At 40.2% G+C, this 144,179-nt stretch overlaps 1 protein-coding gene and 1 pseudogene across 5 annotated transcripts; both read left to right on the top strand.

The window, feature by feature from the left end:
• The first annotated feature begins 28,342 nt into the window (after positions 1-28,342).
• On the top strand, positions 28,343-135,214 carry LOC148022915 (carboxyvinyl-carboxyphosphonate phosphorylmutase, chloroplastic-like). 5 transcript variants are annotated; one of them, XM_087695851.1, is made up of 8 exons: positions 28,343-28,505; positions 29,016-29,352; positions 44,791-44,864; positions 133,785-133,867; positions 133,975-133,999; positions 134,150-134,169; positions 134,364-134,519; positions 134,642-135,214. In XM_087695851.1, exons 2-8 carry the CDS (start codon positions 29,018-29,020, stop codon positions 135,005-135,007), a joined length of 1,059 nt encoding a protein of 352 aa, XP_087551977.1. In that variant the 5' UTR covers positions 28,343-28,505; positions 29,016-29,017; the 3' UTR covers positions 135,008-135,214. The 5 variants fall into 5 exon arrangements, with proteins under 5 accessions (XP_087551977.1, XP_087551975.1, XP_087551973.1 ...); XM_087695849.1 differs by having other exon boundaries at positions 28,343-28,583; positions 28,957-29,352; XM_087695847.1 differs by having other exon boundaries at positions 28,344-28,505; positions 28,957-29,352.
• On the top strand, positions 75,104-76,633 carry LOC148022916 (uncharacterized; annotated as a pseudogene).
• Positions 135,215-144,179: the final 8,965 nt, after the last annotated feature.

Genomic DNA, 144,179 nt, shown 5'->3' with positions numbered 1-144,179 from the left:
AGGAGAAGGCATGTATCCAATCCCAAAAATTTTACCTAACAAAAAAAATAACTATGGGATTGAAATCCATGATCCATCAACTTCCAAAGGTCCAATTGTTGAAGAGAAAGAGAAGAGTGCATTGAATTACATATTACTTTCAAAAAAAAGGGCTGATAGAAGTAGAAATAGATAAGCTCAAAACTAATAAGACTAGGGATAGACATAGAGCCTTGCAAAGGAAGATGTTGTGGTGCAAAAAGGGGAGACAAAGGAGAATGCAAAGCAAGGTTAGACTAGGAGTAAGATTCAAAGAAGGCATTATCATGCAATTGATATACCTTTAGGGAAAGAAGAAGAGAATTCTAACATGCAAATGGACCTGTTGGGAAGGAAATTCAATATCTTCTTTGGTTAGCTCATGAAGTTATGTCCAAAGATGAGGAGAGAGTGAAAGAAACTACTGAATCCTAGGGCAAAGGAAAAGAAAAGAGAAATAGTGGGGATTCAAAGTGTGGAGCAATTACTCAACAATTATGAAGGCATGTTACAAGGATGAGGATATTGAATAGGTATGCCTACATTGTTGGAGAAGCCCACGTATTTGTGATTATGCAACCTTGTGTAGAGAAGTTTTGTGAGGGGCCTCCTCTAATAAACCTAAAGGATTCCTCTACTAGTTGATCCATATTCGTATCCATTCACATCACCAACTAGCCTCCCCTCAAGTAACATTGGTCTTAGTTGAGCATGGGAATTTTGGTTCTAGGTCATAGCAAAAGCATGTAGAAGTCACCCCTATCAACAATGTGTAACTATTATATGTTCATGTTATATAGGTTTGGGTCTTCTTTATGATGCACCTTAGCTTTTGAGTTAAGCCTAAACTTCATCAACCACTTCATTGATGGGAGCCATTATGGGTGCTCTACATCTCTTTAGGGTTACAAAATTGTCCTTCAGACACAATCTTTAGGACACATGCAAATTTCCTTTAAAGCTAGGGTATGTAGTAATGCTCAAGGGCATAGAAAATTTGTAGTAGCTCCAACAAATTTTTATATACCATTCCAAAGTCATTTTGACCTTTTAGTGGCCTTAAAGCTTGTTGATAGAAAAATCGCTTATAGTAAGTGAGCTAAGGGTATGAGATAGTGTAAATAGACTTAAAGTAATGTTAAAAGTGTTGTTTGTAAAGAAAATGAGAGTAATAAATAGGTGCCAACATGCTCATATATCAATGGAGATTGTGTGCAACATTAATCATGAAGCTTTGAATGGAGGACATGGTTGGAATTCTCACAAAGAGTAGGTTAAAGAGATCTTGAAGGAGCTCTAGGAGTTAAAATTAACTTATAGAGATAAGAATCCTTGGTGTCTTACTAATATAAAAGGTTTATATAGATTTTAGGGGAGAAGAGTGTGGAAATTTTATGGCACAATGGGCAAAATCTAAGCAAGGAGTAGAGAACACACAACAAATATGAGAAAAAAGATTGCTATAATTTCAAATGAACTAATATAAAGATGGCTCTGTCCAACCGTGCACTTCCACTGTGAAGCTTAGATGGTGATCCAGACAAATGATAAACAAAGAGCTTAAGGGTAGTCAGAAGAACTCTAACTGGGTGAAAGATAGATTGGCCATGGCTTTGGTGGGATCTTACTTTTATAGCCTTGGAAGGCCATCTAGTCAGGATGTCCAACCATATTATATAAACCTTCCCTAGTCGGCCACATAATATTTCAAGGAATATTCCCTTTACCATCATGATGGGGGCATTGACCTGGACCCTTGTGAGGGGGGCCGATCTAAGATCTCCCAACCAAGGGCTACTTTTCGGCCCTTGAATCCCAAAATAGGAATCCCAGATAACTCCCACAGCCCAAAACTTGATACATTGTTTCTCATGTGGCTATCAATATAACTACTCTATCTAATCTAAATGCTAGATCCACAAAGGTCACCTTTTTACCATCTAATCACATAGACCTCATCTGACATACAAGTCGGGACCCACCCAATGTCTATGCTCACACATGGCTTCTCCTCAAAATGGAGGCCTACAACTTATAGCACCATGGATCAGTGGTGGTACCTTACGAGGGTCAAGCATTGAGCATATCTAGCACCCCTCCCCCCCTCAATGTCCACCCGTGAACTCGAAGGAGATCCTTTGTAAGAGCTTTGGTGAAGATATCTGCTCCATTCTCCTCCTTTGGGATAGTAGACTAGCTTTACTATCCCATCCTTGATCAAGTCACAAACATAGAGATACTGGATCTCAATGTGTTTGGTGCGTGCATGAAAAGATAAATTTTTGGCAATGGTGATCTAACTCTTATTATCACATTTAGCAATGTTGGATCTTCATCATGTACTTCCATATGCCATAGAATCCTCCTTAACCATGCTCCTTCACCTATAGCAAAACAAGCTACCTTGTAATGTGCTTTAGTGGAAGGCAATGCCACAATTCGTTACTTCTTTATTGATCCAAGAATTCCTAAACCAAAAGAGAAACAATATCCAAAAATTGATTTCTTGGAATCACTATCACCTACCCAATCTGAGTCACACTTCCCTACAAGAGCACTTCCGAAATTGTATGTGATACTATAGTCAAAAGTTTCTCATGGATTTTTTGAGAACCTGCTCAAAATACCAACAACAAAATAGATATCTCGTCTGGTATTAAACAAGTAGATAAGGCTTCCAACCAACCTCCTATACTCTCCAATTTCTACAAGTGTTGATGTATCCTCAATGGATGACTTCACATTGACCTCCATAGGTGTAGCTATCTCCTTACACTCGGTCATGCCAAATGCTTTTAAGTTCTCCCATCAATACTTCTTAATGAAGAGCACCCTGCGATGGCACAAAATGAACCACAAACCGGCTAGGTAGAGGCTACAAGTACATTGCTAGCCACAAAAACCTGCAAGAAAACCCTCTTCTTCACCAAGAATCCATACTTCAAGACACACAATGATATAGAAGGCACTCAAGAAATATGTCACTAATGCCATCCTCACCCTCTTCCTCTTCCTCACTCTCCATGAGATCTTGCAAAGGAGCACAAGAGAGAAAGAAACAAGAATGAGAAAGATGAGAGTTGTGCCAAAATGAGGGAGAGGGAAATGAATCGTGAAAGGAGAAGATAAAGGAAGAGAGAGGGTGTAACAACCTCAACCTCCCACCTCCTTAAATCCCATGGATGCAACCACCTCCTTTTTCTTGATATTAAAATTGAGTTTTCATGTTGAGCACATTTTGGTGCCTTTATTTGCACAAATTTCATGGTCATCATTCCTCCCATACTTAGTGTGAAGCGTCCCCATTAACAAATTTGAAGAAGAACCACGATCACCACTTGAAAAACCTTAATCTTCATGCTCGGTCTTAGGTCTTTGTTTTCTTGATTGCCTTTTGTTTTCCTTGAAGGGGAAAGCAATGGGACACACATCACACAAAAAGAAATTGCACAACTAGATTGTATAACCTAGGTCATGAGCACACAAAATAGAACCATAAGCAAAACCCAAAAGATAAGGAACAAATTCACACTTAGCATAGATAGGAAAACAACCAAGCAATGAAGCACACTAAAAGAAACCCGAGAAGGCTATAAAAATAAAGCAGGCCCTCACAAAAAATAAAACATTGGAGTTCTCCCACCCAAAAAAATGTATTTTGGAAAAGAGAAGGTGAAAATTAAAAAGAAAACACAAGAAATTATTGTGCATATTGGAGGGTAATCTTGGTGGAAAAGAAGGGATTTGAGGATAGAATAAGATCTACATGAGAATGACCATTAAGAGGATTAAACATGAAAACCATAGAAACTATCTTTGAAAACAAAACTGATGCCCCTCCATGTGGATGGATAAGATGAAGGTGATATAACTATTTTATGGAGCGCAAGGAGTCAGAAATGGTCACTCGTCGATCTTGCTAAAGGGGAATGGGCTCTGCTAGAGGTTGTAGGCTCACTCACGAGCTCCTGGATGCATTGTCTATTATCGATGAGGCAGAATTAGAGCTCAATGATCTGCTTGTCTGTCTTCTTCTCTTTGAATGTCGAGTGTGCAAGTATAATGGTGCCAAAAAAAGAAGGATTTGATGCCTTTGTTTTGTTGTCGTTAACACTCCATGATTTGACCTCATCATCATTGAAACCCATCAATATAATCATAATTTCGTTGGCCTAATTCTCTGTTTTTCTTCTGTCCCTTCCTCCATTCAACACCACCTTTCAGAGTCATTACGAGAGGTGACTCTTTGATCTCTGTATGGGACTTGAATTTGCAAAGACAAGAGAGCTAATCATGGTGGTGCTAAGATTTCCTAGAGAATGTGATTTTGTTTAAGGCAAAGGCAAGAGTTGCAGCAATAGTAGTTGAGGCCAGGGAGGATGGTCTAGTCCTCCATTTTTTTTTTGTATTGGAATGCCAAGGTCAGAATGTAGCTGCAAATCCTTTTCTCTTGCAAGCTACATGACCATCTCTTTTCCGGCCAGTGCACCAAATGAAGAGCACCCTACCACGGCACAAAATCACAAACTGGCTAGGTAGAGGATGCAAATACATTGTTTGCCACAAAAACCTGCAAGAAAACCCTCTTCTTCACCAAGAATTCATGCTTCAAAACACACAAGGATATAGAAGGTACACATGAAATTTATCACTAATGCCATCCTCACCCTCTTCCTCTTCCTCACTCTCCATGAGATCTTGCAAAGGAGCACAAGAGAGAGAAACAAGAATGAGAAAGATGAGAGTTGTGCCAAAATAAGGGAGAGGGAAATGAACCGTGAAAGGAGAAGATAAAGGAAGAGAGAGGGTGTAACCACCACAACCTCCCACCTCCTCAAATCCCACGATTGCAACCACCTCCTTTTTCTTGATATTAAAATTGAGTTTGCATCATAGACTAAGGTCTTAGAGACCCCTCATTTTTGAAATAGGACAAAGGTGTTTGACCTTTCCTTTTCCTAGCACAATATTTTAATGAGCCTTGGACTCATATGTTTACATTACTTCATAAATCATTTTTGGCAAAAGGGTACAAAAGAAAAATGCATTTTTACAAAAGATGTTTTCATGTTGAGCACATTTTGGTACCTTTATTTGCACAAATTTCCTTGTCATCATTGAGAGATGAAGGTTTTTCCACGCTCTTATGAAACTTCAATCCCCAAACAATAGTGCAACAAGTCCAAGTCTACCAATTCAAATTCAGAGCTCAAAGCCTTTTGAGTCTGATGGATCGTATCTTCATCGTCACTAGTAATAAAAAGGTCATCCACATATATGGCAATCACTATAAACTTTTCACCATCCATGTAAACATACAAGTTAGCATCTAAGGTATATCTTTTGAACTTCAAACTTAGAAAAAATTTATCTATCCACTAGTACCATCTCTAGGGGCTTATTTCAGCCCATACAATGCCTTCTTTAGCTTAAAAACTTTATTCTCAGAATGGGGATGGAGGCTCAAAAAGTGGTCACTGAGCCATTCAAGAACGTTGATTTGGCATCCATTTGGTAATTGGCCACTTCTTATGAGCAGCCATTGCAAGTATTGTGTGAATAGTGGTCATTCTGGTAATTTGAGCAAATGATTCTTAAAAATCAAATTCTTCAACTTGTGAAAATCCCTATGCAACTAATCTGGCTTTGTACTTTTCTAAGCTACCATCAGCCTTGTACTTTACCTTCTAGACCCACTTGGTGCCAATAATCTTCCTCTTCTCTAGTCGATCCACTAGCTCCCAAGTATTATTCTTCATTATGATGCCATATTCAACTTTCATAGCTACTCTCCATGCTAGATCTGCAAGTGCTTCTTCCAAGTCTACTGGCTCCTTTACTTCTCTCATAATCTTTGCCATCAAGGCTATATTGACTATGTGAGAAGTAGCCTTTCTTTGCTCCTCTATTCTCAAAGACCTCCATTGTCCATCTACCTTTTCCTTAATTGTGGTAGGCATAGGATTATAATGATCATAGAGCCACTGCACCCATCATGGCAATGGCTTTTCTGGTGGCATAATTGCAGGTTGGTTGATTTTTTCCTCATCATCCAAAGATGATGCTTCCTCCTCCTTGAGAGTAGAGAAATATTTTGGGATAGGATCATAGTGGACTACTTCACTGGATGATCAAGTGAAAGAACTTATATTCTCCTCCTCTGCTATACGTGGCTGCTCCTTAAACACCACATCACAACTCACTATCACTATGATCCAAGAATATATATTTTGTGTTGTTTGGAATTTAACTTGTTTCTCTTATGCATAACATTCACATCCAAAAGTTCTAAAGTGTGAGATAAATGGTTTCTTACCAAAATAGACCTCATGAGGAGTTTTTCCATTAAGATCCTTTGTATAACTCCAATTGAGAATGTAGATTACAATATTAACTTCTACCCAAAATCAATTAGTTTCCCTTTAGCATGCACCTTTCCATTTTCACAATGGTGCAATTTTGGTACTCAACAATGCCTGCTAAGACATATGGCCATCATCAATTGACATTTAATTCCTTTGCTCATGCAAAAGTCCTCAAACTTCTTTGAGTTGAACTCACTACCACTATCTATTCTAAACTTCTTCACATTTTTCCCTATTTCATTCTCAACAAGTTTGAGCCATTCTTTAAACTTACCAAAATCTTGAGCCTTTTCACAAAGGAAGTACACCCACATCTTCCTGAAGGGGATGCAATGGCAGTGGAGAAGGACAAGAGGAAGATGTGGGAGAGAAGAGCACACACAATGTAGGTGTTGTCCAAAATAATATGACAGGCTTATTGCACTATCTCATATATATGAATGAAGAATATGGGAGGTCACTATACATGGGCAGGCCCAAGGTCCTTTTATCCCAACAACCTCCCTGGGAACATGTTAAACATCCCTAAGTATAAGAGAAGTCCCATTAGGCAAAGCTAGATGTATATCCTCTGTACCAACAATAGCATAAGACTGATCAAGGCCCAAATCAATACATCTGTCAACCTCCATGTAAGAAGGGAACCATGCTCTATGAGGGGTAACATGACAAGATGCCATATAGTCCAAAATCTAATCAAAATCATAGGCCTGATCACTGAGTAAGTAAGTTGTAGGGAAACAAGATGACAAGAGTACATGCTCAACTACATCATCATGGGTAAGTGCATGTACCTCACCACTAGTAAGAGTGGTAACACCTGCTGCATCTGTTGTATCTCTGACTCTTTGCTCATGTCAAGTCCGTCGTCTCTATCTCTGCTGCTCTCTAATCTGTCTAAAGCATTTTCTTTGAACATGCCCAAGCTTCCCACAATGGAAGCAAACAACATCTAAAGTAGAAGAACCTGTAGAAGATGACAAGGAATCCAAGTCATCATGAATAGGGCTATCCATAGCATCCACGGAGCTCAAGCAGTCAAGGGCTATCCCAACGGAGGGAACCTGCTCATAAAGACAATCACTACCAGTACATGAGTGGTAGAAGCATGCTGCAAAGGCTCATGAAACCTCAGCAGACGGGAGAACATAAAGGCATCAACCAAGGATGCAAAAGCTCCCACATGAAGAAGAGTCGTAGCCAACTGCATGACATAACCGACCACAATACGATAAAGAATAAGACATTTGTCATAAGAGCATATGGTATTCAGCCATGAAATCAGCCCATAACCATAATGGCAAACATGACTCTCTGTAGTACATCAGACCACATAGTAGCATCCAAGTCAATGCAAGACCAATAAGTGGCATAAGATCCTGTCAAGCTCCAGGAGAAGACCAAGTATCTGTACAACAACATCCAAATAAGTGGCTCTGTAAAGTACATGACAATAGACAAAGTACATAGCCGGGTAAGCATCAAGAGCAACTGTTCTCTGGCCTGTATGGGTAAAAGCAACCCAACTAGCATAGAAGCTAGGCAACACAAAAGCAACAAAGCCATAACTGCTAAACCCAAGCACTGTCAAGAATTCTAATGATCAAGGAGTAACCCACAAAGAACCAAGCATCAATGAGCAATGAAATCTCAATAACCAACTACCAAGACAATGGAGCAAGCATTACTCAAAACATGTATCTACATCCAAGTAAAACCAAGATCCATAATCGAGGCATTAAGGACCAAATAGCATCCAAGCTGCATAAGTGATAAGCCAACCAATTGTAAACTACTCCACAAAATTCTCAAATGCAAGTCGATTCAAGCCCAAACATCTCCCATACTGCAGCAGCCGAACCCAAAAGCATCCATATCAAACATCAATCCCATAATGGGTAGCACGGGGCATAAACCTTGTCAAGTGAAATGCTAGCTGCAAAGAAAATGACAGTGAACCAAGAATTGAGATCCACTCTTCGCTCAAGAAGAACCGAGAGCATAAACATCAAAGTGACATCATCCAAATACATCAGCATATCATCCCGAGTAGTCAAGAGCACCCGTTGTCGTAGAGTTCACGCAAGGGCTGCAGAACACGGAGTTCAAGGTGCAACAAGTGAAGAGACTAACAAGAAGAAATCGAATTTGTGATGCCAAAGTTCACTATATTCCTTATCAAATGAGTTACATGAAGTTCATATTCAGAATAATCTGAAGTATCTCATAAACTGTTTACATTCAGGTGTATGATGACAGTTGCAGTAGGAAGGAAAACATTTTTCACATCAGCATGTTCACTCCGTAACTTGGCAGTTGCTAGGTCAGCAGAGAATTTCAGAAACTCCAGAGGAACATCTCTATAATGAGGTCAAGTCCATCATTATTTGCTGAAAAGATATCAGCAAGTCTTTACAACTTCCATCTTTTGTTGATTGGATTCATGGCTAAAGGAGAGGGCAGTGTCACAATTAAAAGTTCAAGACATATGTATTCCATGTTTCCTACTGTAGAAAATAGTTGCTCTTGTTGCAATTTAAGCTCTTCATTCTTTTCCTCTGACTCATTAGCAGAAGATTAATGACCTGGGACAGAACAGCATCTGTTTCTGTTCAATGTTGTAAGGCTCTTTTCTTGATGAAGACCCAAAGCATCTATGCCAATCATACCTTCAGTTGGTCATGCTTACAGTAGAAGCAACATGGCCAATAGTGTGTGCCAAAGCATCCGACAGTGGATCACATGCTCTCACAACTCTTATGGGTGATCCTTGGGTTTCCACAAGCATCCATGAACTTTGCACTGCCTTCAAGAAAGTGCCTTCTCTCACACAAAGAAGAGCATCATAAAACCTTGCCTGTCACACATAGCTACAAGGGCCAGAGAGTGTCTAAGTCAGCTATAAAGTGAGCAAAGCAACTCCAATAGCATGAATCGGCTACTCAGAAAGGGATTGGCTTTGGCATTTAGCTGGATTGTACGTTAACCAAGTTAAGACCTGTATACACATGCTGGCACCTGCTTGAAGCATGATCACAATTCAACCATATTACAAGTAAATGATTTCTGGAAGAAGGATCTTGTGATCTTTATGATGCAAGCTGAGATGTTGTACAAAGGGACTTGTGGCAAGCTGGATCTGCTTCACAAGAAGCCCCATTCCAGATCAAGCTGCCTTTGTCTATAGATAACGAGTATGAGGCTCTCCACGCTTGCTCTGCAACCTGTTGTAATGAGAAACCTGTATTGATCAAGTATGGAGAACCAATGGGATACAATTTCTTCCAAACAGAATCAAATTCTGCGATTGCAAAGGACCGATGGATTACAAAGCTTCCCAAACCGCCTCCCAAAAATTCCACGACTGTGCAGAACCAATGAAAGGCAAAGCTTCCAAGCCAACTCCGCAAATCCCCAATAGCAGGATCGCAGGTCAGAAGAAAAACCAGCAGCAAAGTAGCGATGTGAGGAGTAGAAGCGTCTCCCGCTTTTCATCAGGAGTAATGCTTGGTTGATACAATTGTGATAAACAGGTCCCGATCCGTCAATGCTTTTGAAGTAATGACCTTCGAACAGATTGTGAAGGATGAGCTGTTAAAACCAAGTCCACTGTTTGATTTGTCAAAGCCTCATAAATCTGCTTTGACGTCCTGTTCTAAATGTTGCATGAATTTCTCTTTGCAATGCTTCATCAAGCTCCCGTTTTTCAGGAATCGGGCAGCATTAGACTTGCCGGCTCGGGTCTGCTTCAGGGCGGCCATGATTTTCATTATCTCGTCTTTAAGCGCAGAACTTCTCAAGACTTCGTTTTGTGTGTTAAATTGGAGATAGCGCCATCGATTTCTCTGCTAGCCTGCATCTTTCTCTGTCAGAGCATCAAATGTAGCTTCCTTGTCATCCCATCATCTGCAAATTACATCAACTCTGCTGCTCTACGACGACTCGTGCCATCTAATAGGATGATCCTAGATTTTCAGCACTATCTCTTTCATCGGTTGAACTCCACTTCATCCTCGTGACCATGGGCTCCCACAAGCGATCTGTTCTTCCCTCCTTCCCATTCGAATTCTCTCCCATCCGTTTTTGCCGCCACCACTCGATATTCTTAGACAAATCTAAGAATAGCTTTTTCTATTCTTTCCCCTTTTCTTTCTCTGTAACGGTGCAGAAAAAAAGCCAAGGGATCCCCCCAAGCATTTGGTATTACCAAAGCATCCTTTAAACTCACTCCATAAAGTGATGTTCCTATGCCACATCCAAGGATCCCACCAGCAAACTGCCCCAGAATATACCAACAAACATCAAGCCAAGGGAACTTCCCTATACTTGCAAATCCTGTTGTCAATGCTGGGTTCACTTAAGCTCCAGATATGTGCCCAAATGAAAAGATAACAAAGATGATGCTAAACGCATCACTTTCAGCATACATATCCACCGCAGTCCCAAGTGTTGTACATACCCAGCAATAAGTGCATTCCAAGAGTCTTCATCTCGACAAGGGAACCCGTTCAGCACTCCTTAAGCTCTGCCCATTACACATGATATTCCTGAATTTACACCTTTGTCTTCATAGCTTAAATGTCAGCTTCTATAAAGCTTCCTTTGATTCCACGGTATCCTGCACTTTTCTTCGAGTTCATCATTAAAATTATCAGCTGGATAATGTCCTTTGGCATCAGTTTTTCATATTTTTCTAATACACGCACATCATGCATCCAAACAAAGCCATGCGCATGCACTAAGGGAATATATACATTGGATGCGGATTATTAAAATGCATCACACAAACAATGAATCACATGCAGAAATTAACACAAATGCACAACAAAAGAAATGGAGGTGTATACGACTCGGATGCGCAGCAACACGACACCGTAGACAATATGCATAACCAAACTAGAGGTAAAATAACATGTCAACCAAGATAGCATAAATCCCAACCAACAACGAAGTGTGCGCATCCAAATCAAGGCTCAATAGCTCTCAAATAGCATATTCGGGCATAAACCATGATGATCAAGCATCAATACATCCAATAGGACACCTGAATGTCAACAAAGAGTATTATGCATAAGCCGTGCTTGATAAAACCTTGCTGCCCAAACAATGTACAGCAGTAAATCCCTGCATAAATTGAGCTATGAAAGCGCAAACCAAGTCCCAAATCATGTCAAAACATTGGGCAAACATCCCCAAAGCATTTGGGCATCAAATATCAAGCCTCGGGAGCATCACATAAGCTAAGAGCATGACATTTTCTTACTGTAAATCAACTCAGATCTACTACAGAAAATTTTGTGATCAAAATTTGGTGGATTTGACATCATCATTGCATCCAGAGTGTGCCAAAACCCCAAGTTAGACTCTTACCTTACCTAAATCAGGTTTCAGATGCCCAAGATATGAGAAAAACTGGGATTTTTGAGCCAGATTTTGAAACAGGCGCAAAAAAACGTGAGCTGCTACTGTGGGGCCTACTGGTTATGTTGAGGATAAGGGGGGAAATGGGGGCATAAAAGGTGCCCAAGGAACACTTGCAAAGAGCCTATGAGGGCCGGGGAGAGGTGGGAGATGAAATCTTACATCGGGGGGAAGAAGCCATAGCTGGCATTGAAGCTCCAAGCTCCAGGTCTTCAATCCGAGCTAAAGTAATGCTGGGCCAAGCTCCACGATCAAGCTCTGATCCAAAGCTCTGATACTAGTTGAAGGGGATGCAATGGCAGTGGAGAAGGAGAAGAGGAAGATGTGGGAGAGAAGAGCACACATAATGTAGGTGTTGTCCAAAATGATATGACAGCCTTATTGCACTATCTCACATATATGAATGAAGAATATGGGCGGTCACTATACATGGGCAAGCCCAAGGGCCTTTTACCCCAACACTTCCTACTATAGTCAGATTCAAAAATTAACATAAAATAAAAAGATCCTCCCAAGGCTTTTGTAGGCATTTTACCACGTAAGTCAACATACACTAACTCTAGAGGAGCGCTAACTCTGTTCTTGCTTTCTTATAGAAATTTGTTGTTTTGTTACTTGCCCATCATATAAGCTTTACATGGTTCCTTCATTGTAGTTACTACAGATAGGTGAGCAACCATACCTTACTTATGCATCTCTTTCAACACTACAAATCCAATGTGACCAAATCTTTCATGCCAAAGTTTACTTGTGTGCACACCAGTGGTGGCTAGAAGAGCACTTAGCCTATATTGGTTGTTCCTCATTTCTCCTTTACTGACAACTTTGCCAATACTATCAATAATTTTTACACCTATCATATTGAACCTCATCTCATGGCCAAGATCAATCATAGAAGCAACTGATAGCATATTTTTCTTAATCTCTAGAATATATAATACATTTGAAAGATTCTTGAGTTCACCATTTGTAATAACAAAGAAAATAGTACATGTAACACTATACTAGGGAATTTAAAAATTTACATGCACTTTGGGAAGTGCCAATACCTTTATTATTTGACCACATGGTCAAATTTTATTATCTTACTTAAAGATGGAGTCTACCCTAAATACTGCATAAGCTACCTTCCCAAATCCCACTTTCAAATATGGATCAAGATTTAGTCATGTGGTCAAATTTTATCACTTATTTGAAATTGGGACTTGGGAAATCTCCAAATTCTCTAATATGGTGTTATGTGCCATCAATAGAACATTTTGTATCATTTCCAACCATCATAGTGATGGATTCTTGCAAAGACTTCATAGCACTATATAGACCTTTATTGTTGGCTATGTGATAATGTCAAGCACTTTTGCATAAACAAAAAACCCCTAGAAAAAACATTACATTGGTGGGATTTTTGTAGCGTAGCTATTTGTGTAACTATTTGTGTTGTTGTTTCATAGTTGGATTTTTTGTGTTTGTTTAGATCAGGAATTGTTTTTACCATTTTATTTGGATTTTTTGAGCTTGAAAACTTGATAGCCTTGGTCCAAATTGTTATTTTCCTAAATAGATTGGAAGAAGATTTTGATGGTAGCTACTGAACATCCTAAAATAGATATATTCTCTTGCCACTATCTTTGCATATTATAGGGTTTTCTAAGTTCATGAGCACAACACGTTGCACTTATCGAATACATTGCACTCAGAGGTCATCTACTAATTTTATCAATTATTTCCATGCCATGGGTTGGGTTGATACACTTTTGCACCATCATTGAGCACTAGCATAGCATGATGCCCGCTGCAACTATATACAGTAAATCTTAAATGCACGGGTACTACTAAAGAGAGTACCTTCATTGTGCATGTACAATTTTTTACATGCACAAGAGTTAGGATGTTTCTCATCAAATTAGGAACCCTTGGATGGGTAGGAAAGGAGGTTGGGTGAGTTTGAGGGTTGTGAAGGACACCTACACTCATAAGATGGGTTGTTTTACCTTGTCAAAATCATGAGAACCACTTTTTTTATTGAACGATTGTGAGGAATTGGGTGGGTGGAGGGGAGTGTCATTTCTTTCTTCTTATTGAGAGTTGAGAGACGAGGTTATGGATTGTACTTTAACCTAGGAACTGTGTTTGCAAAATGCATGATGCATGGGTAATTTAGATAGGCCAGGCACTAATCTTTTAGTGCATTCATCTTTTCATGTATTTCATTAATTGTATGATTGCATGACATGGATTTTGGCTTTGCATTTCTTTACAAATCATGAGTGATTGAACAAGGAGTTCAATTACAACATGTCTTCAATTAGGACACATTTCATGGTATTAAAGTAGGTACACCAGAGTAGTGTTTTCTCTTTCAAAGGTATAAGACTTTACTTGAAGTTGGTCTATGAGCTTGTGAATATGAGCATCCTATTGTCAGCATGCAATCATACTTGCAATAGATGCTCTATGGCTTCGTAAGATGAGAAGTTTGTAAAGCAAGTTGATCGATGTTTATAACTACTAACTTCATATCATGAAAGATGTGTTGACTAAATGATGGCTACAAGTGTAAAGGAGGGGAGAAGTATATTGAGTATTTTTTAGGAGGGCTTATCATCATGATTGTTTTTTAGGTGTCTATTAAAGTGAGTTCTCATACAAGAAGCATGAATAGTTTGATGGAAAAAGGTTGATGCCATTCTAGAGAGATGAAAAAGATTGGCAATGTGAAGATGAAAATCTGAAGGTTATATTGGTTCACACTACTAGATCATATCAAATAAGAGATTCAATGTTGTGAAAAAAAGAAGTCAAATGAGAAGGTTTCAAGGGTGAGGTACAAGAGGTTGTTGTGTGTTCATGGAATGGCTCCCTTTAGTATGGAGGCTAAAGCTATTGATAAGAAAAAAAATCCCAAACTCTATGTTAAGAGAGTGTTCATCTTTGATGAGTTCAATGGGGAGTTATTTCTGCATTATATCTACTTCATGAAGGGTGTCATTGACTCTAATGATGACCCTCTAAACATATCTCTAGAAATGTTGCAAGAGTCACAAGTGCTCTTTTGGCTTGCAAACTTATGATAGTCCTTTAGGTGAAGGGGAAAGTGATTATGACCTAAGAAAGGATTTGATGGGTAAAAAAGTAGACGTAACATTGCTCAACTGATGGAGTTATATCTTAGGATGAGAGGAAAATGGAAGAAATTAGTAAATCCAAAAAAGAAATAAAGAAGAAAAGGAACAGTAAGAATTTTGAGTGTAGATGAGTTACCTAATATTTCTCATGTGGATGATGCTTAGTATAAAAATCAAAATATAGGAGAGGCATATATATAGATGGAGGAGCACAAGTTAGTGTGATTACACAAACATGTGCAGAACAATTTGGACTCCGAATAATTGCAGGATTTGGATATTGAATCACGCTTGCAAATCATGCTAAAGTGAAATGTACAAAAATAATTTAGAATTTGGAAGTCAAGGTATATGGAGTAGCTATGAAAATAACTTGCCATGTTATGCCAACTGGTTTGGGTGCTTTTCCACTTATCCTAGGTAGACCTTGGCTTAGGAAGGTGGGTGCAATACAAGATTGGGGAAGAGGAATCATAATGATTTATGACCATAGAGGAATAGCAAAGAATTTTGATATGGCTTCAAGAAATGAACTAATAAACAAGGATGATAGTGAAGAAGAAGAAAAAGAGGAGGAAGTGATAGATTTGAGGAAGATGAAAGGGAGGATGAGAGTTTAGAAAGTGGCTCAAACCTAGAGGTTTCATCAATAATAATAGAGAAAGTGAATGAAAAAAAGAAAAAATACTTAAATACTAGAGAGAAGTCAAGAACACATGTCTCTCAATCAATAATATTGAGAGTATTTGGAAATTTAGAAAAAGATAGAAAACTTTCTTCAATAGCAAAAGAAAAAGGACTTTTGTTTTTTCTAAAGGATGAAGAATTATCATCTAAAGAAGAAATTTCAAGGAATACTAAGGAAGAAAAAAGAAGAGTTCAAGTTATAAATATAAAAAAGGAAGGAGTTTAGGAGAGCATAATGATTGGAGAAGATGAAGAAGGAAAACTAGAGGAATTAGAAAAATTGATGGGGCGACCTCAAGTTTCATCCGAAAAAAGAGAGTGTTTAGGGAAAATCTTGAGTCTTGACCTAATTGAAGGAGAGAAAAAATGCCAAATAGTTATCAATTACAATTTAAATCTTTTCGTAACTTCTTACATAGAAATCAAAGGTGTACTAGGGGAATGCCTAAAGATTGAACTTAAGGAAGATGCAAAGCCAATTTGTCAAAAACTAAAGCCTTTGACTTTAGAACAAATGTATGTTTTGAAAGAAGTGGTTGAAATGTTGTTCCAAGTAGGATTTATTTATCATGTTGAACATTCTGAATGGATAAGCATAATAGTCATAGCACCAAACAAAACTAGAGGTTGGCGAATTTGTGTAAACTATAGACCTCTAAATGTAGTCACAAAGAGAGACCATTATCCACTTCTTTTCATTGATGAGATTTTGGATTCGGTTGTGAGATATGAAAGGTATATTGTATGTGATGGCTATTCAAGATACTTTCAATTACCCATTGCTCTTGAAGTTCAAAGGAAAACAACTTTTATAACACCTTGAGGATGTTTCTGTTCTAGAGTTCTACCTTTTGGACTTAGTAATGGACCAGCATGGTATCAAGCGAGGGTAAACAAAGTGCTAGTTCCTTTCCTAGGGAGGTTTATGAGAGATTTCATTGATGATGTTTGTGTACATAGTACAAGACTTGAACATTGTGAAAAGCTTGATAAAGTGTTTGAAAGAATGGACAATTGTGGTTGTCAATTAAATCCCAAAAAATGTAAGATAGCTCAACCAAAAGTGAAACTTCTTGGTCATTTAGTATCTAGAAATGTAATTGAGACTGATTAAAGATTTGGTTACCTTAGTATCATCTACAAATACAAAGGAGCTTATGACTTTCATTCATAAGGTAAAATATCTATCAAGATTCATACCTTTGGCAGCTTAGTTGCTCTATCCCCCCTTGCAAATGGTAGCTAAGAAGAATCCTTTAGGGTGGATAGTAGAAGCTAAGGAAGTATTTCAACAAGTTAAGGAAACTATAGGCCATGCATCATTAGTCTAAGCACCTGATTGGAAACGGAATTTTTTTGTAAATCCATCAATAGGAGAAGATTTTATTGGAGCAATCATTATGCAACAAGGAAAGAATTCTAGATACATAAGACCAATCTATTTTGCAAGTCAGGTGAAGTGGCAAGTAGGAAGAAAATATATTGAAATTGAATTGGTGATTGTTAGTACTTTAGGAGGTATTTATGGCCAAAATCCTTTACAATTTTGACAAGCTATAAACTATTACCACATTTAGTAAATAACTCAAATCTTTCCAAAAGAGTTATAAAATGGATTGTTGAGCTTAAGGAATTTTAGTATAAATTTCAAGTTGAGGATTCAACTCAAGCTACAATAGTAGATCTTTTGACTTACAAGGGAGGTTCATTCTTGTTGAAAGGAAATTTTGGAGATAAAGAAGAAGTTAAACCAAAAATTGAAAACTCATTTTTGATGTACTTCAATTGATTATATCAGAAAGCACATCAAGTATCATAAAGAGGGATTGTAGTTTATGACCCACACAGAAAGTTGATAAGGAAATAAACTATTAAACTTGAGGCAACTAGCAACAATGAGGCTGACTATGCAACCTTGCAAGCAACTATCTTACTTTGTCAAAGGATGAAAATTCAAAGATTGAGCATTAGAGGTGATGCTCTGCTTTTAGTAAAGCAAATTCTTGGAATCTAGAAAATCAAGAATCCCAAACTTAAGAGAATGTGTACTAGAATTTGAAGAGATTTAAAACAATTTGAGGCGTAGAGTTCGAAACACATCGCTAAGGAAGAGAATTAAGAAGCTCATAATGCTGCCCAAGAAGTAATTTGTCAAGCATTTGCTATTAAAGCTTATTTTCCTTTATATAGAGGAAGAGAAACCCTTGAATTGAAAAAAATAATTTCTCTTAGCTAGAAATTTACTATTAAATTTTCTAAAGACAAGAAATACAAGTTTTTTAGAAGAATTGGAAGGTATAAATTAGTGAATGATATTATTTATGTTAAGGGAGGGACTTGATTTTGAGAAGAGTACCTTGGAAGGAGAAAATATATCGTATTCTTGAAAATGATCATGAGGGTGCATGTGGAGGACATTATTCCTACAAAATAACTCTTCAAAAAAATTTAATTGAAGGATATATGTGGCCAAGTGTGCATAGAGATATCAATCATTGGTGTAAATCATGTCATTAATGTCATATAGAATGAGTAAAAATATATAAAACTAGAAACAAGAAAAAAAATTCTTGCATATGACATTTTTGAAAAATGGAGAATAAATTCAATTGGTTTATTATCTCATACGTCAAGAGAAATTATATACATTTTGATTGCAATTGATTACCTTGCTCGTTGGGTAGAAGCTAAAGCAATTAAAAACATCAAAGCCATTGGTGTGGGCAAAGTCCTATATGAGGATATATGCTACAAGTTTGGAACACCTTTAGAGATTCTATCTGATAGCGGACCAAGCTTCAAAGCAAAATTAATTGACTATCTTTGTGAGAAAATGAAGATAACAAAGTGGTTTTCTTTACCTTATTATCCTTAGTGTAATGATCTAAATGAGCAATTCAATGATGAGTCAATAAGAATGTTGTTAAAAATGACAAAAGATCATCCTCAAACATGGGATATTGAGCTTTCAAGTGCTTTATGGGCTTATCGTTTAGCTAGGAAAGAGAGTACTAGATTTTCTCCATATAAAATACTTTATGGATGAGATGCCTTGTTATCTATAGAAGTGGAAATACCAACTTTGAGGATGTTTGAAAATTTGAGTGATGGTGTGGACAAAAATTATTTCATAGAGAGTGTTGCAATTAAAAGAAGCACAATTGAACAGACAAGAGGCATGTGCTCATTATGGAAGAAGCCAAGAAAAAATACTTCAATAAATTGTTCAAAAAATCAAAAACAAAAATATCAAAATAAGGATTTGGCTTTAAGATATAACAACAAGTTGGATCATCCTTTCCAAAAGAAATTCCAAACGAGATGGGAAGGTCCATTCAAGGTCACCAAAACATATAAAAATGGGACTTATGCATTAGAAGATTTAGATGAAAAGGCACATAAACAAAGAATCAAAGGATATAGATTAAAGAAATATATCTCAAGATTAATGGCAATTAAATTGGAAGAGTAGTCAAAATAAAAACAAGTAGAGCAAAAGAATGAAGAAACTAAATGGATGATAGATGTAACATCACTTTATGAAAGCAACTATTGTGCATAAATGCTTGCGGACTAGGGAAAGGACAGTACTTTTGTGTAAATAGAAAAACCCTTTAAAAAACATTAGATAGGTAGGATTTTTGTAGCTTAGCTATTTGTTAACTATTTGCGTTGTTGTTTCATAGTTAGATTTTTTGTATTTGTTTAGATTAGGAATTGTTTTTGTAATTTTATTTGGACCCCATGATGAGTGGGAAAGGAGGTTGGGTAAGTTTGAGGGTCGTGAAGGATGGCTACACTACTCGGAAGATGGATTGTTTTACCTGGTTAACATCATGAGGACCATTTTTTTGATTGAGTGACTGTGAGAAATTGGGTGGGTGGAGTGGAGTGTCATTTATTTCTTCTTACTAAGAGTTGAGAAGTGAGGTTAAGGATTGTATTTTAACCAAGGAATTGTGTTTGCAAAATGCATGATACATGGGCACTTATAGATAGGCTAGGCACTAATTTTTCAATGCATTTATCTTTTCATGTATTGCATTGCTTGTATGATTGCATGACATGGATTTCAGTTTTTTATTTCTTTACAAATTATGAGTGATTGAGCACAGAGTTCAATTGCAACATGTCACCAATTAGGACACATTACATGGTATCAAAGCAAGTATACCAAAGTAATGTTTTCTCATTCAAAGATATGAGACATTACTTAGAGTTGGTCTATGAGCTTGTGAATCTAAGTGTCCTATTGTCATGCAATCATACTTGCAATAGTTTCTCTATGGCATTATAAGAAGAGAAGTTTATAAAGCAGGCTGATCAGTGTTTATAACTACCAACTTCATATCATGAATTTAGATGTGTTGACTAAATGATGGCCACAAGTGTGGAGGGGAGATGTATATTGAGTATTAATGTGAGTCCTCATACAAGAAGCACAAGTAGTTTGATGGAAAAAGGTTGATGCCGTTCTGGAGGGATGAGAAAGATTGGCAATGTGAAGCTACAAATTTGAAGGTTGCATTGGTTTAGAGTGCTAGAACATATAAATAAGAGGTTCAATGCTGTAAAAATTTTTGAAGCTACAAATCTAAAGGTTGCTTTTGTTCACAGTGCTGGAAGATATCAAATAAGAGGTTGAATACTGTATTAAAAAAACGAAGTCAAATGCAAAGATTTCTAGGTTGAGGTACACAAGGTTGTTGTATATTCATGGGATGGCTCCTTTTAGTAGAGAGAGTGAAGTTGTTGATAAGCAAAAAAGTCTCAAACTCTATGTTAGGAGAGGGTTCATCTTTGATAAGTTCAATGGGGACTTATTTCTACACTATCGCTACTTCATGAAGGGTGTTGTTGACTCTGATGATGACGACCCTCTAAACGTATCTTGATAAATATTGCAAGAGCCATGAGCACTCTTTTGGCTTGCAAATTGTATGGTAGAACAATGAAATATTTGTGGCAACCTAGCATTTGTGACCGTCATGAATACAATGGTGGAGGGCATAGGTATTTTGTTGAATATACACGGGAGAAAGGTAGGCATCCAAGATAAGGGGAGGCTCGAGAGGAACGTTAATAGAGGAGAAAGGTAGTCATCCAAGATACGGGGAGGCTCGAGAGGAACGTTAATAGAGGAGAAATCTTGATAAAGGACAGTGCAAGTTTATGGATGCACATAGGTGCTCATGGATATTGCCAACATATGCTATGGAAGAGACAACCATAATCACAAATCAAAGATAGATGTCGAGCCAACCCTATATTTCATGTGATAGCCATAAGAAGTCATTGTGGAGAAAAGCAATAAGGTGGTGGCTAGCATATGGAAAAACAAAAATCCTTTAAGTTTTTAACAAGTTTAAAAAATGGTAAAAGCTAAAATATTTTAAAATTGATTTTCTTCATTCATGATAGGGGAAATTTAGATAAAGGGAAATGATGAAGAGTTAAGGGGTCCTTCTCTTGAGATCCTCAAGTCTTGAACGTGAGGAGAGGAGGGTCATGCCCAAGCTTAGGAGTAAATTTTGTATACTTCAAACTTCTACAAGCATGAAGTGAAAAGCTTGATGTATCACAACAATCAAAGTTAGAGGTATGAAGATTGTGTGAGGTCATTCTTTTGTATGTATTCTCAGTGTGTTAGAGCCTACAAGAGGCATAGTAGTTGTTTATTTTGGATCAAGTTTTTCTAATGTTTAGTTATGAATTGTAGTAGTTTCTATTCAAGTTGAGTATCCAGACAAAGTCAATCACTTTTTCGGCACTCCTTGTCATCTCATTTTTGGGTTGTGTGAGAGGATTATTTTCAAACACCGCTTGTGCAACAATGGGAGGCACCACTATCCACTATCCATGAGTTAGTATTATATATTTCTGCACCAAGAAACACAATTCCTCAATGGTTGCCATGAATAGCTCCAACTTTGCTTCAACCATGTTGGCTGTCTCCTTTCCTTTAGTCTTGACAATTACATGTCCTTTGTTCTTGTAGTAGAAGAACTCTCCTTGAAACTTTTTCAATAGTGCACAAAATTCCTCAAATGTCAAAGCTTGGGGTCTCACTTGAGTGTTTAGGGCAATTACCAATCGAGCAAACTTTGGTGGACAAATCTAAAGACACCTTTGAGATAGCTCCTCACTAGTCTTTTTTGTATCCCAATGCTAGCCATTTGATCATGGAGAATCTTGATCCGAGTGATGCATGCTTTAGCTATCTCTCCTTCAGCAAACTTCTCTATTGCTAATTGATTCTCTAAGTTCTAAATCCTTATTTGATTTTTCATTTCATACTAACTCCTCAAACGTTCCAAGCCTCTGATGCCTTGGTTGTATGTTGAATCAAGGTCAAAATACAATCAAAACAACTTATAACTAAGGCACACAATACATATGTGTTCCTTCGTTTCCAAGCTCATAGAATATTTGCATTGGAGGAAGCATAACACTCAAATTTGATAGGTCAAGGGTGGGTTGTTGTTTTGGATCAATCCCTAGCACCATCTCCAAAAGCTCATAAGAATCAAGGATAGTTGTGATTTTAAACTTCCACAAAGTGTACTTTGTACACCTAACTTGCCTTCATTGAAGTTTGGTGGAAAAATCCTCAGTGTTTGAATTACCAACACAACACTACCACCACTTGATTACATAAGCACTGCTACTTGATGCAGTAGACAACATTTCTCCTCTTCATTTTGTTGAAGCCCTTGCCTCTCATGTACTCTTCACCCCTCAAAGTCCCCTGGGATTTGATACCATGTGAAAATTACATAGTATAATGGACAGAATCTAAGCAAGGGGGGTTAGAGAACACACATCAAATATGAGAATAATAGAGATTGCTTTAATTTCAAACAAACTGATACAAAGATAGCTCTATCCACCCATGCGCTTCCACTGCAAAGCTTAGATGGCGATCCAGATAGATGATAGGGAAATATATTAAGGATAGCTGGAAGAACTCTAACTAGGTGAAATATATATTGGCGATGGTTTTGGAGGGATCTTCCTTTTATAGCTTGGGAAGGTAGTATGGTCAAGCTATTTGACCATATTATGAACCTTCCCTAGTCGGCCAGGGAATATTCCCTTGATTGTCAGGCCAAGGGTGCGTGTCTTTTTTCAAAGCATACCTTTCTTTTTGGCTCCCCTATTTTTACATAAAATGTGGTTTAATTTTATCCACTATAGATATTTTTCTCTCTCCTTATTTTTTCTTATCCCAAAGGCACTTTTGCCATGTTTTTTGTATGTAAGGTCTATTATGCTCTTAATGTCGTATTAACATACTGTAGAATTGTATGTAGACTAATTTTTTCAAATAAACATGTCTATGCTATAAATTTTTCTCATCTTCAACACCAAATAACCTAATTTAAAATGTATGAATTCTTTCATATTATAGTGTTACACGTTAATTTTTACTAACTATACTTGTATTTAAGAGTATGTGAATGTGACAAGCATACACATTTTATTTGAAAAATCACTTATCCAAAAAATTTCACATATCAATTAACTTGTTTTTGAGAAACGCATTGCTATATTAAAGTGAACTATATACACACATTATTCATTGAGTTGGTCTTCATAATGGGGGCATTGTATCCTCCTCCCTAAAAATTTTGAGATGTCTTCATCTTTAGAGAAACTAGGGATGCTCTTTCATAAAGGTTGCCTCAAGGACCCAAGTGGCATCCTCTTAAGGGTAATCATTCCATTGCACAAGGTGAGGACATCAAGAGAAACTAGAGGTGCTCTTTCATAAATGTTGTCTCAAGGACCCTTAGAGATTTTTTTCTTTATCTATAAGATTTTCACAAATTGCATTTTTAGAATTCCTTGGGCAAGCAAGACTATTTGGTCATCGTCAAGTACATGTTTAGGGTAAGATACATACAATCTAAGTAGGTTTACATGAAATATATTATCGTAAATTTATTCTGGTAGTCAAGTTAAATTTGACTTATAGGCATCATAAGATTGAAATACCTTTAAAAAATATTAATAATTATAATATTATACATCAAGTAAAACTTTAGATTTTGCAATTATGTTAAAAATTTTATCCAACTAATTATGACATAAAACCAAGGAATGATTGGCCAAATCAATACTATAAAATGATAAAAGAGTATATTCTTTGACAAAACTACAAAACTGGACTGAGAGATTGACTTTCACTAAGATTAACTTTAAAACTATGTGTATTTAGTCAAAATTATCTCTTATACAAGTTATAATTCTTTCTATAAGCTATAATCTCACTTTTTGTAGTACATATAAATTCTAAGTAAATTTAAAGTTATTTTATAGAGAAACTAGGTTACTATACACATTTGAGCTGGAAATTTTGACTAAATTTGAGTCACTTTGAAGGTCTACTTTAGATCTAGATAAATAAATTTCTGAGTAGTCAGGTCCAATTTGACATGATAGCTAGAGAGTTCTGGATAACAACATTTTCTATAAATCATCTTCTTTTGATGGCCTACTAACTCAAAAGGTAAGGGTAAGAAAATTGAGCCCAAAGTTTAGTAAAAACAAAAAACTTTTACTTCTAAATTTAGGATTAAAATATCTCATGAAATATTTTGAGTTTGTAAAACTTTTCTTTAATAAGAACTTTAGATCTTTTTTATCTCTTAAGCTCTTTTTTAAACATCATTCTCAAATTTTGAACAGATAAAAAGTTACAATACTTTGAAAATAGTTGCACATGAGGATTTGGTTCTAAAATATAGTCATCATGATGACCTTGAGATTTTGGAATTTAGGAAACCCATGTAATCATTAAAAATTAAATAACTATATCAAAAATTAAATTTTAAATTGTTGAAAATGTAAATATTTTTTAAGTAAAGCTCAAAGCTTATCTATGATGTCTTCTTCCTATATAAACATGATAGCCCCTTTTCAAAAACTAGAGATGAGAAACATGAACCAATTAACATAGTAAAATAATGAAATTACAGGTTTTGAAGCATGAGATACATGGTCATAGCTTTTGTGCTACAATACTCACCTTCATATGAATTCACCTAAAGATTACTTAGATAACAATCTACTCCACCACATCATAAAGCATATTAGTATCTTTCCATCTATCTCTCAAGCATAATGCAACCATTGTCACAAATGTGCACTCATGCAATAAGCCATGATGTCATACGAACTATTGCCTACTATATGAAAACCCCAATTGTTTCAAGTTTTGGGAATGTGGAGGAGCCTAACATTGGTAAATCAATGAACACATTTTTGTCTAGTGTAGAAAACCACCAGCCATGACATGTTTATGAGCATTATATGCTTATAAATGAAGAGGCAAGACTATTATGTATGTGAGCTTATTCCTTTTAGTGTGAATACACTATTAAGTGATTAGATTAATAATGCACTATTAAGTGCTTAGACAAATAATGCACTATTGTAAAAGAGTGGGGATAGATGGGTAGGACACAGGTTAGCATGGGAATACCTAGTTACATTGATGGGGGTATTTAAGATGTTGAGAGACTAAATTAGGTCATAAGTTATCAATAATCAAGTCTCTTTTACCATTCCTTCAAACTTTCATGGCTTCCCTTCTCTTTCTCTCCCTTTTCATGTCTTTCTCTCTCTTTTTCTAGTATTTCTCTCTCATCTTCTCCCTCATTCTCTCTCCTCTCTAAAGTCTCTCCCTTCTCTCCTTCTCTCTCCTAGGTCTCCTTTATTAATTTGGTATTAGAGCATAGGTATTTGGTCCTTTCTTCTTTCTCTTTCCTCATATCCAGTTATATTTTACAAAAAAAACTAGTCAAATGACAAGTACAACAAGGAGAGGAGGTACACCTTAAACTGCTTGTGCTTCATGTTCTAACTCTTCCTCTTCACAAGCACTTGTAGTAGTCAATGGAGCATCTTTCATAAGCTTCATCGAGTTTCTTATTGCCATTTGGAGTAATGGCCCACACACCATATTGTATACTCTTAAATTCTTCTCATCACTACCCATTCAAAGGAGCAAGGTTTAAATTCCTAGACTTGTTAAGTAGAGGAAAACTAATAGCTGAATTGAGCTATAGAACCGACTGAGGTGCAACAGGAACACTATCTTTCTATGTTGCTTTGGGTTTGGATGGTTCAATCTAGGTAGGAGTAGATGCCCTAAGAGTGTGAGTAGGGAAAGTCACTGCCACTAGAATAGGTTCTGTCTTAGCCACATTTGGTGGTTGTACAATAGCAAGTGGATAATGAGGCTAGGATCTTGTGTTTCTAATAGCACCATTCCTCCTGTGGGCAGCCCAAAAGGTGGCATCAATGTACTACCCACCAATAGGACCTTGCTAATAATATGCCTGTGGAGGGAGCTAAGAGACATGAGGCCCATAAACATAGCCATTATTCCCTAGTCCTGTGTACTGCACATTATCTCATTGAGAAGCTTCTTGAAAGTAGTTGAGAAGCTGTGTTGATCACCTGCACATAGAATTTGATAGTGCTACCTTTGAGCTTGGAGATGGTGTTTGGATGACAACCCATGTATGAGGGGATTCTTAGCATGATATACAAGACAAATACATCATACAATGTAGATTATTCATATAACAACATGGAGATTGATCAAAGAGAGGAGATGCATAGGGTGAAGTTAGTCATCATTGAAATTATGGCTACTTGAGATTTTCAAAGTTAAATGCTAATATAGACATTTCAAACGTGAAACTAAGGATTGCTAGTGTGCTTATTGAAGAGCTAGACTGACTCAGTCCACCAAACCGAGGACAAATATTGAGAAGATGCATGAGTGGCTACAAGAGTATGCACCACTTGTGGTAGGACTGTGGCTACTGTCAAGAGCTTGAGTATTCCTAGCATTTTGGAGGGATTGTAATTGAGTATAGTACTCATCCACTCTACTAATGAAGATCCTGCTCAATGGGATTGATGGCATAGTAAATGCCTTGATCAATAGCAAAGGAACCTTCCTTCCCTCCCTAACCAGTATATGAGAAGGCCACACTCTTTATATGCTATTTCAATCTTCATTGACTTTGGTCTTTTGAATTGTTGCAATACTTAAATTTTCCCCCTTGATGATTCCATAACATACTTGCTTCCTCATCTATGTGTCAAACCCCCCAATGTTCTAGGTCATTAAGAAGTTTGAGCAAGTTTTTAAAGAGGTATTCTAGATTGTTTCTCTTGTGTCTTTCCCATTTGCATTTTGCTCTCCACATTAAGGTGAGATCAAGGCTCTCTTTGTGCATGCCACTCTTCTAAGAGAGTGTCTTCTTATCCTTGTTGGTGACTGCTTGGCCTTTTGTAGGTTTTGCAAATGTTGTCTGTCACTTACCTAGCCTTTATTTCCACTATTTTATTGCTGCTTTCCTTTCTCAAAGAGGTCCTCCTTTATGTCCTCGGTCTTCTCCTATATATCCTTCATGTCCACCTTCTTTTACTCCTTGCTAGTTTTAGGCATTTTTGGGGTTTTAGATTATAGACTTTTCTTTGGACATGAGGGAGGGACAATCTAGCAAAGTGGCTACTTTCATGCCAATGGCACCACACATGAGGAAAATGGTGAGAAGTGGACCTCCATGATGAGCTCTAATCCATTGTGGTCACAAATATCTAGAAACTCATGACTCGTTTCACCTATCAGGGAGGATGCAAGCTTTGCATTTTGACTGGAGTCACTAGTGAGTCGAGATAGTAGGCACAAAAAGAACCTTCCCAAGGGCCTCAACCAATTTGTCCATGTCTCCACATCCAACCATATAAGAAGATATGTAAATGAAATTTAGACAAGGCATTTGTGGTGCAAGACCCCATAAGGGGAGATAGAGGAGCACCTAGGTATTGTATAGACAAGATTACCTCTATATTTGCTAGGATCTAGTCATGCTTTACTCTTGACTGAGCCAAGACCACATAGAAGCCTCACCCCATAAAATATAATAACATTCATGTGGCAACCAAATTAACATATTGCTACTTGACCAAGCCAAGCAAGTGGCATGGGAGGTCTTGTGTACTCTCTTGCTTATCTAGGCAATGAGCACATGCTGTAGAACATTGTGATATATCTGATCAACATGGTGCTGCTTCTTAATCCATGTCATGTCCACCTTACAAGATTCTGTGGCCTACAAGTAGTCCATGCATACTTGCAAAGGGGCTCTTGAGTCTTCACTCTTCTCACTCACATCAATATGATCGTCAACCCTCTTGATCCTGTCTCTTTGGGAGTTGTTGGCATGTATGCATGCAACAATGATGCGTATCGATGTGAGTGGAGTAATTGCTTACACATATTGAATTAAAAGCTATTTTGTGCATGACCGCCTCCTTGCTCACACACCTCTCGTCCACAACTTTGTTTGTTCTTTGATGACTCTTGCATCATGCAGGTAAATTTATTTATTACATGTTATTATTCTTTTGCGTCTAAGGTTTGAACTTACAATCTTGAGACATTAAATCGAGACCTCGTGTGAATAGTCTAGAGCGGTGTTCACGAAAAACATTTTTCGTAGCAGATACAAAACCTCTAACTCAAATTTTTACAAGGATTTTTGAATCAAATTACATGTATTTGCCATTTTTATAACTAAAAATTTTCCAAAGTTCAAGGTTTTAAACCTTTTTTCTTCAAATTTGAAGGTTATTTTAAAAAATTTGCAATTCACTTTACATTAAACCTTGGTTTTTTGTGAACACTGGTCTAGAGATTCTACTCCAGACGAGAAGATAAGGATGTGGACTTTCCAATCAGACTTGCAGTGAAGGCGCTTTTTAATAATTTATCCTCCTGGTCAATTCTCAGCTTGAGCATTGGCGGGCTCTCTTCTCCTCCCACGAGCTCGCTGTTAGAAGGCTGCCTTCTCGTGGATCTCAGGTAAATCCTTCATCTGGATCATCGTTTTCGCCATCAATTTGCAGGACAATGGCCTCTTTTTCTTCATCTTAGGCTGAGGTAAGCCAGGAGTATGCCTTTTCCTTTCATCTGCACGGGAGTTTGCTTTGCTCTCTTCAAATTTGCTTCGTTCTAAGGTTATATTCACCATTGGCGTTCTCCCTGCTCTGAAACATTTCTCCAGGGAGAGCTCATGCAAGAGTAGTTTTGAGACCTATTAATGCTTTGATATACGTGTGGTAGTCACATCCATGGGAGTTTTACTTTCCTTAAATCTGCTCCTTCACCATTGGCCTTCCCCTTATTCGGAAATATAATGTGGAGACTAATCATGCAAGAGAAGTAATTGCTCTTTTATAAGTCCTTTAATGATTTAACAATCCATGCAGTGTATGATAGTCAAATGCTTATCGTTTTTCAATTTGCGGAGCAGACATTAATCGATCTTCCATTGGAGGCAATTAAGCATGGCTGCATCAACGTTCTGTGCAGCAATGAAAGTGCATTGTGGAGACTCATACGGCAGCAACAGGAAAAGTATGAGGGATCATTTTAAGTGCCCTAGGAGTGAGGTGTCTCCTAAGGAAGCTGGAAGGCGGAAGGCAGGAAGGGGCTTATTTTGCATTAGAGCTGGGCCGAGCTCAAATGGACCCGTGTACCAAACCAGGTTTCACAAGCTGATAGAAGAGAACGGGGTAGTGCTCATGCCAGGCTGCTACGATGCCCTCTCAGCAGCCATAGTCCAAAATGCAGGTTTCAGTGCCAGTTTCATTTCTGGATATGCCTTATCTGCATCTCTTCTCGGCAAGCCTGACTTTGGTTTCTTAACGTAAGAGTGCTCCTTATTTTGCTTTTCATCATTTAAAGCTGTCGAAGTTGGCTGTACAATTTAGGAAAACTGATTAATACGTTCAAAGTGAAGACATATTTCAGTTGTGGCATCTGTTTTGTTTAGTTGGGCATGGCACAGCTCTTCAGTTATCAAATGTGATGTATCCTCTGTACGTTAACATTTGAACGGTACTACAAAATTAGTATTAACGCTAAATCTGATAGATGAAAAGATAAAGAGAAAACTGCTCAACTGTAGTCTCCTTCTGTTTCTCTAAACATATGAAACACCCAGACAAAAAGGGAGGTGGAGCAAGGAGAACAGCTTTCAATCAATGAACTAAATGATTGCAGACCCAACTTGAGCACTTATGCAGGTTACGATTCATGGCCCTATTGGATTCTAACTTTTAGCAGTTACAGTTGGTTTTTGTTCGAGAAAAGATAATGTCCTCACCAGTTCAACACGATAGTTTTTGGTAGATCTACATTTGTCTCTGGAATGAAACATGACCTCCAGTCAAGCAATTTGTGAAAGTGTCATCCTCTGAGAATGGATTCCAAGTACAACAATCTGCCAAGAAGAATGTTGTCCCAGTAAATTGGGGTTGAAAGTGATGTAATGCAGCAGCCAAGGGTTAGTTCATTGAGTAAATCTAATGTAGAGACCTGAAGATGATGCTAGCAGCTGAAACACAGGAGGCTGGAGGCCTTTGGAGGTTGGTGACAATAAGAGCAAGTCACCTGACAGACTGTCGGCTGCAGGGGCGGATAGCTGGCAGCTGGGGTGGCTCCTTTGGATAAACCTTTGATAACTGGGTGGCACCTGGAGCAACTGATTCGATACTAATGATGAAGAAGAGGGGGAATGGTTGGGTGCACAAATGATAGATAAAGCAAAACTGCCTTTTTCAGCCCAAAAAACAAGAAAAATGAAAAGGGAGGTCAAGGAGAGTGAAGAAGATAGATCCAAAAGGTCCCATGAGACCGGCCTTTGGAAATAATCTAAAGGGTAGCAAAACATAAACTCACTTGCATGCATGACATAAATCAGCAAATAAACCAAAAGATACATTGAATAGAAGAGCTAAAATGCTTCTGTACCATAGACAATAGGTGATAGGTCCCAGAAGTTGGCTCTTCTGATAATATTTTTTTATCATTATTCAAAGCTTGTGCAAATCACAAGCGACTTGATGTCACAAGCCAACACTCTCTCAATGCCAATGATTCCATGTGCCTTGCTCTTGAATTATCCTAGACTTAGTTTTAAGCATAGTGTCCTTAAATGCTTTAATTAACTTTGACCAAATGCGAAACAAATTTGTCTTTTCATAGTCTTTAACACATATAAAGTGTATGAATACATGTCCTTTGTGAAAGTGACATTGGAGGTGCAAAACTTGGTACAACATTGTTGTACACTACAAACAATGTCTAATATATGCAAATCTCAATCTCAAATTGATTTGATCTGCTAAATGAAGCCACAAATGTGTTCATATCAATCCTAGTGCTTTTCCATAACCTTTGTACACTCAATTAATCATCAAGCTAGTAAATTCAAACTAGATTTCAGACTTGCATTGTTGCCACAACAAACTAGCAATTAGTTCATACTCGAAAATAAATGGCAATTGTTGATACAAGAGCTGCAATCTGACTTCTGTATGGTCCAAATTAGTTAGAACTGGCTGAATTTCTGATGCTCCATGACCTTGTCATCTTTGTTATTGGTCTCCAACCAAATTTAAAGTATTAAAAAAACTGCACATAAACACTTCAGTCTATTATACCCAAATAATGATATTCAACATTTGAGTCCAATTCCATAGGGCATTTGTTTTTGACAACTATCTTGCATAAGGTGCATTACACATTGAATCCAAGCCGCTTTGTTCATTCTTGCATCTGCCTCGAGATGTGTGTCAAACATAAAATGCAACAACTTAATGTTGAAAATCCAAAATTTCATTGTAATTTCCTAACTTTGTACAAATTTCTTTGCCCAATGTTACATAAATAGCAAGATAATGTTGTTGCAGCCTTTTCCACTGCTTTGGGATGCATGTGGTGTAAGATCTCTAAATCGTGGTGAAGAAATTCTAAGAAATTGCAATGCTTTAGTACTTATAGATTGAAAATCTGATGGAGTGCTGTCTTAGGATGTGTCTCGATAGCAATAAGTAACTAGAATTCACCTTAGGATGTGTGTTGGATGCGAGAATCACAAAAGTCCCAAATTTCTTACACAAATTTCAAGGAAATTGTCCATTGTTCACTTGCCCAAGTGCCCTAGTGCAAAGATGATGAAAACATGCAATGCGTAGGAGGAATGTCGGACTTTGTGTGGTGCTGAGAACCATAAGGATATGCGTGTACTCAATCTCGGGAGGTGGTTCCATGCTGACTAAGGGACGAAGAAGATCCACCTTGTAATTTGAGAATACCACCTGAAAGGAGACCTTTAAAGATAATCAAGAGACAAGATGAGCTATAGAACCTGAAACTCAACCTCGGGAGAAAAGCCACTAGCTCCGTGACTCCATGTTAGAAGGAATACGAAGGCCTAGTCACCAAGTTGGTGTTGAAGATCCAAGGGCCCCGAACTAGGTAGATCCTCTAGATCCTGGGTATAAGTAGAGGAAATGATTTCTCAAAGGAGAGCCACTCCTCGAAAGTGAAAGGTGGTGGTGTGTGAAGAACTTCATGGCACATAGGGTCCCTCTCTGAATCGAAAGGAGTAAAAGTAGGAGCCCCCTTTGAAGTCGAAGAAGAACTGGAAGTCCCCTCTGAGGACGAAGTAAGAAAATCCCCCTCCGAATCCCAGTTTGAGAGAGAATGAGAATCTAGCCACTGCATGGCTCATCAAATGCGAAGCATCTGATGACGAAGAAAGTGCCACTGGTCGTGCCGCAAGGTATCTAGGGCTCGGAAGAAGAAGTCAGAAAGCACCCAGAAGTGGCCTCTTGAACGTGAGTGGAAGAGGGTGGGGAAGGAGGCTTAGGATGAGCCAAGGGTGGGGAATAGTTGTGAGCTCTCAGGAGAGTGGACTGTGGAGGAGATGTGGGCCGTGGAAGCCACTATACCTGCAAGTGGGTGGGGGAAAGCTCCACACAGTGGGGTGGTCTCTAGGAGGGCTTATTGCCTTATAAGGTCTTAGAGCCTCTGTGTGCTCGAAAGGACTTAGTGCACGTTGGTTGCGGCTTATTGCCTTGAGCATAATACTCCGATAGCTGATGCAAAAAGATCTCTGTGGCTCAGAAAGGAGAGATGGCACAACGAGTGCTTGGTGGAAGACGCATTTACTCTGGAGGGGTGGGGAGTAAAGGTTGATGTCGACAATCTTCGGTGGGATGACCGTTCGTGCCGCAGTAGAAACACCTAGTAGAAGGGCAATTTGTCGGGGGAGATGCTGTGGTACTGGTGGGGTAAACTAGATAAGGGAGGGTGGGAGGGAGAAAAAGGATATCTCCCAATGCGCAGTGGAAATGATAGAGAAATCAAATGTTGATACCGAACCTGCCACCGGTCTCTGTCTTCTCTAATGAGGAGGAGGAGAGAGAAACTAAAAACGCAGGTTGCAAAAGAGAGAGAGACTGAAAACGTAGAAAAAACCAGCAGTAGCAATTAGTATGCTGAAATCAGCTCCGAACAGTGTGTGGTAGGCTGAAACAGGCACCAGAATGTTATAGACAGCAATGGCCAGCTTGGACTACGATGTCCTCCGCGTCCGGGGTATGGACATGGTGCACAGATCGGATGCCGTATGCGTGCGTAGTGAGCGTCAGAAGGTCCCCAAGAACAAAATAACTCTACTTTTTGCACACAAATCAATGTAGAAAGCTTGCACGACATGAACAAGAGACCAATTGGGTGCAATCTTCCCCCATGCCTTGTGTGAGCGCTCCACAAAGCATGTATTTTATATATTATTCATCTTCAAGCTCAAATAATAGTCTAAATTACAAAATAGCACGCTTTAGCTTTTGAGTTTGCTTTTGTGCCAATAAAGAATTAAAGCTAATGGGCGCTCAAGAAGTCAGGCGTACCCAAATACAATGTCCAATACAAATATCTAAATCGTGCACCCATGCACATACTAAATTAATAAATAAATATCAAGCGCTTTGATAAATAAGCGCGACAAAATATAGGCGCCATACCTAAGATACGCGCCCATCAAAATATTGACGATAACTTGAATATACGCTATCCTCCAATGCTTTCCACTGCCACCACTGCTTGCTCTACACATCAACTGAAGCATTCACAATTGTTAGAAAAATAATACAATTAAACCGACAAAAGTGAATACCTAGCAGTCTTTAGCTACATAAATAAATTGGTTAGAAATCAATCCTAACCTTAATTTATCACGAGTGCGCACTCTAAACTCATAAACATTTATTAATTTAAATATGTATTTTGCGAAATCACTCGCTATGGAATCACCCATGTACACATAAAATTAACAAAATGCTCGAAACATATCCACGGTGGATATGTCTCCTGGCATCAGGACAGCAAGCTGAAATACTTGAAATCTGCAAAAACGAGATTATTTTCTGAATGGGGAGTGATTAGCAACAGTCGCTTTGTTGTAAACAGATGCAAACCTGCAAAGATGGATGTTGATGCAGTGAAAGAAGAAGAGAAGTGGATGCCGAACTTGCCACCGGTCTTTGCCTTCACTGGCGTGGAGGATCTTCATTGCTAGGTGAGTAGATCCAGCTCTGATACCATGTTAAAAGATGACGTACCAACGAGACAGTAGGGTTTGCGGGGAGGAACACGGAGTGAACTCGGCAAACATGGAGAAGAGAAGGGAAGAGAGAAGAAATTCAGATGAATGGAATGATGAAGATCTAAATCATGGAGTGAATGTGATACAAGGGAACAAGGGTGCCGTGGCACAAGGAAGATGATGAAGATAGCCATGAACCACGAACCGCAATGTCCTCTTGAAGGGGTGTGAGGGTAGTGGAGACTCTGGAGAGAAGAGGTGACGGATTGAATGAATCAGTAGTAAGGAATGAATGAGAAAGTGGCCTATAAATAGGCACAGTTAGTCTAGGATGGCGCCCCTTTTTGGGGTTGCAAACCCTAAACGCAAAACGTAGAAACGCAAATTGCGGGTGAAGGGTTTCTCAACAAGTGGAAGGGCGGAAAGTGAACTGGTAGTGGGAGGAGGATACTACCAACAGTAAGAGGTTGCAACCAATAGGAAAATGTAGGTGAGGGGAGTGAGAGACTAAAAACGTAGGTGAGGAGAGAGAGATACTAAAAACGTGGGTTGCAGGAGAGAGAAAATAGCAAATGCAAGGTTGCAGGAGAGCAAGACTATAAGTGCAGGAAAAACCAGCCGTAGCAGTTAGCATGCTAAAATCAGCTCCGAATAGTGTGTGGTAGTCTATGGAAGGTGGTGTAGTTGGTGATGCAGATTGCGACGATGTTGTGGTGGTAGTGTTGTGTGCAAGTTGGGGCGGTGATGTTGAAAAAGCAATAAGGACAGAGGCAAGACAACAGCTAGAGTAGACGCCAAGTGGTAGCAGATAGTTGGGGGAAGTTGTGACCGTGATGTTCTCCGCAAACGGGGTATGGGTAGCAGAGATATGGCTTCCAAAACTTGCAAAAACAAGATTGAGAGAGAGTGGTGGATTGCATGCCTATTTATAGAAAGTTTTGGGGCATCCAAATTATGGTTTTGTATGTGGGACATAGTAACTCTCTAGGTTTGCGTTTCTTTTTAAAATAAGATGGTTTTTTCATTAATTAAGCATGTTTTGGGATTATTTAAGTCAGGCTAATGCATTTTTAGCTCAACGAGTGCAGGGTGGTGTGGAGAGATACGGCTCAAGGAGATACGTCTACAGCCCTTGTATATCTGCCCTCTTCATTTCAGCATTCATTGATTGCAGATTTTTGCGTTTTGCTGTCTCTTTTCTCTTTCCCTTTCTCTCATATTAATTTTCTTTCAGTCTTACCCATACGCTTCCTTATTTGCTGCACTCTAACAGAAAGATTGCCTTGCATTCTATACAGCCAAGTTAGGGTCATTGGCAATCTTTTTGATCAAAAGTATTGCATACATTGGTATTGTAATGCACGGAACTCTAGTTCAGCAGTATGTTTGTCCATTAGGGAGTAATGTGTAGCATACTCCTTACGGACAACAAACAAGTACTCAACCATCCATGCACCCGGGCTATTTTTGGGGGTGGATCAATGTTTCAAGCTATGGATACCACTACACTTGCCAATGTTGGCGTGCAAAATCAAGTTGGTTTTTAGTCACCTATGCTAGGTGCTCAAGGGAATTATCATGGGGCATTGCAGCTCGAAACACACACTGGTATGTATGGTAACATTGGTATGTAGTGTGCAGGGCAGTAAGTACACGTTTGTTTACCTTGTATGGAATGCTTCTGTGCTCAAGGTGCGTCATTAGTGTGGATCTCTTGGGATGGCTATGGCATAAGCCTTGTGAAGCAGCATGGATCTTTAGGGATTGCTATTGGTATAAGTCTTGTAAAGTAGTCCTTATGGGTGATTGAGACATCTAGTGGAGCATAGTATTTGTGAAAGCATTAGAGTGTGGCATGTGGCTTCATGCATGGTGGATGAGGAAAGATGTGACGAAAGGGTCACAACTGCATTCTCAATGGGTGGATTGCACCATGATTGGAGTACTATTGAGTCCACTAAATGGACACTAATAGTGATAGGCTACACAAGGATTCTGCTATGGGTTGAGAGAGAGAGAGAGAGAGAGAGAGAGAGAGAGAGAGAGAGAGAGAGAAGATAAGATAAGACAAGATCTATTAACATCTCTAAAAGGCCAGAATGGCCTATGAGACCATAACCAATACAATTGGTATCATCATCTCTCATCAGAGAAGAAAAGATAGAGATAAATTTGTGTGTAGGTCTACATGGTAGATTGGAATGAGAAGTATGGAAAACTAAAAAAGCTGAAAAAAACTAGGTTTAAAAGGATTAAAAGAGTCCGACCAAGTCAGCGCGCCAATCTGCATTTGTAACGAGCAATTGTGATGTGAATGTGACGTATATGGGCATGCCTATGAGGTGTTAAAGGCCATAATTTGAGTCTTTCCAAGATTAACCTTGAGACCTTTATCTTCACACAACACATGCAATGCATCCAGATGTCGTTGTAGTCCCTCAGGTGAATTTGAGATAAGCACCATATCGTTTGCATATAACAAAATTGGTATTAGCACCCTAGCCAAGCTAGCTCCCATACCCACCCCATCTTTGTATGTAATTGGAAATCTTGTCAATGTATAGTCTAAACAGCAAAGGAGAGAGGGGATAGCCTTGCTTTACCCCAACCGTGCTAGACACTTAGTCTGTTATGCCTCCAGGCACTCATACTCTCCCTGTCACAATTTCATACAATTCATAAATACACCGTTGCATATCCTCTGGGGCCCCAATGGCTCACAAATTTTGCATGAGTCTTGTACGTTGTACAATATCATCTCGAATTTCCCTTTCTTTTTGGTGTGATCCTTTATGGTTAGCATTATTGTTTTGATCTCTATACTATCCCAATATCAATAGGGTAGAGGGAGGTAGAGATAGAGAGCTATCCCAACTACATCTCTAGGTTTATCCAATGAGGGAAGGTTTGATAGGACCAAATCTCAAAGGCATTACAATTGTGCCGTATATGCATAGAACGCCATCGTTACAGTTTAGGTGGAAGAAAGAACAATCATGAGCATTGAGTAGCCCCTAGACAGCCACTTAATTTGTAGAAGTAATTGTGGTTGGATCCATAGTGGGCTGTGGAATGGGCATGGTAACAAATTCCAAATGTTGAATGTATAGAGAATGGCCTCAACTTTGTGTTTCTTGAGGAAGTAATTTGTTCCATTAAGCTTTGGGGCATTGTAAGGTTGGGAAGGAGAGGCACCTTTATAGAGGTACAAGAAGAGAGAGATGATATGATCGTCTATGAGGGACGGGGAAGTGAAGGAAGACAAGAGGGAGGGGGTGCATGCTACTTGTCTTGATGATCAAACTTGCAACAATTGAGGATGGTTTGCCAAATCATCCTTTTTCATCCACTTTGCATCTATTGGTGAAACAATGTAGAAGCTTCACCAAGAAGTATATGGAAATTTTACCTCTAACTTTACTTGCCTCGAAACCTCCACTAGGTTATAGGCCTTTCTTTCCCTTAAGCATTGCAACATGCTAGGAGCATCGGATGCATTAGGAAACATTATTTTTTGCATACTTTGGACCATTGCAATGTGATTGTGCATGGGAATTTGCATATTACTAGCCATACCAAGATACATTTTCCCATACATTGCATGCATTACTAGCAACATTTTTCCTCATGACCAACACTATACAGAGCATTTGTATGACCAGCATTAATACTAGGAGTCCCAAGTGTTAGCAGCCATGTTTGTCATGCCTTGTAATCTCCTGCCTGTGAGCCTCAGTCTGAGTCAGATGAGGACTTTAGGAGCTCTGACTTGTCTATCACTTGTTTTGACGGAGGAGGTAGCTCATTCTAGAGCACTCAGTTTATTGCATTTCAGTGCATTTTCTCCTCCAGTCGGGATTTTATGTGCATTTCTTGGGGTAGTTTCTGCATTCTTCAGCCTGCCTCACCTGCCGGACATTGTCCACCCTTTCCGGGATTTTTCTGAGCATTCCTGGCATTTTTACCAGCATTAAATGCTGGTCGGACATATTTATGGCCTCAAATTTCAGGTCGGCCAGTTTTTGGGTTTTTTGGCTATTTATAGCCATTTTCCACTTGGCAGTCAGTTGTATTATCATCTTCCCTCCTTCTTTGGCAGGTGCACACTCCGACTCCGTCATCTTTCTCCGTCTTCGGTGCTGCTATCATCATCAGCCTGCTCTGGTGCCCTTACAGACGCTTCAGGCTGCGTGCAAGGGCTGATCAGTCCACAGTTTTGTATTCAGCATTCATTACAGTCAGTGCAGATTTTCTTCCTTCATTTTCTGCTGTCTCTCTCTCCTCCTCTGTGTTCGTGTTCTTCTTCCATTGCGCACTCTCACATGGTATCAGAGCCGAAGGAGAGTACACGGAGCTGAGATTTACGCGGGAGAACACCCACAACTTTGCGTTTGCTGGTCAAGACGTCTCCAATAGCTGAGACGTCACCTTCTCCACCATCTTCTTGATCAAGGTGGCCTGTTTTGGTGTCACATCTTTGCATTTGCTGCTGGCGTCATCCCCAACAGCCAAGGCGGCCCTTCCAGGAGGTCCCAAATATTTGCGTTTGCTGCTGGCGCCTTCTCCAGTGGCTGCCACGTCATCAACGACCTCTTCCTGCTTGCGTTTTCAGCCAGGTGGCCTCCCCAACAGCTGGGCGACATCTTCTTTACTGGCGTTTTGAGGCAGGAGGCTGTTTTTCTGTGGTGATTGCATCGTTAGCATTTGCGTTTGACATCATCCTTGCGTTCTGTGCAAGGCGGCCAGCTCAGGAGCTTCTGGTGTTTGTGTTTCGGCACCGGCAACCTTCCCTTGTTGTGTTTTGGTGTTTGCAGATATCGAAGATGTCTTCTCATCAGTTTACGGGCTTTGATGACTCAGATGACGAGCTTTTGTCTCGACACTCATCTGAACAGAGGCGTGATTTCTATCACGAGGACCGTCGTCCGGAGTCTATTCCTCTTTCTTGTCCCCCTTCTATTCATGTATCTCGGCGAGCCTCTTCCAGTGGGCCGAAGATGCAGCCTTTGGTACCCCCTGTACAGGTACCCGTACTTCCTCAGCTGCCCAAAGAGGACTGGTTGGATGGCTCCAACTTTTCTCTATGGTCCTGCAAGGTGGAGTGTATCTTGGACTCCTTCGATCTTTGCGAGCTTGTTTCTGTTCCTATTTCCCGGCCTCAGGTGGATCCCATAGATGGGACATCTATGGATCGTGCAGCCTTATGGGATCGGCTCAATTCTAGAGCCAGATCTTTCCTCTTTCTGAGTTTGCAGAATTCTGTCCTTGTTCATGTTCACAGGTTGAAGACTGCAGCAGACGTATGGAGAAAGCTCGCATCTCTCTATCAACAGAAGACGTTTGCCCACCGGATATCTCTCGAAAAGAAGTTGCGGATGCTCGCTATTGATGATAGTCCTTCCCTGAAGGACCACATCAACAGCTTACAGGATATGAGGGATGAGCTTGCATCCCTCGGTCGGACGATATCTTCTGAAGACATGGCTATGATTCTTTTGACTCAGCTGCCATCGCCTCGGTTTGATGTCTTCTACACTAGCCTTCTTACATCGAGGACCCGTGAGAAGCTTCTATGGGAGGAGCTATCCCCGCTTGTCTTGGAGCATGACGAGCGACTCAGAGAGGTCAGTGCTAGTGGATCCGACTCCACTAGAGCCTTTGTTGCAGGTTCGGGAGGACAAAAGAAAAAGTAGAAGTCAAAGGCTAAGAAGAAGGATAGTTTTTCAGGCTCTGACTTAGATCGTTACCTCTACACCCGCTGTTACCCATGAGTCAGTGTTACTTCATATCCATGCTTTGGAGGAGGATCCTTCTTCCGTGGCTGCAGTGTCTTCTGCGCAGCCTTGGTTAGTGGACAGTGGTGCTTCGAGTCATATGACTCCCCGAGGTGATTTGTTACAGGATCTCCGTCCATCAGAGGGTTCAGTCACTGTTGGTGACATTTTATCGGTGCCTATTAGTGGTGTTGGCACATTGCCTTTGTTTACCGACTGACCTTCGAGCTCCTTTTCCCAGGCCCTACATGTTCCGGATTTGGGCCTTCCCCTCCTCTCAGTTTATGGCCTTACGAGGCTTGGCACACGAGTGATCTTTACCGAGCATGCCGTTATTATTGAGGATTCTTTTACAGGAGCTGTCTTATCTACAGGTTGGCAGGAGAGCGGGCTTTACAGGCTCCATTCCCCTTCTTTGATGCAGGGTCTTCCAAGGCAGTCTATTGCTACACCCGTTGCCGCTTGTGCACCTTCTATTCCACAGGTTTCTTCCTATCCCCCACCTTCTCCTCCGGTGGTTCCCTCGTACCCCCTATCCCTTTTAGAGGGGGACGATCTCGGTGATGCGGCTGTGGATTCCTTGGCCCCTAGTGTTTTAGAGGGGGATTCCCAGGATCATGAGGAGCTCCTTCAGCAGAGCAATGTACATCGACGGACTTCATTGACCTTGGCATTCCTCTTGCCACCCCAGGATCCGTTTCTCCCTTGGCCTTCTGCCATATCCAGGATCTGAGAGGGGGTGTTAGCAGTCATGTTTGTCATGCCTTGTCATCTCCTGCCTGTGAGCCTCAGTCTGAGTCAGATGAGGACTTTAGAAGCTCTGACTTGTCTATCACTTGTTTTGACGGAGGAGGTAGCTCATTCTAGAGCACTCAGTTTATTGCATTTCAGTGCATTTTCTCCTCCAGTCGGGATTTTATGTGCATTTCCCAGGGCAGTTTCTGCATTCTTCAGCCTGCCATACCTGCCGGACATTGTCCACCCTTTCCGGGATTTTTCTGAGCATTCCTGGCATTTTTACCAGCATTAAATGCTGGTCGGACATATTTATGGCCTCAAATTTCAGGTCGGCCAGTTTTTGGGTTTTTTGGCTATTTATAGCCATTTCCCACTTGGCAGTCAGTTGTATTATCATCTTCCCTCCTTCTTTGGCAGGTGCACACTCCGACTCCGTCATCTTTCTCCGTCTTCGGTGCTGCCATCATCATCAGTGTGCTCTGGTGCCCTCACTGACGCTTTGGGCTGTGTGCAGGGGCTGATCAGTCCACAGTTTTGTATTCAGCATTCATTACAGTCAGTGCAGATTTTATTCCTTCATTTTCTGCTGTCTCTCTCTCCTCCTCTGTGTTCGTGTTCTTCTTCCGTTGCGCAGTCTCACACCAAACACAGTGGGCTGTATATATGTGTTGTCAAACTTGCCACTTTGTGCCCCACCATCATACCAACATTGCTATACATGGGGTTATGCATATTACCAGTCATTTCCGGATACATTGGGCCTTGCACATTACGCATTGTTTGCTGTATATCATAAGGAGTTGTGTTGCACATCCCCATATGCGGTCCTTGACCCACCATAGTATAGAAACTAGTGCCACCACCAAAGGTATCATGGCTGCTCCACCAGGATCCCTTGTTATCCAAAAAGCATTGGATTGGCACTTCCAAGTTGGCCTTGCATATGTATCAATTGTCCCATTCGCACCACCAGGATCCCTTGTTGTCCAAAAAGCATTGGATTGGCACTTCCAAGTTGGCCTTGCATATGTATCAATTGTCCCATTGGCACCATTTGCTTATGCTCACTACTCATATTTGGAACATCGTGTTGTTGTATTGGCTCTTGCTTCAGTGTATCTTGATGTCCCGAAGCTCTTGAAGACAATTTCCTCTTCTTGCCTTTGCTACCCTTCTTTAAAGTTTAAAAAGCACATAAACTAAGGATCATTTGCTAATCGCATTAACATTTTAGCTGCTATCCTCAGTTGATCTTTAAACTGGTCATCAAATTTCTTTTTCCTCTTATTGATCATCAGCTTCTGAAGGCCTAGAAGGACCCACATTTCGGTCTAAACCAACATTATCAGCTTGTTGTCCATGTTGTGTGCCTTGTCCGAGATCACACATTGTTGCATTGCATTTTTTCCAACACTTTGTGAGTTGTCAGATGAGAGGCATCATCCTTGCTCGATTCCATCTCACTATTTGAAGACATTCTTGTTGTAATGCTCAGTTGAATATAGTTTGAGCACTAGAGCAAAGCTTCTAACCTTCAATCAGGTGCCTCACGTCTATCAATTTGAGGAAATTGATGGTATCTTGGCAATGGAACCATGTAACGAGGCTTCCTCCTTGGATAGGGTGGTAAATAACTTGATTAAGTATTAATTATAGGAAGCATAAAATTCACATAAATTGAAAATGCACTTTACCACTTTAATCTTGGACATTGGACACTCGGTGGACACTCGGTTGGCCCCAAAACTGGTGCCCCTTGCAGTATTTCTTTATCTTATAGTGCAAATGAAAGGGGTACAACTAAGATCCTCTGATCTCCTCCGCTAATCCAAGTGCCTCTTGCTATCAAAGTTGACCAAGCAGCCTCCAAACCAATTTGCCCCTTGGTTTGCTTGGGGGTTTCTCTTTATCCTGCTTCTTGAAAGGCAAATTCAGCTCCAAATCTGATATTGGCTAGCTGGCCTCTTGAATCTTCCTTAAATTCATCAATTTCAGCTATTAGAATTCAAGTTCTAGGTGCGCCTTGAGGTGACTGTGAAAACCCTAATTTTTACTGTAGATTTATAATAGAGATTGACTGAAATCTCTTTCGCTGGTGGCTCAAATTGCTGGAAAATGCTGGGATAACTTGAGAGATGGTTGGGAGATGGGAGAGAATGCTATAGAGAGAAAATTCATAGTTTCATCGTGAGAAATGTTGAAAAACTGCCTTGCTCAAAAGCCATGGAAGCTGTCACCTACAGCTTAGGACCGTTAGAAAGACTGCTGCCCCCTTCTATATATTGTCATTTGCACTAGAAGGACCTTGGGCTGCTGTCACCTACTCTTGGAGAGCTCCAAATTGTTCTCACATGCTGTAGGACTGATCCCTGGTGGCTACATATCACATCAACAAGCTCTCCTTATTCTCTAACAGTTCTCTCACAATGGTTGGAATGGACTCCACTAGCCCTTAAAAACGTTTTTTCCCACTTGCATGGGCAAGTTTTGCCAAGTGGCAGCCTTCTAATCCCATTTTTCAGCACTATTTAACCTATTAAATTAATTTTAAGAATACTAATTCAAAAATTAATTTAATAATTATTCTAATGCTCAAAAAATTAATTTCTCTAGTCAATAATTAAATTGGCCAGACCAGTTTGTCTTCCAAGTATCTTGTTATTGACCCTTAGACTGGCATTAATTAATTAAATGCCTAGTCTCTAATGTCACCATTGACATTAGTGGCCAATAAATTGGTCTAGGCCAAAATCTGACATTGGGTACCACCTAGTACTTGTCAGGCATAACTTATTACAACTTTTAATTGGAGCATGAGAGAGAATGCAAAGGAGAGAAGAACACAAGTTGAATAGAATGCTGAAAAGTAGGATGTACAATAATGGATGGAGCCCTTGCATGAGTGTGAAGGTGAGACGACATTGAAGGCACACGACTGGCAACAGCGAGCGAGGAAGGCTGCTGACAACAAGGAAGAAGCTGAAGATGAAGAGAATGAATGAATGTATGGTTACCCAGCAACTGATGAACAAGCAAGGCATACAGAATTGGCTGAGTCCTGACCAGGAGAAAAGAGTCTTTGGGGTGGATAAAAATGGTTTGTGCATCATGATAATGAAGGAGGCATGGTGCTGGCTGGATGGATAGAGAGGGGCCAGGGCTGAAATCACCAATGCAAATAGTGGCAGAGCTCCAAATGTTGCCCTTTGACTCAGGCTGAGGTTCACAGATAGGAGATGACATACAAAAAGGAATGAGCATTGATAAGCAGTTTTTTCTGAAATCACATGAGCAATGCGATTGTACTCTGGCATAAGATTGACATGTCTGTTCAGTGTTTACACATTTTCCTAATTTCATCAGAGTTAAGCCACTCTTCAATAAGTACATGTATACATGTCTGTAAGTGCATCACTAAAGGTAGCAAGAATACTAATTTGAGGTGGCATCAGGTTGACAAGATCATGGCCAACATCATGTCTGCCAGCTTCACCCACATACTGTAGATGCCATTGACTGGTTATTAATAAACAGAAGCAGCAGAAGCAAGTCGTATCCACTCTAGAGTTGCCAGACAGTTGGAGACCCCTCACTATTACTGGCTTCTCAACTCCATCTTTGATTGGTCAATATCATGAGGCAGGTGTTAATTTGAAAGGAATCATGCTTAACATCTGTCACACAGATGCTAACATAATTGACTGCAGGACATTAGTGGCACGATCTACTGCATCTCTTCTTGTGAGGTGCTTTGCAATGGAATAGAATTGGTCATCATTGGTATGCCTTTAGTAGAAGGTGCATGTCAGGAATAACAGCATAAATGGATTGCAAAACAGTGGCTCTTTCTCAGTCCTTTCTACTTTACTAGCATTGATCCATAATTTCATATTTGAGTTTTAGAACTCCTGTTCTAATTGAATCTATTGAAGCTGTATCAAGCTTTATGGCAGCCTGTATCCCAAACTTACAAAGAATGTTATCATCTAGCACTAGAGCAAAAAGGTCATTAACATGTGGCTGTTTGAAAGTAATACTAGTTACTATAGCAGCGTTTTTCCTGGTTGAAATTACTTTTTCTGGTCTCTTTTCATGTGCTGTATTACCTGGATTATGCTATTTGCTTGTTGTGACATGGCAAACATTAAATGGTCTGGAAATTTTTGAAAATCTGCAGGCCACCTGAGATGGCCATGAATGCTCGCTTTATATGTGCAGCAGCTTCTCAAATTCCCATAATTGCAGATGCAGGTAATCTCAATCCTTGGTAAAGTTTTGAAACACCCTCATGATTTTGCCTTAATCTGCATCACAAACATATTCTTAGCAATACAATCTTACAAGAGTTCTCTCTCTCTCTCTCTCTCTCTCTCTCTCTCTCTCTCTCTCACCTGCTAAAAAAAAATTGATGGAGAGGTGCAAGTTGATGTGTTGGAGGGAAGAGGCAAGTAAAGGACTGCAGCTTCATGTGCTTTTGTTTTAATAAATTCAAGCCATCTCAGCAAGTAAAGGCACATCAAAAGAAAGAAAAGGTAAAATAACTAAAACAGAATAAACTCTAAGCTGTTATGACTCATAAGAGCTTTAATTATGACATTGAGTTCCTTTACAAAACTAGAGGGTAGCTAAATCCCATTAGAAGATGCATTTATTTCTAGGAAAGTGGGGTGTGGAACTTTCTGATGACTACTTTTCCATTGTCCACTTACCATTTCTTTGTGCCTTTCTGACATTGACTAATTCTATTGGTTGATTTTTAAGCTGGACTGGGGTCAACTTGTTTGCTATCCATACTTTTGTCCATTGTAAGGACTTAGTTTGCTTCATCACAGCTACCTTCTCTATCATATCCATATAATTGACTTTTGCTTTTGTGCCTTTTGGGATAATGCTAATGGGCTCTCCCAAATCTACGAAAGGGTCAACCTTGCTTAATTGTGCTAAGAAAACATATGTTTCTAGAATGAAATCTTATTCAAGCTCTGGACAAGATTCTCCCTATCCCATCCAGGGGGAAGAGCACCGATCCTTATTTCTCTCTTGTTACTTTCAATCCTCTCATTTTCCTTAATTATTGACATAATCGCTTCACAAAAATGCGTTGAATTAGATGAATTCACTTTATTTGGTTGGCCAATTCCAATCAAATTAAATTAAAATTTTAAATATTAATTAAAAATAATTTAAATATTAATTTGTGCCTAAAAAATTAATTAGATCAATCGACAATTAAATGGGCCAAGCCAATTTATCACCAAGTATGTCTCAACATTTATTAGCCCTTGAACTGGCATCAATTAATTAGTTAATGCCCAGTTCTTAATATCACCACTAATATTAATGGTTGATAAAGTGATCTAGGCCAACATTTGACACTACGTATTGAGTATCACCTAGTAACTGTCAAGTACAACTTAATGCAACTTTTGCCTTTGGCACATACTAACTTCCTAGGGTCCTTGGCTTGTCATTGTAAAATAACTAACTTACATGTCACATGTGCACCTCACATTTGCACATTGGATTAAATACTTAATCAAATGCTAAGCAAAGCATAAAAATTTCATATCCACGTGAGACACACACACACACACACACACACAGATGGAGCACTCTTGCAAGTACTCAAACTGAATCAATAAGTTGATAATGTTAAGTGAGATGAAAGTATAAGGACTAGGATCTCATTATACATGTCTAGGATTTCCCCCAAACATTTGATCCTTATTTAATACTAAGTTGTGTAAAAAGTAGTCACACCTAGACACACTTTCATAGAGAATAGTGTGCGTTTATAGATGGGTGAAAATAACCAATAAACCCCCCTTTGGGTCATGGGTGATTGGACCTATGATAAGAAATATAGAAGAAAGAAAATGGGAAGATCTTGGTACGCGAGGTTCATATTTGGGTATGGCAAGTGGAATGCAAAACCCAATGTATAGCAATGTTTGACATGATGCCTATGGCAAAATGTGTTATGCTTGGTAGTGCATCTATATAGTCGGCTATGTTTGAGACTCGTGAAATAGCTGTTGGTTATGTAAATGTACCATTAAATGCTAGTCAGAATGTTGCTACGGCAAGTGCACTCTTTCTGAGCCACTTGCCTATGATAACTTGACAGTAAAAGGCAAAGCAAAGTACTATGATGAGGGTGATAAAGTGAAGTTTGAAGTTTTTAGTGTGACACACGATAGTATCACCGCCCATTACTTCTTATCATGCCATCTCTCCTTTTGAGTAGATTAATTATTGTTGTGGGTTGTCCAAAGAGATTCGTGATTTTTGCATTAAGACCACTATGACCAACATGTCATAACTTATAGAAACAACTCATAATATTGATGCTTTATTGCATGGGAAGTCTTAAGGCTTTAGGGGCTACGATAATAAATCATTGAAGTAGACTTTCGAGACTGGAAAAAAGGGTGGATTCGTAAATACACATGAAAAGAGGCAAAAACAAAGGAGCACATGGAAAAGTGTTGACCAGTGCAAAGAATTAATGGTTGCAAGTAAATGTCTCGTTTGTGAGTAGGAGGGGCATATGGCAAGGAGCTGTCCTAATAATTGGCAAGTTGAAAAGTTAGAAAGCAAAGAGGATGCAAAGGGTAAAAGACCCAAAACGTTAGCTAGTTTAGTTCTTAATGTGCTCAGTGATGATTCCCACCGTGGATGCTATTGAGCTTTGTAGAGTATGGAAAAGAGTTAGAGATCAATATGCTTTGATATTCTTTGATCTTGGTGTACAAGCGAATCTTATCTCTATAGACTCGGCTGCCTGTTTAGACATTGGAGATGATGAGATGGGGTCTATGGGAGAGATCGATATTATCATGGGGACCTGATATTTTAAGATGCTTTAATCTTGCTGATAACATTTAATTAAGTTATTAATCAAATGTGCAAGGTTGTTTAGTATATGTGATGCACATGGCGGTTATTTCATGGTAATATGCCAAGGGTCCCCGAGGGTGCAATAAGTGTCAATAGGCAAAAGTTATGATGAGCTATATGAGCTGGGCTTTGGGGGTCAATTGGTGTCAGTTTTGACCCTAGGACAATTGTTTGGCCAATAAGTGTTAGTGGTGACATTAGGGACTAGCATTAATTAATTAATTAATGTTAGTACTCTAGGTTATAAATGGCGTGGCCAATTTAATTATATATGGGCACATTTAATTTTGGGCAGGGTAAGAAGGATTGAAATTAATTTTCAAGATTATTTAATTTTAAAAATTAATTAAATGGCTAGATAATGCTAAAAAATGGGTTTAGAAGGTTGCCGCTTGGCAAAAACGCCCATGCAAATTGAGAAAAATTTTTGGGTGCTGGGTCTCAGCCATTCAATTAGTTTACAGCCTAGAGAGAGAGAGAGAGAGAGAGAGAGAGAGAGAGAGAGAGAGAGAGGAGAGAGAGAGTTACTGATCCATTTTCTAATAAGAGAATAATAATTCTTTGTAGAAGACAGCCATCTAGGGCCCTTAATAGGTAGGGGATGACAAGGAGACACCTTCCAGGGGTTGGCAACAGCATTACTGATTAGGTGACAACATTTTGGAGCTGCATGGCAGTAGATGATTGCATTAAATGCAAGTTGGAGCAAGCAATAGGTAGATTTTAGGGTTTTCTCACGAAGAAAATCAGATTTTTCTCTTATCTTGGCTTTCTTTCATCTTCTCTAGTCAATTCTCAAAAGATTTCAACATTTCTTAGCCATTCTCAGCAGATCTCAGCTAGATTTGGTGGACAACAATGGATATTTGTTGTAAATTCTAAATTTTTGCAAAAATTAGGGTTTACTAGCCACCTCGAGACCTGTGCCAACAAGATAAGGCATCGTACACTGAAATCAACACTTACAATTTGTCATATTGATAGGGATTTTAGATGTGAAACCATCCATTGTGAATTGGAGCAGCATTTTGCCAGTTGGTAGCTGCATTTGTGCAAGTCTTGGGCAAAAATCAAGGGGCAATTGGCCCAAATTGCTTGTTGATTGTTTGTACAACAAGGGGCTTTTGGATTAGCCAAGGAGATCAGAGAATCTCGGCTTGTAATTGATCCGTTGACGATTGGAGTTAAAGAAATATGGAAAGAGGCACTAGTTTTGGGACCAATAGGATATCTATTGTCCAAGATTATTAAGGTAATGTGTGTATTTCGGTTTATGCTCAATTATTAATTGCTATAATTAAGTTTTTGATCAAGTTTTACCACCCTATCCGAGAAGGAAGGTTGATTTCATAGTTTCATTGTCTGGATACCATTCAATCCCTTGATTTGGTAGGCCCAAGGCACCTGATTCCAAGCCAAAGCTTTGTGGTAGTGTTGATTTTTGCTCTTAGTTGAGAAATTACAACAATATGTCTTCATACAGTGAAATGAAATCAAGTAGTGATGATGCCTCTTAAGTATGGATACTCACATGGGGAAGAAGGAAATGCAATGCTTAATCTTGGATAAGGCTCAAACTATGGACAACAAGTTGAAAATGTTGTTGTCGGGCAAGACATATTGCCTTTAAGGCATAATGGGGGTGATGACCAGCAAAGTGAAGAGGAATTTGATGACTAGTTCAAGAATTGGATGAGGACAGCTATAAATCTCTTTGTTGAATTGGCAAAGGATCCTTTGTTCACCCGATTTTCGAATGCTCCAAAGAAAAACAAGGGTAAGAATACGAAGTCATCTTCTACAGCTTCGAGACAACAAGGTGCATTGAAGGTGATGTCAAAGCCATCACTTGAAGGTCCCAAAAATGCTCATGAAGCAAAATAGTTGGTACTTATGGGGCAAGGAAAGCAAATGCAAGGCCATCATGGAAGTGTCAATCCAATGGATTTTGGATAGTTAGGCACCCATGCTATGATGGGGCAGCTAGGATACTTTGGTGGTAGTGCGAGTTTTCATGCTATGGTTGGATAGGGACCGCATATAGGAATGTATGGCACAAATCCCTATAGTATGCAGCAGCCAATGCATGGTGTGTAAGGCCCAATGTATTCGGGTACGGCTAGAAATATGCAAAACCTTATGTATGGCAGCATTGGCTTGATGCTTGGGGCACAAAATAGCGTGTCTGGTAATGAATTTGCATCCCCGAATGTTTATGGGGCTCAAGGAATGAGTGCTGGTTATGCAAGTGCTCCGTTTGGTGTTGGTTTTGATGTAAATTTAGCAAAGTGTCATGGGGATGTGGAATTTCAAGATGTTTTAATCTTGTCGATAACATTCTATTAAGTTATTAATCAAATGTGTAAGGCTGTTTAGCATATGTGATGCACATGGCAGTTATTTCATGGTAACAGGTCAAGGACCTTGAGGATGCAATGGGTGTCAAAGGTAAAAGTTGTGATAAGTTATGCGAGTTGGACTTTTGGGGGTCAATTGGTGTTAATTTTGACCCTAGGACAGTTGCTTTGCCAATAATTGTCAGTGGTGACACTAGGGACTAGTATTAATTAATTAATTAATGCCAGTCTAAGGGTCAACAAAGGTTGGGGACCACTCTAGGTTGCACATGTCTTGAACAATTTAATTACGTATGGGTACATTTAATTTTGGCAGGGTTAAAAGGGTTGACATTAATTTTAGGATTATTTAATTCTGAAAATTAATTAAATGGCTGGATAATGTTGAAAAAAGGGTTTAGAAGGTTGCCATTTGGCCAAAATGCCCATACAAACTGAGAAAATGTAATTGGATATTGGGTCTTAGCCATTCGGTTAGCTGACAGCTTGTGGGGAGAGAGAGAGAGAGAGAGAGAGAGAGAGAGAGAGTTAGTCCATGTTACGAAAAAAAAATGAGAGAGTTGGTCCATTTTCTGATGAGAGAACAACAAATTGCTGTAGTAGACAGCTATTTGGAGTCCATAATAGGTAGGGGACAATAGGGAGACACCTTTCAAGGTTTGGCAACAGCATTGTTGATCAAGTGACAACATTTTGAGGTGCTTACTGCGTTAAATGCAGGCTAAAGAAGGCATTAGACAGATTTTAGGGGTTTTCTCGTGAAGAAAATCAAGTTGTTAGAATTTGCCAATTGGGCAATGCCCAATGTTTGTCTTTAGTTCTTTTTCAGTTCTTAGTTTGAACACAACTAAAGTTATAAGTTGTGTCACCACTCTTAGAGTTAGAGTTAGAGTCAGCTAACTCTAGTTGACTTAGAGCTAGGTCTATCTTAGACCTATCTTGTATCTTTCATTCTCATTCTTTTGTTCAACAAGTATAATTTACTCTTTTGCTTCAACACACCCGCATGCAGCCCTAAGAGCTATTGTTTTGGAGGAGCTGTTGCTTTTTTCAGCTCTGCCCCTTATTTTCTCACCTTTGCCCGCCATATTCATAGCCCTGCCTGTGATTTTCTGCAAATCCTAAAAAGTGCAGAAACCCTAAATTTCAGATTTGGGTTTTTTTCAAAGTTTCTACAGTTTCCCATCCATTTTGGCCATCTCTTTCTGAATCTCAGCTCTTGCTGCCCAAAATTCAGGGCTTTTGTTAAATTTTGCTCCCCAAGTTCAAATTGACAGCCAATTTGAAGAAATTTCATAATTTCTTTGACATTTTTACCAAAAACTTTGGGGCTTTTGCTTGATTTGCAGTCCCATGTGCAAATCTTTATGGAAACATCGACATTTGTGCAAGAAATTTAGGCATTTTTGTCCTAAAGGCTTTAATACGCATTACGAGGCAAGTTTTGCTGTTTATTGTTGGTATACACCTTGATGTGATATTATTGTAGAAATTCAAGCTATATGGTATAAATGAAAAAATTTGAGGCTTTTGTCTGATATGCATTTTAAGTCAGCAAACGAGTGGTACTATAGCATTTAAATGTTACTATAGTCAGATTGAGCATAAAATTTTGGAAAAATTCAGTAAGTGTTGGTAAGAATCGGCATTAAGTTGCTGTAATTTATACTTTTGAGGACATGCATTACGAGGCAGGTGTGGTACAACAGTGCATTGGTGTTATTTCTTGGTTGAGTGTTGATTTGGATCAAATTGGGCACACTTTGGCATTTGTGTGATAATTTGGTATTTGTTGCATAATCCCAAGGGGATTTTTGGTACTTTAAGGAGTACAATCTATGCATCAGTAGAGAAATATTTGCTTGCAGATTTTCGTCCGTTTGTAACAAAGTTCAAAGCTTTGTATATCAATTAGTATCAAGACATTGGCTTAACGATTTCAAATTAATTTGATGCTCATGTACTTTGAAAGGGGATTTGTATTATTTAAGTGTTTCAAAATATGATTAAATATTTATCTTTCTATTTAAGGGTGGCCAATGGCTAGAATGCCCTATAATTATACTTGGTTTGTCATTGATGAGATGTCCAAGAGAAATTAAAAGTTTTAGTCGGGCAGTCAGATTGACCAAAAAGCTCAGATGACTAAGACTTTTACACTCTGATAGTCACATTGACTAGAAGCCTACATAATGAGTGGTTTCTGAAAGTGAAACTAGATGCTCATGATTGAAGAAACAAACCATGAACCGGTGAACCTAAATAATGAAGCTCTCAAAAGCTAAATTTGGTAACTCCTAAATTTTAGGAGAGTACTATTTTTTGGAAGTTGCTCAAATGGAAATTTTGTTTGCGTCAAAGGCTCCGAAGTTTCTCTAGGAACGATTTTGTTTAATATAAGGTTTAACTTTGGAAGCTTCTTTCTCTAGAAAAGTGACAGGTGGCATTTAGAAGAGAACACGTGCCATTTTGAAGAGACAAGTGTCCTTACACTTGCCATTTTCAGCAAACACTTGTCATTTGCAGTCTCTACTATTCACTTCTATGCATCCAAGCTCCACACCTATATATTGGAGGTCTCTCTCTTTATTTGGAATAAGCTCTGATGCTGAAATTTCTACTGCATGCCTTGTACTCTCCTATCTATCTCTCATCCAAGAAACACTTTCTACTTAGCTTGCTCTAATCCAAGCACTAAAGAAAAAAATCAACTTCCTGCCCGGAGTTTGGGTTTTAAAATCCTAATTTTCAGAATTGTAGGAAATCATTCCTTTTGTATATGGTTTAGGCACTTGGTGCCCGTGGTTTTGTTTCAATAAATTCTTAAAAAGGAGGGGCCGGTTCCCCTCTCAATGTGATGTCGACTCCCCTCTCTCTCTCTCTCTCTCTCTCTCTCTTATCTATCTATCTATCTATCTATCTATCTACCTTCTAATTTTCATGGTGATAATTGATTAAGTTGGTTAAGTTGAAAGTATTATCATTCTCACGTTCTTCCCACAGTTACATTGGTATCAGAGCAATGACTTTTTTTTGGAAGAACTTTTTTGGATGACAAGATCTTTGGATCGAGTTTTCTCACCATGTCAATATGCGAAGAGGAGAATTTTGGTAAACAAGCAGAAGACTCTCGACACTCTGTATCTGTATGCTTCTCTGATTATCAGAAGATACAAAGATACGACGAGCTGGAAGTTGATTCAGAAATTCAATCTTTGATGGAGAGAAGGGCTAAAGCACGGGCCGAAGCAAAGGTCTTTGAAGATTTCCTTACTGAGAAGGCTCTTGAGACAAATGGTATTACGGCTGCAATGGTGTCACCAGGTGGTGATACTTTTTACAATTGTTTTTTTAATTTACTTATATAAATATTTTATTTTTCTTTTGTTTTGTTGCTGTTGCTTTTTACCCCCAGAGTTCTCTTGGAATAAGCGAGATCTTTGCATGGCCAGAAGAGGCAGCCATTAGGACAAATTGGACTAATGGTTTGTCCGAGCCTTAGGACCAGTTCCATATTGAATGGGCACTGAAGAATAGAATGCCAGTGGTTTGGGACTGTGTGCTTAGCCATAGGAGATGGTGCAAGACAATGAGCCTGGCCAAGATAGAAGATGCACATGTGAGAATGCTCACGGAATAAAAGTCACTGTAACTGAGCCACATTACACTTTTGATGTGGTCGCAATGATAAAAGTTGCACAGAACAACTTGAGGAATGTAGGGGTCACCATCCCTAAAATCTAGAGAGTTACTATTTTTGGACCCCAAAATCTGTTTGCGTCATTGTCTTCGTTTTTACACGAGGATTAATTCTCTGGTCTGTGCCGAGGTCAAATTTTGCATCGATCATGGAGAATTTTAGACCGGAAGGTTTAAACGGGAAAATTGTTATATGTATGCCATGTGGCACAAATTCCCGAGAGAGAGAGAGAGAGAGAGAGAGAGAGAGAGAGAGAGAGAGAGAGAGAGAGAGAGAGAGAGAGAGAGAGAGAGAGAGAGATCTTATGGTTGCTGGGCCTCTATGCTCCGAATGACCCTTTATCCCGTCGGGATCTTTGGAATACTTTGTAGACTTCCTTGTCACTTGGCAAAAGAGGTTTTTTGATGGGGGATTTTAATATGTGTGTTGATTCTTCAGAGTCGACTTCAGGGCATTCGGTGATGGATGCTCCGGAAAGTCAGGTGTTGAATGCCTTTGTTCTTGCGGTACTTAAGCAAGATCTATGGTCTTGGCTACACCCTTCTTCTACAGGGTACTTTCCATTCGGCGTAGTATGCAACTACATGGTCGCGGTTGGACCGAATGTACATCATGCAGGATGATGATTTTCTTCCTGAGATGCTGGAAATGAAAGTCTTGCAGCAATATGCCTTGTCGGACCATTTTCCTCTCTAGCTTGAGATACTTGCACAACCCATTGCATCTTTTATGCAGTTGCTGGATAGACTCCCTTTACGTTTCAACTCGCCTTATTTGAAGCATTCAATCTTTCAGGGCTATATGTAGCAATTGATTGATAGATTTTTATTGGACTTTGCCTTTGAGGGCACGGTTTCCTTTGAACGATTGCTCTCTAATGTGCAGAGGGTTGCTCGGCAGTATGGGATCCATCATGCCTCTCTTTGTCGAAGGCGTCGACACACACCAGAGGATTTACTAGCTTTGGTTCGTTCTCTGCTGGTGGACACCCCAGACGATGAATCTCTGCAGTCACTGGCGATGCATTTGGCTGATCTTATTAAAGAGTTTCAGTTGAAATCTTATCAACAGACCAAACTGCAAAATTTGACTGAGAATTTGCAAGATAGTGCTTGTCAGACTCATAAGTTCTTTCGCGCTGTATGTTTCTCCTACTTGAGCAAATATGACTAGACTCTAGGATTCAGAAGGTCGAATGATCTGATTCTCAGACCATTGTCAATATGTGCATGAATTATTTTCTAGATCTTCTTGGTTCTTCTCGATCACCTTCTAACCAGGTTACGTATGCACGCTCAGTCTTCTATGATCTGGTCCACCATCAGGTTCCACTTGATATGGATGTTTTGTTACGCCTGCCTAAGGATAAAAATCCCGGTTGGGATGGTCTCACCAGTGAATTCTTTGAGAGTTCTGCTACCCAGCTAGTGAAGCCATTGACGGCTATGTTTCAACAGGTTTGGGAAACATGGTTCATGCCTTCCTCATGGAAAGAAGGTCTTATCAAACTGCTTCCAAAGGTTTCTTCGCCATCAATGTTGCAACATTGAAGACCAATTTCTTTGATGGGTTCGATGTATAAAATCTTTTTTAAAGTACTGGCGAATCAGCTCTACAAGTATCTTCCAGCTATTGTGCATCCTCTTCAATATGGTTTCATTAAGGGCCGCAACATTCTGCATAATATCTTAAATGTGCAAATGGCTATTGACGATGCAAGGCACTCCAGTCAGGAAGTGGTATTGATTCAATTGGATTTGGAAAAGGCTTTTGACTATTTAGACTGGTCTTTCATTGTAGAACTTATGTCTACTATGGGTTTTGGTACTCGGATGTCCCGATTGATCTACACCATTAGTGCTACGACTTCTTCGCGAGTTATGCTAAATGGTGGTGTTACAGAGCCATTTGTCCTTGCACACTCTGTGAGACAGGGTTGCCCTTTGAGTCCTCTCTTCTTTGCGCTGGTGACTCATCTGGTTCTTTCGATGTTATCTTCAATGGCAGCTTCTACTCAGTTGGCCGGATTGTCTCTTCCTTTGGGACAGCACTTCATTAGCCAATCTTTGGCTGATGATAGCTTTATGATTTTGCGTGCGGACAAGGATAACATTCGCAAGGCATTAGATATTTGGACGCTCTTTGGTCAGGCTTCTGGTCTTTGTATCAATGCTTTCAAATCAGCCATTCTCAGTTGCACGGAGTCTGATTTACAGTCATTGGGCTGGCAGGGACAGGTGGTTCCCCGTGGTTCCATTGTCAGGCATCTTTGGTACCCTTTGGGTGTTGATGTTCGGCCAAAGCAACTACTAGAGTGGATTTCACAGAAACTGGCAGCTCAGTTTATGTATTGGAAGTCGCAAGCGTGGCCCTTCTATATTCGCCTCAAAGTGGCTCAGACAATTATGCTGCCAATGCTCATATATATCTTGCCATTGCTGCCTTGGACTCTTACTACTTTGAATGCTCTCACTCACCCCATTCGTTTCATGTTATGAAAGAAGGATTCATTGCATGCAGGTATTTCGTGGATTTCGTGGTCACATACATGTACCCCCAAACGCTTGGGTGGTGGAGCTATTTTGGATGCCGAAACTCATATGCTGGCATTTCGTTGGTCTCTTTTTCGTGCCATGTGTGTGGATCATCACCCGCGGGCCGTTATAGCTCGTTATTTTCTTGAGGACCGCGGGCTTCTGCATGGTAATATGCAGATTCGGAGCTCTTGGTGGCATGTTCTTAATGCAGACTCTCGGTTTTCCAGTCCTTCCTCATCCTTGTTAGTTCATTTGGTCGGCTCCTGGAAAGTGGTGCTTCAAAAGGCGTGTTGGCATCCAGCAGAGGACCGCTTGCATACGAACTCTTTTCAACTGGAATTGTTGGCAGTCTCGAGATTACTATCATGGGAAGATAAACATGAGCTCAAACCAAAATTTAACCGCATGGCCCGTTTGGGCGTGACTTCAGCAGATACCACCCTTGCCAGTCGTAATGTCTTCATATTGTTTCGTACTGCCAAGAGACTTTTCAGAATCCCTCGTGGATACCGTGATTTATGGAAACAGCTTTTGTTAGTGCTCTAGAGCAAGCAACCCTTTCCTGCCCTTGCTGTGGATCGTCCTTGGCAAGACTGGGACCTTGCAAGTCGGTTGAGTTTGGAAAAGGCTTTAGCTAACTAGGTGTACCATCTTCTGATTAAAGATCATCAATGGCTGGTTGCTAAAGCTAATATTGTATGGGGATTGCGGAAATCTCAGTCATGGTGGAAGGCAACTGTGATGGAGGGCTGGTTGAATAAGACACATTTCAAATGCAAGGTCTTTCTTTGGAGGGTGATGATTGGTGGTATTCCTCTTGCTTCGGCCATTTCCAAGCGTCGAATCTCTAACGGCAGTTGTTTCTTCTGCACCACTACTGTGGAATCGGCCCGTCATCGATTTATTTCTTGCCTTCTCGCTAAGAATATCTGGTTGCTCTTGTCACAGGTTTGGCGAGTTGTGGTGGGTTTCGCACTAAGCCGTTTCGATTGGGTTTTTGTGCGCCCAAAATACCCCATATCGGCACAGTTGCATATGAAGATCTTATTCCACTTTTTTAGATATTGGGGATGCTGGTACAATTGGACCACTCGGAATGCCTTTCTTTTTGATTCGGCCTCTAATGTGCTGGGACACATTGCCAGGCTTAAAGGTCTCTTGCATTGGCAGATAGATCCCATTCGGCACTCGGACTTGCTCCCTCGGGAGGACTTACTTCCCTGGCATATGGCAATTTCCTTTGCGTCTTTGCCATGACTTGTGTAACTCTTTCGTGGTTTCGTACTGGGATTTTACACACGTTGGCGTAGAGCCATCGTGTATCTTGTAATCATGTAAACTTGTACATTTTTTTCGTAATTAATACAATTACCTTTTACGAGAGAGAGAGAGAGAGAGAGAGAGAGAGAGAGAGAGAGAGAGAGCATTAAAAAAAAACGTAATAGGCATAAGAGGCAGATGGGAGAATGAAGTTTGGAGGAGCTGAGGGCAAATTGCTGCTGTAAGAAAACCAGCCATGGAGAGTACTTCTACGTCTCTGACTCAAGCACGGAGGTAGAGCTTGCTTTCTCTGATCACCTCTCTCTCTATTCTCAGAAGAAATGCTTTGCATGATGGATTGATTCTATCGAAGGTACAATTTTGTGTTTTTTTTTCTGCACACGCTGAATTGTAAGAACAATGAACTCTGTTCATGCTGAATAAGAACAGTGAACTCTGCACATGCTAAATCGCAAGGACAGTGAACTCTGCTCATGCTGAATAAGAACAGTGAACTCTGCACATGCTGAATCATAAGGACAATGAACTCTGTTCATGCTGAATAAGAATAGTGAACTTTGCACATGCTGAACAGTAAGAACAGTGAATTCTGCACATGCTGGACAGTAAGGGATATTGATCTGGACATGTTGTACTGTTGCAAGAACAGTGAACTCTGCTCATGCTGAATCGTAAGAACAATGAACTCTGCACATACTGAACAGTAAGAACAGTGTGTTGGATAATAAGAACAATGAATTCTGCACATGCTGGACAGCAAGGGATGTTGATCTAGACATGTTGTACTGTTCCTATGCAGCTGGGATTTACTTAGAAGAGATGAAAACCAACTGTTCACAGGTTATGTATTTTGGAACATTACCATTTTTTTTGTAATTTTCTATCTTTTAATTGATAAAGAAATACCGAGAGGGGTGCCAGTCTTTGGGGCCAATTTGGTGTTGAGCGAGGGAGAGAGGTCTCTGTTTATGTGTGTGTATGTAAAGTCCAGGTGTTAATTGAAGGAACTACCGCTTTATGTGAGTCATAGACCGGTTGCAAAAGGCCTGCCTCAACATGAAAGGTATCAATGTTATTGATGCAACTAAGTCTACGAAAGGTACCATATCACCTATCGTTCAAGGAACAACCCAAGCGGTGACTTCAAAGTCTCGTCATACATAAGTTGCCTCCTCTTGTCCCAAGAATCCCTCCATGGAGAAGGGAACAGAAAAAGTCAAAGAACATGCTATTTCCATGGTAGTTGAATCTCCAAAGGTGGTTTTAGCAAAGGAAAACGATACTAAAAGAGACTTTAAGCTTGGAGAGAAGAGTTCAAGTTTGACTATGGTAAGAGAGATTCTCAGAAAGTTGTGCCTTTTACTAAATAGTTTGATACTGCTTTTGATGGTGAAGGTTATACAGAAAAATAAAAATTTAGAATGGTTAAAATACATCTAAAGGATGTCGCTTTGAATTGGTGGCTCAAAGTTGTTCAAGAGGAAAATGAATCTAAGTCTTGAAAAGAGTTTTAAGGAGATGTTCAATAGGAAGTTTTTGCCTTCATCCTTTGAAGCTGATGTGTAACAAGAATGGGATGAGTTGAAGCAAATCCATAGAGACAATGTTGAAACATATATCAATAGGTTTGTAGCCGTTTCTCTTAAGTTTACATCTCTTAATGAAGTTCCTTCCAATATGGAGATGAGAAAGTTTATCCATGGATTACATCCGATGGTACGATGAGCTGTCAAGATCACAAAGCCTGATACTTTGGAGGCAGCCCAAGATGCAGCCTTAGAAGCTGAAGGATTGCATATGCCATGGATGCTTGGTAAAACCTCAAAAGAAGAACCACAAAGAAAGAAGTTCAAGATGTTTGACCAAAAGAAGGTAGATAAACAAGAACCGAAGCATAAGGTTGAAGGTAGATCATCTTTGCAATCCAAAAGAAGCTAACTATCAGCAGTTAGCAGAATATACCAAAGAAGGACGATGTTTCTCTTGTGGAGAAAAAGGACACATGGTTGGTCAATGCTCTAATAAGGCAAAGAAGGAAAACTAGCCCCAAAAGACATCTCAAGCAAATGTTGTACCTAAGGAATCCTTGCAACAGGATGAAACTCCATCAGAGAAAAGGAAGCTTTTTATGGCTTGGGGTAAGATTGCTAATCAACCTGTTCTCATTCATTTTGATATAGGGGCTACATATCATTATATCCATCCTCAGATTATTGAAGCTCTATATTTACCAAAGGAGAGGCTTGGAACACCATAAATGTCAGGTGTTGCTTTTCAAGGAATGGAGTTTGAAGTCATTCTCATTCTTAGGAAACTACGAATTGAGATAGGAGATTATAATGGGAGATCTTGGTCATTGTGATGATGTATTAGGAATACCTTGGCATAGAAGAATAGATCTAGCAATTGATTGGAATCAAAATAAGTTTAGATTCCCTTTCAAGGGTAAAAATGTTATCTTTTGATGTGGGGGTGGAAGGGAACTCTATTCCCATCTTATCCCATGTACAAATTGTTAGAATTTGCCGATTCTATGGGCAGCACCCAATGTAATTTATGTGGTGTGGACACTTATTAAAGTGTCAATGTAAGGTGTGTACACCTAGTGTCTTAGAAACTTAAAGTAGTGACATTAGGCTCTTGAGTAAAATAAACCTAACTCTAGTTAGTTGGTGGAAGGCTGGTTAGGTCAACCCTTGACCTAAACGTAATATTTTTCATTCTAGTAAGTACGCTCTTCTCTTTTTGCTTAAGCTCACTCTCTTGCTGTCATTCTCTCCCTCTCTCTCTCTCTCCATAGCTGGCTGCCATTTTCCAACATTTGGTATCATTGTAGCTCATACGTGCAGATTCCGTTCAGCCACTATCAACAGGTGCCATCCTACCCAAGGTCCTACTGTTGCCAGCTTGGTTCTTAGCTCGAGGAAGAGTTTTCAGTTGCTGTGAGGTGCTGCTGAAGTGGAGGAGAAGTTGTAGCTGAGCCGTCTCTTGTCTACTCCAGATCTGTCCAGTTCAGCCATCAGCTCCAAATCTGTCCATTTGCTCCAGATCTGCTGTTTTCAGCCTGCGCGCAGCCTTGCATGCAGTCCAATGCGCAGTGCCACACGCACCCCGAGGAGCTGCTGTTTTGGAAAAGCTGCTGCTGTTTTCAGATCTGCCCGCCATTTTCTCAGCTCTACCCGCCATTTTCTCAGTCCTGCCCGCCAATTTCTGCAAACTTTAAAAAGTGCAGAAACCCTAATTTTCAGATTTGGGGTTTTCTCGAAATTTCTGGAATTTCCAGTCTATTTCAGTCATCTCTTCTTGAATCTCAGCTTGTGTTGCCCAAAAATTTGGGGCTTTTGCTAATTTTTGCTCTCGAAGTTTGAATTGACAATCAATTCGAATAAATTTCTCAAATTCTTGGGCATTCCCACTAAAAATTTGGGGTTTTTGTCTGATTGGAGGCCCTTTGCACAAATTGTTACCAAACTCATAGACATTGTGTAATTTCTTCCACATTGGCTCAATAAAATTGGGTGTTTTTCAGTTTTTTGGATCCGGCACGCAATAGAAGCAAATTTCAGCTGCTGTTCATTGTTGACATGCATCCGGAGGCGACATTTTTGCAAAAATTCCAACCGTAAGGTACAAATTTTTTCAATATCTTTGAAATTTTAGAATGAAATTTGGGGCTTTTGCTTGACACGCACTCCAAGGCATGCAACAAGCAATACAACAACATTTAATTGCTGTTACAATCAGATTGGGTAGAGAATTTTGAAAAAATTCAATAAATTTTGGTAAGAACCAGCATTAAGTTGTATTTTGTACTTTTGTGGGTACACTTTTCAAGGCGGATGTGGTATAGCAATATAGTGCTGCAATTTATTGTTTGAGTGCTGATTTAGGTGGCATTGTACACACTTTGACATTTGAGTGACAGTTTGGTACTTGTTTCTTAATCCTGTGGGCGATTTTGGTACTTTGAGGAGTATACTCTATACTTTAGCATTGAAGTATTTGGCTGCAAATTTTTGTCTATCATTGATAGCATGGCATGTTAGGGGAATAATGATCAGAGCAACATCCTTGGTGTCCTCACTCAGGAGCACAAACTTGATGGCTCAAACTACCCACTGTGGAGTTTTATGGTCCATAACCTTCTTGTGGCAAAGGACTTATGGGACTATGTTACAGGTGATTTGCAGCGATCAGGAGGTCTTGCACCTCAGATATCTCAGCGTAACACTCGAGGACTTGGAAGAATGTGGCATTGCGTTCAGGTGATGTGGCTATGCTTTCCAAGTTCAAAGGCAAAGGAAAAGTTAAGCAAAATGTAAAAAGTTAGCAAAAGGGTGATGTTGGACAACCATCAAATAAGGTTGTCCAAGACACAGAAAAGACTAAAAAGAAGGGGAAATGCCATTATTGCAATAAGCTCGGTCACTATATCGATGAATGCAGAAAGAAATTGGCCAAAGAGAAGAAAAAGAACTTCGGTTTGATTGTCCAAGAAAAATCAGCTAGCAAATCTACTGATGATGATACTTCAGCCAACTTTGTAGAGGAGGACTATGCATTTCTCACATGCAGTTATGATTCTTCAATGTCTGATTTAGCATTTAATACTGCTGAAATGCAACATACATGGTATTTTGAAGTGGGGTGTCAAAGCACATCACTTCCAGGAAGTGTTTATTTACCTCTTTGCATTCAGCCCCTGTTGGGAAGCGTGTTACATGTGTGAACAGTAGCAGTTATGATGTATGTGGCATTGGGACAGTCACTATTATTGTTGCAGATGGTTGTGATTTCATGCTTCTAGATGTCTTGTTTGTACCTGGCATTACAAAGAACTTGTTGTCTATCTCTTCTTTTAATAAGTATGGCTTTCAGGTCATCTTTGAGGATGACAAATGCATTGTTAGAGACAGAGAGATGGATTATGCACTTAGGTTGTCCGACACCTTGCATAAGGGTCTATTTTTGTTGGATACATATGATAGACAATCACATGATGCTTTAGCAGTCACTACTCTTTCGCCCACTATGCAAAATGTAGAGCTATGTCATGCGCGCTATGGACACATGAGCTTTGGGAGTTTGATGACCCTTCAGAAGTGTCATATGGTAGATGCATTGCCTCCAATGGAGACTCCACCTCCTCATGTATGTGAGGGATGCATTTTGGGCAAGATGCATAGGTTTGTCTTTAAAAAGTATAGTGCAGTGTGTGCTGTCCGAAAAATGTAACTTATTTACTCTGATGTTTGTGGTCCCATGAGGACACATGCACTTGGAGGTCATCAGTACTTTGTTACATTTATTGATGACTACTCTCGGTATATATGGGTGTATAGGCTGAAGGCAAAATCCGATGTGTTCATGCATTTCAAACATCTTGTTGCAAAGCTTGAAGTTGAAACTGACTTAAAAGTGCAGACACTTCGCACAGATAGAGGGGGGGAGTACATGTCTCGTGCTTTTGGGACATATTTGCTTGATCATGGCATTATGCATCAAGCCACTGTTAGAATGAATCCTTAGAAAAATGGTGTTACTAAAAGGAAGAATCGGACTCTTATGGAGATGATTCGTTGTATGCTAAAAAGCAAGGGGCTACCTCATAAATTTTGGTTAGAAGGCCTTCAATGTGCAAATCTTATGTTGAATCGTGCACCCACTAAGGCATTGAAGATGATCATACCATTCGAAGCTTGACATGGCAAGAAACCCAAAGTAGACTACTTTTGGATGTTTGGTTGCATAGCCTATGCACATGTTCAGAAAGCTTCGTGGGAAGCTTGATGACAAGGCTATAAAATGCATATTTATTGGCTATAGTTCGGAGAGCAAGAGCTATCACTTGTATGGCCCACACACGAAGAAAGTCTTTGTCAGTAGGGATGTCCTATTTGCTGAAAATGCTACATTTTCACATGATCAATTTCAAATGCCAGCCACCCATGACATTGGTGATGTCTTTTGAGGGTCTTTTGCCACTTACTTTGGAGTTTGTGCCTGCTGTAAATGGCAGGACAGACTTAATACAACAAGTTGTTGCTGCACCATATGCTTCTAAATAAGAGGGTATCGATGATGGTTTGTCACATGCAATAGAAGAAGCAATACAACATGAAAGGGCTGTTGTAAATGTAGCCAAAATAGTCCCAAGATGGCTGTTACAGACTCTCCAGGAGAGTAAAATGGATGCTCCTATACCTCAACGCACTAGAAGGGTTGCTAGAAATGCAGCAAATGATGCAAGGGGGCACATTTGATTGATTTTACGGAAGTAGATGATTGTGATGAGCATGTGTTTATGAGTTCACTATTGGATGATGATGAGTCTACTTCCTTGGACAAAGCTCAGCAAGATGTACATTGGATGCAGGCCATGCAGGATGAGTTAGACTCTATTGCCACTATCTCTACATGGGATCTTGTGGATTAACCACCTGGCAAGTAGGCCATTGGCACAAAATAGGTTTTTAAACTCAAACGCAAGGGTGATGCTACAATTGATAGGTACAAAGCACGGTTGGTAGCAAAAGGCTATGCACAGAAGAAGGACATAGATTATGAAGAAACTTTTGCTCTTACATTGCGTATGAGTACGGTGAGATGTGTGATTGCAATGGCTGCAAATTATGGTTGGAAAGTACATCAGTTGGACATTAAGACAGCATTCTTGAATGGGGATTTGCATGAGGTTGTTTATGTGTCACAATCTCCAGGGTTTGTGGTTAAAGGGAAAGAGCATATGGTATGCTAGCTACGTAAAGCTCTCTATGGTCTCAAACAGGCTCCTCGTGCATGGTATTCCAAAATTGATGCTTATTTGTCTAGCAAAGGGTTCAAAAATAGTCCAACTGCTCCCACTCTATACATTAAGAATGGGGGGTGGGGGGGGGGACTTGCTAATTATCATTCTTTATGTAGATGACATGCTACTCACTGGACCTATAGAAGAAAAAATTGCAGATTTTAAGGCTGAATTAAAACGTACATTTGCTATGTCAGATATGGGTTGTCTACACTATTATTTGGGGATTCAATTCACCCAAAATCAGCATGGTATCATCATGTCACAGTCACAATATGTGGATAAGCGGTTACATACGTTTAGTATGCAAGATTGCAAACCTATGTGCACTCCTATGGAGCCACGCTTAAAGCTGTCTATGCATGATGGTGAAGAGATGTCTGATATTGCAATTGACAGCCAGGTTTTGGGCTGTCTAATTTATCTTTGCAACACATGCCTTGACATTTAGTATGCATTATCTTAAGTGAGCAGGTATATGCATAGCCCATGGACCATACATTGGCAAGCTGTTACGCGGATCTTTAGATATTTGCAAGGTACTCAGTCACATGCATTATTATTTCCTAGGGGGGGAGACTTGCACTTACAAGCTTATAGTGATTTGGATTGGGCTGGTGATGTAGACACTAGGCAGTCTACTAGTGGACATTGTTTCTTTCTAGGCTGTTCATGCATTTCATGGCTAAGCAAGAAACAGCCTACAGTGGCTACCTCGTCTTGTGAGGCTGAGTACAGGGCAGCCTTCATGGCAACAATGCAATGTGTATGGTTGCGCAGATTGTTAGCTGATCTACATTTACCATTGGGGGGTTCTACACCCATTCTTTCTGATAGTCGGAGTGCTATTGCAGTAGTACGAAATCCTATGTTTCATGCTCGCACGAAACACATAGAGGTGCATTACCATTATGTCAGAGAGAGATGCTATGCAGGAGAGATCAACTTGATGTATGTATCCACACAGAAAAATATTGCAGACATTTTCACCAAGGCACTACTACGCGAGAAGTTTGAGGCTTTTCAAAAGTCCTTAAACTTGTTACCCTTTGGTGATTGATCATCCTTGTACTTCATCACATTGGCACTGTAGGGGGGTGTTAGAATTTGCCGATTCTACGGGCAGCACCCAATGTAATTTGTGTAGTGTGGACACTTATTAGAGTGTCAATGTAAGGTGTGTACACCTAGTGTCTTAGAAACTTAAAGTAGTGAGACTAGGCTCTAGAGTAAAATAAACCTAACTCTAGTCAGTTGGTGAAAGGTTGGTTAGGTCAACCCTTGACCTAAACATAAGTTGTACTTTCACTCTATTTTTCATTCTAGCAAGTATACTATTTTCTTTTTGCTTCAGCTCACTCTCTTGCTGTCATTGTCTCTCTCTCTCTCTCTCTCCATAGCTGGCTGCAATTTTCCAACATAAATTTGTAAAGCAATAAAAACTCTATTTCCTTGTACTTGATTTTTATCAAAGATTCTAACAAAGAGTCTAGAATTGAAGAGTCCATCTTAAATATGAATGAGGATCGAATGAGTTTCTTAAAGGAGTGTGAAGATTGTTTTGCGGACACTTTACCTGGCGAGGTACTACCAAAGTGGCCAGAAGATCATCACATTGATCTCATTCTTGAGAGCTCACCTTCAAACAGGCCACCCTATCGTGTGAGTCCAACACAACAAGGTGGGATCATGAAGCACGTAAATGAGCTCTTGGAGAAGGGTCTAATAAGACCCTTCTCCAGGAGCTCACCCTTCTCTAATAAGACCTAGTTCCTCACCTTTTTGCTCTCTAGTTTCCGTTGTGCAAAAGAAGGACGGAACTTGGCATATGTCATAGTTGCCTCTGTACGTCGTACGGTACTGATTGTATTGTACAATACCGTTCGTATCCGTACGATAAAAGAGGCCGTTTTTTGGCCATTGCGTCTGTCGCGTACTCTCGTGTTTTGCTTGCACTTTTGACCGGTGCGTTCTGCCTCCATGGCACTTTTGGGGGGGTGGGAAGCCCTTGATACCTCATCTCACGCCCTTTTCTAGCTATGCACTCCCCCCCAACCCTTCTTGCATTCCATTCAGTTGGCAGCCCACTTTGAAGTTTGACTGTTGACACCTCTTTGATTGTTTGGCCCTTCTTTCATCTATAAAAGGTGCTTCTCTCCATGCTTCAACACCAATTCAGCAAGCATTTGCCATTCTCATCTCTCTCTGTCTTAGATCTTGAATTGATTTGTGATTTGTCAATCTTGTTGCAGTCGGTTCGATTGAGACTAAAAGAGCCGAGGGTGAGTTTTAGATATTGCACAGAGAGTAGAGAGCAATAGAGAGGAGTGTGAGCATGACACAATGGATGTTTGGTACAAGGACGAGAGATTACCACTTTTTAGATTTAGATAATATATAAAGTACAAGAGTGTAAGGGTGTGGTCACACCTGAACACTGTAAAAGGCACGGTGAGCCTTTATTCCCAACAACCTCCCACCTAAAGGCAATGTGCCTGAAGGTATGAGAAAAGAATCAGCTAAGTCTATGTATGTACAAAGCTGAAATACACCTATACTATCCAACCCCCATCATCTGGCGACAATGAGCAGACTTCTTGGTTGGAAGACCCTTCGTGAGAAGGTTTGCAAGGTTATCATCTGTATGTACCTTGACAAGCTCAATGCCCTTGCTGTCAAGTACATCCCTGATAAAGTGATACTTCACCTGTATGTGCTTTGTCTTTGCATGAAAGACAGGATTCCGTGCTGTTGGGAATAAAGGGCCCTCATGCCTCTTACATGTGCTTGGGTGTGAACACACCCTTAGCACACTTGTACTTTCATATATATATATATATCTATCTAAAAACCTAAAGAGGTACACTCGTCATTGTACCTACAAGTCGTGCTCACTCTTACTCTCTACTCTGCACTCTCTCTCTCTGTCTCTTTGTTGTGTAAGCACTGCGTGTCTTGATTCTCGTGCCTCGAAGGAACAAAGGGCCCTCATGTCTTTTACATGTGCTCAGGTGTGAACACACCCTTAGCACACTTGTACTTTCATATATATATGTATATATATCTCTCTAAAAACCTAAAGAGGTACACTCGTCATTGTACCCACAAGTCATGCTTACTCTCACTCTCTACTCTGCACTCTCTCTCTCTACCTCTCTACTGTGTAAGCACTATGTGTCTTGATTCTTGCACCTCGGAGCTCAACAAACTCTTATTAGAGCCATCAGGTTCTGCACGCTTTACGAGATCTGACGAGACCAGCACACAGTTGGAGTTCTTGGTGACGTGTGTGTCGGGTTGAGGCAGAAGATCACATGTATAGAGGGCGAGTTGAGGAGGAGACGCTAGGTTGCAGACCGGGCATGTTGGCAGACAACAAATAGTCGAAGGCTAGTAGTTAGGTTGTGGGTTGTAGATGGCGATGGCGTGAATCAGACACAGGCATGTGACGGAGTAGGCGATGGCAACAGTTGTAGGTTGACGAGACGGCAGGTGACAAGATGGTAAGACCAGCGGGCGACTTCATGGGCGTTGACGGCGGGACTAGTGTGGCGACGACCAATGTGGCAGTTGATGCGTTGCTACTGATGGGCAGCGAGCTGACGACACATGCGGACATGCGCCAGACGTGACAGATTTTTTTTTCTCTCATCATTTTTGTTAAATTTTTGGAATTTTTTCCTTCTCCCCTTGTTGGGCGTTCGCACGTATAACACACACAGTGCAGATTTGTGCAATCTTGGCCCAGAAATTAGGGGCTTTTCTCGGATTTGAGGATTGTGATACAAGGCAAGACAATTTGTCTCAGAAATTGCAGGAATTTGTGACATTTTGCCTCCGACATTTGGGGCTTTTCATGTGCATGCAAAATTGGGCTGAAATTTACCCAATTTCTCGACATTGATGCACATTGGACCCCGTGCAATTTGGGGCTTTTGCTGTTTGGGCAAAATTTGTGCGCCATTTGGTTATTTTATGTACATGCGGGTTTAATTCCATGCAATTTGGACACCTAGCACTTGAAAAAATTTGGGGGTTTTGCTGAAATTGCTCTATTTTGGCAAAATTGGCTTGTTCTATGCATGTTAGAGACAGTGCAGATGTATGGTTGATGCTTTGAGCACAAAAATTTTGGGGCTTTTGACGGTGCATGTCAAATTTTGTGCCTGTGGGTACATGTACAACAAAAATTGCAGCTAAAAGTTGGGACTTCTCATGCAATGTGATGTATTTGCCCTTGGAACAACTGTAATCAGTTGTGGAGTGCTGTAGCACATGGTTTGGTGCTTCTGAAAACTTACTTACAGATCTGAAATTTCTGCTTCTATGTGGTTATTTATTGCTGGTTGGTACTTGTTTGTACCTTGGCCACTTGTGTGATAGTTTGGGCCTGCATTTGCTGAATTTTTCGGTCACATTTGGGCTGAAAATCATGGCTGGCAGCAGTGACAACAGTAATCTCATGCACATTAAGAAGCTTGAAGGAGCACATAATTTTGCAGTCTGGCCAAAACAGTGCTACAATATCCTGTTGTAGAAGAAGCAGGCAAAGCCGATTAAGACCAAAGGGGGAAAGCTTGCAGATATGGAACAGGAAGATTGGGATGAGTTAAATGAGCTTGCACGCTTAGCCATCGAGCTATCGATTTCTGATGCCTTGCTGTTTAACATTGAAGGTTTGGATTCTGCCTATGCTATTTGGACTTGATTGGAAGAACTATATGCACAGAAGAGTGCTGCAAGCAAAGTGTATTGGCTGAAAAGCTTATGGATTTGCGTATGAAAGAGGGTACAACAATGTCTACTCACTTGAGTGAGTTTAACTCCATTTTCAACCAGTTGGTTGCCTTGAAGTTCTTGATTGGTGAAGAATTTAAGGCTATGTTCTTGCTTTGCACTCTGCCAGAGAGTTGGGATACATTCAGGACTGCTATGAGTAATTCTAATGCGATTCTTTTGTATGCTGATGTAGAGAGTGCTCTACTCATGGAAGAAATGAATCGGCAGAACAATGCATCCAGTAAGTCTTTCAGTGCTTTGCATACTAGGGGCAAATCACAACAGAAAGGCAAATCTGATAGCAAGGGACGTAGTAAATCACATGGCAAAGATGTTGAATGCCATCATTGTGGCAAGAAGGGTCACTTTAAATGTGACTGCTACAAATGGAAGAAAGAGAAAGGAAAGGGCAAGAAGAAAAATGATAGCAAGGAAGACAAGAAAGAGAGTCAGTCTAAGAAGAGCAGTGTCAAAATTGAAGAGGTGAATGTAGTCACTCATGACAGTGACAGTGGGAATGACGTACTCTTGGTCTCTTCACACTTCAGTGGACATGCTTTACTTGCAGACATAGATGATGACATGCATATTTGGATTCTCGATTCTGGTGCTTCCTTTCATGTCACTTCTCATCGTAAGTGGTTCTCTGACTATACAGGGGGTCGACATGGTGTTGTCCATCTTGGCGACAACTATGCATGTGACATTGCAGGTATTGGCATGTGTGCAGTTGCAGTTTCAGCATGATTCTGTCTTCATACTTCGGCATGTACGACATGTATCTCAGCTCAAGAAGAGCTTGATTAGCATAGGGCAGCTAGATGACAATGGATTTCATACCACCTTTGGTGATGGGAAATGGAAGATCCGTAAGGGATCTAGAGTGATTGCCAGAGGTTATGAAAGTGATACCTTGTATCCTCTCCATGTATCTAGTGTGAGTGATCATGTTGTTGCCGTGACTGAGCAGCCAAGTGTTTCTTTGTGGCATGGCCGGTTGGGACACATGAGTCAAAGTGGAATGAAAGTGCTTTGTTGTTTGGGTTACTTGCCTTGTTTTCATTATGCTAATTTTGAGCATTGTGATCATTGTGTTTATGGTAAACATGCATAGACGTCTCATAAGAAGTCTCTTTGGTCGAAATTTTCTCCTCTAGACTTAGTACATTTCGATGTATGATAGATGCTAGGGTTATCTTTAGGGGGAAATAAATATTTTGTCACCTTTGTTGATGATGCTACACGGGAAGTATGGGTTTATCCTATTTGTAGCAAGGATGAAATGCTTGACAAGTTTAAAAAATTCTTGGTATTGGTTGAAAATCAGATTGATAAGACACTTAAGTGTCTTCGCTTTGACAATGGTGGGGAATATGTGTCCAAGGCCTTTTAGGCATTTTGTGACACCTAAGTGTCTTCGCTCTGACAATGGTGGGGAATATGTGACCAAGGCCTTTCAGGCATTTTGTGACAGCAAAGGGATAAGGTCCGTACGATGGTGTCTCATGCTGCATTATGTCAGAAGTGGAGCAGCGGTGGAAGCATAAACATGTGCTGAAATAAACTGCTGAAACACAAGACAAAAAGAGAAAAGAAAAGAACACGATACAGATGAGAACTCAGATGTATGCACGGGAAATGGAATCCATATATCTGAACACGAGACAGTCGCATACAACAGTGAGTCACTGGTTGCGTGGGCATTGGCACTGGCTCCTCTCTCCACAGAGTCTGCAGATGGTGAAATGAAGTGACTGACTGAGGAGGAGCCACTGAGTATAAATAGGCTGAAAAAGTGGGGAGCAATAATGCTGGTCGGACAGCATTTAATGCTGGCCGACTGGTGCATAAAATGCTCCACTGGCATAAAATGCCACACCAGAAAAATACCTAAAATACCTAATAAAAATGCCCAGCCCAGATCAAGCTCAGACTCACACATGAGCTGACAAATACTCTGCTAACACCCTCTCTCAGATCATGAGTGATCTGATACAATACAATAGTACAATGAATAGGGATCAGAAACTATACAACATAGAACCACCAAGTAGAACCATGGATACCCAAGCAGTGGGTGATCAAGCCACCACCAAGGTGCCTCGGAGAGAACCTAATGTCGATGTCGATCGTACCAAACACCTGAAAATAGAGAAGATTATAGCATGTCTCTGTGTCCATCACCAATGTCTCGCAGGAGCATACAAGACCATTCTGTCAAAAATGCCTCTGAACATAGGTGACCATGAATTCCCGCCTTTGGCCAGACCGCCAAAGTGTCCCCTCATGTGAGCTCCAGACGAAAGCCTCCCGCTCTCTGTCAGATAACCAGCTCATCATGAACCTGGATATCAATCCCAGCTCCAGGATTTGATTCCGTCAGACTGAAGTCGATGCGTCAGGGATGTCCCTCTTTGGAACCTGTGCATCTGTATAAAAATATAGATGAGGCGCGGCTGCCCCATCTGAACACCCGCTCACACCCCCTCTCTGGCACAAGAGAGTCGTGAGGGATGACCTCATCACCATCACTAGAAAGCAGCTGAGGAAGGGGCCACCAAGCCCTTCCCGCGATCCGAAGAAGAGGAGCCCTTCCGCACCTTGGACTTCACCTTGGTCGGAGGAGCGGAGTCGGAGTCTGATGAAGGAGAGGACTCATCGGTAGAGTCAGCATCCCGCTTCGTCTTCTGCTCCTTCTTCCTGGAAGCCGCTAACTTCTTGTAGTCCTTCCGCAAATGTCCCTTCTTGCCACAGTGGTAACACTGGGCCTTCGACTTCTTCTTCCCGTCACCCCTCTCTGAAGCTACATAAGCCTCACCTCCATAATGTGCCGGAAGCCGCCCCTGTAATCTCAAGGATGTCTCATGCAACTTAGCATCAGGGGAAGTGCACGGAGGAGCCATATGGAGAGGATAAGAAGAGAAGTAGAGAAGAGATGGAATTTAGAGAGGAAACACAGCCAAAACACAAGCACAGACTGTAGAAAATGAGAGTTCACATGCAATATAACCCAAAATCTGATCAATAGAAGACAAAATCTGCTGCAGAAAGTCAAACAATTAGTCAAAAACTGCCAAAAACAGTAAAAACGGCCTGAAGTAACAGTCACCCAGCCACAAGAGATGCTGAATCAGCAAAACGCAGGCTGTAAACTGGAGAAAAACAGGTAGAAAACTGTCGCCAGCAGCTGTAGATGAAAAATGCAGGCAGCAAAGGGTGCAGAGGCAGCAGGCGATGGCAAAACTGCAAAAAACGCAGGCTGAAAACAGCCCCAAAACAGGTCGCCTAGCTGCGACAGCAGTCGTCTGATCAGCAGGGGTACAAAACAGTCCTGAAATCAGCAAGAAAACACAGCAGAAACACAAATCCTGAAAACTGATACCATGTCAGAAGTGGAGCAGCGGTGGAAGCATAAACATGTGCTGAAATAAACTGCTGAAACACAAGACAAAAAGAGAAAAGAAAAGAACACGATACAGATGAGAACTCAGATGTATGCACGGGAAATGGAATCCATATATCTGAACATGAGACAGTCGCATACAACAGTGAGTCACTGGCTGCGTGGGCACGGGCACTGGCACTGGCTCCTCTCTCCACAGAGTCTGCAGATGGTGAAATGAAGTGACTGACTGAGGAGGAGCCACTGAGTATAAATAGGCTGAAAAAGTGGGGAGCAATAATGCTGGTCGGATAGTATTTAATGCTGGCTGACTGGTGCATAAAATGCTCAACTGGCATAAAATGCCACACCAGAAAAATACCTAAAATACCTAATAAAAATGCCCAGCCCAGATCAAGCTCAGACTCACACATGAGCTGACAAATACTCTGCTAACACATTACCCCATGGTTTTTGGGCAGAGGCTATTATGACAACCGTGCACTTGATTAATTGGTCACTAAATAGGTCTTGGGGGGGGGGGGGGGAGTTCCCCAAGAAGCGTGGTCGGGCAAGCCACCTTCATATGCACACTTGAAAGTGTTTGGCTACGAAGCATTTGTGGACATTCGTAAAGAAAAGGAAAGTAGTACTCAAAAGCTGTAGGACTTTCATCCTCGTCACCATATCATACAAATGTAGTACTCAAAAGCTGTAGGACTCAGTGAAGCAAAGTCTTCATGGTAGCTTTGACATGAAGGATCTTGGTGATGCAAATTACATTCTTGGCATGACAATACTCAGAGATAGGTCGAAAGGATTACTCTATCTATCTCAACAAGAGTATATCTCCAAGATTTTGCAGCATTTCAATATGGAGGGGGGAGAAAACAATTGGGGTTTCATTGCCTCCATATGTGAAACTCAGTGGAGAAGAAGAAGAAGAAGAAAGAGAGGTGAGAAGAGAAGAAGAAGAAGAAGATGGATGAGAGGGTAGAGAGAGAGAGAGAGAGAGAGAGAGAGAGAGAGAGTCTTGAAGGATCTCCTTCTCTTCCCCTCCTTAGAGGGTGGCCATACGTACTTATCTTTCCCGTGAAATTATCCTCCACCGCAGCTTAATTCTCTCCTCAAATTGGCCCTCACTAATTAAGTACAAGGCGCAGAAGTCTTGTGCGATTTACGTTTAAGGGAGACGAAGATTGAGAATGGCCCCCAAGTAGAGAATGTTGCGCGCGGATGCCAATCCCACAACAAGCAACGAAGCCTCGTGCGAAGACATCACTGTCAATCCAAGTGCGGTACCGGTCGTAAGTAATGTATTTCTTAATTAATGGATACTTGCTTAATTTCCACATGAGATACGCCAGGGCCATACTATGCTGCACGAGAATCATAGTGACAGGAAACGTTCGGAATGGCCCCCCGGCACGTAGAATCGCCGTCCCCGGCATGTATCCGGAGCGGACCGCGTTTCCAAAAAGTGGAACGTTCCTTGTCCTGTTTCAGACAGGGAACGCCACGTGGCAAGTGACCTGCGCCCAGTTTTCACCCGCGCCAAGTTTTCGCCTACGCCCTGTTCTGTTTCGTTCCGCCTGCTCCCGCCTGCTCCCGCCTCCTGCTCCCGCCTCAGTCTGGCCCAGTTCTCCTGCCCCTAGGCCCAGCCACCTTCTTCCTTCTCTTCCCTCTCTTCCTTCTTCTTCTTTCTCTTCTTTCTCCTCCCACCTCCAACCTCTTCCTTCTCTTCCTTCTCTTCCTTCTTTTTCTTTCTCTTCTTATTCTTTCTTCTCTTCCTTGTCTTCTTCCTTCTACCTTCTCTTCTTCCTTCTACCTTCTCTTCACTTCTCCCTTCTCTTCTTCCTTCTTCTATGAACCTTCTTCTTCTTCTTCCTTCTCTCCCTTTCCCTTCTCTCTCGACTCTTGAGTGAGTCTTGACTCTTGAGCCTTCTCCCTTCTCTCGAGCCTTCAATAATCAATTTTCAGCCTTCAAATTTTCCTTCTCTCGACTCTTGAACCTAAGGCCTTCAATTTTCAGCCTGAAATCATAAATGGCTTCATCTTCCCGCCCCGCTCGTCGGGTTGGTGGTCGAGGAAGAAGGTCTGATGATTGGTCATGGTGGAAAGAAGTAAATGCTGACCGCCCTTTGAGTGGTGGAGGATCTCGACCATGGACTTGCAAGCTTTGCCTATACAAGCGAACTGGTGGAGCAAACAAGGTAATCCATTGAGCCGAGCATTTGTATTTCAAATTTTTATTGATTTTAATTTTTCAAAGTTACTTAAATATTAGAATATGGACTACCAATTGCCACTTGTTCCATTTTAAATTTTAATATTTATGCATAATCAGGTCCGAGCTAATCTCCTACATGAGCCAAATTCAGAGGTGCAGTTTTGTCCAAATGTGACCTTGGAGAAGCAAAGGGAGCTTCGTGACCGTGTAGCAGGTCAACAAGCTTATCTTGCATCTAGACCACGACGTGTTGTAGTTGACCCTGCAACTTTTGTGACACCATCCCCATCAGATGTATCTAGAGCAGGGTCAGTATCAGGAAGTGCTACCTCCACACCTACTACAGGCATTGCATCGGCCATGGCATCAACAACGCCACATGTTGCACGTAGACAAAGCACACTTGATGCTAGTTGGGATCCCAAGAAGAAGGAAGAGGTGGATACATCAGTGGCACGCTTTTTTTATCATGACCACATTCAATTTCGTGCAGCCAGGTCAGAGTATTTTAAATTGATGTGCAAGAAGATTGGTGAGTATGGCTCTTCGTATGTACCTCCATCATTAGAGACCTTACGCACCACTTTGCTCGACAAGGAAAAGCGCCTTGTTGAGCAAGCAGCAGTGACTAGAAAGAGCATGTGGGCTAAAAATGGAGTTTCCTTGATTGCTGATGGTTGGAGTGATACACACAAGCGATCCATTCATGGTATGGTTGCTTATTCTCGTGGGGAAATGTATTTTATATCTTCACATGATGCATCGGGGACATGAAAGTCAGCAGATGTACTTGCAGCAGAGTGGGTTACAGGTGTTGAGCTTATTGGCCTAGAGCATGTTGTGGGATTTGTTGCAGATGGAGAGCCTGCAAATAGGGCAGCAGGTGCTATTATTCAGGGATATTATCCACATATCACAGTTTCATATTGTATGGCTCATTGCTTGAACAACCTACTAAAGGATATTGGTAACCTGTCATGGATTGCACCAGTCATAGAGCAAGGAGCTCAAATGGTTAGCTTTGTTTTGAATCATCAATTTCTTCGCCATCACTTTTCTTTGCGGTCGAAGAAGATACTTTTAAAATACTCTGATACCAGATTTGCCTTTAACTTCTTGATGCTAGGCAGGTTAAGAGAATGCAGTGGTGCCTTGAGGCAGTTATTTCTTAGTGATGAGTTTACCTCATCAACATTGGCAGATACTCCTATAGGTATCTTATGCTTGGAGAAAGCAAATAACTCCACTTTTTGGGATGATGTAAAGCTGATAGATGCTATGGTATCACCCATTGTACATTTATTGAGGGTTATGGATGCTATGCAACCTTGCATTGGCAAGGTATATGAGGCTATGGACAGGTTGAATGAAAAGTTGCAGGAGTTGGCACCAAATGATGAGGCATATGAGGAAATACACCATTTAGTTGTGACGAGGTGGAACTCCTATAGCTCACCCATGCATGCAGCTGCATTTGTTGTGGATCCTGAGTTTCAGGGCAAGGGTCAAGAGAATGACAGTGAGGTTATGGATGCATGGAGACTTATATTGTCTCGTCTAGTGCCTGATCATGGCACTAGACGAAAGATCAGAGATCAGCTTTCATGTTATAGGACCTTTCGGGGTTCTTTTGGTTGTGGGGATGCACAGGAGGATCGCTGTAAGATTGGGGCAGCTTTGTGGTGGGAGGACTATGGTTCGGATGGTCCTGAGTTGCAGCAACTAGCCATCCGTATTTTGAGTCAGTCAGTTAGCTCCTCTTGTTTGGAGCAATTGTGGAGTACCTACGCTCACATTGCTTCAAAGAAGAGGAACCGTCTTGGTGTGGAGAGGGCAAACGATCTAGTATTCGTTAGTGCTAATTTGAGGATGTTATGTAACAGTATGACAACAAAGCCTGATCCATTCACAGAGTGGGAGATGCAGCAAGAAGAGGAGACACATGCTGATGTTGAGGGAGATGCAGCAATTCATGGTACACATGATGATGAGGCTGGCACTTCAGGAGTGGCTAGAGAAGCCTCAGAGCCCCATCATGATCTTTGATTTAGCTTACTTATCACGAGTCTCATGATACATGACACATTTACATTATATATGATATTATGATGATTGATGACACTGTGACACTTGAGTTGTTGACAGTTGTGCCATGTCGATATTATACTTGTACTTGAGTCTTGCAGTCTTGCAGTTGCCCTTTGGGCTATTTTGGCATGCGGCATGCCGCATTTTGCTTTAGTCTAGAGATTAGACTTTATATTTACAGTCTTTTTTGGGGCAATGAGCATGTTCTTTCAAAGATTAGACTTCAATTTCATATTTGTAATCTTTTAAGTTTTTTGGTAATGGTACCATAGACATGTTCTTTTAGCTTAGACTTTTAAGTTTAGTTCATTGTTCATTGTTTTATCATTTATGATTTTTGGCATATGTATTATGGATTTTATTATTTATAATTGAATAGCTTACCTCTTAAGCCTTGTAAGTTGCAATTCAATTTCTAATGAGTAGTTTTAGAATAATGCATGATATCTTAAAGTTAAAACTTAAAATGATTTGTCCTTGTGGATTATATACCTTGGTTTTAAGTTTTAACACTACAGAGTCCACATGGATTATGAGTAAAATATTAATTTTTTTTCATGAATTTTGATTTTTTAAATGCCGTTCCCGTTCCCACGTCCCCGTTCCCTAGGTTTGGCGTTCCCGTCTCCGTCCCCGTCCCCGTTCCCCGTTTCATGTTTCTATGACGAGAATAGAACACTGAAAATGATAAATTTCATCTCAAGTATTCGAAGATGGAGTTTGCGAAGTGCATGTATCAAGAGAAGTAGATCGCTTCACATTGCTATGCGTTAAAATCCATGCATAGCATAAGTAACATATAAGATTCTAAAGTATTAAGCATTGATAAGAATTCAATTAGTCTTTACTTAGAACAATATTGTTCAAGGTTCGTAGGGTTACCTTGAGGGTTATGCACATAGATAGTACATGCATGGGAAAGATTAAATATCAATGGTACATGAAAGGATCTTACATTAAAAGTCTTGCATCTCCTATGAAGGTTTCACATTGAATAACAGTTAAAGAGTTTACCTTGTGGTGCCAAACCATGAGTTGATTAAAACTCACACAATAATTCAGGGAATTATTTTACATTGGAAGATAGTTTTACATTGTTACAAATTTGTCTCGTATTTTTTTGCCTTAGGAGAAAAGAAGATAAAGTCAAGTTAAAATTCTGCCTAGTATCGCTCTTTGATCCCAAAGAGAGAGAGCAAATATGCGTTGGAAAGGTTATCACAACTATTCTTGCAATGTTTAGAAAAGAGTACCATTGTTTTGTTGGTTGATTGAATGACACTATAAATGCTTTTACATTCAGCTAATTGTTGGATTGTGGTTTGGATGATTATTTGAAGTGCTTGTGATTGATGGTAAATGCATGGCAGAGGTCTGTGATGACAAGTTGCCATGGGGAATGCCTTGTTTATGCTTGATTCCTAAATGAATTAATTAAGGAAAGGATAATTTGTACGGGTGGATTATCCCCAAGATGGCACTGTCGATTAACTCGAGAAGGGCACTACTCGATTCACGGGCCGAAGGTCGAGTGGTGAAAAGGCCAACCACGGAAATTGTGTCTCACTCCTAGGCCGCTTGTGGGTCAGGTGGAGCTCTGGATACCCCTTACTTAGTCCGGAACAGAGTTGAAGATTGCCGTGAGCCCAAGGTCTCTGGCATTAGAAGATCTTATTTTAGATAAAGGATGGAAATTATGGTGCTATGTGATTTGGATCGGGTACTTCTGCAGGGTAGAAGGGATATATAATTTCTCCTGTATGGGCAGGAGACAAAGATTAACTTGAAGATAAGTTAAGGAACTTGTTTGTCAGAAGGATTGCTTGCTCTGTTTTCGTGTCTGTGCTTTAAATTACGTAAATGAAGCCTGTTGCCTAAAAGACTTAATTAAGAAAGTTGATTTTAAATGTCACACATAAATGTGATAAGACATAATTAAATAACTTAAGAACACCTATTGAGGGAAGCGGGTGGGCAGAATCCCTGGTGGGTCTGTCCTATGGCAAGGTGGTCCTAGAGAATTGGGAGGCTTTTCACAAGGTTTTACCGATAATAATTGACCTTTAGATATTGTTAAGTTAGAACCCGATTCATTCCATTTTAGGGGACCGAGCCCTACGGGTAGAGAGGTCGAGCGGCGCATCCCTCTGGAATCTCCGTAATACCAAACTCTCTCATTAGACGTGAAAGCCATAAAGCCTCTTTGCATGCTTGAGTGGCAGCCATATATTCTGCCTCTGTAGTAGACAATGCAACACACTTTTGCAGTCTAGATATCCAAGAGATTGTTCCCCTTGTAAACATGAACACATATCCTGAGGTAGACTTCCTGCAGTCAGGATGGCCAGCATAGTCTACATCCATGAAATCTACAACAGATGACTTCTGCTTACCAAAGCAGATACTCAAATCCTTTGTGCCCTTAAGGTATCTCATGATACCCTTCATTGCTTCTCAATGCTTTTTGCCAAGGTATGCCATGTATCTGCTAACCATTCCCACCACAAATGCAATGTCAGGAGATATAGCAACCATAGCATACATCAAGCTACCAACAGGTGAATCATAAGGCATCTTGGCCATTTCAGCCTTTCCATCATTAGATGTAGGGCTATCATCTAGAATAAGTTTCGCGCATGGAGGCAATGGTATACTAATGGCTTTCCCCCTCTCCTTATTGAAACATTGCAAAACCATAGTGACATACTCTTGCTGTGATAGATAAAGAAGACCCTTCAATTTTTCTCTGAGTATATGCATGCCAAGAATGCGATTGGCCTCACCAAGATTCTTCATATCAAAGCTATTGTGTAAACTTTGCTTCAAGGAGTCCAAGGCATGAACATCCTTGCTTGCAATCAGTATGTTATCCACATATAAAACCAAGAGAATAAGGTTGCCATCTGTTACCTTCTTGGTATATAAGCAGTGATAAACTTGAGAACGATGAAATCCTTGAGATTACATAAATGTATCAAATTTATTATACCATTCTCGTGGTGCTTGCTTCAACCCATATAAACTCTTGAGTTTATATACCATGTTCTCTTTTCCCTTTGCAGCAAAAACCTTAGGCTGCTGGATATAGATCTCCTTATGTAGATCACTATGTAAGAAAGCAATTTTTACATCCATCTGTATGAGTTCCATGTCTTCAGATGCAATCAAGCCCAAGATGGTTCGCAAAGTAGTCATTTGACTACAGGAGAAAAGATTTTATCAAAATCAATTACATGTTCTTGCTTGTACCCTTTAGCAACTAGGCGTGCCTTGTACTTTGGCAGAGAACCAGAAGTGACTTTCATTTTGTAAACCCATTTGCATGGTAGCACTTTTTGCCCTTAAGGCAAATGCACCGAATTCCAAGTGCCAGTTTTCAATGAGAGATTTCATATCTTACAGCATTCTTTTATGCCATTTCTTACTATCCTTTTTGTCCATTGCTTCTTGGAAGCATGACGGCTCACCACAATCTGTCAACATGACATAATCAGCCAAACCTATTTGGCTGTCTTTGCACTCTGGTTGACCTACTTATCCAATGGTCAAGATTTACTGGCTGTTCAGCGTGCAAATCTGCATTAGGAGCTTGCTGTACAGCTGGTTCAGGTTGTTCCAAAGGCACATGTTCTTGTTGAATTTGTGGGATATCATGGGCAAGATCTTGCTGATCATTTTCAGGAACATTTACAATAGTTATTTGCTGCTGTCTAATGGGCATTCTTTGCTGTCCTATTGGTACATCCTCCCGCAATACAACCCTTCTGACCTCCTCTGTCCTTTTGAGCTGTTTGTGCATGCGATCTTTCCGGAAGATAACATCATTGTTGCGTACTACTTTTCTTTTCTCGGGATCCCATAATTAATACCCCATCTCACCTTCATCACAATACCCTAGGAAAATATATTTAGAGGACTTTGGTTTAAGTTTGCTATGTTTTTCCTTGCGAATGTGCACAAACGCCTCACAGCCAAACACTCTCAAGTGAGCATACGAAGGTGGCTTGCTCGACTATGCTTCTTGAGGGACTTCCCCCCCAAAGACCTGTTTGGTGATCGATTAATCAAGTGTACGGCTATCATAACAGCCTCTGCCCAAAATCCATGAGGTAAAGGAGCATGTGATAGCATTGTATGGACCTTGTCTTGAATGGTCCTATTCATATGCTCTGCAACACCATTTTGGGGTGGATTATGAGGAGCGGTGAGTTTACTTTTAATCCCTTTGCTGTCACAAAAGTCTTGAAAGGCTTTGGATACATATTCCCCACCATTGTCAGAGCAAAGACACTTTAATGTCTTGCTGGTTTGATTTTCAGCAAGTGCCAATAATTTTTTCAATTTATCCAAGGTCTCGTCTTTGTGACGGATTGGATACACCCATACTTTGTGTGTGGGATCATCAACAAAGGTAATGAAATACTTCTTCTCCCCAAGAGATAATCCTGGCATTTGACATACATTTGAATGTACCAATTCTAAGGGTGAAGACTTCAGAGAAATAGATTTTTTATGTGACGTTTGAGCATGCTGACCATAAATACAATGGTCACATTGTTCAAAATCAGCATGTCTCAAAGACGGCAAATAACCCAAGCGAGAAAGCACTTTCATTCTAGTTTGACTCATGTGTCCCAACCGGCTATGCCACAAAGAAACACATGGTTGCTCGGTTATGGCGATTACATGGTGACGCACACTAGATATATGCAAAGGATACAAAGTATCACTTTTGGAGCCCTTGGCAACAATGCGAGTGTCCTTACAAATTTTCCATTTGCTATCCCCAAAGGTGGTGTGATAGCCTTCATCATCTAGTTGCCCTGCGCTTATCAAGCTCTTCTTGAGCTAAGGTACATGTCTCACATTATGCAAAACAAATACGAAGCCATGCTGAAATTCCAGTTTCACACTGCCAATGCTTACAATTTTACATGCATAGTTATCTCCCAAGTACAACGCCACGTACACCACCATTGTAGTAAAAAAACTGCCAATGCTGAAATTCCAGTTTCACACTGCCAATGCCTGCAATTTTACATGCATAGTTATCTCCCAAGTACAACACCACGTACACCACTATGCCTGCAATTTTACATGCATAGTTATCTCCCAAGTGGACAACGCCATGTACACCACCATTGTAGTAAAAAAACCACTCATGATGTGGTGTGACATGAAAAGATGCACCTGAATCAAGTATCCAAGTGTGCATATCATCCTTAGAATATGCAATCAATGCATGTACACTCGAAGAAGCAAGAAGTACATCACCGTCATTGTCATTCTCATGAGTGACTACATTAATCTCTTCTATTTTCACATTGCTCTTCTTTACAGGTTGACTGCCCTTTTTCTCATCCTTATTCTCTTCAGTGTTTTTATTTTTGCCTTTCTGTTTTTTAAATTGAAAACATTCTCGTTTGTAGTGCCCTTTTTTGCCACAATGATGGCACTCCACATTTTTGCCACGAGACTTGCTGCGTGCTCTATTTTCAGAACTACCCTTTGTCAAAAGATGACATAGACTGAACTCCGCAAATATGGAGAAGAGAAGAGAAGAGAGGAGAAACTCTGATGAATGGAATGATGAAGATCTGAATCATGGAGTGAATGTGATACAAGGGAACAAGCTACCGTAGCACAAGGAAGATGATGATGGCAGCCACGAACCATGAACTGCAATGTCCTCTTGAAGGGGTGTAAGGGCAGTGAGAGGTTGGAGAGAAGAGGTGACGGATTGAAGGAATGAGCCGTAAGGAATGAATGAGAGAGTGGCCTATAAATAGGCATAGTCAGTGTAGGATGGTGCTCCTTTTTGGGGCTGCAAACCCTAAACGCAAAACCTAGAAACACAAAAACACAAACTATGAGTGAAGGGTTTCTCAACACCCCCTCTTAGGCCCAAAAAGGGAGCCAAGAGAAGAGTGAGGTGGAGATGCAATGCTACATGTTGAAGAATGCTCATGCAACAAGTGCTACTTGGACAGTGTCCCTCGTGGAGAAATTGTTCACTTGCCCAAGTGCCCTAGTACAAAGATGAGGAAAACATGCAATGCATAGGAGGAATGTCGGACTTTGTGTGGTGTCGAGAACCATAAGGATATGTCTGTACTCGATCTCGGGAGTTGGCTCCATGCTGACCAAGGGACGAAGAAGATCCATCCTGTAAATTGATAATACCACTTGAAAGGAGAGCTTTGAAGATAGTCAGGAGACTGGATGAGCTGTAGAACCCAAAACTCAACCTTAGGAGAGAAGCCACTAACTCCATGACTCCATGTTGGAAGGAATACGAAGGCCTAGCCACCAAGTCGCTATTGAAGACCCAAGGGCCCCAATCTAGGTAGATCCTCTAGATCCTGGGTATGAGTAGAGCAAATGACTGCTCAAAGGAGAGCCACTCCTCGAAAGCGAAAGGTGGTGGAGTGTGAAGAACTTCATGGCACAAAGGGTCCATCTTTGAATGTGAAGGAGTAGAAGTAGGAGCCCCCTTTGAAGCCGAAGAAGAACTGGAAGCCCCCTCTGAGGGCGAAGTAAGAGAACCCCCTTTTGAATCCTAGTCTGAGAGAGAAAGGGAATCCAACCACTCACGGATCACGGACTGTGAAGCATCTGATGATGAAGGAAGCGTTGCCGGTCGTGCCAAAGAAGGTATTTGGGGCTTGGAAGAAGCAGCCAAAAAGCACCCAAAAGTGGCCTCTCAAACTTGAGTGGAAGAGGGTGGGGAAAGAGGAGGCTCAGGATGAGCTAAGGGTGGGAAACAGTCGCAGGCTCTCAGGTGGGATGATCGTTCGTGCCGCAGTAGGAACACCCAGTAGAAGGGCAATTTGTCGGTGGAGGCACCGTGGTACTGGTGTGGCAAACTGGAGAAGGGAGGGGCATCCACAAACCACAAGCCACAATGTCCGCCTTAAGGGGTGGGAGGGCAAGGGAAGGGCTGGAAATGGGCTGAACCACTAGTGGTCAGGAAGAACGACCAGTAGTTAAGGTGCAGCCGTTGGCTGTGGGAAAAAGCCGCCAGCTGAGAAACAACAGTGTTGGTTGTGCCGCCAATTGACTCGCTGAGCCACAAGCAGCAGCCTGTGCAAATGCAAGGAGATAGGGAGGAACTGCCTGCTGCAAACACAGATCAGCAGAAGGAAGAACCTTCAGCTGGCTGGGCAGAACTGCCAGTCTGCAGCCAGCGCCGCCAGCAGCAGCTGCCTGAAAAACACAGGCAGATTGGATGTAGCCGTCGGCAGAAGGAGCTGAGCTGCTGGCTGACAGGAAACAGCCGCCAGGATGCAAGGCAGAGCAGGCCAGCGGCAGAAAACAGCCGCCAGGAGCTGGGCGGAGCAAGCGAAGGTCAGCCAGCTGCAAACGCAAGTTGGGCTGAGCCTTGGGCTGGTTTGGCCGAGCTGCAGGCTGCAAACACAGCTTAGAATAGTTGCCAAAAAAAGTGTTGATGCAGTGGAAGGAGAGAAATGAATGCCGAACCTGCCACTGGTATTTGCCTTCACTGGAGTGGAGGATCTTCGTTGCTAGGTGAGCAGATCCAGCTTTGATACCATGTCAAAAGATGACTTACCAACGAGATAGTAGGGTTTGCGGGGAGGAACACGGAGTGAACTCGGCAAACATGGAGAAGAGAAGGGAAGAGAGAAGAAATTTTGATGAATGGTATGATGAAGATCTGAATCATGGAGTGAATGTGATACAAGGGAACAAGGGTGCCGTGGCACAAGGAAGATGATGAAGATAGCCATGAACCATGAACCGCAATGTCCTCCTGAAGGGGTGTGAGGGTAGTGGAGAGGCTGGAGAGAAGAGGCGACGGACTAAATGAATCAGCCGTAAGGAATGAATGAGAGAGTGGCCTAGAAATAGGCACAGTCAATCTAGGATGGAGCCCCTTTTTGGGGCTGCAAACCCTAAACGCAAAACGCAGAAACGCAAACTGCAAGTGAAGGGTTTCTCAACACCCTTTTGCTGAAATTTGCCTCTAATGTGCAATGCATTAGAATACTCGTTTGCTGAGTTATTTTGCCTATTGAGTTCTTCTATCAGCAAAGAACTCTCCACATCAGAGTATAATAGTTCTGAAGGTATCCCAACTTTTAGGCAAAGCGCATAGCAAGAAAGTAGCCTTGAACTCATCATCAATATGAAAATCCAAAGCAATCAGTTGATTGAAAATTGAGTTGAACTCATTCAAATGTACAGACATGGTTGTATCTTCTTTCATGCAAAAGTCCATTAAATTTTTCAGCCAATAAACCTTGCTAGCTGCACTTTTCTGAGCATACATTTCTTCAAGCTGCTGCCACATTGCATATGTTGAATTCAGCTTCTCAATGTTAAAGAGCAAGTTGTCTAACATTGAGATGTTAATGGTAGAGCGGGCAAGCTCATCCAAGTCATTCCACTCGTCTTGTTCCATGTCCGCTGGTTTGATTCCCTTTGTTTTGATGGGCTTTACATGTTTCTTCTGCACCAAGACATTGTAGCATTGTTTTTGTCAAATTGCAAAATTATGTGCACCCTCGAGCTTCTTGATGTACAAAAGATTACTGCTGTCACTGTTTCCAGCCATAATTTGCAGTCCCAAATTGACTAACCAATCACCAAAGGCAGGCCCAAACATGACATAAGTAACCAGGGTACACTAAAGTACCAACCAAGAATGAAAATTCTGAGATTGCAGAAATTCCAGATCTGCAAATAAAAGGTGTCTATTGTTGCTACACTCCTCAAGCAATTATTGTCACATTTAGAGACCAAGCCACCAGTTACATGTGAAATCCCCAAAATTTCACTGTAATTTTTGCTCCAAAGGCATTCTCGGGCACAAATTTGACAATTTTGATTAAAAGCCCCAAACTTTTAGAGGTTAATCTGTCCAGATTGCATCAATACGCGTACCCAAGTGCATATACCAAACATTTGTTGCACTAATTGAAGGGATTTTGCAAAAGCCCCAATTTCTTGGATTCAAAGTGCACAAATTTCAGTGAAATTGAAGAAATTTCACTAAAATGTGAGAAGCCCCAAAATTTCTTGGGCAAATGTGCACCAAATGTGCAATTTTTGAGTCGGATTGCCTTGTTTTGCACATAAATCCCAAAATCGGAGAAAAGCCCTAATTTTCTTGGGCAAAATTGTACGTTGTGCTTGTGCGTGTGAATGCCCGGCAAAGGGGAGACAAAAGAAATGGTAGAAATCAGGGAAAAATGGGAAAGAAGAGAATGTCCTGTCGTGGCGTTGACTAGGATCTGTCGAATTTGCTGCTTGGCTTGTGAATTGTTACCCAGATTGTCCTGCTGCTTGTCGACTCAAGTTTCAAGAGTTAAGACTTAAGCATCTCACTCTCCTCGGCTTCTCCAACATCTTTCCAAGATAGGGGGTAAGTTACTCCATGTAAGGACATCCCTCAAAACATCGTGGATGAGATTCTCTCCAAGATGAGAGGGGGATCCACAAGAGGAGGAGAAAGTGACTTATTGTCACCAACTCCTATGCCTATTAACGAGAAAGCATTGAATGTGGGTGTATCTTCAACCGACGCGGGAGAGGCCTCTACCATTGGTGGTGGGGACTTCACATCCGCATTCGGCTCCGGTAAACAACAAAGAGTGAAGGTTCATGCGGCATTAGAGAGGCAATCCTCTCTCTCTCAAGCTCTCGGTTATGCGCATGGATTGGCGTCCTTTCTTAGAGAAAGATAACGACTTGCCGACATTGAAATTGCACGCATGGTGATTGAGTGCAATCTTGCATTCAATGTCCTAAAGCAAGAGGAATGGAAGAAGATGGTAAAAGCCATTGCCAATGTGGGTTCATGTGAAGGATGGATTGGTGTCACATACAACGATATGAGGACAAAGAAGATTGATGAAAAGGAGAGGATTAATAGAGCCCTTGATCCTATTCGGGCCACATGGATAAAATATGATTGCTCCATTCTCACTAACAGATGGAGTGATTGTAAGAAACGGGGAATCATCAACATACTTGTCTCATGTTTACTTGGCACTTACTTTTTGTGGACCGTAGATACCGGCAAGAGGGGGAGGAAAACGACAAGCGCATTCATCTACCGTCACATTTGGCAAGCTATCATTGAGGTATACATTGTCTTTTTTTAATGCATAACTATCTATCTCTCTATTGTAATTTCTCTCTAATATCTATCTTAATTCTCACTTTCCCCCTTGGGCTTCAACCTCTATCTCTCTTCATTCTTGAATCTTGAAAGTTGAAACTTAAAAGGCTCAACTCTCTTTCTCCACCAAGGCCTAGTTTAGTGGTACCTGCACTTGTCGGGCATTGTCCCCCCTTCCCACCATCACCATTCTACATTCTCGGTCGGGGTTGTACGTTCTCAAGAACTCTACACACTTTGTGTGGTCAGGTTCCTGTGCAAACTTCTCTAAGTACTTGTGGAGGTTGCACTGTTTCACTATTCTCCTTGCGGCCTGCTCCTTGGCCACCATCTTCTCAAGGTTGTAAATGCTGCAGAATTTTAGCTAACTATAAGCTCAATTTTCTAGGCTAATGCCGTATTGCGCTCTCTCTTCCTCCGTGAAGGGGAATTGGTGGGCACGGTCTTGTTGGGACATCTCTCGTTCCTGTCATGAACCATACTTCCCATTAGTGCTATAATTAATATATATACAATAATTTGCTGAAAAGAAAGATTTTATGTTTGTTGAATGAAAGCATTAAGATCCAATATAGATTCTTCCCTTCAGACTTTTTGTTTTTTATTTCAAAGTTTTTGTGGCATTCCTCTTACATCACCAGTTTCTTATGTGTTTATTGCGTTTACTTGACCTTGATTGGTTTTAATTCGATTCATCTTCACCCTACCCTCTTACTCTCTCCCCTTCCAGATCTCTCTCTAACCTCCTAGTATTGTTAGTATACTTGTAATTTGTAAACTGTAGTTGTAGGTGGGTCCCTTGAATGTGGTGCAAGTTATGATTGAGAATGCATCGAATTGTTGGCGCATGGGCTGTTTGCTTGAGGTAAAGTTTTATACGATTGTGTGGATTCCATGTGCAAGTCATCGTTTGGACTTACTCATGGAGGACATTGGGAAGCTCAAGTGGGTGAAGAGGGTGATCCACAAAGCTACATCAGTTGTCACTTCTTTCTGGTAAATGTAAAGGCGCTTTCGATGTATTGTGAGTATAGCATACTGGAGTTGAAGAAACCTTTTTCAACTTGCTTTGCTTACATGTGGTTATCGCTAGAGCGCCTTTATGAGATGTGGTCCACCTTGCGCCAGACAATGGTGTCCACTCTATGGAATGAGTGGGACGAGCATGAGACAGAGGAGACCAAAGCTATGGAGCGCTTGTGTCTTAATGAGCAGTTTTGGCAGAAAGTCTGTGCCGTTGTCATTGTTGTGACTCCCTTTTATAGGGTGTTATGTATGAGTGATTGCGAGGGGTTTACCATAGGTCTTCTCGTTTACTTCTTTAGAGCAGTATTGGTGGAGGCACGTGCTTGTACAGTGATCACAGAATACAGCGTGCACATGTCTTAGAGATATCAAAGAGGAGATGGGCATGGATACATTAGCCCATCCATGGTTTTACCGCATTGGTACATCCGGCCTACGAGTCGCTAGCGGTCATGGATGATAGAGAGCTCTGTTTGAACTAGCTTGCTTACTTGACTCGTGTGGTCCTTGTGGATGACCACAATGCCGTATTGGAGGAGCTAGGATGCTATGTAGATCAGAGAGGGTATGTGGCGTTTACTTTTTCCACTCGTTGGAGAAGAGAGTCACTTGCGAAGCCTTTATTTGGGTGACAAAACTTTGGATACGCATTGGAGACCCTTCAACCCTTAGCCATGAGGGTCCTTGCTTAGGATTGCTCTTCGGATGCATGTGAGAGAAACTGGAGTGCCTATTCTCTCATTCGCATGAAGATTTGTAATCGGCTTAGTACATGACAATTATAGCAGGTAGTCTATTGCCGCACTAACTTACGTATGATGAGGGCTATGATGAGCATGGGTAGTCCAAAGTTGGTAAAGTTTAAACACTTAACCACAAAATCTAAATTTGTTGTGAACTTTGAAGTTTATACTTTACAATTTAGACTTTAGCATTTATAATCTTATGTGCATTGTGTTGGTGAATGTTGATACATTCAAGTTGACAGGAGTCACTCTTTTGAGTGTATATTAGGAGATGGATGAGGAGAAGATGATTTTTATAGAGCTCTGTAGAGAGCTTATAGCAGCAGATACTCAGGTGCTCATGGGCGAGGAGTTTGAGTAGATGGTAGAAGGGACATGGTCATTTGACGTCCTCCAACATAGAGGAGGGGTGGTTCGAGTGGCTTGCAGATATATGTAAGACATGCTATAATAGCTCACATGTTTTGCCTCATGATGATATCTCTCCCTTGCTTTCACAGCCGCCACCTAGGGAGCTATCATTTGATAATAATGGTAACCTCATCAGTGAGAATGAGTATGAGTGTGCCTTATCATTCGATGCCGAGGAGTCATCTTTAGACTCTCTTGATAAGTACTTGGATGGTTTTGATAATGATGATGATGATAGTGATGTCTCATCATAGATTCATAGGTCTCTTATTTTTTTATATCTACTATCATTATATCCGCATGTATGATGCTACTATGATATACTAGACTGTAGTTGTATCGCATGTTTTGTGCAGCCTATGCGACCCTGATGGTCACTCTCATGTATTCATCTTATTTTGTAATGAAATGGCTATTTGCACTTTAAATATGTATTCTATGATTTAATGATTTATGGTTTTAAAAAACTCATGTTAATTTTTTTTCGTACTAATATTGTACCGTACCTTATAAAATCATAAGGTACCATTTAGTACCGTATTTTATCATACCGTACTGTATCGTACCTTTTGAACTTGACAACTATGGCGTATGTGTGTGGACCATAGGGCTCTCAATAAAATTACAATTTGGAATAGGTTTTCCATTCCAAGAATTGATGATATCTTGGATAGATTGGATGGATCCAAAGTATTCAGCTGGATTGACTTGAAGAGTAGCTACCATTAGATAAGGATTGCTCCCGAAGATATTCATAAAATAGCATTCAAGACAACTTTTGATTTGTATGAGTTTCTTGTGCTACCATTTGGTCTTTACCAATGCTATTGCAACCTTTTATAGAATGATAGAAAGAGTACACATCAAAAGTTTACATATAATTTCTTTGATGATATATTGGTTCATTTAAAAGATGAAAAAAAGGCATGAGCAACACTTGAAAATAGTGTTTCAAAAACTCCGCAAACATAAACTTTATGTCAATGGTAAAAAGAGTAAATTTTTCTTAGAAGAGATTTACTACTTGGGCCATATTCTATCCAAATATGGAATTCTAATTGATAAAAAAAAAGTCAAGGCTATTATAGAATAGTAAGTATTGACTTGTGTTCATGAAATTTGAAGTTTCTTGAGATTATACTCTTATTATACGAGATTCATTAAATGGTTTGCAGCGGTTGCCGGACTATTGCATGATTTAACCAAGAAAGCAATGCCATTCTGATGGACCAAACTAAAAAAGAAAGCTTTCGAAGCTCTAAAGTTCTGTACCAACAAAGGACTTGTTTTGATTATATCGAATTGGTCGAAATCGTTCTTTGTGGAATGTGATGCTTTAGGGGATTGCATTGGTACAGTCTTAAACTAGGAAGGACATGCAATTGCTTATGCAAGTAAAATGTTGCAAAATATAGAAAAAATGCTACTATCTATGAAAAGGAGTCAATGGCTATTATTCAAGCTTTAAAAGATTGGAGATGCTATCTTTTAGGTGAAAAATTTATCATCAAGACAAACCATGACAGTTTGAGACATTTTTTTAACTAACCAAAGATTTTTGAAAAGCATATTCGATGGACGAATTATTTAGATTAATTTAACTTTCAAATATTGTATAATCTTGGGAAGCAAAACAAGGTAGCTGATGCCTTGTCAAGAAGACTTCAGATTCATGCAGTGTCCATGGTTCATCATACAAATTTCACTGGTATGAGAGACGTATGCTTTCGATAAAGATTTTAAAATCATATGGGAGAATTTACAACTTGATAAAATGGTGAACTCTTATGTTATTAAAGATGGGTTTCTTATGATGGAGAATAAGTTATGTGTTACTGAAGATTTCAGGTCTAAAGTAATGAAAAAATATTATGCGACACCTTACATGGCTGATCGTGGTATTCTAGCCACAACCAAGGCACTTGAAATATATTTCTTTTGGCCAAGTCTTTGATGAGACATTGAACAATTTATCAAAAAATGTCTTCTGTGCCAAAAGATTAAGTTTCCATTATCAATTTTGAGCCAACCTAGGGAAAGTATTGCTATGGATTTTAGTTTTGGCTTGTCAAAATCAGTAAACAACAATGATAACATATTGACTATTATTGACAAGTTTAGTAAACAAGCTTATTTTATTCTAGTTAAGAAGACTATTAAGTCCAACATATGGCTAGAATATTTAATCAACAAATCTTTAAGTATCATGGGTTATCACAATCCATTGTAGGTGATAGAGATCCATGAACCACTAGTCTCTTTTGGCGAGCTCTTTTTGAAAATTTGGATACAAAGCTTACATTTTCTTCTTCTTATCATCCTCAAGCAAATAGTCAAAGCGAGATAGCTAATCTCACAATATTGGATATGCTGAAGTGCTAATCCAACCAACAATGGGAAAAGTATTTGCCTATAACAACAAAGTTCATACTTCTATAGGTAAAGCACCATTTGAGATTATATATGAAAAACCACTCTCATTACCTATTCTCAAAACCAAGGAGGAGATATTTCATGCCGATGAGTTCATGCGTATGGATACAACTTTCTCCTAAGTTAAATGAGCTATCCAAAGATCTCAAGAAAAACAAAAGAAAGTAACAGATAAGCACTGAAGGCAATTGATTTTACAAGAAGGAAATTGGGTGTGGCTGAAATTTGACAAAGCTTATCTAAGAAGCTCTAACAAGCCTTCATCCCAAGTCACTAAGCTTGTAACAATAAATTATGGGTCATTTCAAGTCACTGAAAAGATTAATAATGTTTGTTACAGGTTATATCTTTAGAGCATTGGAGAATTCACAATGTTTTTCATATCTATCTTCTGAAGCCTTATGAAGGGCCTCCACTATTAGAACCTATAATAGAGAATTCACCTAAAGTAGATGAACAGGAGGAGATACTTCAACCAGAGTAAATAGTCTTTTATATGATCAAAAAAAGGAGGAAGAAACATTTCTAGAATTGTTTTTTCGAAATTTAATAATTGCTCTCATATAGATTCTAAATGAATGCCATAAGAGTATTTTAAAGACTATCTAGAAATACTTGCAGCTTATGAAGAAGCTGTAGGATTATAAATACTTCAAGTAACGTCTTAAGAACAAGATGGATTTCAAGAGGCAGGGATGTAACAAACCTTTTGTATATCAAGTATTATCAAGACATAATGGCTTAATGATTCCAAATTAATTTGATGCTTATGTACTTTGAAAGGTGATTTGTATTATTTAAGTATTTCAAAATATGATTAAATTTTCATATTTCTATTCAAGGGTGGCCAATGGCCAGAATGTACTATAATTATACTTGGGTTGTCATTGAAAGGATACCCAAGAGAAATTAAAAGTTTTAGTTAGGTGTCTAAGACTTTTATACTTTGATAGTTACATTGACTAGAAGACTATATAATGAGTAGTTTCAGAAAATGAAATCAGATGCTCATGATTGAAGAAATAAACTATATATTGGTGAACCTATTGGCGACTTCTAAAAATTAGGAGGTTGCTATTTTTGAAAGTTGCTCAAATGAAAATTCTATTTGTGTCAAAGGGCTCGAGAATTTCTTAAGAAATAATTTTGTCTCAGCAACTATCTCAAATTCTTAACCGTTTGAGAGATTTTTAGAGTATAAGGTTTGGAAGCTTCCTTCTCTAGAAAAGTGACATGTAGCATCTAAAAGAGGACATGTGTCATTTTGAAGAGGCAAGTGTCCCTACACTTCTTATTTTCAGCAAACACTTGTAATTTGGAGCATCTACTTTTCACTTTTGATTACCCAAGCTCCACACCTATATATTGGAGGTCTCTTTTTTAATTTGGAACTGGCTCTGATACCTATATATTGGAGGTCTCTTTTTTAATTTGAAACAGGCTCTGACACCTATATATTGGAGGTCTTTTTTTTAATTTGGAACAGGCTCTGATACTGAAATTTTTGCCGCATGCCTTGTACTCTCTTATCTATCTCTCATCCAAGAAACACTTTCTACTTAGCTTGATCTAATTCAAAGCACTAAAGAAAAAAATCAACTTGCTTCTCGGAGTTTGTAGAAATTAGGATTTTAAAAATCCTAATTTTTAGATTTGCAGCAAATCAATTCTTTTGTATATGGTTCAAGCACTTGGTGCCCGTGGTTTTGTCTCAATAAATTCTTGAAAAGGGGGAGGGGCCGGTTCCCCTCTCAACGTAGTGTTGACTTCTCTCTCTCTCTCTTTCTCTCTCTCTTTTTTTTTTCGTAAAAGGTAATTGTATTAATTACAAAAAAAATACAAGATTACTTGATTACAAGATACATGATGACAATCTAAGCCATCATGTGAAGAGGTTCCAGTACTACAAGTTACAAAGTCATGGCAAAGACGCGGAGGAAATTGCCATATGCCAGGGACGTAAGTCCTCCCTAGAGAGCATGCCAGAATGCTGGAGAAGATCTAACTGCCAATACAAGAGGCCCTTAAGGCTAGCAATATGCCGCTGAACATTATAGGCGAAATAAAAAAGGAAAGCATTCCGAATGGTCCAGTTATGCCAACAGCCCCAATATCAAAGAAAGTGATACATGAGCTTCATATGTGGTTGTGCCGGAGTGGGGTATTTGGGCTGCCCAAAAACCCAATCAAAGGGGCGTAGGGTGAAACCAACCACCCCTCGCCAAACAACCGACAAAAATAACCAGACTTTCTTAGCGATGGGGCAAGAAATAAATCGGTGCCGGGCGGATTCCACAGTAGTGGTGCAAAAGAAACAGTTGCCATTGGAGATTCGTCGCTTGGAAAGAGCTGAAGCAAGCGGAAGACCACCAATCATCACTCTCCAAAGAAAGACCTTATATTTGAAGGGTGTCTTGTTCAACCAACCCTCCATCACAGTTGCCCTCCACCATGACCGGGATTTACGCAATCCCCATAAAGCATTCGCTTAAGTAACCATCCATTGATGATCTTCAATCAGAAGATGATACACCTGGTTAGCAGAAGCTTTGCTTAAATTCAGCCGGCCTTCTAAGTTCCAATCCTGCCAGGGACAATCCGAAGCAAGGGCAGAAAAGGGTTGTTTGCTCTGGAGCACCGTCAAAAGCTGTTCCCATAAATGCCTATATCCACGAGGGATCCTGAAAAGCCTCCTAGCTGTACGAAACGATATTAGCACATTGCGACTGGCAAGGGTGGCATCCGCGAGACTGAAGATAAGCCCAAACGTGCCATCCGGTTGAATTGTGGTCTAAGCTCGTGTTTACCTTCCCATGAAAGTAAACGCGAGACTGCCAGCAATTCCGATTGAAAAGAGTTAGTAGCTAAGTGATCCTCCGCTGGATGCCACTGAGCCTTCTGCAGGACCAATTTTCAGGAACATACCAAATGAGTAAGTAGCGATGAAGAAGAACTGGAGAACCGCGAATCAGCATTAAGAACATGCCACCAAGAACTCCGGATTTGGGTATTGCCATGCAGAAGCCCATGGTCCTCAAGGAAATAACGGGCTATAGCGACCCACGGATGATGATCCGAGCACATGGCGCGGAAAAGAGACCAACGGAGTGCCAGCATGTGAGTTTGGGCATCTAAAATAGCCTTTCCACCCATGCGTTTGGGGGTGCACGCATGCGACCAAGAAATCCAGGAAATACCTGCATGTAATGAGTCCTTCCATAGCATGAAACGAATAGACTGAGTAAGAGCATTCAGAGTCGTAGTAGTCCAGGGCAGCAATGGCAAGAAATATGTGAGCATTGGCAACATAATTGTCTGGGCTACTTTGAGGCGAACATGGAAGGGCCAGGTCTGAGACTTCCAATACAGAAACTTAGCCACCATTTTCTGAGAAATCCACTGCAGAAGCTGCTTTGGGGGAACATCAACACCCAAAGGGTACCCAAGATGCCTGACAATGGAGCCACGAGGAACAACCATACCCTGCCAGTCCAAGGACTGCAAATCCGACTCTGTGCAGCTGAGAATGGCTGATTTGAACGCATTGATGTGAAGGCCAGACGCCTGATCAAAGAGGGCTCAAACATCCAATGCTTTTTGAAGGTTATCCTTATCTGCACGCAAAATCATAAAGCTATCATCTGCCAAGGATTGACTAATGAATTGTTGTCCAGTAGGAAGCGACAATCCGGCCAACTGAGTAGAAGCTGCCATATGAGATAACATCGAAAGAACTGGATGAGTCAAAAGGGCAAAGAAGAGAGGGCTCAAAGGGCACCCCTGTTTGACAGAGCGGGCAAGGACAAATGGCTCAGTAACACCTCCATTCAGCATGACTCGCGAAGACGCCGCAGCACTGATGGTGTAGATTAGACGAGACATCCAAGCACCAAAGCCCATAGCAGACATAAGTTCAGCAAAACGAAAGACCAGTCCAGATAGTCAAAAGCCTTTTCCAAGTTTAGTTGAATCAGTACGACCTCCTGATTAGAATGCCTTGCATAGTCAATTGCCAGTTGTGCATTTAATACATTGTGTAGAATGTTTCGGCCCTTAATGAAACCATACTGGAGAGGGTGCACAATGGCAGGGAGATGCTTATGGAGCCGATTCGCCATTACTTTGGAAAAGATTTTGTACATAGAACCCATCAAAGAAATTGGGCGCCACTGTTTCAACATAGACGACGAAGGAACCTTTGGAAGCAGTTTAATAAGTCCTTCTTTCCATGAGGAAGGCATGATTCCCGTTTCCCACACCTGCTGAAACAAAGCCTTCAATGGTTTCGCTAGTTGGGTAGCAAAAGCCTGAAAGAACTCATTGGTGAGACCATCCCAACCGGGACTTTTATCCTTGGGCAAGTGTAACAAAACGTCCATAACCTCTACCTCACAAATATCTGACTCCATTGTAGCTTGTATGTTCTGCGGAACCTGATTGCGGACCAGGTCATAAAAAACCGAACGGGCCTGAGTAATTTGGGCTGAAGGTGGAGAAGTGGAACCAAGAAGGTCGCGGAAATAATTCCTACACATATGCACAATAGTCTGCGGATCCAGGATAAGGTGGCCTTCTGCATCCTCGAGTTTGGTCATACTCTCTCGAGTAGGAGAGGCATGGAGAGCTCGAAAGAACTTATGAGTCTGACAAGCACTATCTTGCAAAGTCTCCGTCAGATGTTGCAATTTGGCCTGCTGATACGATTTCAACTGAAACTCTTTAATAAGATCAGCCACCCGCATTGCCAGTGCTAGCAGAAATGCATCATCCGGAGTGTCCACCAGCTGAGAACGAACCAAAGCCAACAGATCCTCCGCTGCTTGTCGACGCCGCTGACAAAGAGAGGCATGATAGATCCCATACTGCCGAGCAACCCGCTGCACATTAGAGAGCAATCTTTCAAATGAAGCAGTGCCCTGAGAGGAGAAGTCCAAGAAGAATCTATCAATCAATTGCTGCATATAGCCCTGAAAGATTGCATGCTTCAAGTAAGACGAGTTGAAACGCAAAGGGAGTCTCTCTAGAAATTGCTTGAAAGGTGCAATGGGTTGTGCAAGCAGTTCAAGCTGCAGAGGAAAATGGTCCGACAAGGCATATTGCTGCAACACTTTCATTTCGAGCATCTCGCGAAGAAAATCATCATTCTGCATGATGTATATGCGGTCCAACCGCGACTATGTTGTTGCATACTGGGCAGAATGGAAAGTAAACCCTGTAGAAGACGGATGTAGCCAGGACCAGAGATCTTGCTTAAGAACAGCAAGAGCCAACTCATGCCACATACGACTTTCCGGCGCATCCATTACCGAATGCTCCGATGTGGAGTGGGAAGAATCAACACACATATTGAAATCCCCCATCAAGAAGCCACGTCTGCCAAGTGACAAGGAGGTCTGCAAAGTCTGCCAAAGCTCCCGACGAGATAACGGATCATTCGGAGCATAGAGGCCAAGTAACCATAAGATCTCCCCTTCGAATAAAATTTCAATCACCAGAAAGCGGCCATGTACATCATTTTTAATAAGAACAGGCTGATATTTGTAATGTACAATCATGAGCACACCCGAATAATGCATGGCCTGTGTCCCTGCATAGAACAAACGAAAGCCATGGCAATCCACAACTTTTCCGGCTTCTCCGTGACTCTTATGCTCAACAGCGCACAGGACATCCCACTGATTCTCATGCAATACAGTCCACATGGCATGTTGCTTGTGTCGAGAACAAATTCCTCGCATATTCCACGTGGCTATTTTCATGTCTATTCAAAACAAAATCAGGTACGAGGCACAGCTTGCCTCGATTTGACTTTTTCTGCGAGAATGTCCAGGACTCCCTCGTCCAAGAAATCCGCCAACATAGCAAAAGAGTTATGAGGACTAGATTTGGAGGTAGACGGCATATCTGCTGGCTTGGGGATGGAACGGGGATAACGACGATCTCACAGGGTAATGACATTGCCTCTGGTATCAAAAGCCAGCTTAGCAAGTGGACCCTTTGGACGATCCGAATACATTTTCTTGGCAGGCTGAGGACGGGGGGTAGAGGAAACCATAACAGGAGCAGAGCGCTCTGAAGGCAACATTTCCTTCCTGCGCATATAGGTACGCATGGAATCTTGTGAGGTAGTAGGCATAGTATTCTCCATGCCAGCAACAACCCTGTTGCCTTTTTTTGCACGTACTTCAATCCAATCAGTGGCACGGGAATCCAGACCCGAAACCTGTTGTTTACCTTTGTCCAGAACTTTAGGCGGGTGGATAGTATCCAGCGACGGAGCATCACACACCATATCTTCCATGGGCGGCGCAACATAGCCAACATATGAAGTGTGTTGCTGCTCCGGGCATTCGGCCATAAAATGCCCCAATTGTCCACAGGAAAAGCAATGTCCTGCAAAATTGCCCCCATTTCAAACGAAAGTGTAACGGATGCATGCCAGAGCAATTGAGACGTAACCAAGCCGGCCTTTTCCTTGCAGTGTCCCATAACATACACAACCGGTTGCGATTCATAGCCCTTAGACTTGGAGGGACCAGAACAGTGCCCACAGTGGCCATAGCATCCTTCAACAGTGGCCAATAGACTGCTGGACAATTTTCCACTTCTATCCACACAGGGCATTCACGTTGCAGCAGACACTGAATATCTGCCATTGGGCGCCATGGAACAACATGAACCAACCGGCGATAAAAAAACAAAGGCAGTTTAGACAGGAGAGCAGCACGGTGCGTCTCAGATCTCAACAGGACCTCAAAAAAACACTGGGGCCCAACAAAAATCTCTTCAACACATTCCCCTTGTAGCAGATTGTGCAGCCACTGGCGAATATGGGAAAGCAGTGGGATTCGACCAGTGAAGAAGAGTATCACAGCGCGATCATAAAACACCGAAAAGGAGCGTAGGACAGATTTTGGGTCCACAGTGGCTTCCAGAACATCGTTAGGTGCAGAGTTAGAAAAGACTTGCTGATTATGTTGAACATAATCGCCAAGCAGAGTGTTGGCAAATTCCAGCAAATGTTCCCAGTTAACATCCTGAGAGTCCACAGAATCCGAAGCAACCTGAGCATAGGAACGATCCTGATGAACCACTGTCTCTTCCGAAGTATGCTTGGTACGTTTACCTGCAGGCTCGATGTCAGGACCAGGGGGCATCTCTTCGGTGCACGGATACAACATTACTCACAACATGGTACGTCAGGAGACTAATGATGAGAGCAACATTCTTGGTGTTTTTGTTCAGGAGGACAAACTTGATGGATCAAAATACCTGTCGTGGAGTTTTATGGTCCTTAACCTTCTTGTAGCGAAGGACTTGTGGGATAGTTATAGGTGATTTGCAGCGACTAGGAGGTCTTGCATCTTAAACACCTTAGTGTAATGCTAGAGGAAAGGATGTTGGTGCTGCTGCCCCTCCTCCCTCTCCTACCAAGGATCAGAGGAGATTGGACTCACAAGATGCACAAACACTTTCTTCGATTGCCTTGTCAGTGAAAAGATCAATCATTCCACACATCCGGTCTTGTAAGACCTTAAAATCAGCATGAAGTGTACTTGAGCGTATGTTTGCAGCATGTGTAATGAGGCGAAGATATCTCATCTCTGTAGAGAGTTGGCCAATGTGAACATGGATGAGGGTGATAGTATGACAGATCACCTTACTCACATATAGATTTGCGCGAGTGGCTGCTTAATGTGGATGAATTGTGGATTTGGAAAGCCTCTTGTTGTAAGAGGAGCAAACTTTGGAAGAATGTTGCATTGTGTTTAGTAGATGTGGCTATGCTTTCTAAGTTCAAAGGCAAAGGAAAAGTCAATCAAAATGCAAAAAATTAGCCAAAGGGTGATATTGGACAGCCATCAAATAAGGTTGTCCAAGACATAGAAAAGTCTAAAAGAAGGGAAAATGTCATTATTGTAGGAAGTTAGGTCACTATCTTGATGAATGTCGTAAGAGATTAGCCAAAGAGAAGGAAAAGGACTTAGGTTTGGCTGTCCAAGAGACATTAGCCAGCAAATCTACTGATGGTGATACTTAAGCCAACTTTGTGAAGGAGGGCTATGCATTTCTAACTTGCTGTTATGATTCTTCAATGGCTGATTCAGCATTTAATGCTGTTGAAATGCAACAACATGGTATTTCGACAGTGGAGCTTCAAAGCACATCATTCTAGAAGTGTTTGTTTTTCTCTTTGCATTTAGCCATGTTGGGAAGTGTGTTATATGTGCGAACAACAACAATTATGATGTTTGTGACATTGGGACAGTCACTATTACTACTGAAGATGGTTCTGACTTCATGTTTCTAGATGCCTTGTTTGTGCCTGGCATTACAAAGAACTTGTTGTCTATCTTTGCTCTTAAGAAGCATGGCTTTCAGGTCATCTTTGAGGATGACAAATGCATTGAAGCATGGCTTTCAGGTCATCTTTGAGGATGACAAATGCATTGTTAGAGATAGGGAGATGGATTATGTACTGAAGTTGTCTGGGACCTTGTATAAGGGTTTGTTTTTATTGGATATCTATGGTGCATAATCTCATCATGCTCTGGCAGTCACTACTCTATTGCCCGCTATGCAGAATGCGGAGCTATGGCATGCTTGACCCTTTTAGAGGTGTCTTATGGTAGATGCATTGCCTCTAGTGGAGACTCCACCTCCTCATGCATGCGAGGGATGCATTTTGGGCAAGATGCACAGATTTGCCTTCAAAAAGGATGGTGCAGTACGTGTTGTTCGGAAATTGCAGCTTATTCACTCTGATGTTTGTGGTCCCATGAGGACATGTGCACTTGGAGGTCATCTTTACTTTGTTACATTTATTGATGACTATTCTTGGTAGACATGGGTGTATGGGCTGGAAGAAAAATCTGATGCGTTTATTCATTTTAAACATTTTATTGCAAAGTGCCATGAGGACATGTATTTTTGAAACCTTACTTAACATGTGGATTAATTTTTAATCACATGATTAAGTAAATGTTGCACATGTGAGGTGCAACTGGGGTTAAAGTAAATTTACGAGCCCGTGACCCGAAGAAATCATGGGATGTTAAAGGCAAAAGTTGCTATAAGCTATGCAGCATAGGTACTTGGTGGTATTTGGTGCCAGTTGTTGGCCTAGGTCATCCATTTGGTCATAAGTGTCAGTTGGTGACACTAGAGAAGTGGCGTTTAATGGTACCTAACGCCAATCTGATGGTCAAAGATGACGCAGAGACACTCGAGAATGGAAATTGCCTGGCCAATTTAATTATTGGTCAGTCAGATTATTTTTCAGGACACCGAAATAATTATTAGATTAATTTTCAGTATTTAAAGATTGAAAATTAATATTTAATTATGAAAAATTCTGGAAAAACCATTTGGAAAGGTTGCCACTTCTCAAAAATACCCATGCAAGACTGAAAAACGTCTTTAAAAGTTGGAGAGCCATTTTTATAATTTGAGCCTGAAAGAAAGAGGGAGGGGAGGCTGCTGGTCTGATTTGCAGCCATTGGATGATCTTTCTGAGGCTGCCAAGGGTAGGAGAAGACCAATCAACAACAGGAGACAGCATCTACTGGCTGTTGAGACAGGGCAACAGCAATAAATGACTGATTTTCTTCAGTTCTTTGCATCTACAAGCTGTTGTGGTAGGATAGTAGCTGCATTTGACCGATTTTCAGTCATTCGTCATGACAAAACTCTGAATTTTCTCGCTCTACAACTTTCCCTCTCATCTTCCAGCCATTTCACAGCCTTGCTCCAAAGATCTCAGCATTTGGACCCTTGGAAGCTGAGAAGTTTCAGATTTCTCTGCTGTGAATCCTAATCTACAGCAAAAATTAGGGTTTAGCAACAACCTCGGGAAGCATGTCAGAAATTGGAAGCTCCAAGACTTGGATTCAACAGGGTTGAAGCTGTTTTTAGCCTATTCAAGTGGAGAGACCAGCAAATAATTGAATTTGGGACATTTTCCATCTCCATCAAAGCAGGTGAAGGCCAATTGATTGCCCGAATTAAGGGGCAAATTGGATTAAAGACTTGCTGGTGATTCATCACAGCAAGGGGAGTTGGAATACCGAAAGGGATTGGGAGAATCCCACTGTAAATCAACTTTTTCTTCAATAAAGCTAAAGAAATTCCGAAAGGGGCGCCAATTTTGGGGCCAATCAGGTGTGCATTGTCCAAGATCAGTAGGTAAATTTTTATTTTCAAAATTGCACTAATTGTTTGTTGCTGTAATTAAGTTGTAATGAGGGATTTACTACCCATCATGGAAGAAAAGATGGTTACACAAAGCTTGAGATTGAAACTGGCTTGAAAGTGCAAACACTTCGCATGGATAGAGAGGGGGAGTATGTGTCTCGCACTTTTGAGACATATTTGCTTGATCATGGCATTATACATCAGGCCATTGTTAGAATGACTCCTTAGTAGAATGGTGTTGTTGAAAGGAAGAATCACACTTTTATGGAGATGACTTGTTGTATGCTTAAAATCAAGGGGTTGCCTCATAAATTTTGGTTAGAAGGCCTTTAGTGTGCAAATCATGTGTTGAATCGTGCACCCACTAAGGTAGTAAAGATGAACATCCCTTTTGAAGCTTGGCATGGTAAGAAACCCAAGGTTGACTACTTTTGGGTGTTTGTTTGCATAGCCTATGCACGTGTTCCGAAAGAACTTTGTGGGAAGCTTGATGACAAGGTTGTTCGGAAAGCAAGGGCTATTGCTTGTATGGCCCATGCACAAATAAAGTTTTTGTCAGTAGGGATGTCACATTTGCTGAAAATGCTGCATTTTCACATGATAAGTTTCAAATGCCAACCACCCATGACATTGGTGATGTGTTTGAAGGTCTCTTGCCATTTTCTTTGGAGTCAGCGCCTACTGCAAATGGTCGGACAGACATAATACAGCAAGCTGTTGCTGCACCATATACGCCTGTACAACAGAGTATTGATGATGGTTTACCACATGTATTGGACGATGCAGTACATTATGAAAAGCAAAAACAGTCTCAAGATGGCTGTTACAAATCTCCAGGAGAGTAAAATGGGTGCTTCTTTAGCTTAATGCACTAGAAGGGCGGCTAGATATGCAACACATGATGCAGGGGAAGTCAATTTGGCTGATCTTACGGAAGTAGATGATTGTGATGAGCATGTATTTATGAGCTTACTGTTGGATGATGATGAGCCTACTTCCTTGGACGAAGCTCAGAAAGATGTATATTGGATGCATGCCATGCATTATGAGTTAGACTCTATGTCACTAACTCTATTTGGGATCTTGTGGATTTACCACTTGGTAAGAAGGCCATTGGCACAAAATGGGTTTTGAAACTCAAACTCAAGGCTGATGGTACCATTGATAGGTACAAAGTATGGTTTGGAAGGTACATTAGTTGGACATTAAGATAGCATTCTTGAATGGGGATTTGCATGAGGGCGTTTATGTGTCACAACCTCCAGGGTTTGTGGTGCAGGGGAAAGAGCACATGGTATGCAAGCTAAACAAAGCTCTTTATGGTCTCAAACAGGCTTCTCGTGCATGGTACTCTAAAATTGATGCATATTTGGCTAGCAAAGGGTACTCCCATTCTATACATTAAGAATGAAGGGGGGGACTTGTTGATTATCATTCTTTATGTAGATGACATGTTGCTCACTCGACCTTCAAAAGCAAAAACTACAGATTTCAAGGTAATATTGAAACATGCATTTGCTATATCAGATATGGACTGTCTACACTATTATTTGGGGACTCAGTTCACCCGAAATCAACATGGTATTATCATCTTGTTGGTTGTAAAGCCCCTTTGGATGTACACTCCCATTAATCCCGTGTGTATAAATTTATGGGTGTGAATACACCCTTTACTTGTACCCTAACATATAAATACATTTTTATTCTTTGTGTACCGTGCAACACATTGGTACACTCACATTGGATTTCCTCACTCTCATCTCTTAGCACTATTCCTGCTCATTCTTTTCTCGGACTCCATAGCACTCTCGCACAACAAACTGGTATCAGAGCATTGGTTACAGCGTTCACGCTTCCCGACAGTGTGTCAAGTCACGGGATAAGTAGCAGACAAGTGAAACAGTACAATCTCAGAGTACAGCAGATGGAGTCAGGGAGAAGATGACTAGTATAGGTTGTGTATAGCACAACAAGCTAGGTCGACGGGCAGGTCGTGTGCAACTTGATAGGCTAGGCAGATGCGCGCAACAGGCTAGGCGGCTAACAAGCCAGGTAGATGTGCGCGACAGGCCAAGCGGCTCACGGGCAACAGGTCAGGTGGTTGATTGGGCAGACAGAGTCAACGATTTGAAAAGGTTGTTTTTAATTGCAAATTTTCTCTCCTTTCTCTATTGGGTGTTCGCGTGCACAAGCGCACAATACCGTTTTGGCTGAAAATTTTAGGGGTTTTTCCGAATTCGGAAACCGTTGTTGTAGCACGTAGGGTTGAAGGTCACCACAGGGGTTTGGCAAGAGAAGAATGTATGGGGGTTCAAGAGCTTAGACTTCGGAGATGGTAGAGATAAGAGAAGGGTTGAAGGTTTCAAGCCAAGTTCTTGAAGATAAGTGACAGCACGGTGAAGGTAGATTCAAGTGAAGGTAGATTCAAGGAAAGGAGTAGATGGAAGAGAAGGGGTTCGAAGAGATTGAAGATGTAGAAGAATACTCCCAAAAAGAATTAGAAAATATAGAAGAATACTAACAGAGATGAAGCCTGTCAGTTTCTTTCAGCATTATGAAAAAATAGAACTCTAATAGACAAAAACGTGTACAAAATAGTACCTTCCTCTATGCTGCTCATATCGCCAATCTGATGCTTCCAATGGCTCCGAAAGGGGGGTTAAATACTAGGATACCTGGCCAGAATCCTGCCAGATCACTCATTCTTCATCTCCCACTTTCGGAGTGCTGTTCACTGCTTGAAAACAACGATCACGCGTCGTTCGATTTCGCTAATCTCTTTTTTTACATGAAATCCTCTCAAATTGGCTAAAAGCTACATGCTTTCTTTTACATGTCCTCCTAATCTAGAAGTTATCTATAGTTTTATGGATTTTTACAAGAGATAATATCTAGAATATCAAAAATTGACTAAAACTTATCAAAAAAAATCTAATATTTTGAACCATGGACACTAATACTAATGCCTAAAGTGGCATTGGCTCTCTAAATCTAAAAGGAAGCCGCACTCTAGATTTTTTTACACAGTGTGCGCATAGCGGCATGACATCCACCCCCTCCTAACCTGCACATCCTCTGGCATGTGCCAAAGTCTTACGGATTTGCAGTGCCAGAAGAAGTATCTTCTGCCATGTCAATGTCTTCATCTTCTGCCTCTTCTTCTTCCTCTATGTCTTCATGCTCTTGAATTATATTCAAGTCTTCTAGCTCATATGTTGAACTTTCTATTCGTTTGAAGAGCTTGATTATTTTTCCAGCTATGGGTATCTTCATGCTTGTTCCATCCAATTCAGCCAATGAATGTGGCATTGTCATGAACGACCTTTACCACATATGGGTCAAACCAACGCTTTACTATCTTCCTAGAAGCACTGTATTTATTATCTAGGCTGCTGTCAAAGACAAGTACCCAGTCATTTTCTTGAATTGCTCTTGGCCGAAGTCGATGTCGCTTATCAAATCTTCTTTTGTTCTTTAGTCTCGCTGTCTTTAGCTTCTCAATAGCTGCTTGAACATCTTCAGGCCTTCTTTCTAGCTGCCATATGTGCAAAGTCAGCAACTCTTCTCTACTGATGCCTTCCTTCCAAGGTAGAAGACTCCATGTGAGAATAGATTCTTCAATTGGCATAGTTGGTTGTTGTCTATGCATAAGTTCAGTTGGTATATAGCCAGTCATTGAATTGTGAGTAGTCCGGTCAGCCCATAATGCAAAAGGTAGCATTTTAGGCCATTCTTTGATCTTTCCTCTACAAGACTTTGCTAGAGCTTTGAGAATAGGTTGATGACCTCTCTCACTCTTTCCATTGCCTTCAGGGTTGTAGGATGATGTTAAAGCCAACTTAATACCCAATTGAGCAAAGAAGTTGCGTGCCTTATCAGCATCCAACTCTTCTCTATCTGCAGTTACTTTACCCACACAACCATATCTACAAAACACTTCTTCAAGCAAAAAACGATAAACAACTTGAGTGGATTTGGTTGTTAAGGCTTTGCCTTCAACTTGATTGGTTAGATCCTCTCTTACAAGCACTAAATACCGCATATTCCATATTCTTGTAGGCATGGTTACAATATCAATAACTCATCTATAATGTATAGACAAAGGATAAGTTGGTTGTAACCCATCTCGATGCTTGACCATAGAATACGTTTGACACACATAACAGGTTTCAACAAAATGTGCTATGTCCCGATACATGCTTTGCCACCAATATTTTTCTATGACTTTACTAAAGGTTCCCCATATGCCTCTATGGCCAGCCCATAGGCTTTCATGAAATTCCTTCATTACTTGTTGTTGCAATATTTTGTTACCTAAAACTCGGACAGGCGCTTCTTTCTTCTTCTCTGCGTGCTTCCATAGATGTCATTCTTTAAGAAAAAATGCATAAGCTTTCCTCTTGATATGCTTGAACTCCTCATCAGTCCAAGTCTCTTTCTTCTTCATTGTGCTCAAATATTGGTGGATCTTTAGCCAATCCTCTTCAGAATTTTCATCAAGGAAGTGAACTAGAACTTGAGCAATGCAATGAGCATGTTGGCTTCTAGTTGACCATCCTGTTGTTTTCAGCTTTGGACTAGTATATGCAGTAACTGAAAAGGTATTTTCAGCAGCCATGGAATGAAATTCAGCAAGTATAGATTCTTCAGCTTCATCTTCTTCCATCAACTCTTCTTCATTGTCATATCTTGCACGTGACAGCATGTTAGCAACTGGATTCGCCTTTCGTGCAATATGCTTTAATTCGGGGTTAAGAGACTTAATATATGCAATCCATCTTAGCATAGCAATGTCGGGTGTAGAGCAGTTGGCAATCATGCCCAAGAGTGGAAGACAATTAGTTTCTACCACTACGGAAGTACCTATAAAGTATTGACGATCACACTTTAATGCTGTTACAATTCCCCACAATTTCCTTTTTACTTGTGTATACCTTCTTTGACGTTCATTGAGAACTTTTGCTCCAAAATGAATTGCATACCTGTTACCTTCAAGATCCTCTTGGCCAACAACCCATCCTATCTCAATGGGACTTGTATCCACAGTAAGGATGATAGATTGACCATTTGAATAGTCAACCCTTTTGAGAGTGGGGGCTGAAATTAATAGCTTCTTTAATTTACGCAGTGAGAGTATGCTCTTTATTCCAAGAGAATCTTTGGCTTTTTCTTAATAATTCATAAAGATTTTCGGCCATACTTTGTCAAGCTCCTCATTCTTTTCATTGACTTCACATCCCTTGATAGGTACATCATCAAGAAATGGAAGAGTAAGTTGTGGAATAAAGTCCCTTAAGACTTTGTGCATGGCATTCATCATATGGGCTATGGAGTTTGTTGCACCTTGTGGTAGAGTGCACATGCGGACCAATCCAAGAGGTGTCTTCATTGTGGTAATGTCTCGGCTTTCTAATGAAAGCTGAAATTGGTCATATCCTGAATATAGATCGCCCATAGAATATTTTGCTCTACTTGCAAAAGCTTCAGCAAACTCATCAACAATTGGACCCAAATCAACATTTTGGATTGTGACACGATTGACAGGCTGTAGATCTTGAATGAATTGTAAAGATCCATTTTTCTTAGGCACAGTAAATCATCGGTTTGAGTAAGGTGTTGAAGAAGGTTCTAAAATCTTCATTCTGATCTTCTCATTTAGAAGTTCCAATAATTTGGGCAGATGCGCCCTTGGAACGGGAATGGGCTTGAGGTTCCAAGGCATATACGGGACCGTAAAAATGACCATAGGAGCCACAATATCTGGATCCACACAGCCTATTTCACTTGGTTGAAATGCAAAAGCTTTTCCATGTTTCATTAGCATTTGCATAAAAGAGTGTTTTTCAGTCGGTGAAAGGAAATAATTTTCACCTATTTTGAGCTCTTTTATACTTTCAGATGTAAACTTGTGACCAATGTTGGAAGGATTACTAAGACTTGGCTGATTTGCTACCCTATTAGCGAGCCCTTCACTTTCAAGAGGCAATGGGACTGCCACAAGTTTGACTTTTTTATTCACAGTCTTGTATTTTGTCTCCACTTGTGCTTCAGCCTTGTTGAGTAAACCATTGTCTTCCTGTTCAACAAATTCTTGAATTGTTTGATAAAAATCCAATGTACATACTTCTATGGACTGTTTTTCAGCCTGATTTTCTGCATGAGCAACTGTATATATTTCAATCAATGTGTCAGTAGTAATTAAAAAAAAAAAAGTCCGAAATATCTTCATTTTTAGCCATCATGTCATAAGTTTTCAGCTCTCCTTTTACATGACATAAATATTTTCTTTCAACCTTAGTCATGGCTGGAAGAGACTTATAACAGCCCATACTATTGGCTGTACATACATACAAATTTGCTAGAGACACAGTTTCTGTAGCATAAGGAGATTCAATCTTTTTACATGATGTACTACCATAGCCTCCCTTTATAGTAGTGCAGTCCGAAAACCCTTAAATTCTCGGGCATTAGGAGGCACAAGATAATCACGCAGTCGATCTCTGTTTCGATGATGGTTAACACACACAGTAAGAAATTGGGCAACTAGTTCATTATCCTTGCTTCGGATTCGAGCATAGGAAGAACCATCATCAAGAGCTTTTGTTTCCAAGCGGGCTTCAGAAATGTAAGGTTGCCCAAGAATGATAGGGTAACTACAAGAGTTTTGAACAAAAAAGTGAAAATTGTCTTTTATGTCTCCTATAGTTACCTGCACATTAGGACATGCAGCATATAACTCTCTAGAAGAGTTGTTTGTAGCTCTCATTTGCCAACCTGGATCAACATCTATGGGCCATCCGTCACTTTCATAGAGACTGCTTGCCATGACGTTTATCTCCGAGCCATGGTCTAAGAGTACAATACATGGTGTTTCTTTTTCTCCAATTTTGACGACTATCTTCATTGTTGCTCTTGCCCAATGCGTACGGGAGTAGTGACTGCTTGGAATGAACCGAGCCTCTTCTTCCTCATGCATGTGCTGTAGATGGCCTTCTTTTTGAGAGGTGGGTTGTCCAACTAGTTTGGACCAGTCGACCATTACATTTTCAGCTTTCACTTCTTTAATTTTTGCATTCATGTTTTCTTTATCTTCAGCTTCAATTGCTGCAATTAATTCTTTAACTGCTTCAAATTGAATTCCTTGTGAAGTCAGCTTCTCTTCATCCTGCACAAAAACTCGAAGAACTTGCAAAAAAGCATGCATTGTTTCTTCAGCTTCATCACCAACATATTGTCTTTTTTCTTTTGATTACATTAATAATTACATAATTGAATTCACGTTTGGCAATTCCAAGAATTTCGCCTAAGGTGAATACAATTTTGCTTCCTAGAATTCGTTCTTCTAGGACTTGTTTGAGATCGGTTGTAGATTCTATGTCAGATTGCAATTTGTAGCTTGGCTGCTTGCCTTTCTTCTTTCCTTCGGTCTTCTTTGTTTGTGGCACATCTTCCATCTCTTGATCTGGGGTTATATTTTCAGCAAACCTTGGTTGTTCAGGTGTTCTTCTAGTTACCCGTTTCGGAGGGCCAGAAGAGAAAGGCCCTGGTTCATCTTCTCTTCTTCTCTTTTCTTCAATCAAGACTTCTTTATGATTGACGTCAGCCAAATGTGCAAAGGCAGAAAATCTACCGGTTCTTTCCAACCAGTTACTCCTCGAATATACTGACTGGCGTTAGCCAAATCTTCTTTGGCTGCTTTACCACGTTCCATTTGATCTAATTATATGTGGCGGTTTGGGCGTATAATATGACGTTTAAACAAGCCACTGGCCACACCCCATTCAAATTAGTTTACGGGGAGGATTGTGTATTGCCCTTAGAAATTGAGTTGCCGACCATAAGATTTGCAATTAATCATTCTTTAGGTGATGAAGATGCCCTATTTGAGCGGTTTATGACTATAGTCCACTTGGACGAGCTCAAATTGCAGAGTTTGTTGCACTAGGAGGTAGCTAAATGTCGGATGAAGCAGTTGGTGCATGCATTCATACTTTAGATTGCACATTAGCTTTACATGCTTTCAAACTTGATTTAATTGGCTCAATTTGCAGCCCATAGGTAGCTGCATCAATTGTTGCATAGGCATTCTTTACAGCTAAATCTTCTAATCTTTTCTTTATTCCACCATTGCCAAAATTTGGCTCCAATGGAAGACCAGTTTCAGCCGCATAAAATTTTCGGTTTTTCCAAAAGACGAGCTTCTGTGCTTCAGCCTCACGGAAGGCAGAACACTCCCTCTTGTCATGTTGTTGGCTGTCACACCAAATACAACGCCTTTTAAAGTCTTCTCTCATGGGTCTTTGAGTTGATGCTCGTCCTCGCTCTTCGACTTTGACATCCAGTTTCTCTACTTTGGAACTAATTTCTGTAAGGTTCAGATGAAGGTCACGCATGCTTTTAGTGAGTTCATCCATTACATTATTTTTAGAAGGAACAGAAGAATAAAGAGTTGGTTGATTAGTTAAACGAATAGGAGATTTTGAAGGTGGAACAAGCTCCATCAATGGAGTTGTTGAAGTTGAAGTAGAACCCAATCTTAGTCGTATCCGCTCTCTTCAAGCAATCATGTTAATTGCATCAGTAACATCTGTCCATGCAGTCTTGACTCCTGATTCGGAGATAGCATCTTCTAGGTGACCAGCAAGCTTCTCTTGCAGAATAGGATCTGCAGCCTTAAGGAATAATTCAATCTTCTGACCTTCCATACTTTGTTGGTCTTCAGCAAGTTGTCCAAATTTACTTTCAAACTCATGGTATAGAGCTGTTGCAGCTAAACCTTTGTTGGGTTTTTCAACCCATTCAGTGAAACTTTTCTTCGTCATTAGGCTAGAGTCTTCTAAGAAAAATTCTTCGCGTAAGGCTTTTTTGAATGCAGCCCAATTTGCATCTTATTGAAAAAGACCATGGATTCTTTCTTGAAGACCATGCTTGGCTAGTCTGGCAAAATAACGGCTCCATGCATGTTGTGGTACACCAAAGAAGAGAATTTTTTAAACATATAAGCGAATAAAAATTTGACCATTAAATTGTTTTAATTCACGCCCAACTTCCTTTAGGGCCTTGATAGCTGTGGAATCAATCTTCTCTTCGTATTGCCTTTGTTGTTGTTGTTATAACATTTGGATTTGTTGTTGCTGAGTTTGTTGTAGTATGCGCACAAATTGTTGTAGAGTATTTCCTGAAGAATCCTCCATCTTGGAGTTCTCTTACACCGACCTTTACGTTGGGTTCACCAATGTCGCAACGCATAGGGTTGAAGGTCACCACAGGGGTTTGGCAAGAGAAGAATGTATGGGGGGTTTCAATAGCTTAGACTTCAGAGACAGTAGAGATAAGAGAAGGGTTGAAGGTTTCAAGCCAAGTTCTTGAAGATAAGTGACTGCACGGTGAAGGTAGATTGAAGTAAAGATAGATTCAAGGAGAGGAGTAGATGGAAGAGAAGGGGTTCGAAGAGATTGAAGATGTAGAAGAATACTCCCAAAAAGAATTAGAAAATATAGTAGAATACTAACAGAGATGAAGCCTGTCAGTTTCCTTCAGCATTATGAGAAAATATAACTCTAATAGACAAAAACGTGTACAAAATAATACCTTCCTCTATGCTGCTCAGATTGCCAATCTGATGCTTTCAATGGCTCCGAAAGGGGGGTTAAATACTAGGACGCCTGGCCAGAATCCTGCCAGATCACTCCTTCTCAATCTCCCACTTTCGGAGTGCTGTTCACTTCTTGAAAACAACGATCGCGCGTCGCGCGATTTCGCTAATCTTTTTTTTTTTACATAAAATCCTCTCAAATTGGCTGAAAGCTACATGCTTTCTTTTACATGTCCTCCTAATCTAGAAGTTGTCTATAGTTTTATGGATTTTTACAAGAAATAATATCGAGAATATCAAAAATTGACTAAAAAGTTGTCGAAAAAAATCTAATATTTTGAACCATGGACACTAATACTAATGCCTAAAGTGGCATTGGCTCTCTAAATCTAAAAGAAAGCCACACTCTAGATTTTTTTACATGGTGTGCGCGTAGCGGCATGACACCGTGATCCAAAACAGGACAATTTGACCAGGAAATTGCAAAAATCGTGCACATTGGCTTCGAAAATTTTGGGGCTTTTCTCATATCAGTGAAATTTTGCTGAGCTGGGTCAAATTTGTTGACATTGGTGCACATTTTGACGCGAGAATTTTGGGGCTTTTGCAAGGTTTTGGCAAATTTTGCTAATTTTGCCCGTTTTTTGCTTTTGGGTTCATGTATTAATGCAATTGAGACAGATTGGTCTGTAAAATTTTGAGGCTTTTGCTGAAATTTGAGAATTTTGGCAAAAATGATGTTTGAAATGTACATTGGGAACATTGTTGAAGTAATCTTGGTGCTGTAAGCAGTGAGATTTATCCCCCACTTGTGAGATTTTGAAGAAATTGTAGAGAATCTTGGTGTTTTTTGTGTATCAGACGTTGACTTGGTCACATATGTATGCAGTACACATGTTGGGCAGCTCCCATTGAGTTGATGTATTGCTGAATAGTCATGTTGCAGCAATCTTAGTGATCACTTGCAGATTTGGGATTGCTACAGATGTATTTTTGGTGATACTACTGAAGTGGAAGTCACTTGGCAGTGATGTATGCTTGGATTATATGCTGAAATTTGAGTTATACTGTTGAAAGTCATCTGTTCTATTGCTGTACATGGACTTGCTCTTATTGATTGAAAATTTGGACTGAGATTAGCTGAATATTCAGCTCATTGTTTGTTGTCATAAATTGTAGTATTGATCTTTGGGTGCATTGCTGAAAAATGGCTGCAAATGCTTCAAGCAGTAGTGACACTAAATCCCTTCTTGAAATCAAGAGGTTTGATGGCACTGGTTTCGACTTGTAGAAGGACAGGATGCAAAGCATTTTGTTTCTCAAGGATTGTGATGATGCTCTTTTGGAAGTCAAGCTTGCAACTATGACAGATGAGGATTAGGCTAGACTCAACAAGAAGGCCATTGCATACATTAAAATGACCATATCTGATGATGTACTCATATACATTAAGCGTCTTGATACAACTTATGCCATATGGAAAAAGTTGATGGATACTTATGAAAATACAACTCCAATAAATCAAGTGCATCTCATGCGCAAGCTTGTAAACATGGAGTTGGATGAGTCTAAGCCAACATCGGAGCATTTGAGCGCTTTCATAGGGATTTTGAGCCAGTTACACGACTTTGGTTTGTAGCCCTTCAATGATGAATTGAAGGCTATTTTCTTGTTAATGACTTTGCTTGATAGTTGGGAGTCTCTGGTTGTTTCATTGAGCAATAACCCTGCTTTAACCTTTGATGGTGTTAGGGGCTTTATTCTCAATGAGGAGATTAGAAGAAAGTCCAGTGGAGAAAGTAGTGGTTTATCCTATCATCTTAGAGGCAGGTTAGAAAAGAGAGGTAATGCAAGAAATAAAGGCAAAAGCAAGAGTAAAAGCAAGGGCAAATAGCAGGATGCTACTTGCTATCAATGTGGATGTAAAGGGCATAAAAAGCTCGATTGTCGCTACTACAAGAAAGAGCAAGAAAGAAAGAAACAACAAGGAAAAAAAAAGAAGGATGACAGCTCTCTCTCAAAAGAAGTTGCAAAGGCAAATATTGCATATAGTGTGTTCATTGAAGAGCTCTCTAACACTGGAGAGATACTTGTTGCAGCCTCATATAATGATGTAGATGTTATGGCAACAACAGGTGATATGCACATTTCTAAAAAGGAGGTAATTCAGCTCATGATGGGCTGTCTCAATTATGGATAGTGAAAAACAGTGCCTCTTTTCATGTTACTTCCTCTTTGGAGTCATTTTTTGAATACAATGCAGATTTCCTGGGCAAGGTTTACTTGGGCAACAATTATGCATATGAAATTGAGGGTGTAGGTACCATTCACTTGGCCCTTGAAAATGGTCAAGAGCTAATTTTGCAAGATGTCAGATATGTACCTGGCATAAAGAAAAGTCTACTATCAGTTGGGTAGCTTGATACAAGAGGGTATTTTACTACCTTTGGGGGTGGATCTTGGAAGGTCCACAAGGGCTCCATGCTGATTGTTAAAGGTAGTAAAAGGGGGACTTTGTATTATTTGCATTGTAAAGCATTACCTGGCAAGTTTTTGGCTGTGGTTGAAGCTCATTCACAGATGGAACTTTGGCACAAAAGACTTAGCCATATGAGCCAGAAAGACCTTCATGTTCTCTCCTCTTTAGGGAGATTTGATGTAAAAGGCTCTAGTTTTGATTTGTGTAATGATTGCATATATGGAAAACATGTGAAGTCTCTCTCTTACTCTAGTGTCGTTAAGAAGTCCAATCCTCTTGACTTAGTACATTTTGATGTGTACACTATGTCTATTAATTACACTTTTAAAAGGTTTCATGCTTTTGTTACCACACAGAAAGGGCTTAAGTTAAAAGCTATAAGAACGGATAATGGGGGTGAGTATGTTTTAAATGAATTCAAAACATTTTGTGAGATGCATGGCATTAAGAGGGAGTTGACAGCTCCTTTCAATCTTGCATCAAATGGCGTGGTTGAAAGATATCATTGCACACTTTGTGAGAGAGTTAGATGCATAATGTCGACAGCTAATAACCCGTAGCAGTTTTGGGGAGAGGCTCTTAAAATTGTAGTTCATGTGTGCAATCGCTCTTCCAATCATGTATTAAAAAATGGCATTCTTGAAGAGGTTTGGTCTGGCAAACCTGCTTCACATGATCATTTGCGTGTCTTTGGTTGTGATGCCTTTGTGCATATCCCTATAAATCAGAGGACTAAACTAGACATGAAATCCATCAAGGGCATCTTCATGGGATATGGAGATGAGGGAGAGATGGGATGTAGAGTTTTGCTTCCTCAGGATAGGAAGATAGTACTAGCTGAGACGTAGTATTTAATGAGGCGAAGTTGCTGAAAAATGCTACACATGGTGACCTTGACAAAAAGGGTCAAATTTTAGCATGAACAGTCAGCCATTCAACAACCATTAGTTGAAGATTTTGTCTCTTTTGATGCTGAAAATGAGCAGCAACCTATTGTGCTGCAGCTAGAAGATAATGGACTACAAATGGATGCACATGATGGAATATGAAAGCAAGAAGAACATGCTAAAAACAGGTTATAATGGCAAGAAAATGCTGAAAATCAGCCACTAGGTGATGGTGTGCACATACCTGAGGATGTAGGCCCATTGCCTATCAATACAGATCATTGGGTAAGAAGGTCTACACGTGTTAGAAGGCAGCCACAGAGGTTTTAGCCATCTTTGGATTGCATTTTATTGACTGATGAAGTTGAGCCTCTAACATTTAGAGAGGCATAGTCATATGAAAATAAGAGAAAGTGGGAGCTTGCTATGCAGGAAGAGACGAAGTCTCTGTATACGAACAACACATGGAGCTTGTACCTTTGCCCAAGGATAGGAAAGCTATTCCTAATAAATGGGTTTATAAGGTGAAATGTATTGATGGGAAGCCTAAATACAAGGCAAGTTTGGTTGCTAAGGGCTATACACAGGAAGGCATAGATTTCCAAGAGGTTTTTTCACCGGTGGTGAAGATGACTACACTCCGTGATTTGTTTGCTCTCACTGCATCCTTGGATTTAAAGTTGGATTAGATGGATATGAAGATTTCTTTTCTTCGTGTTGACCTGAATGAAGAGTTGTACATGAAACAACCCAAAGGTTTTGTTATTCTAGGGAAAGGGCATTTAGTTTGTAAGCTGAAACGCAACTTGTATGGGCTAAAGCAATCACCTAGATAGTGGTATAAAAAGTTTGATACTTTTATGCTCAGCCATGGATTCAAACACAGTCATGTAGATCACTGCTTATACACTAAAAAGGCTGATGATGGAAGCCTTATCGTGCTGATGTTATATGGGGATGACATGCTGATTGCAGGAAAGCAGAAGAGTACCTTACATACTTATAAAAGGCAGTTGAGTTCAGCCTTCTCAATGAAAGATTTGGAAGTAGTTAAACACCTTTTGAGCATGTGCATTAAAAGAGATACAGGGCAGTACTTGTTGTTTCTCTCACAAGTCAAGTACATCGGCAAAGTACTTGACAAATTTAATATTGTTGATGCTAAGTTTCTTGGTATGCCTTTACCGCCATATACAAAGTTTAGTAAGGTTGATTGCCCAAAAGATTTTGCAGCTGCTACTGCTATGAAGGGCATACCTTATGCATCAGCTTGTGGTTGTTTGATGTACGCAATGGTTGCAACTCGTCTAGACATTGCTCATGTAGTGGAAGTTGTAAGTGGATTTATGTCTAACCCTGGCAAACCACATTGGGAAGCAGTGAAACGTATCTTTAGATACTTAAAAGATACATAAGACAAGTGTATATGCTATGGTAAGGGTACACTAGAGTTACAGGAATTCTATGATTCGGATATGGTAAGAGATCTTGACGCTAGAAAATCTACCAGTGGATATGTCTTTACTTTGGGGGTTGGTGGGGCTATTTCTTGGTGTTCAAGGTTGCAGAAATTTGTAGCACTGAGTATCGTAGAGGTTGAATATATTTCAGCCACAGAAGCTCTAAGGAAGCTATTTGGCTTAGCCGTTTGTTCAAGAATTTTAGTCTTTTTTCATGTACTCCAGTGCTTGGTTGTGACAGCCAGAGTGCAATATGTCTGGCTAAGAATGCCATGTTTCATGCACGTATCGAACACATAGATGATTGGTATCAATTTATTCGACAGGTCTTGGATGATGGCCTTGTCACATTGACTAAGCTGAAAACCCAAGATAACCTTGTAGATGTTCTCATTAAAAGTCTTGCAAAGGCTAAGCATGAGCATTGCATTGAACTAGTGGGAATTGGATAGTTTAAAGGTACCACTTCGGGCCTTTAAGTGGGAGGTTGTTGGATGTAAAGCCCCTTTGGACGTACACTCCTATTAATCCTGTGTGTATAAACTTACGGGTGCGAACACACCCTTGTACCTTAACATATAAACACATTTTTATTTTTTGTGTATTGTGCAACACACTAGTACACTCGCATTCGATTCCCTCACTCTCAGCTCTCAGCGCTATCCCTGCTCATTCCTATCTCGGATTCCATAGTACTCTCGCGCAACACATGTCATAGTTATAGTATGTGGATAAGTTGTTATATAGGTTTAATATGCAAGATTGCAAATCTATGTGCATTTCTATGGAGCCGTACTTAAAGCTATCTATGCATGATGGTGAAGAGATGTGTGATGTTGCAATTTACAGCTTGGTTGTTGGCTGTCTTATTTATCTTTGCAACACATGCCTTGACATTTAGTATGCATTATCTTAAGTGAGCAGGTATATGCATAGCCCATGGACTAAACATTGGCAAGTTGTTAAGCGGATCTTCAGATACTTGCAAGGTATTCATTCACATGCATTATTATTTCTCAGCAGGAGACTTGCAACTACAGGCTTACAATGATTCAGATTGGGCTTGTGATGTAGACACTAGATAGTCTACTAGTGGACATTGTTTCTTTCTGGGAAGTTCATGCATTTCATGGCTAAGCAAGAAATAGCCTGTAGTGGCTACCTCATCCTCTGAGGTTGAGTACACGGCAGCCTTCATGGCAACATTGGAATGTGTATGGTTGCGCAAATTGTTAGTTGATCCACATTTACCGTTGGAGATTCTTACACCCATTTTTTCTGATAGTTAGAGTGCTATTGCAATGGTACGAAATCCTGTGTTTCATGCTCGCATGAAACATATCGAGGTGCATTATCATTGTCAAAGAGAGATGCTATGTAGGAGAGATCAGCTTGATGCACGTTTCTACACAGGAAAATGTTGCAAACATTTTCACCAATGCACTACCTTGTGAGAAGGTTGAGGCTCTTTGCAAGTCCTTAAACTTGCTACCCTTTGGTGATTGATCATTCCTATACTTTATCACATTGGCACTGCAGGGGGGTGTTAGAATTTGCCAATTCTATGGGTAGTGCCCAATGTTTTAGACTTTAGTTCTTTTTCAGTTCTTAGTGTGAATACAAGTAAAGTTATAAGTTGTGTCATCACTCTTAGAGTTAGAGTTAGAGTCACTTAACTCTAGTTGAGTTAGAGCTAGGTCTATCTTAGACCTATCCTGTACCTTTCATTCTCGTTCTTTCAGTTCAACAAGTACACTTTACTCTTTTGCTTAAGCACACTCTCATTGTCTCTCTTTTCTCTCCTGCATAGCTGGCTGTCATTTTCTAACACAAATGTCTTTCTCATCTTGGCTTTCTCTCACATTCTCCAATCAATTCTCAAAAGATCTCAGCATTTTCAGCTATTCTCAACTAATCTTAGCTAGATTTGGTAGACAGCAAGAGGATTTTTGCTGTAAACCCTAAATTTTTACAAAAATTAGGGTTTAACAATCACCTCGGGACTTGTATCAGTAGGATAAAGTATCATACATTGAGATTAACACCTGCAACTTGTTGTATTGACAGGGATTTCAGATGCCAAGCTATCCATTGTGAATTGGGAGAGCATTTGGCGAGTTGGTGGTTCCATTTGTGCAAGACCTAGGTAAAAATCAATGGGAAATTGGTCCAAATTGCTTGTACAAAAGGGGCTTTTGGATTAGCCAAGGAGATTGGAGAATCTTGGCTTGTAATTGATCCATTGGCAATTGAAGTTAAAGAAAGGTTGAAAGGGGCGCCAATTTTGGGGCCAGCAGGGTGTCTATTGTCCAAGATTGTTAAGGTAATGTGTGTATTTCAGTTTATGCTCAATTATTAATTACAGTAATTAAGTCCTTGATGAGGTTTTACCACCCTATCCAAGAAGGAAGGTTGGTTTTAGACATGGCATGTAGGGAACCGTCACTTGTAACTATCTGTCTTATTTGGGATGCCAAGATATTATCATGTGCATGCAGTTATTGATTCATTCATCCATAGCAAAGTGGTAAATTTATAGCATAAGAGCAAATCACATGTATTGGATGAAAAATTAAAGGGGGAATCAATCCCAATTGTATCTGCTTCGGCCATTTCTGAAGTAATGAAAAATCATCCTTCAATGTATGCGGTTTTTGCCAAGGATATAGATGATAGTGGATGTGTTGAGAATATGTTTAGTTTGAATAAAGATAGCATGGCATTGTTAAAAAAGTATGTTGTTTGCTTCTCATAGTTATTTTTTGAATAACTACCACTCGAGAGGCTAGAGAATCATGCTATAGATGAGTTGCTAGAAAAAGGGTTGAGCCAGTTCAACTCATCTCCTTTTTGCTCATGTGTGCAAAATAATGATGGTTCATGGCATATGTGTATCGATTATCATGCCTTGAATAAGTTTACAATCAAGAATCGGTTTTCCGAATCCTAGAATAGATGATACTATGTATAGATTGTAGGGATTAACCATATTTAACCGTATTTATTTAAAGAGTGGATACCATTAGACATGGATAAGGCAAGTGGATGTAGCAAAGATAACATTCAAGACATCTTTTGGGCTTTATGAGTTTCTTCTTTTGCCATTAAGACAATTGGCTTGGATATACCCTAGCTCGTTGTAATGGAAGCATCGATGATTGGGGCATCTCTTTTGGATATGCCCTATCTCACCTCACTTGATGCTTCTTTCCTTGGTCTTCAATCGTATGACAAACAAGTTCTTTAGACCATATATGACATTTGTGAGGACATTCTTTGATGACATGATTATGCATTCAAAGAATGAAGAGCATAAAAGGCACTTGGACATTGTGTTCATGAGTTGCATAAGCATCGTTTGGTCATTAATGACAAGAAAAGTGAGTTCTTGCATGAAGTCCACTTTTTGGGCCATACATCATCAGTTGATGTGGTAGGGATGGATCTTGCAAAGGTTGAGGCAATATGTTCATGGCCACATTTGAGGAATGTAATGCAATTTGCAACTTTATGGGCTTGTGTTCTTATTACAGGAGATATATTTGTCACTTTGCTGAAATATCATTTCCATTGCATGCTTGCAAAAGAACGGTGTGTCATTTAAGTGGACTATAGTGAAAATTTCAACTGTTGGTAAGTTAAAGAAAAAGATGACTTGAGATATTATGCTTGTGCTTAATCTAAGGAAGCTATTAATTGTATAGTATAATGCATATGGAAACAACATTGGGGATGTTTTAATGCAGGATGGACTGAGTAATAGCATATAAGAACCATGTTCTCCATGGTGCAAATAAGAATTTGCAGGTCTATGAAAAGGATCTACTAGCTGTGATTAATGTATTTTCGACATGGAAATGCTCTCTTGGGAGACTAATTTCCTTATATAGACAAATTGTCAAACATTGTGCTAGTTTTTTACTTAGACTAAGTTAGTTGAGAAGCACATGAGATAAGCAAACTTTCTCTCTATGTTGTATTTTCAGATCGTACATATAGATGGAAAAAACGATGTAGTAGGTGATGCATTGTCTTGTAAGTCTCAGATTTCAGTTGTTGTTTATGTGGTTTATCACATTGAGTTGAATGCCGTGAAGGATCAATATGGTGTTGATTTTGATTTTGCAAATGTTTCACATTGAGCTTTGCAATGGCCAATGGCCAATGGCATTGCAATGGCCAATGGCATGAGCATTATGTACTTAGAGACAACTTTTTGATGATGCATGAATGACTATATGTCAAATGTGATGACAAAGTCATACTCCTTATGGAGGGCATAGAGGTATTAATGCTACAATTAAGGTAGTAGAGCGCTTTTTCTATTGGCCAGCTTTGAGACATGATGTAGAGCAAATCTTCTGTTACATGCAATGTGTGCCAAAAGGTCAAGTACGATAGGCAAAAGATGCCGAGCTTATTGCACCACAAATGTGGTTAATCTGAAGAGGCAAATTCCATAGTCTTGGATGATTGGATCGCTTGAGGTGCTATCTATCAAAGTGTAAGACATAGTGGGAGTAGTACTTGCCCTTGTTTTAGTTTATATATAATAATATAGTGCATAGTAACACTGGTAAGGCTCTAGGTGAGATTGTGGAATGTGATAAGAAAGTGCCTTCTATTTTGTACACTAGGGATAAGATCTTTGAGGTTGATTGCTATTTTTAGAACATGGATGTGGCTTATCAAAAGGTAAAGTAGGCACTTTGGAGATCACAAGAGAAGCAAAAGAGGACAGCTGATCGCCATAGACATGCTTTGTAGTTTGCGGAGGGGGATTGTGTATTGCTGTGTTTTGAAAGGATAAGGTTGCAAAAGATGAAGGACAGAGAGAGATTGTATCCAAAGCTGAATATACATTACTATGGGTCCTTCTAGGTGTTAAAGAAGATTAGTGATATTGCATATAGGCTGAAATTGCCTCCACATTGGCAGATCCATAATGCTTTTCATGTGAGCTTAGAGGCCTTTTCGTGGTAATGTGCGAGAGGATATATCTACTGAAATTTAACCTAAGATTGAGAAGTTGGATGAGATTTTGGTATGTGAGTAGATTTTGCAATATAAGGAAAGGAAGATTAGAGATAAAGTTTCCAAAAGATATTTGCTAAATTTTCAAAACTATTAACCAATGGATGCTAAATGAATGAAAGAGGGTGACTTGGTAGACCATCATTGGTGGTTGCAGCTTTACCTTGATATTTTTCAATTAGAGTCGATTTTAGAAAGTAAGAGTGGAGAATATTGCCTGATGCTCAAGGGAGAGATAGCCATAGTAACAGGGGAATGCGTTCCACCCCCTAAAAAATACTAGGGAACAAGGGAACTTGAAGGGGGAATGTCTAGCAAGGAGAATGGCTAGGGAAACGTGAAGGGAAACACAAAAGGGAATATCCAAGCTGCCATTGTTGGATATCCATGCACCATTGCTTTTGTCTCCCCTCCATAGTCGAATGCATGGATCAATTGTTGCACTCAAATAGGTATACAACTCTTTTTTTTCGTGAAGATAATTGAATTAAGTAGTTAATATTTACATCAGACCATCAAGTTAGCATTCTCTTTATATTGATCCGGGTTTTTTACAACCCGGAATATTACCACAAAATTTGGCTAAAGCCCCTATCAAGAGCTTACCATTTCACTCTGGGATTACTCTTCAAGCACTAGGTATGCTACATTGCTTCTCGATTATAATAACTCTAGCAAATGGAGGGAACAAGTTCTTAGGAGGCATGTCAATGTAAAGGGTAAAAGGGATGGTTATCTTAGTGAAGATGAAAATGGATTACACCTAGGAGTTGAGTGAGTGTATAGATTTTTCAAAGGACTAGCTTCCAACTACACATGGGCTCCGTCTGCATCACTAAGATTTGGAATCTATCACCATCATTAGAGGACACCTCACCCTAGCACACAAGTCAATATCCACATCATGGTGTCATTTGGATCTTACATAAAAGCTTATAAGCATGGACCCCTTCTGTCACATGCTTATATGTATTTATATATATATGGGGGACTAAAGTCAAAGGAGCTTTTGGAAGCCATTTTTTATAATCTCAATAACTCCCAAGAAAAAGCGAATTTCAAGAAAATTCCCGCATTGTGCGATCGGTTTTGACCTGGTCTACAAAGTTGCAGAAGAAACTTTTTTCAGATTCCTCACGGATTTGAAGTTACAAAGGTGCAGACTGCTGGCTACATGTAATTTTCTTCTCTCTTTCACCACACCAACTTTCCACTCTATCTTTCTTGTAAATATATTATAATAATGTGCTTTGGACTCCCACCTCTTGTAATCTAGCTCCATTTCTTTATTTTGTCTACCACCACCCTTGGCTTCTTGCATGATGACCAAGGTGGGGACTTGAACCATTCACTATTCTCCATATTTTCAAAGATGCCATACATCATCTAGGATTATGTTAATCAAGAAGATTAGCTTAATCTAATCCCTCATGGAGGCTATATAAAGAGCCCATGGAGAATGAACAAGGGGAGGATGACAATGATAAGCCCATGAGAGCACTCTAGAATATCCTCATGTTAGTCCATCTCTTTGAGGTGAGCTATGAGTGAGTTCTTTTATTATGTAGCATAATGGCAAGCTTCCTCTACCTCTTCTCCTATTATCTCCCTCTCTTCTCATCTTCTCATTCCATGTAGCATAATGGCAAGCTTCCTCTATCTCTTCTCCTATTATCTCTCTCTTCTCTCATCTCTCTCTCTCATATTCTAATATGGTGTCTAGTACATATATTCTCTTTTGTAACTTTGTATCTTGGTTCTCTTGATTCTCTTTGAGAAAAGGGATGTCCTAGCCCATCCTCCCTTTGGCTAGGTGGTGCCTCTCTTTAGTTCTCTTAGTGAGGATTGGAGGTTGGATGGGTAAGAGACAACCCGTTCATCATTTCATCCCTCATTTTTGGTTCCCCCACTGAGGAGTTTTCAAGCTATGCTCTACACTTCTATGAAGAAAGAAACATCTAAGGAGTTGTCTTCTTCAAGGAGTGTTTGTCAAGAAATCACTAAGGAGGAATCTTCATCAAACCCTATTCAAGGGATTCACCACTCAAGAGTACCGCTATGGTCTCCAAAAGAAGCTCAAGAAAAGAAGGATCTTTATCGAGAAACGGCACGTATGCGGGTAAAGCAAGTTAATTATACACACCCTTTTTTGCTTCATGAGAAATCTTGCTCTCATGAAGTCTCTAGGTCAAGGCATTGTGTTGAGTGCTTGGTGTCTAGTGTAAAGACACTCCCTAAGGAGCTTCGTCTTCAAGTGGTGAAGGCGCTTTCAAATTCGGGGGTTAACAAGTTTTTGGAGGGTGAGTTATACATCAATGATGTGCGGTATTGGCGAGAGGCTACATATGGTGATGCGCTTCAACTACTACTAGCAAGAAGACTCAAAGTAATTGAGAAGCTAGCTATCAAAGCCTATGAACTTTACAAGGTTGATGATGGTCACACAAAAGCTACGCTAATCAGTGGTGAGCAAATCCTTCGCATATCTCGAATGGTGGGATCTAAGAGGCCATAGCTTCAACAACACGCTTTATGAAAGTTTGTAGTGAAAATTTGTAGTTAATGCATAAATGACTACTACTTTCTACAACTTTCAATCGGTTCAAAACATTCGGGTGGATGTGTGCATTAGTAGAAAGATAGATTTTCAGCAAAGGTTGGTCTTCTATTTTGGAGCTGAGAGGTTGAGAGAGATTTTGTTGTTCCCTGATCCCATAATACTTCCTATTTTGGATTATAACATCTCCTTTAATGTGCACATATTCATTCTACTCTAAGTGTATCCCATGAATCATAGGGATTTGTACGGACCTATCCGTCCATTTGCTAGACAAACCGTGCATATAATTGTTAGCACAAAGCTCAGGTTTCAAAATATTATAAGGGTCTTATTGGGCCCTTGTCGTCTTGCTGAGATTAATACATCTGTAAATCCATTTATTCTACCCTTAATAAGATATAACTTGGACCTAGACGTGTTCATCTTTATTTTGTATTGAGCTAGATCAACATCTTCCTATCATGGCTTTTCCAGGTTTTTTTGGGCACAAAGGGGAGAAATCTCTGGACTTTTTGGATGACCTAGAAATAGCCTTCCTAGTCACAGGCCGGGATGATGAAGTAACCAAAGTACGGGCCTTCCCTTTAGTTCTAAAGGGTGATGCTCGAGTGTGGTATCAAGCTCTCTCAGAGGCTACAAGGGGTAATTGGAAGGATCTCAAGACCGCATTCATGCACAAGTACCAAGTTATAGAGCCACCTGAAGATATTTGGAGACAACTCTTAGATCTTCGCCAAACCTTACCAGGGGAGTACCAAGCATATGAAGGCATGTTTATAAAATTGTGGGATAAATGGACAGTCTCTTTAGCCGAGGGAGAAAGAGTACCTGATTGCTTTAAGAAAGATTGTTTTCTAGCCGGACTCCATCCTCTACTAAGGGAGAAGGTAAAAGGAAAGTTTCCCACATCCTATGAAGAATCAGTCACTTATGCGAGGGAGAAAGATAGAAAATTGAAGTATCAAGTCCAGTTGAAGGGGGGAGTTGAGCCCATATAGGTTTTATCAACCATACCAAGGCCTAGAGAAATAGCAGAGACCCCACCTGAACCGGTGATACCACAACAAGAGCTCCTACAATGCATTACTAATCAACTTGAAAGCCTTTCATTAAATTGGGTGCAAGGAGTGCGGCCCCCTCCCCTCATAAATGAAGGCAATCGAGGTCTAAGGAGACAAGAAAGAGAGTATGTTTGCTATAATTGTGGGGAGACTGGCCATGGTATGTACTTTTGCCCTCATCCTAGGCGTTTTCCAGGAAATGGGTTCCAACCAAGAAGGAGGGGACAACAAGTGACACCACCTAGGGAAAGGTTTGTTCCACCGAATCCAGGGCCTCCACCACCGGTTCAAGTTCTCCAGCATCCTCGACCACTTGCAGAGGTCCCTCCCTTGCCTGTCCAACCGCCAGAGAATCATGATGTTAGGATAATTAGTTTAGGTGAGAGTGATGTCAAAGGGAAGGCCAAAGTAGTAGAGGTTGAAGCAATGCCGATGAAGAAAGCCCGGAGAATTGAGAGAATGGAGCATACACCACCAAAGGAGGTTGAAAATATGAAAGAGGAGGCACAGTCATCAATGGTTGCAAAGACACGCAACAATAAAAAGAAGAGGGCTCGCTCACGCCGACACATTGAGCCAGATGATTTTTCCCTGTGTAAACGTACTAGAGCTTATGATTTGCTTGCTGATGTGAGGAATCAGGGGCCAAAAATTTCATGGCCACAATTACTACATCTATCTCCAACAGTGCGGCGACAATGGTCAAAGATGGTAAGCATTAGACCCATGAAGAATAGACATGTGAATGCAATCCAAGCTAGAAAGATGAAAGATATTGTGCCTTTAGTGGAAGCCGAAATCAATGGGCAGAGAGTGTCAAAGACATATGTGGATGGAGGTGCAGAGATTTATGTCATGACGGAAAAGTTGATGCATCGTTTGGGATTAGAGGTAAATGAAACTACTAAATTTGGGGCCAAAATGGCTAACAATGTAGTAGTAAATTGTTTGGGAGTTATAAAGAAAGTCAAGGTAAAGGTGTGTGGAGTGCAATTGGAGCTTGACATGTTTGTGATGACAGTGAAGGGGGACGGCTATCGGCTCATTCTTGGGCGACCATGGTTAATGGGAATGAAAGCCAGACAAGATTGGGAGACAGGGGCTTTAGAGCTAGGGCCACAAAAGGGGCTGCATAAAAAATGGAAGAGCACTATCTACAACATGAAGGAGGGCCGACAGGAGGATCTTGTGTTAGAGACCACCGCTGATGAATGGAGTTCCAGCGAGGGTTGGTCATCTATGACAGAGGGAGAGTCTTCTAATGAGGAGGAAGAAAGCTCTCTAGAAGTGATGGGGATTACATTAAAAGGGCCTTCTAGTAGTGAAATTTCACAACAGCTTCCAAAGGTCGAGAAGGAGGGGTTAGAAAAAATATTGGCTAAGGATCTATCAGTTGAGGAGAAGGCAGCCTATATAGAAGTGGTGATAAAACACTCTACACTTTTTATTTCTGATTATGAACACATCATAGGTGTGACAGCAGTATAACATTACATTAATCTAAAAGAGGGAGTACGGCCAGTAGTGCAGCGACTACGACGATTGGGAGTAGTTCAACAAAATGCTCTATTCACTGAGGTGCAACGACTTTTGAAGGTATGCTTCATCTATCTAACAGGGGACTCAGAGTGGGTTTCACCTGTGGTGGTGATACCCAAGAAGAATGGAAAATGGAGGATTTGTGTGGATTACAAGCCGCTAAATGCTGCAACAAAGAGAGATCACTTTCCTCTTGTCTTTCAGGATGAAATACTCAACGAGGTGGCCGGGCATGAGAGATACACTGTTTGTGATGGGTATTCAGGTTATTTTCAGATCCAAATAGCTGAGGAGGATCAACAGAAGACCACCTTCATTACACCTTGGGGTTGTTTTGCTTACAAAGTAATGCCATTTGGATTAACAAATGCCCCAGCTACCTTCCAACGATTCATGAATTATGTCTTCCAACCATATTTTGGGAAATCCATCAGGGTCTTTATTGATGATTTTTGTATTTATAGTTCTAAGGCTTTACATCTAGGAAAGGTGGATGAAGCTTTCAACCGCCTTGCACAAATGGGGGGGCAATTAAACCATGAGAAGTGTCGCATTGGCGAAAGTAGTGTAACTTTTTTAGGGCATGTCGTAAGTGAGAGGGCCATTGAAGCAGATCCAAACAAAGTTAAGGCCCTATTGGCGGTGCCATCACCATCTTCTGTGAAGCAACTAACCTCTTTCATTCAGAAGGTGCGATATATGGGGCGGTTCATTTATCTCCTCTCCCAATTAATATTTCCACTGCAACAGTTAACCCACTCTGAGGAGCTCCTGTGGAGTGACGAAAGCGAAAGGTGCTTCCACGAGGTGAAGAAGGCTCTTAGCACCCTTCCTATAATTTTACAGCCTTGTTGGGATCAAGAGTTTTTTGTCAACCCGAGTTTTGGGGAAGATGCTCTAGGGGCAGCACTAATACAAAAGGATGCTAAAACTGGCCTAATGAGACTGGTTTACTTTTCTAGCAGAGTAATGATAGCATCAGAACGAGGGTACAAGATGGTCGAGGTGATGGTTTTGTCTCTAATGTTTGCTATAAGAAAGTTTCGTCCCTATCTTCTCCCTAGGCCGTTCACAGTGATCACGACAGAAGAACATTTTTCCTATGCCTTATAGCACATGGATGTTTCAGCTAGAATCGCTTAATGGGTGATACAACTCCAAGAGTTTGACTACACCTTCAAGGTGGAGGATTCTACTCGAGCTTGCCTAGCTGATTTGTTGACCCATAGATACCATCAAAAGAAGGAAAAAGAGAAGGAAAAAGTAAAAGAGGAGACACCTCCTTTTGAGGAGCCGCCACGGGTGGAGAATGCCCATGCCCTCTACTTCGATGGGGCCTACAAGCGTATTAAAGACAGAGCGGGAGCAGGAATAGTGGTGTTCAGTCCCGAAGGTGACAAACTTTATGGAGAAGGTATCAGCTTGGAGGATGTTCATTCTAATAATGAGGCAGAATATCAAGCCTTGCTTTTAGATTTGAGGTAGTGTCTTTCACATGGTGTCACTCGACTTAATGTTTTTGGGGATTCTATGCTCATTGTTAAGCAAATGAAAGGAATCTGGGCTTGTAAAAATGATAACTTAGCAGTGAAAATGAGAGAAGCTAAAACTCTCATGAGAAAGCTACAGAAAGCCCAAATCTATTTTGTGCCAAGGCGCACAAATGGCGACACAGATGCTCTAGCAGCTGAAAAATTGAAAGAGGTAATGGTGGGCATCATTGCAGTAAAGCTTTCCTTGTTTCAGGGTAAGTTTCAACTACAAGATGTGCTTTATTTTCTTGAGCATGGTGAGGCACCTACACATATGAGTAAGAGTGAGAAAAGGTGGCTGGCTACTAAGGCCACTAAATACCACTTGATAAATGATGTGTTGTATTGCAAAGGAAAGGATGCAGTGCTTAGAAGGGTGCCAACAGCAAAGGAGATTATGGATGTGATTAAGAGCTGCCATGAGGGGGTTTGTGGCGGACATTTTGCTCAAGAAATAACCAGCAGGAAGATTCTCCAAGCCGGTTTTGTGTGGCCTAGTCTACATCGAGATGTGCAATATTGGTGCCGCACTTGTGACATTGCCAAAAGGCCGGACCAAGGAAGCTAGTACATGAGGAACAAAATCCCATAACTACATATGGCCCATTTGAGAAATGGGGGATTGATGCAATAGGGCCACTCCCACAAACTCAATCTGGCAAGGAATACATCATAATGGGTGTGGACTACATGACGAGGTGGGCAGAGGCTTTAGCAACTAGTAGGATCACAGCCCAAGAAGTGGGAAAATTTGTGTTTGAAAATATTTGTTGCAGGTTTGGCACACCTTTGGAAATTATCTCTGATCGGGGTCCCGGTTTTAGAGCGAACCTAGTAGGGGAGCTAATGGAAAGGCTAAAAATCAAGCACATGCATTCTACTCCCTACTATCCACAGTGCAATGGTTTGGTCGAAAAAGTGAATGGGCTGATTTGTAAGATAATTACCAAGCAAGTACACATGCACCCCAAGCATTGGGATAAAAAATTGAGCGCAGCTCGTTGGGCTTACAGGACTTCATTTAGAACCTCACTTGGCTATACTCCATTTCATCTCGTCTATGGCCAAGAGGCTTTGCTTCCTATAGAGGTGGAACTGGCCAGTTTGCGTGTTTTAGTAGCCAGTCAAGAGAAAAATCAAGATAAGAAGTTAGAGGAAAGGATCTTGGATCTAGAGAGGCTGGAGTTAGACAGAGAAGCAGTAGTTCAACACTATTCCATGCAGGCTGAAGAGAGGAGGAAGACATTTAATAAGAAGCTGGCTAGCAAACACATAAGGGAAGGATCACTTGTGCTACGCTATGATAACCGCTTTAATAACAGAAAGGATGCTAAACTTGTGTTCAAGTGGGAAGGGCCATTCATGGTCATAAGGAGATATCCAAATGGCAGCTATAAGCTAGGTGACATGGATGGGAAGATTCACAAGACAAGGGTAAATGGATGGCGACTGAAGCCTTATTTTCAAAGAAATATGAACACTTTGGAGCAGTCATTCAATGAAGAGCCACAAATGAGGGGGTGCAGTTCTCCTTGCTCTATTGGACCATCATTATCAAGCTAGAGGCATGAATACCTCTAGCCTAAGGAGAGGGCTAATGATCCGGGTTTTTTACAACCCGGATTATTACCACAAAATTTGGCCAAAGCCCCTATCAAGAGCTTACCATATCACTCTGGGGTTACTCTTCAAGCACTAGGTATGCTACATTGCTTCTCGATTATGATAACTCTAGCAAATGGAGAGAACAAGTTCTTAGGAAGCATGTCAATGTAAAGGGTAAAAGGGATGGTTATCTTAGTGAAGATGAAAATGGATTACACCTAGGAGTTGAGTGAGTGCATAAATTTTTCAAAGGACTAGCTTCCAACTACACATGGGCTCCGTCTGCATCACTAAGATTTGGAATCTATCACCATCATTAGAGGACACCTCACCCTAGCACACAAGTCAATATCCACATCATGGTGTCATTTGGATCTTACATAAAAGCTTACAAGCATGGACCCCTTCTGTCACATGCTTATATATATTTATATATATATGGGGGACTAAAGTCAAAGGAGCTTTTAAAAGCCGTTTTTTATAATCTCAATAACTCCCAAGAAAAAGTGAATTTCAAGAAAATTCCCGCGATGCGCGATCGGTTTTGACCTGCTCTACAAAGTTGCAGAAGAAACTTTTTTCAGATTCTTCACGGATTTGAAGTTACGAAGGCGCAGACTGCTGGCTACATGCAATTTTCTTCTCTCTTTCACCACACCAACTTTCCACTCTATCTTTCTTGTAAATATATTATAATAATGTACTTTGGACACCCACCTCTTGTAATCTAGCTCCATTTCTTTATTTTGTCTAGCACCACCCTTGGCTTCTTGCATGATGACTAAGGTGGGACTTGTCCCATCCACTACTCTCCATATTTTCAAAGATGCCATACATCATCTAGGATTATGTTAATTAGGAAGGTTAGCTTAATCTAATCCCTCATGGAGGCTATATAAAGAGCCTATGGAGAATGAACAAGGGGAGGAGGACAATGACAAGTCCATGAGAGCACTCTAGAATACCCTCATGCTAGTCCATCTCTTTGAGGTGAGCTATGAGTGAGTTCTTTTATTATGTAGCATAATGGCAAGCTTCCTCTACCTGTTCTCCTATTATCTCCCTCTCTTCTCATCTTCTCATTCCATGTAGCATAATGGCAAGCTTCCTCTATCTCTTCTCCTATTATCTCCCTCTCCTCTCATCTCTCTCTCTCTCATATTCTAATATGGTGTCTAGTACATATATTCTCTCTTATAACTTTGTGTCTTGGTTCTCTTGATTCTCTTTGAGAAAAGGGATGTCCTAGCCCATCTCCCTTTGGCTAGGTGGTGCCCCTCTTTAGTTCTCTTAGTGAGGATTGGAGGTTGGATGGGTAAGAGACAACCCGTTCATCATTTCATCCCTCAATATCTCCTACTTTTTGTTACATCAGACCATCAGGTTATCAAAGAAATTGACGAAAGACTATTAGGACTTTAATACAAGGAAAAAATCACACAAAAAGGACAAGTGGAGTAGAGTGAACAATATCCAGCCAGGGAGCAGCAATGTCAGGAAGAACGAGGTCAGTTGATATCATAGAAGGGATGTGCCATAGCATTAAACCTCGAACACGGGCCACATGACCATGGATGCCCAAAGCCAAATAAAAAATAAAGGCATTCCGAGTACGCCAAATATGCCACAGGGCAGTCCATTTAAGGAAATGGAAGAGGCAGGAATAATCAAAATGCAAAGAAGGCACAGAGGGGAGCTTTCCCATGATCCATGAACGGGCTATTATTTGGAGTTGAGTTGCTGAGAACCACACTCGAGAGATAAAACTCCAGATCTATCGTGCAATCGGATAAGAGACAAAAAGTTGAAGCAATGTTTCATCACATGTAGTGTAGAATACACAACGATCAACAAAAATCTTTCGGGCACACAACACCTCTCCAGTTGGAAGACCACCAATCATCAGTCTCCACAAGAAGACTTTACCGTGATAGGGAACCTTAGACTTCCAAAGCTGAATGAATCTTTCCTACCACTTCTTTTTGCCATCCCTAATATGCCATAATTTATTTACCTTTGTAGTGACCCATCTCTTCTCAAATGGTTAGCAGACCTCTTCTCGAAATCATCCGGAAGCACAAACATTCAGTCACGCCATGGACACAATGGTTGTAGCACTGGCAAAGGAGAGTACCTTTGAAGTCTGACTTGTGTGGATGACTAGATGTCACAATATCCACGGGGTACCCGAAAGTGCCAATGAATACGTTGAAAAGAATAAAGGCGGGACTGCCCAGGAATAACACACACACACACACACACACACACACACACACACTCTCTCTCTCTCTCTCTCTCTCCCCCCCAATCCAAAAAAAAAAACTTGTGCCACTTTCAGTTATCTTGATTTCTTGACTCTTTCATGTAGTTTGATCTTAGATTTTATCATTTATTTTGGGTCTTACGTTCCATTTAGATGTAATAAATGTAGTGTCTAGGGAGTAGACTATCATGTTATGCAAATTGTACATGTTCTTTGAAGAGCTTTTGTAAGATATATATGAATAAATGAATTTAGGCATATATGTATTTTGTATACAGTAGAAGTCGTTTCCCCTCGTGTTCCCATTCCCTCTACGACCCTGTTCTTGTTACCCCAAGACCTCTCATTCCCGTTCCCTTGCTACTGTGGAGGTAGCACTTCCACTCCTCTAGTGATAGACAGCTTTAGTGTATTAGTGGATCTTAGATGTGTTCAGTGTGCATAAAAGGTATTGCTTGTTGCTTGTATGTCTATTATGGGATCATTGTTTAGTGTACTAGTCATTGCAATTGATATGCATATAGACATAGTTTTCACCATGGCTTTGAAACTATACATTTCCATCAGATTATGATCATCAAGGTTGGTTACTACTTGCTAGTTTGTAGTGGATAATCATTAGTTTTATCAGTGGTATTCAGCTGGTTTTTATGGACAGCAGTGCACTATATGATGCCATTGATAGCACAACCATGGTTTATGCTTTAGTACGGTTGTTTGGTTGAACATTTGTGATACTCTAGTAATGGATAAATTCCGTGAGGTCTTGGTAGTAGTTTGGATTCTCTTTGTGTATTATGTTTTGCTTATACTGGCTGGAAATTTTCAGCAAGTGTTTGGCAGTGGTATGCTTAGGCAATAGCGGCCGATGTTGTTTTAGTATGATGCCTTATGAAAATTTCAATGCAGTATCTTTTGCTTTTGGCACATTATAGTGCAATTGGGGACGATTGCAAGGCTTGATGCCATATCAATATGGCAATGGAAGAAGGGAGCACATGAATGGAAGACAAAAATGCTAAAAGAGCAAAGATGAAGGTGATGAACTCAGATTGATGATGAAAGAAGGCTGATACAAGGGAAACCCTTGTATGTGCTATTGTGTAGCCATAGTGAGGGTGTTGATGTGATAGGGGAGTAGAGGTATTTGGGCCAAAAATGCAAGAAAGCAGTGGGAGTCCATATATAGAAAAGTGTAAGTGCAAACGAAAATGCTGAGGTGGATTAAAAGTGTCCAACCACAACACAGCTGGCCACAATGGACCAAAAATCCTTATTGACCACCAGTTGATGATAGACATCAGGGCTCCATGATGTCCCCCGTTGACCCAATGTTAGGGCTAACAACTAGGAGATGATGTACAACTTATATTGGTACTAGAGAGTCACTGGGTGCTGAGGGAACCTGTGGTGGTGCTAGAAATTGGAGATAACCAAAATTGTTGTAACAATGTACCAGATAGATGACTCCTTGCATATCTCTAGGGAGTTGTCAATCAGTACTTCTGTAGTCTCCCATGGAGGTGACTCTTACCATGGAAAGCCTTGTCCCATCAGTGTAGGCTCAGCAATGCACAAGGCACCAATGCAGATGGTGGAGTGAAACCAGTCATGAAGCTAGATGCGGGATGGAAGTGTCATACAGCCTGTTTGAAGGCTGTAGTCTTTTCTTACACTCCTTTTGTGTTTGTACAGTGTGCCCCTGGTGCAGGGGGGTTTTGGGGGGACACCTTTGCCATGCAAGGTAGAGGAGAGGTTGTCTGGTTGGAGGGACGAGCTAGGGGTATGGAGGTCAAGAAGCAAGAGGTGCATGTAGGAGGGTGTGGAGGAGGATGAGGAGGGTGCACGAGGGAGGGAAGATGCAGGATGCTGGGTTGGAACCTTGGTAAAAGTTAGGCATCTGCTGAGGTTAGCACTTGGGCAGCCAGTGTCACTGAACTTTTGGGCTGTACCAAAGCTGGGAGGGTCAGTGATCTCTCTTGTATGTTAACATAATTCAAACACACTAGGTTCAGCATAGAATTGTAACTCTAAATTTTAAGGGGGATTCTTTTTCTTATGATTGTTATGTACACAAGCATGCCCACCATTTATATCCAGTTTAGTTTCATTTTTCTAATTGCCACTATGTTTACTGCAGATACTGGTGGAGGCAACGCTCTAAACGTACAGAGGACTGTTAAAGATCTGATTGCTGCTGGTGCAGCGGGGTGTTTCCTTGAGGTAAATCTGTGAACAACCTCATTGTAGAAGAATCAAGCCCTTATAGGAAGGTTTGAAAAATAACAAATCTCTATGGTGGGTAATACCTTCTGTTTCTTTGGTGTCAGGATCAAGTCTGGCCCAAGAAATGTGGTATGAAGCTGAGTGGTTATTTAAAGCTGTCTCGACTCCATGCTTTGGGCTATAAATTATTTGAGTTTTGATTTGTTCGATTATTTAGTTGCTTTTATTAATTGAAACCTGTTTCTTCTTTGGGATGTCAATTCGGTGGGCATTTTGAAGGACATATGAGGGGGAAGCAGGTGCGATGCTCTGACAAGCTCCATATATTAGGAGTCTCACACGTGCAGTGTGTCAAGTGTGCACAAGCTACATGTTCAAGAGTTTTGTAGCTTGATTTTTTGGATTTTGGAAACAATGATTACTTTATGCAAATTCTTTGATTTTATAGGCTTCTACAGTGCAGTAGTAGTCCGTGATTGTACCGTTGTGATAGGTTATTCCAGCAGAGGAACATGCACAAAAGATAGCAGCAGCACGAGATGCAGTTGGCACCAATGATTTCTTCATAGTTGCAAGGACAGATGCTCGGGCTACCTCAGCAAAGAACGGACTAGAGGAAGCAATAGCACGTGCCAACCTTTACATGGAGGTAAAAGAAAATCGGAGCAAGTTTGAACTACATCTTAGAAGCTATTAGTCAGTTAAAGTTAAAAATCTGCCCACTGGAATGGTTATGGACTACTAATTTTTCTGTGCATTGGTACTTGTCAGGCTGGAGCAGATGCAAGTTTTGTAGAAGCACCTCGTGATGATGAGGAGCTGAAGGAGATCGGGAAAAGGACAAAAGGCTACAGGGTTTGCAACATGCTAGAAGGTGGTATCACTCCGCTGCATACACCTGAAGAGCTCCAACAAATGGGATTCCATTTAATTGTGCATCCGCTTACAACATTATATGCAACGGCTCGTGCATTAGTGGATATCACAAAGACTCTGAAAGAGAAGGGCACTACCAGGGAGGACCTCAACAAGCTAGCAACATTTGAGGAATTCAACGAGTTGATGAACCTTGAGTCATGGTTTGAGCTTGAAACACGATATTCTCCTAACAGAGCTGCAGTCACAACGAATCACTGAACATGAGACTGCAAATAGCTCAGCTCATATCGAGTCTCTTTTGACCTGCATTTGGCAATTTTGGGACCAGCCACACTGATTTTATGTGAGATGTAGACTTCTGCAAATGCTACTCGCTCTAGCTCCTCCCAACAGTAAGCGGCTATGTAAATTTTGGATGTTCGTATAAATAATTGGGCGATCTCACAATCGTTCTGTTTGACCTCAGCTGTGTCTTGCTTTCTACTCTGAGATATCTTGCAAGTTGATCGCTGATAGCACCATTCTCATTGGCCCCATGATTCACTCATGAAGTAGGCTAACTTTGCAGTGGATAGCAACTGCTCGAGGTTGTCACATTTGTGTCTCCTTAGACCATTATAAGGGCCTGAGTCATTTGACCCTTGTCAAGTGGAGTAAGAAGTGGGAACTTGTTTATCATTAGGGTAAAAACTGCAGGATTCTTGGACAACGATGTGTAAAGAGGGGTCCAACTGGCTAGTAACACACGTTCCGTATATCTTGGTCAACAATTTTCACATGTTTATATTAGTAATCAGTTGGCCTAAATACATGTAGGATCCACTACTAAGAAATCTTGTATATCATTCGTGTCCAATAGATATTAAAAAAAACCCTTCCATTATTTTCAAATCAAACGATCCCTTTTTCTTCATAAACTAATGAGATTTAGAATATAGATCTAAAATGCTACAAAAAACTTATTTCCTTTTTATACTAATGAGATTATATTCCAATAGATCTAAAATACTCCAAAAAACTTCGTTTCTTGATAAACCCATGTGTTACACTAACATATTTTAAGGTGAGCCCTTTGGTATGGACAAGACCATGTGTGTGTATTTGTAGATTCCTTTTTTAATATGATTATTTTTTGGCTTTTGTTTTGTTGTGTTGTTTTGATACATTTAAAAAAAAGAAAATTGTATTGCTATATTGGATTTTGTTATTATCGTTATTTAGAGGTGTGCCTTGTGACTAGCTTTGTGTGTGTGTGTGTGTGTGTGTGTGTGGTGTTAGTTTTGGGGCTTTCCCCCTCTTCTTTTATGTGTCTTATTTGTTGATGTTTTAAAATGCTAGGATTGGAATTGTGGATGTGTGGGTTGGTTTGTTTTTACTTTTCTCAATAAAAAGGGAGTGATTTTATTAATGGTATGATTAGTTTTGAAGTGTTACCAACGCTACTTTCTTTTTCATTTCTTTCACTTGTAAAATTTTTTATTGGTTGTAGCTAGGAGGATGACATAGGTGGTGTTCTTGGGAGTGTGTGTTGGGTTCCCACCCTTTTGATTTTTAGGTTTGGCTAAATTGTTTTAAAAAAAAAGGGTATTTAGGATTGTGTTGATTTGGATTGCTATGTCTTGTTTATTTATTTGCATTTGTGGTGATTATGATGATTGCTTTATGTTTTCTTTCTTGTTTAAAGGTTTTTGGGATTTTGGAAATGTGTTTGTAAGTGCTGGTGGTCTTGTGTGTTTAATTTTTTTTCCTTTATGCTTCCAATGAAGATCAATCTTATTTAGTAATCAAATGCCAAAGTACTCACATAGGAAGATCATAGTTGATATAACATGGATTGTTGCTAATTTGGTGTAGTATACAAATAAATGATATTGGAGATCCATTGGATGGACCAAACTTAAAGGTCTCTAGAGTAGGAAGCCAGCTAAGGTTATGCAATAGATTGAAGGTACTCATTACAAGATCACATTTTTAATGTAGATTCATTCGTGTGAACATAACCATTAGCATTAAACATATTTACTTTGTTTAGTAGCTTGAGTTATATCATGAGACTTTAGCATGGCATTCAATAGGATGGATCAAGGTGTGTTGATTTGTAGATATTATTTCTCAATCAATAGAGTGTCTCTTGCTTGGAGCATGAAAGAATATGTATTGTGTAAATGTGATCACAACAATGAAGCATAAATGTGCACACATAGAAGATCATGTGCAAAGGAAACTCCTTGAATGCCATTCAATTTATGCATAACAACTGTGCAAGTGCTTTTAGCTTGGGATGAAAAAACCTAGTTTTTCCTTCCTATATGACTAAATATATATTAAGTGGACATTCTTGATTGCATTCCAAAAATGCAATGATACACAATGAGTATTTGGTGGACTTAAAAGAGTAGATAATAGGGTTCTTGAATGTTAGTGTGTTGTCCAGTTCTCTCAATGAAAGGGGACTTCGAGTTGTTAGCCGAATACCATACTTCTTATGGAGAGGTTCATATGCCACTTTTACCTTATCACAACAAAAAAGGTTGCACTCAATTTCTCACTACAAGAACCACTAATTGGAGAAACTGCATGCATATCATTGAGGCTTTGTGATTTAACATGCACTCCACTTATTTGTGTTCGAATAGAGTACATTTGACCCTAGTGCAACCACTCTTGATAGAGATCTTAGGTAGTGCTGTTGTTTTGGCGACACCCTATTCACCACAAGCTAGTGATGTTAATCCAAGCTTGTGTCTATGAAAATAAATGTTTAATTGTATTATTATTTTGCCTTCATTTTAGTGTTTTATGAGCCCCATCAACTTGGTTAAGATTGGGAATTTTTTTTGGTACTAGGACAACATATAATGTATATATTGCAATTGGAACATGCGTAAGGACCTCATTACCTTTCATAGAACAAGGTATTTAATAATGGTAGCAAGACAAGGGACCATAATGTAAATATTTGAGGTCGTTGATCAAAGAGATCACATTTCAAGTGAAAGAGAAATATTGGACATCGAAAGATGAAGAGCAGCCAAAAAGATCAACAAACCCACATGCTAAAAAACAAGGCATTCTAAAAAGTAGAAATTTTCAAAAATGAAATAGGCTAATAGTAGCAAGTTGGTGTGAGAAGGCCAAAAATATTCACAAAAGAAAGAAAGTAGGACTAAACATATTTCTAGATTAGTTTTTGGAGTTATTCCATGCTTTAACACTAATACAAATCGAGAATTATAGTTAATCCTAAATTTTGTGAATACTAAAGATGCATTTCAAAATCTCTCGATGTGGGGAGGCCATTCAATGTAACACCCAAGTGCCACTCATTCCCATGTAAATTGGAATTAGTCATTGGGTAAAACTATTGTCTTGTATATGTAAGATTAATATTTTTTGTTCGCTCTAAACTTGCATATAAGCTCCTAAATATTGAGATGGTCATGCATAGCCAATTAAAAATCTTGTGGGTAAGCTACACTAGCCTACGTGCATTGTAACTAGCTAGATTTTAGAAACAATAGAGGTAAGTGCCTACTTATACATGTAATATATTTAAATATAAAAATCAATGAAAAATCTCATTCTTTGTGTGTAATTTTGAGAGCATTTGAGTTTTATATTCTCCATAGCTACATGCACACACACATGAGAGAGAGAGAGAGAGAGAGAGAGAGAGAGAGAGAGAGAGAGAGAGAGAGAGAGAGAGAGAGAGAGAGAGAGAGAGAGAGAGAGAGAGAGAGAGAGAGAGAGAGAGAGAGAGAGAGAGAGAGAGAGAGAGAGAGAGAGAGTGTGTGTGTGTGTGTGTGTGCGCGATTGAAGATAAATAATATTAATATGCTCATGGAGTTCATGATAGGTGCTCCTAAAAAATTTAAATCTAAGCTTCATTTTGAAAACAAGTCATATGTTAAATAAGTAATACAAATCGAGAGAAAAAAGAATTTGGTTTTTTACATTAGTTATTAAAAGGCATAACTTTATAAATTAAATAAATACTAGAGAAGAGAGGAGAGAGCACTGAGTAAAGGGATGAGTGAGAGTGCTTCAAGAGTGGAGAAGAGAGAGAGAGAGAGTAGAGAGAGAAGTTAGAGAGAGAAGTTAGAGAGGCAAGTAGAGAGCATAATAGATAAAGTAGAGAGAGTGGAGAGGTAAGAGAGTTACACCAAAGTTTGTTCCTAGCAGCTCTCAATAACTTTGGTGTAACACTACTAGGAACAAACTTTGAGCATACCAAATAATATCTCATTTGCACATGTAAAAACATAGGCAACTCAAAATAGGAAATCAAAGATGGGTTTCGAGTGAGGGACAGGTTGGTTGCAAATTCGAGGCCCTCACTATAGTTTTGCAACTAGCAACTACCTCCTATTTTGTCTATAGATATCATATCTATTTTGGCATTTGAAATTGTGTCTAAAAGCACATGCAAATTGCAAACATCAAGTGTTAAAAGAGCATTAAACTTATGTGAATTGTAGTCATAACATGTCTAAACAAGCATATCATGCTTAGTCTTCATAAAATACACATGACTTTAGATGCAGGATTTTTAATGCATGCTTAAGCCCAAATATAGAAGTGCCCATAATTTTTAAAAGTTCAAGAAATGCATCTATGTGGCCATTGTGAGCCTAATCCCTTGTAGTGTTCCCCAATTCACAAAGGCCCTTCACAATAGTGTTCCCTAATCTCAGGGTTTGTTCACATTAGGAGTACAACATACCTTTTGCAAGTGTTCTTAAGGAGTCTATCTATACCAAAAATTCTTGGATGTCACTAATAAGAGGAGTATAGAATTTTATTGCCAAAAAATTCAGCAACTAATTCAAAAATATTAGGACCTTCAATTACAAATTACACTAATATGGAATCTCCACTTCTTAAGATTTCACTTCAACAACAAATTCATATTCTTCAACACAATTTGGTGGAAGTTATTGGAGTGATTCAAGAGTAGGACTATTAAAATTGAGCTTTATTATCCAAGAATGATTGCATTGCTCACATGCTTCAAGGCATCTTTGATGCTCAACAAGCTAAAAAGGACCAAAGGATTAATAGGTCATTTCAAATTTTAAAATTTGACATAAAAAAGGATGAACACCTATTTTGTCTTGGTTAAGCTAGTTTGATGCTTCAAGGCATCTTTGATGCTCAACAAGCTAAAAAGGACCAAAAGATTAATAGGTCATTTCAATTTTTAAAATTTGACATAAAAAAGGATGAACACCTATTTTGTCTTGGTTAAGCTAGTTTGATGTTTATTTTGACAAAGAATTCTCTCTTGAAAAAAATAAAATCAAGTGCACCACCAGTATATTGATGAACAAAGCTTCACTTTAGTGGAACATTCTTTGTCATGGTGAGGTGTACTTTTCTATGAGCAGTGCTAACACCTAACAAGCCACCAAAAGGAAAAGATATGCTAAGGATCACTATGCTCAACTTAGTCGCTAGCTAACAACCCTCTAAGACTAATACCCTAGGCCTATAACCCCAACACAAAGTAGAAAGCATCTTCAAATAGTCTTGTATATCCCATATGCTCATAACAATACTACTATTTTACAAGGGTAGAAAATGTTGGTTTTGAGCTAGCGAGATAGATTTTTCAAGCATCATGAGATTTTTAAAATGTGGAAATGAAATATTTTATCGCAATTGTGTCTATAATTGGAAGAATCCAAATGAGAAAGTATTCAAGAGGAAATTGGTATCAATCCAAAAATTAGCAAAACTAAGAAAAAGGTTTGATTCCCACATTTCTTTAGTCCCAAGAAATAATCAAGGGGAAGCAAATGATGATGCTAGAAGATTCTTTTGATCAATCATATATTTCTTTAGACATCAAGATTTTGAGGTAAGGACACTACTTTCTTTCTCTACTATCTGCTCTCTACTTTCTTTCCCCTCTTTTTCTCTCTACTCGACTCTCTCTACCTTCTCTCTCCTCTTTTTCTATCATACTTACTCTCTAATTGACTCTCTTTACTTCCCCTCCCCTCTCTCCTCTCTCTTCTCTCCACTCTCTACTTTTCTCTTTCTAATTTCTACGGTCTTTTACTAAAGGAGGCTGAAGGATCTCCTAAAGTGGCCCTTTCTTACATGCTCATACGGTGTTCTTAAGATGAATCGAATCCACAATGTAAAAAATATGCACAATAACATAGTTTGACACAACAAAGTGTTCACTGACAATATAAAACAAGGATGAGAATGACCAAATATTACATTCATGATTGTATACATGGATTGGAAGCCACCAACTCTACCATGTATTACAACAAATATACAAAAAAGTATAACACAGATATTCACATTGGTTTGAGGCCACCTATTATGGCTCGTACTATTAAATAGGCCACTTACTGTATTATATACACAAAAAATAACTCATTTAAAAAGATGTTATCATCATCCCCTCCCTCCCCATTATCCTTTTCAATGTTCTCCTCATCCTCATCCTTATCATCCTTCTCTAGTTGGATCTCTTTCTCTCTTTCCATCTCATAGTGTTGTTGCCCATATGAATGTGGAAAATACTTTGAAATAACAAAGAAGTTCCAACGCATACAACAAATAATTATGTGCCACATTTTCTCCATAATGACACCCTCCTCACATAAGTACATCCATGTGTCAAACCTGTTACAAAGGTGTTTATAAGCCATATTGTGGCTAATGGGATATCTATTTGCAATATTAAACTACCAAATAAAAACACCATGAGTATTAGAAACAATCAATTACAAATTTAATCATATAATGAATTAAGAAGAAACTTAAATACTTACAAACTCAACATTTGATGTATCATAGCTTTTAAAGAGCATTGTTTACCATTTGACCCTTGAGGGAATCGCAAAGAAACTTATTGGCAAAGAATGTAAATATAAAGAGAAGTGGAGAGGTAGATCATGTTTCTCCTGTTAGCTAGATACTAGTTGCACTTACTCATTCAAGTAGTTTGGTGTTGTAAAGATTTAGAAAGAAATAAAGGACAACAACCTAAATTTTGGAACATAAATGTTTCCAAAACTAGTGTGGGGGGGCAAAAGATGAGGGAAATTTTTTGCTAGCATACAATTAGCCCATTAAATGGTTTTATGTTTCTATTAGGCCATTGTTGTATAGTTAATTGAATCTAGACGTGTACATTAGCTTTGCATTGTCGTAGCTGAGAGATGAGAGAATGTGTCATCATCCAAAGGTTTTTTGAGTTAATAATGTGCAGGTTGGAATCTAAAGCAAAAGAGAAGATTAGAGGGAGACTGCTATATTGGTAGCCACCTCCTATCAAAACATAAGGAGGTTTAGAGATAAGGTGCTTCTTTGAATATAAGGGGATCTTTTTTCCAATCTAAAGGAAATGCCATGCCTTCTAGAGTTAGAATGGATCTGCTAACTTCTAATTTGACCAACTCTCAAGACATCTTCCAAACCCAAGCGCAAGCAAGCACAATACTCAATAAGGCGACCTACAACCTATTAAATCTTGAATCAGCAAATTATGCATGGGTAAGGGAAGCATGAGGAGGTGTCAATTGTTGGACCACTACGTTGTGGAGGAGTGTAGCATAACAGACAGAGAAGACCCAAGACTCAAGAAGCTACTTCTTTTGCAGTAAAGACATAGATGCTTCCATTATGGTTATTCTTTTTAACTTTCATTTGTTGGTTATTCGGCATCTAGTTTAGAGGAGTATGCATGGTAGCATGGGCTATATCAACTTAGAAAAAAACTACATTAGTGCGGAGCAGAGGTAACTCATTTTCATGGATTTCCAATTATACTTGCATTTCATATTTGCTTGAAGTAAATGTGAATATGTCACTTTATTTGTTACAAGATTGTTATGATGATGAACCACTTTGTGAGAATGAGATCATTGATGAGAGATCTCATCATGTTTTAGCTTTCTTTTGCACTTACTTTTCTTCATGGATATTTGCATAAAATTATTAGCACTTCTATTTATGTACACATATTTATTTGTTACTCAATTTGTTACCCATGTGAGCAATCATTTAACATAAAATAAAATATACACATTACTAGTTTAGTTAATTTATTCCCCAAAAATTGAGATGACAACTAATTAGTCCCAAATGACACTCGATTAGCCTTAAAAACATTGGCATCTCTTGCAGTATTTCTTTTCACATTATTCCAAGATATTGTATAGAACCAAGAGAATGGTTAAATCTTAGGGAAGGTGGAAGGTCTTGCACAAAGCCCCCGAGGGGTCCACTTATAAGAAAACATCTATATAACGTGTATTCAAAGGACATTAACAAATATCCTTTCTTTACATGCTATAAGGCCTTAAAATCACCCATTTTGGTTTACAAAACTACTATTTTTTTCAAAATTTAATTAAAAAATCGATTTTGTAAATATAATCTTTTAAATTTTACTAAATATAATACCCTTTCTTTTGAACTCACATGGTATCTTATGTGTTCTATAAGGTGGACACCTTGGATACAAGCCTAAGAGATATGCTCCTTAGTCTCCACTTCTTGAGCCGATCTCTACAAAATCTTGAATGAGTTGCCATTTAAATGCTCAATAATAATTATCTTTCAATTTTCCTCTTGATTCCACAACTAGCGGAGCCCAAATTGAATCTTCTTGTTGCATGTAAATTAGCCATCCTATAGACCTCCACACTGAGGGTTTATGTTTTTATTTAATACAAATTCAAACATTATTCCATGCCTAATAGGATATGTAAATAGTAGGGTAGCAACCCTACAAAGTACCACATTCTTACAAGAAATATATTTTGCTCTCAAAACATTGGTAATATTTCTTGCATTTGTTGAAATAGGCGATGGTATAAGCATCACAAAAAGCACTGGTATTAGGCCATATTTGCAACACTTATACTGATGTAGAATTTTGATGTACGTATCGACGTGGCGAGATTGAAGAAATATTGATGGTGATACTAATGATGCGAGCCAATATTTTCATGCCTATTTGCATCTTATATTTTGTTGGTATCATCTCGATATGTTTTAGGATAAGGATTTGGGAACCATAATAACCTTTATGGATGATACCCATAATCCCATACATCTCTACTATTTCATCTAGTTTTACCACGCATCTTAAGTCTTTTACTAAATCTTTGAGAGTTGGGTCTATCAAATCTGTAATTTTTGGTAATTAAAGAATCCTCATAAGGTCTTTTTAATTTGTAGTTTTTTAGATAAGCTCAATTCTCTCCTTCTTTTGCCAAATATTATTGTCTAAAATCTAAGTGACACATTTCTTTGCAAGATTTAGTCTCCCCCTCCCCCCCCCCCCCCCCCCCCCCGCCCCCCCCAATCATTTCTAAATAACTCAGTTATACTTTTTATAGGACTCTTCCTCTCTCTAAATCCTAAGCTTGGATTTTTCCACCAAATTTGTGTTAATTTG

Source organism: Lygodium microphyllum, chromosome 16 (assembly GCF_053477565.2).
Source record: "Lygodium microphyllum isolate KBCC chromosome 16, Lygodium_microphyllum_v1.1.10, whole genome shotgun sequence".
In the NCBI taxonomy this organism is placed as follows: Eukaryota; Viridiplantae; Streptophyta; class Polypodiopsida; order Schizaeales; family Lygodiaceae; genus Lygodium; species Lygodium microphyllum.
Note: the sequence above shows the minus strand (reverse complement) of the source record. Positions and strands in the feature narration are given on the sequence as shown.

Coding starts and splice junctions, on each gene's coding strand:
- LOC148022915 (XM_087695849.1), top strand. CDS start 28,991: ATGGCTGCATCAACGTTCTGTGCAGCAATGAAAGTGCATTGTGGAGAC. Junction 44,865..133,784: donor TCCCATAATTGCAGATGCAG/GTAATCTCAATC, acceptor TGTTTACTGCAG/ATACTGGTGGAGGCAACGCT. Junction 133,868..133,974: donor CAGCGGGGTGTTTCCTTGAG/GTAAATCTGTGA, acceptor CTTTGGTGTCAG/GATCAAGTCTGGCCCAAGAA.